Here is a 131,495-nt window from a genome sequence, read left to right as displayed (position 1 = left end):
AAGGATCTCATTCAGATTCAACAGAGAAATGAAAACCTTTACAGACAAGCAAAAGCTAAGAGAATTCAGCACCACCAAACCAGCTTTACAGCAAATGCTAAAGGAGCTTCTCTAGACAGGAAACACAAGAGAAGAAAAAGACCTACAATAACAAACCCACAACAATTAAGAAAATGACAATAGGAACATACATATCGATAAATACCTTAAATGTAAATGGATTAAATGCTCCAACCAAAAGACATAGATTAGCTGAATGGATACAAAAACAAGATCCACATATATGCTGTCTACAAGGTACCCATTTCAGACCTAGGGACACAGAAAGACTGAAAGTGAGGGGGTGGAAAAGGATATCCCATACAAATGGAAATCTAAAGAAAGCTGGAGTAGCAATTCTCATATCAGACAAAATAGACTTTAAAATAAAGACTCTTACAAAACACGAAGAAGGACACTACATAATGTCAAGGGATCAATCCAAGAAGAAGATATAACAATTGTAAATATTTATGCACCCAACATAGGAGCACCTTAATACATAAGGCAAATGCTAACAGCCATAAAAGGGGAAATCGACACTAACAAAATCATAGTAGGGGACTTTAACACCCCACTTTACCAATGGACAGATTCTCCAAAATGAAAACAAATAAGGAAACACAAGCTTTAAGTGATACATTAAACAAGGTGGACTTAATTGATATTTATAGGACATTCCATCCAAAAACAACAGAATACACTTTCTTCTCAAGTGCTCATGGAACATTCTCCAGGATAGATCATATCTTGGGTCACGAATCAAGCCTTGGTAAATTTAAGAAAATTTAAATGCTATCAGCAGTTCTAAGAGGGAAGTTTATAGCAATACAATCCTACCTCAAGAAACAAGAAACATCTCAAATAAACTAACCTTACACTTAGGGCAATTGGAGAAAGAAGAGCAAAATACCCCAAAGTTAGCAGAAGGAAAGAAATCATAAAGATCAGATCAGAAATAAATGAAAAATAAATGAAGGAAACAATAGCAAATTTCAGTAAAATTAAAAGTTGGTTCTTTGAGAAGATAAGCAAAATTGATAAACCACTAGCCAGACTCATCAAGGAAAAAAAGGGAAGCGACTCAAATCAACAGAAGTAGAAATGAAAAAGGAGAAGTGACAACTGACACTGCAGAAGTACAAAGAATCATGAGGGATTACTACAAGCAACTATATGCCAATAAAATGGACAACCTGGAAGAAATGGACAAATTCTTAGAAAAGCACAACCTTCCAAGGCTGAACCAGGAAGAAATAGAAAATATGAACAGACCAATCACAAGCACTGAAATTGAAACTGTGATTAAAAATCTTCCAGCAAACAAAAGCCCAGGACCAGATGGCTTCACAGGCGAATTCTATCAAACATTTAGAGAAGAGCTAACACCCATCCTTCTCAAACTCTTCCAAAATATAGCAGAAGGAGGAACACTCCCAAACTCATTCTCTGAGGTCACCATGATGCTGATACCAAAACCAGACAAAGATGTCACAAAAAAAGAAAACTACACACCAATATCACTGATGAACATAGATGCAAAAATCCTCAACAAAATACTAGCAAACAGAATCCAACAGCACATTAAAAAGATCATACACCATGATCAAGTGGGGTTTATCCCAGGAATGCAAGGATTCTTCAATATATGCAAATCAATCAATGTGATACACCGTATTAACAAATTGAAGGATAAAAACCATATGATCATCTCAATAGATGCAGCAAAAGCTTTTAACAAAATTCAACACCCATTTATGATAAAAAATTATCCGGAACGTAGGCATAGAGGGAACTTACCTCAACACAATAAAGGCCATATATGACAAACCCACAGCCAACATCATTCTCAATGGTGAGAAACTGAAACCATTTCCTCTAAAATCAGGAACAAGTCCAGGATGCCCACTCTCACCTCTATTTTTCAACACAGTTTTGGAAGTTTTAGCCACAGCAATCAGAGAAGAAAAAGAAATAAAAGGAATCCAAGTCAGAAAAGAAGTAAAGCTGTCACTGTTTGCAGATGACATGATACTATACATAGAGAATCCTAAAGATGCTACTAGAAAACTACTAGAGCTAATCAATGAATTAGGTAAAGTTGCAGGATACAAAATTAATGCACAGAAATCTCTTGCATTCCTATAAACTAATGATGAAAAATCTGAAGAGAAATTAAGGAAACACTCCCCTTTACCACTGCAACAAAAAGAGTAAAATACCTAGGAATAAACCTACCTAAGGAGAAAAAAGCCCTGAATGCAGAAAACTATAAGACACTGGTGAAAGAAATGAAAGATGATACCAACAGATGGAGAGATATACCATGTTCTTAGATTGGAAGAAACAACATTGTGAAAAGGACTATAACCCAAAGCAGTCTACAGATTCAATGCATTCTCTATCAAACTACCAGTGGCATTTTTCACAGAACTAGAACAAAAAATTTCACTATTGGTATGGAAATACAAAAGACCCTGAATAGCCAAAGCAATATTGAGAAAGAAAAACTGAGCTGGAGGAATCAGGCTTCCTGACTTCAGGCTATACTACAAACCTACCCTAATCAAGACAGTATGATACTGGCACAAAAACAGAAATATAGATCAATGGAACAGGATAGAAAGCCCAGAGATAAACCCATGCACATATGGTCACCTTATCTTTGATAAAGGAGGGCAAGAATATACAATGGAGAGAAGACAGCCTCTTCAATAAGTGGTGCTGGGAAAACCGGACAGCTACATGTAACAGAATGAAATTAGAACACTCCCTAACACCATACACAAAAATAAACTCAAAATGGATTAAAGACCTAAATGTAAGGTCAGACACTATAAAACTCTTTGACATAAATCACAGCAAGATCCTTTTTGACCCACCTCCTAGAGAAATGGAAATTAAAACAAAAATAAACAAATGGGACCTAATGAAACTTAAAAGCTTTTGCATAGCAAAGAAAACCACAAGCAAGACGAAAAGACAACCCTCAGAATGGGAGAAAATATTTGCGAATGAAGCAACTGACAAAGGATTAATCTCCAGAATATACAAGCAGCTCATGTAGCTCAATATCAAAAAACAAACAACCCAATCCAAAAATGGGCAGAAGATTTAAATAGACATTTCTCCAAAGAAGATATACAGATGGCTAACAAACACATGAAAGAATGCTCAACATCACTAATCATTAGAGAAATGCAAATCAACACTACAATGAGGTATCACCTCACACCAGTCAGGATGGCCATCATCCAAAAATCTACAAACAATAAATGGTAGAGAGGGTGTGGAGAAAAGGGAACCCTCTTGCACTGTTGGTGGGAATGTAATTTGATACAACTACTATGGAGAACAGTATGGAGGTTCCTTAGAAAACTAAAAATAGGGCCTCCCTGGTGGCGCAGTGGTTGAGAGTCCGCCTGCCCATGCAGGGGACACGGGTTCGTACCCCAGTCCGGGAAGATCTCACATGCCACGGAGCGGCTGGGCCCGTGAGCCATGGCCACTGAGCCTGCGCATCTGGAGCCTGTGCTCCGCAACGGGAGATGCCACAACAGTGAGAGGCCCACGTACCACAAAAAAACGAACAAACAAAAAAACTAAAAATAGAACTCCCATACGACCCAGCAATCCCACTACTAGGCATATACCCTGAGAAAACCATAATTCAATAAGAGACATGTACCACAATGTTCATTGCAGCACTATTTACAATAGCCAGGACATGGAAGCAACCTTAGTGTCCATCAATAGATGAATGGGTAAAGAAGATGTGGCACATATATACAATGGAATATTACTCAGCCATAAAAGGAAACGAAATTGAGTTATTTGTAGTGAGGTAAATGGACCTAGAGTCTGTCATACAGAGTGAAGCAAGTCAGAAAGATTAAAACAAATACCGTATGCTAACACATATATATGGAATCTAAAAAAAAAAGGTTCTGACGAACCTAACAGCAGGACAGGAATAAAGACGCAGATGCAGAGAATGGACTTGAGGACACGGGGAGGGGGAAGGGTAAGCTGGGACGAAGTGAGGGAGTGGCACTGATATATATACACTACCAAATGTAAAATAAATATCTAGTGGGAAGCAGCTGCATCACACAGGGGGATCAGCTCAGTGCTTTTTGACTACCTAGAGGGGTGGGAGAGGGAGGGTGGGAGAGGGAGGGTGGGAGGGAGACACAAGAGGGAGGGAATATCGGGATATATGTATACATATAGGTGATTCACTTTGTTATACAACAGAAAGTAACACACCATTGTAAAGCAGTTATACTCCAATAAAGATGTTTAAAAAACGGTAAGTTGTATGTTATAGGAAATATTTCTGAAAAAACGCTAGTAAAAATCTCCACGTAAAAATGTATTTTAGAGAGCTATAAGTGTGTTGATGTATTAGCTGTGTGTTTACGTAATTCATCCAAGATACTTTTTCCAGTCTTTGCCCCAAGTCTCTCTCAGGTTTTTTATTTGTTAATACAGTTGGTTAAGGGAAAGAAAATACTGATTCGACATATTTTAAAATTTAAGGTACTGCTTTATTGATCTTCCTCCTCTTTCCCGCTATTAATCATGGAACAACAGTTACTGATGGCGGAGTGTGTCTGTAATATCCAGAATGCCATGATTTTCTTAAAATTTATTTTATAAGTCTTCAGAAAGGATTGCGCAGGAAATGAATAGACTATCCCCATAACTTACACATATAACTGTTCATTTTGAACAGTTTTTATGGGTCTTATATTCTGCTAGGCAATACAGTTTAGTTTATCCTAAGACAGAAAGGAACAAAAATCAACCAACACTTCCATTAAAGGCCTTATGGTAATCTGCAATACTTTTTCCAAGCAATGAAGTATGAGTTCACCTTTCACTTCTATCCCCATCTGTATTATTGCTTCCTACAGGTAATCACTGCCAACTTATCCTACAGAAGAAAAATGGAAAACAATACACTGTCCTAAAACTAGTCAAAAAGGAAGCTGCAGTGGCTATGTTATCAGAAAATTTTAGAGCAAAGAGTATTTACCAAGGATAAATAAGGTTGGTTTATAATTTAAAGGAGCCAGTACATCAACAAAACATAATAATCCTAAATAGTCATGCAGCTAATAACAAAATTAAAAATAGAGGTGTAAGGAGACATAGACAAATCTCTAATTATAGTCGGTAATGTTAATACCCCTCTCGATGATTGATAGAACAAGTAGGCAGAAAATCGGTAAGGATAGAGAAGTATGGATACTGTTAACAAATTAACCTAGTAGATATTTATAGAACACTCTACCCACAGACAGCAGCATATACATTGTTTGCAAGTGCACATGGAACATTTACCAGGGCAGACCATATTCTGGGACATAAAATGGGTCTCGACATACAAAATATGTTCACTGGCCACAATGGAATTAAATTAGAATTCAGTAACAGAAATATCTCTGGAAAATCCGTAAGTGTCTGGAAGCTAAATTATAGACTTCTTTAATGCTGGATTAAAGAAGAAGTCAAAGGGGAGCTTAAAAATTATGGTGAACTGAATTAAAATGGAAACACATCAACGATTGTAGGATACCATGCAGTACTTACAGGGAATTTTATAGCACTAAATGCCTATATTAGAAAGGAAGAAAGGTATTACCCTCAGCTTCCACTTTAAGAAAATAGAAAAAGAAGAAAACATAAATAAGGAAATGAAAAATACCAGATCAGAAGCTAATGAAATAGCAAAACAGGAAATCAGTAGGGAAAATCAGTGAAACCGAAGCTGATTTTCTGAGAATATCAATGAAATTGGTAAATCTCTAACCAGACTGATCGGGAAAAGATGAGAAGAGGACACATATTGCTAATATCAGGAATGATAAGTGACATCAGGTGACAGCACTACATATTCTATAGCTACTAAAAGAAAAATAAGGGACTATCATAAACAACTTGTATCAATAGACAGCTTAAATGGTCAAATTCCTTGAAAGAGACAAACGACCAAAGCTCAATCAAGAAAAAATAGGTAACTTGAAAAAAGCCTAGAACTCTTACAAAAGTTGAATTTGTAGTTTCTCACAAAGAAATTTCCAGGCTCAGATAGCTTCACTATTGAATTCTGCAAATATTTAAGGAAGAAATAGTACCAAATCTTTATAAAACTCAGAAAATCACAGAGGAATGAATACTTTCTAACTCATTCTGAGGCCAGTATTACTCTGACAGCAAACCATACAAAAGTATTGTAAGAAAAGAAAACTTCAGACCAACATCCCTCATGAATATAGATGGAAAAATTCTAAAAAATTTTTACCAATTAAAATCAACAATACATACAAAAGGATAATACATCTTGACCAAGACACTTAAGAAAATGACAAGCTACAGACTAGGAGAAAATATTTACTATGCATATATCTGATAAAGGACTTGTATCCAGACCATATTTTTTAAAAACTCCAATATAGAGAATATAAGACTATATTATATTTCTCTAGTAACTAGGATGTTGAGCATCTTTTCATGTGCCTCTTGGCCATCTGTATGTCTTCCTTGGTGAAATGTCTATTTAGGTCTTCCGCCCATTTTTTAATTGGATTGTTTCGTTTGTTTTATATTGAGCTCCTTGAGCTGTGTGTATATTTTGGAGATTAATCCTTTGTCGTTTCATTTGCAAACATTTTCTCCCATTCTGAGGGTTGTCTTTTTGTCTTGTTTATGGTTTCATTTGCTGGGCATATGGCCGATTCACTTTGGTGTACAACAGAAACTAACACAGTATTGTGAAGCAATTATACTCCAATAAAGATCTATTTTTTAAAAAAGACTATATTATATTATTAAGAAATCAATAATAATTTTTTTAATGGGCAGAAGATTTGAACAGATACTTCACCAAAGAAGATATATGGATGGCAAATAAATACATGAAAATATGTTCTCCTACTGTTCAGTCATTAAGGAATTATAAACTAAAGCCACAATGAGGTAGATTTACACTCCTACTAGAATAGCTAAAATTAAAGAGGCCGACTGTACTAAGTGACGGTGAGGATGTGAAGGAACTGGAGCTCTCATACACTGCTGGTGGAAATATAAAATAGCCCCACCACTTTGGAAAACAATTTGGTGGTTTAAAAGTTAAATTGTATATGATCCAACCATTCCACTCCTACGTATTTATACAAGAGAAGAAAATACATATCTCCGTTCAAAGACTTGTACATAAATGTTCATAGCAACTTTATTTGTAACAGCCAAAACTGTCAACAGACAATTGTCTATTATCATGTGAATGGATAAATAAATTATAGCATATCCCTGCAATGAAATACCATTCAGGAATAAAAACAAATGAGACATTGCTACAACATGGACGATTGTTAAAATACTTATGCTGAGTGAAAGAAGCCTGACAAAAAAGAATATATAGTGTATATGTACTCCATTTATAGAAAATTCTGGAATGTGCAAACTATGTTGACAAAAAGCAAATCAGGTATTATCTGGGAATAAATGAGGAGGACAGGAAATGGCAGAGGAAAGGATTGCCAAGGGACAGAAGGAAAGTTTTAGGAGTGATGGATATGTTCACTATTTTGATTGTAGTGATAGTTTCACAGATATGCATGTGTATACATATATGCACATATATTTCTAAATCTAGCCAACTGTACACTTAAAGTACATTTAGGTTTTTATTTATCATTTATCCTTCAATAAAGCAGTATAAAGAAAGAGAAACAATGAAATAATCTCTACAACACAGTGGAAATTTTTCAAAAGAAAATGAAAGCTATATGCATGAGGATATCTTTATTTCAGGGCAATAAAAAATTGGAGCAAAGTTATATGATTTAAATGTCCAATGACAGAAGAATGCTTAATGGAATATTGCCTCCATTAAAATAATAATTCTATCCCATAATGTTAAAGTAGCGGAATTTAAAATAATATATGCACAAGTTTAATAGCTATATTGCAATAGGCAAACTGACCACAGAGAAAAGCATGAGGTAGGTTTAGATCTCAATCCCACCACTGACTAGCTATATATCCTAAACTTAGGTTTCTTATCTAGAAAGTGGGAGTAATAATAGCTTCCTAAAAAATTGTGAGAATTAAATGTGAAACTATGAAGAATATGCCTAGGACAGAGTAGGCATTCAACGAAAGGTACCTTTGTAAAAGTTGAAGAGCTATGAAGTGTGAGTGTGTGTGTGTGTGTGTGTGTGTGTGTGTGTAATGCACAGTACTTGGAAAAGGGTGACAACTTCAAGCAGTGTTGTCCTTACCAGTAAGCAGGGAAGGAGGAGCTGGGGAGTAAGACAGTTGGGGTTTTAAAGTTGCATTTTCCGGTAAGAACTTTCCCATGTATTAGGATATTTTGTTGAATATAGAAATGTTTCCATTTGTTGGAAAAATCCAGAATTTTCTTTCTTTTTAAAATCTCAATATGCCTTGCTTTCAGGCATGATCTATGATACACAAATCTCATTGTAAAGAGAGACAAGTTAGGGGATAGTTTTTCCCCTGACAGAAAGGGTTGTTTGTTTTGCTAAAGGATTGTTTGTTGCTAAGGACTTGGATGATAGTTGTTTTCTAAGAATGGCTCTGCAGTGAGGCCATATTTTCAAAATTCCCTTTTACATACAAAAGTAACACACTTGCTGCATATATTGAGTGTTCATCAGGCCTCCAAATGAATATGTAAATGGTGCTAGATGGAGAAAAATGTGGTTTGGGGTATACAGGAGTCAGGGAGGATTCAGACTAGAAGCTGAAGGACAGAGAAAGCCAGCTGAGACTGGCTCCCAGTAAATCACCTTCTTGCCTACAGATTTCCCACCCAGCAGAATCCTTAGGTCATTTTGGTGACTAGCTGCGAATAACAGGCTTCTAAGAGTTTCAGATTTGAATCAAGAGTCACATTTGAACTTTTGCACATGTGACTAAGGTGTGCCCAATTTTATAGCAAACTTGGACCCAGGGTCAGGTACACAATAGAAGGCAAGCCTTACTGGAAGTTTCTGCTTTGCTTTTGCATTTTATTGTCACGATTTTTCACGGTTTGTCTTATACCACCTTGTTACTTAATTCCCACACCTTGGAGGGAAAAATGTGTAATATTTTAATATTTATATTACAGATACTTAACATTATGTTTCTGCATAGGTGTTGCCAAGAGAGCAAAGCCAACCTTTATTTATAGAGGGTAGAAAATATAAATCTGTCTAAAATCTTTTGTGAAATAAAGGTCTTAATATTTCCAGAGTTGATTTTGGTGCCTACTCTTGGAGAGGCTTAGAGAAGTGTTGTGAATACAATGTACCATTGTTTTAGGTTTCCTATCCACGACTTGCTTTTTTCCCCAACTTCCCTCTCTTTTGGCAACTTCTCCTCGCATTCTGTCCTACATTTGGCCCCGAGACAGTTGAAAGCTTTGCAAGTTGATTTTCCATTCCCATCTGAATTTTAGCTTAGCCGTGGAACTGTTTTCCATGTGTTTTTAATCATTTGTCCATGTGTTATGAGCTTATAGGGACAATATGTTTCCCCCAATCTGCCTGCATTGTATAAGCAGAAACTGGCAAGGTGGCCAGTGGGGGAACAGTTTTCAGAAGTTGCCCCCTACATTCATTTCTGTTGGTGATACACCATCCCCATCTTCCAACTGGAGGGAAACAATTTACAAGCTGCATAAAGTTAACTAACACAGAGTCCACTGGCCTGAGTTGCCTTTTTTCAAAGTATAATTATCTTTCGGAAGAGATTTGCCTGGGAACTGTGGCTGGTATGACAAAGTTCAAAGACCTACTCTGAGACTGTGGCCAGGCTGGGAAATAAAGTTTTATTCTGAGTCTTCCGAGACTCAGTGGAAATTTGATTTTAAAATAGGGTCTAAACACAGAGAATTAAGGATAAGTTCTCCAGGACAAAGAGATACCTTTTAGAAAGTAAAGCACAACAAGGACCCATGTCAGAAATTGCTGTCCAAAATTTTTACTGGATTTGGTATGTTAAAGCAAACATTCATTAAAAAAAAAAAAAAGCAAACTTTCATTAACCTAAGTGTAGAGCAAGGAGCCAGGAACAGGAAAGAAACAAAAATACATTAAGCAAAATCCCTGTTCTCGAAGTCTGTGTCAGACTGCTGTCAATGCAGTCTCCAGCAAACACAGACCTTGCCTCCAAGGAGCCTTCTCCCCCGGTTGGGAAGACACACAGGCAGCCAAATTAAATCAATGCTGAGGAATTGCTAACTGGCAGAGTAAAGAAGGGACTTGGCTTCCGGAGCCCCAAATAAATCCTGGTGTTATGGGAGAGGTGACTCCCTGTAAATGCTCTGCTCCCCAGAAAGCTGGCTGGATGGCAGATCTGCTCTTGGAGGTTAAAATTGCAGGTTTCTCGTAGCTCTTTTGCCTACTCTGACCTCCCTTTCTTTCTCCATTTTATTTAGGACCAAATTCATGAGAAGTGAGTTTCATGTTGCAGAGAGTTCCAATAGCTACACGGAGGCATGGGTGATCCTGGGAAGAAAGATTTAAAGGTGGGCTGCAGCAAAAAGCTAGACTTCGGTGGGTTGATATGTCAGTGGATGTCAGAAAGTAGAGTTTGGGTTTGGACAATTCTTTCCAAAGTTTGCCTGGGAAGGCAGAAGACAATACTGAAGAAAAGAACCTGGAAACCTTTATGAAATCAAAGAGACATTTTTAAAACTTGAAAACAAGCACACACTATATAAATGCTAGTAAGAGGCAGCCAGTGGAGTGAAGGGAGTTTGATGATATGGGACGAGACTATTAATAAAGTAGGTTGGAAAGGGTGGATTTCAAGAGCAGAGTGGAAAGGAGGAATGAATTGTTGTGGTTTGATGATAAAGTCAAAGGAAACGCTTCCATCTGATGGCTTCTATCCTTCTCTGTGGAAGAAGGGGTGAGTTCATTTGCTGAAAACGTTGAAAGAGGCAGAGCAGTCAAAAGTTTGAGATTATCAGAGAAGATTTTTAAATAATCTACCTGGAAAATGAGTTGACTAGAGTCATACAAAAGACTGCTGGGCAGAATTGAGGGTTCAGTTAAGATGGGAGATCATTTATATGGAATCAATTTTCGCCATTTTGTAATTGTCTCTGCCAGAATTCCATAGCCCAGAAGTGGTCCAGGAAAGAGGGACAGCTGGGTGTTTCCAGGGTTAGAATTTTACTAGATCATGCAAGAGAAAGAAAAAGGGATGAGGAAGTTGGGAATATTGCAAAAATTTGAAGTGATGGGCCATGGATACAAACTGGATAGGGAAGGAAGTGAAGACCAGAGGATTTATATTCATTCATTCACAAATATTCTGAGCATCTATTACACAGAAGGAACTCTTTTAGGGCCTGAGATGGTGACCGAGAAAGGCAGAGCCCCTACTTTCATGGACTTTAAAATCTAAAGTGGAGACAAATGTTAAACAAATGTTCATAGAAGTAATTATTTAACTGCAATTGTGGTAGCACTATTATAAGGGCAAAGCAGAAAACAGATGCTGTGGAAACAACTGAGAGAACGGAAACAACAGAAGGTTGTCCTGAGAGAGCGGAATGTGAAATTTACCGGTCAGAGGTGGAGCAATTCCTGGGAATAACAGGGGTGCGAATGTAAAGGGGATGGAGAGGCCAGGCGGAGTGGAATCATCAGATTTCAGCCAGGGTACTGAATAAGACATCATGTAATACTGATGGCATGTTATTGGTCAGACCCATCCATGTGAATCCTGAAGTTACCCAGGGTAATAACAGGATCTGGGGTGAAAACAAAGGCAATGAGCCAGATGAGGAAAGCATGGCAGGTGGTATTTTTTCTGGCAAGGTTTAGGGACATGAAGTTAAGTACCTGAGATCATGAGGCTTAATAAACTGTCAGGCCGAGCCAGAGTTTTTCTGGCTTCAAATCTGGAGTTACTCCCACTTACATTACTCTTTCTGAGAGCAGCTTTCTGCAAAATGAGAAATGATCCAGGTAAATTTTAAGGATTAGGAAGAAGGAGCATGACAGATGTTTATCATCAGTGAAGGCATCCTGGACTAGCTATAAATAGAGGCTGTAGGCAGTGGGGGATGGATGGATGGTGGGGCACATAGTGAAGTCGCCTTGGCTGCCTTGGCCTCCTTCTCAGATTTGTAGGAGCCCTCTATGAGATCCTGGTAAGTAGCTTATTTGTCAAATTTAGGTATTGTCCATGACTTGTGCATAGTAATAGATACATCCCCAGTTGCAAAAAGTAAAATGCTTCTTTACGGTGTGGGAGTGTTTTGGACAGAGAGCAATAAGATCACTGAAACTGCTAACAGAATAATCTGACCTTAAAATGTAATGCTGAGATCAGTGCTGAAGAGTGGAAATGGGGAAATTTTATAATATGGTACACCGTTTGGTATTTGTCCTTTTCTATTGTCTACATATTTTTTCTCTTTGAGTGATGTATTAGTTTGTTACGGCTGCCATAACGAAGTACTACAGACTTGGTGGCTTAAACAATAGAAATTTATTTTTTCACAGTTCTAGAGGCTGGAAGTCCAAAGTCAAGGTGTTGGTAAGGTTGTTTCCTTCTGAGGGCTCTCTTCCGGGAATGTAGACAGCCGTCTTCCCCTTATGTCTTTACGTGGTCTTTCCTCTGTGTGTGTCTTTGTCTCAATCTCTTTTTCTTATGAGGACATCAGCCTTATTGGATGAAGCCCCACCCTAACGACCTCATTTAAATTTCATTACCTCTCTAAAGGCCCTATCTTCAAATACAGTTACATTCTGAGATACTGGGGGTTATGACTTCAACATGTAAATTAGGGGGAAGACACAATTCAGCCCATAAGCGGTAACAATTTTAAACGATTGAATATAAATAAGTTGACAACACTGATGGCCTCCACGGCAGGACAGGAAGCCTGGGAGTTCAGAGGAATATTTACTTTTTACCATACAATTTTTTGTATAATCTCAATTTTGTTGCTACACCTATTTATTACCTAATCAAAAAGAAAAGAAAAATTTGCATGACATCTATTGCACTACCTGGTGCAATACTTATTTGCAAATGTTTATTGAATAAAATTAGTAGAAACACAGTGTGACAGTCCACAGTGCCTTTGGGATTTGGATCTACCTGAAAGTCCCTGATTAGTGCTAGGAATATTGTCTGCCTAGGTTTTCCTTGTGTAACTCATTTTGAATAAACTATACTCTCCCTCTAGATTGCAAACTTCATTAGGCCTGGACAAGGACACCCTCACTATTTTATCCTCAGGACCTAGCACAGAGCTGGCACTCAGATATATGCTGTATGAATGAGTGTATCCATGAGTTCAATAAGTGAAGTAGCTTTGGGGAGGTAGGCCTTCCTAATGTTTTCTTTCCATAGAAAGTGGAAAGGAGGGGAGTGGAGAGGGAGAGAGAACTATGTTTTAAATAATTTACTAAACTAAATCATGATAAAAGGTTTAAGGGGAAACCACGTACCCTAATTTGCTGTCTTCCTTGTCCTTTGGAAAAGAAGAGAAAGATTTTGCCTTCTTTTGAGTTCTTTTTAAATAATCTAAACTCCCATGGTCCTGTGGTTATTCTCTATTTTGAAAAGAGAGAGAGTTTTGAGGCAATGGCATGTACCCTAGACAGATTTCTTCCACAAAGCCATCAGCCCAAATTCCCCTTTCTGTCTCTCAGTTTTAACTCTAATGCCTATCTCCTACCCCAACGCTGCCTCTCACCTTTTGTTGATTTAGGTCTGGGGTTTTTACAAAAGAATTGAGTTTCTCTGTTTCCCCTTAGAGAGCACTGGACTGCTTTTAGCTCCTTTCTGAGAGTCTGTAAGAGGGACAGGAAAACATAGCTGTTACTGTTCTCTCACAGGCACACTGGGAGCTCCACCCAGTCCTGAAGACATCCTAGTGCCTAGGAAGCCAGGTCAAGTTGAACTCAGAGTTCAGATCATGCGGAGCGTGAGTTATAAATCGGAAAGAATGAAAGATGAGATTGGACCCTCTGGCTCGCACGAAGGCTTGAGGTGGTCCCAGAAAGCAGATTTAGGCAGACTTGGGCTCATGAAAGCTCAGGCCTGCCTTCCGCTGTGGCATTTGGTACTAAGGACACCAGCAATTTGTGGTGCTCTCTCCACACAGCGGCTCCCTGCTGTGTCTGGAGACCCCCTCCACACCTATATCTCCATTTGGCTTCATCCAAATTGGGAGGTCACTGTATGCTTGTATGACTGAAGACCCACACCAAAATGTTTATGTTTTTAAGCGTAAACTATAATGTACCACATACACAGCTTCAGAACTGATGTAAGGACACAGTGGTGAAAGGAGAATGTCATCTGCTGTTAACTGTAAAAGGCAGGGGTTGAAGATAGACTCCTGTACCGTAGTACGCGTCACAGAAGGCTTTACTTTGCTAGATTTACCCTTCAAGATATTTGTACATTTTCTCAACAGGAGTGACAGAACAGCAAAAGGAAATGCTCCATGAGTAATTTTTAAATGACATTTATAAACACCAAAATTAGTATCAGAAGAAGAGGGGTTTAGGACTAAGGAAAGGATAAATAGGCATAACTGACATCCCTACAGCTAATTGAATAAAGTTATAAAATGTGTGATACCACTAGACTACTTGAGGGCAGGAAGTAAGTTTTCATCATTTTCTATCATATTCTAGTATCTAATGTGATGCTTGGCCCACAAAGTGAGACGTCTACAAATTTTAATTCAAAAGAAATTATTTGAATTGTACCCTATGTTCAGAGACAAGCAACCTGAGACCCCGAGTAGAATTTCTGGAATAGTCTTCAGTCTGGGGAAAAACTGTGACTGATGGCAATGGAACTTCAGGCACGAAAACGTAAAGTCTAAAAGGAATCAGGGAACATATAGTTAGCTCCCACACCATATTTATAATTAAGTGGTCAGCTAATATAAATTATGTCATTTATATTTAGAGTGGCTAACTCTGGAAGGCCTATTGCATTGGATGGCTGAGGGAAATTAAGAAATTCAAACAGCAGGCAACTTTTAAAAAGCACTTTAAAAGAAATGGCAAATACTAATGTTCATTTAGTATGAATCAACTGTACCTTAAGTAATACTAGCACAGGTTCTATGGGTACTTGGTACAAGTAAAGTATATCTCTTCTGATAGATTTCTGGAAAAATGATGGTTCATTTAAAAATAATTCATTATTGTAGGTAAAAGGACTTGACGCTTTGTCTCACAGAAATCATGCCTGACTATTAAGGAGAACACTAGTGTCTGAAAAAAATATTCAAATGGATCACTTCTTGGAAAGAAAGATTAATCGGTACTGAAAAAAAGAGAGGGGCATGTTCCAGGCTTACTTACGTGTGTGACTGAAAGCAAACGATATGGTGATTAAATTAAAAGGGGAGAAATACAAGCAAGTACTGAGTCAATTCCCAATGGAAATACTGTTCAGTTAGTGTAGAGGGTAGCTTGAACTCAACTCTGGGGTTCCATTTTTGTGGATGTGTTCCTTTCTCATACCCTCATCTGATTTATAACATTTTTGAATGATAGTCATCTAACAAATTTTCCTTTGATCCCTGAAGAGTCATGTTTGCCTTCATCTTTATTTAACCCGGTCATCAATTACTGCAGAATAAAGATGATGTGGATTCTGTAAGGTAAAGAATGGACCAGCCAGCTTCATGCCCAGAGCTATCAAACCTGGTTCTTAGAATCCACGTTCTCAAGTCTGGCTCTTTGTTTAGAGAAATTAAAAAAAAAAAAAAAGTCAATAGGGTGGCTTGAGGGAAAGACACTTCCCCATCCTCAGTGAGGGCTAATGAGCTGTCAGTCTATTACTTAGGATCCTGTTGAGAAATTTGTGAACAATTGAAAAAGCTTATCTGATGATTGACCAGTTGTGAAATTTAGCACCAAGTATTTGATTCTTAAGGTGAGGGGATTACTTGGGAATTGTGAGTTTCCATGTGTGGAAAAGGAGAATATACTCCCTTTACTGTTACCATGCAAAAATCAACAACCCTAACCACATCTCAGTAACAGGGAGTGTCCTCTGCTCAACGAACTTAACACCCCTCTATTTCTTCCTTTCTTACAACTTTTGTATACTTCTTTGGCTGCTTCTCTGTGTGTGTGTGCGTGTGCGTGTTCGTGTGCATGTGCGTGTGCGTGTGTGTGTGTGTGTGTGTGTGTGTGTGTGTGTGTGTGTGTAGAGCCTAGCAGCCTGATCTTTGGCTAAATGTATGTGTTAATTTTTATCTGATATACTTCTCTCCTTAAAACATGTCTGTTCTATCCCAGCACAAAGCAGATGCACCACAAATATTACCTTACTCTGGTCCTTCTAACAACAGTGATGGGAAATCCGGGCAAAGAATGTGTTGTTTTCACAAATACTGCTCTTTAAATCTCAGACGATAAAGTGTCAGCTAATTACCCCCTGGGTCCCCGGCTTTCACTGAGGCCTTCTAAAATACACAAAACCAAAATGAAGGCAGGACACCATTAGCACTACATAATTCAAGCAAACAAGGAATGTGTTTACTCTGCCTGGCTACTGACCACCTGCCTTCCCATCCCACAAGGCAGGTATCTATATATAGCATCTCCCTGTTCACAGTCCTGCAGAGAGTGAACCTCTTTTGGGGCCTCACCATCTGTGAATCTGCAAGAAGCTTCGGCCCCGACAGCATGCATCTTCTCTTCCTTCAGCTGTTGCTGCTCCTGCCTCTAGGGAAAGCTGCAAGGCACGGGGATGGCCGCCAGAGTCAGAATTCTGTTTCTCTCTTGCTCCTAGAAAGGCATCGCAGAGAGCTCTCCTTGGGAGGAGAGGAAGCTGAGGAGAAGCCAGATCTGTTTGTGGCAGTGCCACACCTAATAGATGCCAGCACTGCAGGGGAAGGCCAGAGGCAGAGAGAAAAGATGCTGTCCAGGTTTGGGAGATTCTGGAAGAAGCCTGAGAGAGAGCTGCACCCACCCCAGGGCTCAGTCAGTGAGCAATTCTTCCCTGCGACCCAGGGTCTCACTCAGCCAAAGGATGGAATGCCAATGGAGAAATCTCCTCTTCGGGAAGAAGCCAAGAAATTCTGGCACCATTTCATGTTCAGAATGAGTCCAGCTTCTCAGGGGATCATCCTGCCCATCAAAAGCCATGAAGTGCATCGGGAGACCTGTAGGACGGTGCCCTTCAGCCAGGTATTTGTTCTGGGTGGGGAAGGGGATCCAGGTTTTCAGGAGGGGGTGGACAGCTGGGACAGGTGGAAAGTAGGGGACGAATGTGCCAGGAGCCCGAGTCTCACCTCATTCCCAGATTTGGTCCTTGGGCCTTCATCAGTGGATTTGGCAAAGTATGACCATACTCCCTAAATTTCCTTCCAACCTTGGAAATGCTGCAAGAATGGTATGATGGTACTTCATATTGATGGCATCGAGCTTTGTTTTATGGGGATGTATTTATTTATTTCTACATCGGGGTGGTCTTATCTGGAGAGGTAATTGACTGTACCCCCAGTTAGGAAGTTGGGAATTTAGAGCAATCACTAGAACTTCTCTCTAGCTACATCTCTACACTCTATTAGGACATGGATGAACCGGTGGATTCCATCTGTAGATAAGATGGGATACATCGGACTCCTCCCCAGACATGCATGTATGGTGGTCTTAACCCCTGTATTTCACACCTAACTACTTCATAGGTCTATAAAATATGTTGAGGTTGTCCGGCAGAAGTTGCCATGTTAGTTCTAGCATTACTATCACAAAAATGATTTAACGTATTTTCTCATAAGCTTTCAAAAAGTAATCTTGATGTGAAATCACATTTCCTCCTCTTAGAAACACCTGTTTCCCAGTTCATGTTGTGTTGGCTGATTTGCAGTTATTATGATTGATTCCACACTATTAAGACAAAGGAGCATTCTACTATCTACTGCCTCCAGTCAGTCCTGGCAAAGCCCACACTCCAAATGTTAAATTAAAATTGAGAAATTGCATCAGGTCCTTAAACACAAAGATACTGAACCAAAAGCAATGCAGGATAGAGTAAAATTTTACAGTCCAGTAAAGCTACACAATTAAGCAGGCAGTATTATAAGGTAATTGACTGTGCAAGGCAGTTAAGTACTCTGAAAAGGCAAGGATATGTAGCAACGACAAGTCAATGATCAAATAATAATGACTGCTTTGTTGGCCCATGTATAATTTAAAAATTGCTCCTAAGAATTGGGCAATCAAATTTCCTTTGAACTCTTATTTTGAATTCTATCACTAATTAAATTAAAAATACGGTGTTTGGCTCATATATTTTGAAGGGCACGTAAAGCTAGGTGTATGGGGTTATGGGAGACGCAAAGATGATGTCATGCATGATGATTTAGAGGCACAGGTGCTGCAACTTTGCTCCATGCAACTTAATAGATTTGAATGTACTATACGCGCTGTAAAATAGGACAGAACTAAACTCTGGATGTTCTGATCTATTCTATGAGCAATTGAACAAACATGTATTGAGAATTTATTTTGTACAATGCACTGTGAAGAGTAGAAGGGTAAGGCACATTACTTATAAGAAGCTAACCATTAGAATTTTCAGACAGGTAACACCCAATTAGACAAAATGTCTTAGAGTTTGGCATTTAAGTGTAGAGTAAAATATTTTCATATTACCTTAGTTATTTTCTACAGGCTAATTTATTAATGTATCCAATAAAAAATTTAGTTAAGGTAGCTCCACGCTCTTAAGATGCCATCACTTGATTATTGCAAACTGTATCCAACATTGGAAAGATTTTTAAATCTTTTTATTTATTTTTTGGCCCCTGCACTGCACGTGGGATCTTAGTTCCCTGACCAGGGATCGAACCTGTGCCGCCTGTCGTGGGAGTGCAAAGTCTTAACCACTGGACTGCCAGGGAAGTCCCTGGAAAGACTTTTAAATTTTAGTCTAAGTTATCCTCGCTTACAGTCTATAGCTTCGGCATCATGTATGGTAAAGAAATGACTCAAGGTAATTTAATAGAGATGTGTTTGTCTTTTAGACTATCACCCATGAAGACTGTGAGAAAGTGGTTGTACAGAACAACCTTTGCTTTGGAAAATGCGGGTCTGTTCGTTTTCCTGAAGCTGCGCAGCACCCCTACACCTTCTGCTCCCACTGCCTGCCTGACAAGTTCACCACGATGCACTTGCAGCTCAACTGCACTGGCCTTGCCCCCGTGGTCAAGCTGGTGATGCTGGTGGAGGAGTGTCAGTGCAAGGTGAAGACAGAGCAACAGCATGGCCACCCCGAACAGGCTGGCTTTCAGGCAGAATTTCACGTCCAGGATCCCTTTATCCCAGGACTTTCAACATAAAAAAAAGCCATCCCACTATTATCAGCAAAGTTGCTGATTATTCAGTCTGAAATGTTAAGTGGGTATGTAATATTTTAAGAGAAATGTGGTTTACAAAGTAAGAACGATTTAGAGGTCATGGCGTTCATCTAGTTATCGGTGCACATTTGGGATCTGGTCTTGACTCTGCCGCTAACTGGCTGTAGATGTTAACAAGTTGCAAAGGCTTTCACCCCCTTAAATTTTTCATCTGTAAAGGAGGGACTTGAACTAGATGATAGCTAAGGTCCTTTCCGCTACTAGTGTTACCTGATCTATTGTCTACAAGTTTTGGTAAAAGCCTTCCATCTGGAGAAAGAAAAGAAACTAGACCATAAAAATGGGTTTCTTTAATAGCTTATCAAAGCATTAGCAGAAAACTATATGTATATATTTATACATATATGTATATGCATGTATATATACATATCTGTATGGTATTTGTAGAAAGGATTCCTCATGCTTATAGCTGCCTTTGCCCTCAGGCCGTGTTTTATTTGACTTCTATCAGATGATTGAGTAGTTCCATAGATAGAAGGAGTAACTTGTTTGGTTGCCTCCTTATTTTTGATACTCCCCATGTAAAATTCTTGATGTCAGATCTCCAGCTTTGAAGAAGGAACATTGACGTTACTTGTAGTGGTTTACATAGGGATAAGGAACAATCAATCAGTAGCCAAACTAGTACTTAAAATATGGGGAAGGAAAAATATATGACCAGTACCAGGTTTAAAGGTTAATCCAGAAATGCTAATGCAAGTGACCAAGGAATTCCAGTAGATGTCAGATTAAATAAACTGCAAATGACTTAAAATTTAAAAAACAATTTACAGGTGAAACCCTTATCCACATGCATTTTGGATTAGGTAGTTTAGTAAGGGTTCTGTGTTTGGATGACTGTGTTTTTGCTACTGTATAAAAACTCCGTATTACAAATTTTACTTGCCAATGTCACAGTTGCAAATTCTGAAAATATTCCAAATATTCTAACGTATTAAATTTTAGTGTATGAAGCATTCTGGGAAATGTTGTGGCATTCAATTGTCTTATATTTTGTCCTTATTTGTTTTGCCTGTCCCATAATTTAAAGATACTATTGGGAAATTACCGAGTAAGAGCATTTCTGAAATGGCTTCATAGGCTAATGACACTGGTCCAAGTGTTTCTTTTAACACTGCAAACAGCTTTCTGTTAAGGTCCTTCAATCACTGTCTTTTAGTCATTACATTTCTCCTGTCTGTATTTATTTGTATGAAAAATGTGCAGAACTGGCTTTCCTTACCCATATTTCTTTTTCTAAAATCATTCTCTAAAAATTCATCTTAAAAATAATTTTATTTGAATCCCTTTACTCTCAGAATATACAAAAAAGTATTTCTCAGAATAATAATTGTTTTTTAAAAGAAATTAATGCCTATTTAAATTCTATTCCTCTTTAATCACACCGTTTAACCGTGTGTTCTGAAGTAACGAATGCATTTATATTTAGTGTATATTCTATGACACATCAAAGCAACAGGATACGTGCTACACAGATACACATGTGGCATTTACATCAGAATATATCATACCCTTCGGTGGTCAAAGACAACCTAATTGGCCAAGGTATGGTCATGAGGATAAAACTGTTAAGCATTAATGATATCCCAGCTGGTCAATATATTTTGGTGCCAAAAGCTCTTGAGCAGCTGTCTAGCTTGCAATTGCCTAACCTTGATTATGTAAACCCTTCTCTGCCAATTGGACTATCCTTCTCCTCCTTACACACTTGCAAATCCCTTTTATCTATCCTTGCAAATAGACTCTCCAGCCCAAGCCCCAAACAATCATCAGTTTTATTCAAACTCTGCTCTGCCCTTCCCTCATGTGTGAATTCAAGATGAGGTAGATGATGGTTGTTATCAGAGGTCACATTCAAAGAGTAGCAGCATGAACCTCACAAAATTGTCCATATTCAATGATTTTTATTAAAAAAAAAGGCGATTTCTAACTGTTCAACATAATACATGGCAGCATAAGAAACTGAGAGGAAACACACAAATATTGAACAATCTATTAAGTGCCAGATACTATGCTGTGTCTTTTATATATAATATAATTTATGTCATACATAAATACATAAATTATACAATGCTCACAAGAAGCAAATGAGGTAATGGGACTTCCCTGGTGGGGCAGTAGATAAGACTCCACGCTCCCAATGCAGGGGGTTGGGTTCAATCCCTGGTCAGGGAACTAGATCCCACATGCATGCTGCAACTAAGACTTCTTATGCCACAACTAAGGAGCTGGCAAGCCACAACTAAGGAGCCCTGGAGCCGCAACTAAGGAGCCTGCCTGCTGCAACTAAGGAGCCCATGTACTGCAACTAAGGAGCCGGCGAGCCACAACTAAGGAGGCCGCGAGCCTCAACTAAGACCCAGTGCAAAAAAAAAAAAAGAATCAAATGAGGTAAGTAAATACCCTATTTTATAGGAGAGGAAAACAAGCCTTAAAATTTTAAGCAACTTGCCTAAGATTATGTGAGGCATATTTTCTATTTGTATTAAAATATTTACCTATTTGTTGTTCGTCAATTTAGATTTAACTCTTCTAGGTCTCTTGCCTATTGGCCTCAAAGCTAATTTTTTTTTTTACCTCTGGTCTAGCCCTCATATTTGATGGGGCAGTGATGTTATCTCTTGAAAGAGAAATCATCCCTAGGTCAGGTTCTCAGCCGAGCATTGCCCTTATCAGCAAGCCCCCTTATCAAGCTTGGTCTCATTTTCCTCCTGTATAAAATAAGGCTGGTAATAATTACGTCAGAGTTACTGTAATGATCAAGTATAGGTAACAGCACATCAGAGAGCTATAGATCCTGTAAAGCTAGGATAAATTCACTCTTCTCTATTCAGACCTTTAAAAAAAATTGTTTTGAGAAATTTAAAAGATAGAGAAAAGTACAAAAAGCAATATAACAGACACTCAAATTCTCACCACCAGAATAGTTAATGTTTATCATCTCGTGCTTCTTGTCTATTTTCTTAAAGAAATAAACCATTTCTCATGTAAGTAAAGTCTCCTTTAACTACAGTGCTGAGTTCTATCCTCCAAGACTCTGACCGCTCAATACTTACCCCAACCCCCAAAATTCTTGTTTACCCTTCCAATACCTTTTATATTTTTGAAAAGGTACATAAACATCCATAGATAATACATAGTATTATTTTTGTGAATGTGTTCCTTTATTTGGCAGATATTTATTTGTCCACCAGCTTTGTGCAAGATATAGCTGTAGGTGTATAGTTGTGTCTATAGCGAGGAAACAAGTCACACAAGGTCCCTGGTCCTCTAGAGTTCACATTCTAGTGGGAGGAGACAAGCAATTTGAAAATCAATCAATTCATCAATCAGCTGAAAAGGAAAAATATCAGATGGTTGTAAGTGATATGCAAAGAATGAAAATAGAGGAGTGTGCTAGAAATTAGTTACCTTAGACTGAATAGTTTCTGAAAGGGTGACAATAAAGCTGAGTTTTTAATTACAAGCATGATATTCTATATAAATTGCTCTATGGTTACTCTTCTCTCCATATAGGATTCTGGTTTGTTTTTACAAAAGTTTTTAGAGCTGTTTTTTCCCATATATTTTATCTCTATTCTAGGAAGTTGGCATTAAGTATTCCCTACAGAGGGTGGTTAACTTAGCTTTGATAATTTATCAAAGCTATTGGTGTACATAGTCTCCTTAACCTGTCAATTTAATTCCTAATTAAGAATGTTATGTGTTCTCTGAACTTTTACTGATCATTTATTCTATACATGACACTATTCTGAGGACCCTCGGTTAACCAAAGATAGATAAAACACATTTCCCCCTACCTTGTAGCTTATAATATAGTAGCAGAGAAAATATATGCAAATTATAAAGCAATAATAGTGAGTAAGTCCTGTATATTATACACCTTTGTTATTCTTCCATTTCTAATATGTTTTATATTTTATATATTACATTATTGTAATGTGTTATTAGATATATCAGATATATTTCTGTATATATTATAATATCATGTATTTATATATTCTGAGATTGATATATTTGCATGTATACATGAACATACACCTATGCCTACAATGTATAACTTTAATGTTTTGTAAGGAATAGATGTTTATTACCTGTAAAGCTAAATAAATGAATTTTGGGAGATGCTCTTGAAAGGATCGGTAGGGTACATAGCGTGGGGCTCTTTGAAAGGCAGCCACCAGGTCGTAAGCATGTATTTGGTAGGCCACGGGGAGTTTTTGAAGGTTTTTGAGCAGATTAGATGGTAAGGATTTACAACAGTAGCTTCAGAGGGGCTCATGACCCACCTGAAGTGTGCACAAATATTGTGGATATGGACATACTTCAGGGGAGATCTCCAGAACTTTCCTCTGCTTCTACAAAATTTCCATGAGCCAAAACTTTTAACAGTGGGGCTGGTCAATTGGAATGGAGAGAAAGCATGGAGGCCAGAAGAGCTGGAAGAAAGCTTGGAAATCATGTGCACAAACCTCTTCTGCCTGAATCTCAAGAAAGTCACATTTCCATGTCAGGAACAGCGGACAAGTTTTAAGTGTAAGTCAGTGGGTCCTCTTCACCTTGTTTAATCTACTGTTCACATTCAGGAGTTGGCAATGGTGAAGTGGGTGAGTAATAATATCTTGAGCAAAGGAATGGACTTTCCTGAAATACTGGTTTTCCAAAGCCAGGCCCCACTTATCCACCCACACATCCGGGAGAGAGCTCAGATTTTCATTTTATTGCCTTCCTCTCTCCTATTTTGTTTTGTTCCTCCTCCTTTCATCCAAAAGAAACAATCACCAGTGACCCATCTCTGGGTGGGGACTTGGGTTAATGTTTCTCAAGGAAATGATCACAACTTCCTCTTGTCTACCAGCTAAGGGAAACACACCTATTTATGTTCAATTTACAAAGAACAAGAGTTTCCAGTACATGCTCCTTTATAAGTCACAATTCCATTACTAAAGGAAACCTGCATCCTGCCCAAACCTCAGGCAAGAAATAGATAAATATTTAAGTGGATACACAGATTTTACATCTTACAGCAGTTCAAGTAAGACACTAAAAGGATGCCTCCATCAGGGGCCCTGGGATCCATGGGATTTAGTAATCTTTGACCATTAAAAAAATAATATCCTGGAGCTTTTCAGGACCATGAGAACACAGTATGAACCCATCATGGAAGGGGCTCCCCCATGTGCAGAGATTGAAAAAAGAGGCTTTATGTCCCTCACTCTCCTGTTCGTCTGCAAAGGAGATCATGAGTCCTGGCATAGCTCTAAGGAAAATGGCAAAGCAGGTGGAATTTTCTTTGGTGTCTACTTTTCCTTCTTTCTGCCTCACCCTTGAGCTCCCTTCCCTCTCTCACCTTGAGTTTAGGATATTCAAATTATCTACAATTGCCCAGGGCTCCTAATTCATGTCCATTCATCTATGTAGCTCATCAGCGTATTCATCCAGTTAACATCTATTTAGAATGGATTAAGCGTCAGGCACTGGGCTGACCCACTGGGGTACCAAGATGGCTCTGACAGCTTCCCGTCCTTAAGGAGACAGAATTTACTGACTGGAGAGTTTGGGTTTCATTGTACAGGTAACTAGTTCTTAACCTTGGCTGTGTATTAGAATTATCCATGAGCATTTTAAATACAGAAATTCTGTTCTAATAGTTGGAGGTAGGGGCTGGGTACAGCAGGTAATAGTCGATATATTTTTGAAAGCTCCACTGGTGATTTTGCCACCAGGGCAGATAATGAGTAGGTGGGAGCCGCTGCAGAATTCTGGTCACAGGAATTCTGAACACTTGCTCAGACTTCTAGAACAAGAACATCATGCTGTTCTCCCAGACCTTCTTGATCCTCCTGTTGTTCTCCACCAAAACTCTCTTTTAAGTTCTTTAAATTTCATTTTCATGCAATTTATGAGTAGCATTGCTCTCACCCGGTTAACTAAATTGCACTTTGTTGCCCACAAGAAATAGAGGTGTTTAATTGAGTTGATTTTTCTCCCCCAAATCATTTCCTCTTTTTCTCATATACCTATTGCGTGTATGCTTCCATTAGCATTTAGCACTGTAATTCAATAACTCTCATATTTTAGTGTGTCTAAAACTTACTTTGGGTGCTCACAAGCAATGCGTTTTTCGTTTCACACCCAGGGCATCCGATTCACTGGGTCTGAGATATGTTTGGGAGCCTGCATTTTTTCCACTTTTTCATTATGTAGGTTTTCAAACATACCAAAAAGTTGGAAAAAAATAGATCCAAGAATACCTCCATAGCCTCCACCTTAATTCAACAATTGTTGTTTGCCATATTTGCTTTATCTCTCTGTTTGTATGAATGTGTGTATATGTGTGCTCACTACATATTTTTATATTGTTGAACCATTCAAAAGTAAATCACAGATATCATGACATTTCACCCTTAATACTCCAGTATGCCTCTCCCAAGCATGAGGATGTTTTCCTATGTAATAAAGATAATGATATCATTATCACTCCTAAGGAAATTAGCAATATTTCCAACATGTTGCCAAGTTATTTGCATTTTAACTGATGTCTCCTGGATCTAGCTCACTCTCTCAAGTATAGAGGTGGATATTTCTGACTTTATGGTGGGCTAGTGGAGGAGATCCCAGGGGAGCAACCAGGACTTATGAGTACAACCCAAGTAAGTACAACCCAAGTAAGTCTTGAGTTAGCTCTGAGTAGATTTCACAAATCAGGACAGCCCAATGTCCCAGCTGGCCAGAAGACCCATTCCACTTGACACAAAGCCTAAGAGAAGCCATGTCCCAGCTGGCCAGAAGACCCATTCCACTTTACACAAAGCCTAAGAGAAGCCAGACAGGTCATACAACTCCTAGGGTGCACTCCCACACCCTGGCTTGAACTATAAGAAAGGTGAAATGTTGTTTCCTGCCTTGGGAAACTTCAAAGAAAATCCTCCTGCCCTTATGTTTAAAATAGAAAGTTGGGTGGTGAGCGTACAAAAAGGTTTCTACAATCATTAACTACAATCCCAGTTTAAGGGATAAGATTGGTTCCGTGGAAATGAGGTTGAATGATTCTCTGCTGTGATTAAAGAGTTAAAATTGTGGTCCAGCGTCAGGCTTCAGGGGAGCTGTAAAGGACAGGGATGGTGGGAGTGGTAGCGTGATACTTTTGCATGCTTGCTAATATCGTCTCCATAAAACAGCATCAACTGCTGCTGCTGCACACAGTGTAAGTTTAACATGCTCCTTTAATATTTACAGCATGCCCGTAGAAGATTTCAGTGATTTCTGTGGCAAGTAATGAATGACAGCACAACCATGATCAGACATCTTCAGGAAAAAGTCTCTCAGAATGCTGGTATTCACAAATCCAGACCCGAGGACGATTCCTGGGTTCAGGATTTTCTAAACCTAAGGTTGGCACCATTTCATTATTGCCTACATGGTTCTGTAGGGTCATATCTCCAGGTTCTCCCCAAACAGCAAAAGTGGACTAGGAAAAGGTGATGGGAACAAGGGAGTCACTTGCTAGAACAGGTATCAGCTTGGGACAGACTTTTTATTTTTGTAATGCAGTTACAGTGAAAGTTACTCCTTGACTAAGAGAGCAAAGAACAAAGATATCAACAGAAGTGTGTGTGTGTGTGTGTGTGTGTGTGTGTGTGTGTGTGTGTGTGTGCCGTGCATGTCTATCAGTTTGGCAGGTATGGCTATCCAAAGCAGCACAGGTATTTAATAAACCCAAGATGTGGTCAGCACATTCTAATAGTACATCAGTCTTTCACCATCGCTTGCACTGAATTCCTCAATTATGCATTTGCTTGCCCCATGCTCTTCTCCACTGTGACACTCTGAGCCTGCATTACCTATGGAATTTTCCCAGGCATCTCTGTTTGGTGGTGCACCCATGTCAATTACACTTTTTTTTTTTTTTTTAACCACCTAAGGCTACAGCTTTCTGCTGTGGCACTGCAGGGTGCCAAAGGTGAAATGCCTCGTGGCCTCAATTTTTTTCCTCTATATTAGATGTAGATTCCATGAATCCACACCAGGTCTGTTGAGTTAGTATATGTAGAAAACAACCAAAGTAAATCCTCTAAAGTGTTTTACAGCCATAAGTACTATTATGCAGAACAGCAGAAAGTACTAATTTTATTATCTCTGGCATCTGGGTTTTCTTTGAAGGACTCAGAAATTGTTTTATCCCCCTAGTCAACATTATCTCCACATGAGCCACGTGGGCTGTCCCTTTTAGTCTCTTCATCCCCTTTCCTAGTGCTGAATATTCCCCTATTTTCTTCCCCTTTCAGAGAGCCCAGCACCTCCTGTTCTTGTGTCTGCACAAAGATGGAAGCCATTGAATTTGAACTCTTAGCCTCCCTCCTCTCCCCTTCAAGATTTCCCACTTGATCACCCTCTGGCTCTTCTTTGCTCTGACTTTGAGAATTAAGCAGCTGTTTCTTCTCTACCAAAGAAAACCCTCCTATTTGGACTCTTGATTCTACTGGTGCTCCTGCCTTTCACTTTGTTTAAGCTCCCAATTCTAACTTGTCTTCCTCTTCTCTGTTTTTATGGTCTTGTCTTGTCGGTTTTCTCCGTCTCTTTCTGCTGTTTTCTTTATAATAACATCTCTCGATGAAAATCTCACTCAATCTTTCTCTGTCATGCAAAGAGGTCGGCATCATCAAAATTGCCCTATTTTTAATACGTTGTTTGCATCGAATCAGGGCAGAACTTGCCATCATCTTTCTAGACCCATTTTATTTCTGTCTTGGAATTCTGTTAATCCCATTTACTTAGAATAAGCTGTTTTCTGAAAATACCACTCACAAAAATAGTTTTTAAAAACATTTAAAAACCTTCTATCTCAATCCATATTTCTCTAAAGGATGAAGGATCAGGGGGATCTGCCCAAAGCATCACTTTCTCCCATGTTGGAAGAGTCCACGTGTGAGACTGCTGAGTCTCATTGCTGAGAATGGCAGCTACGTTGCTGTGCCTTTGACACAGAAAGGGAGACCTCTTTCCTGAAGAACCTTGACTTTTGAGTCCTGACAACAGGGAGCTTTCATTATCAAATGGGTTCTTAAAACGTACTCAGCCAAAGACTACCAGGAACAAGTCTGTAGCATGAAAAAAAAGCAGATTTATTGCCTTGGAAAAAGGGAGGGCACATCAGAGGAGTGCCTGCCGCTAGACAAGCAGGAAGAGGTAGGCATCTTTTGTGAACTGGGCTCTCACTGAAGGACTTTGAAGAAAGTCTAAGGGAAGCAGGGATCAGTTTTGCATTGGTTGTTGTTTTGAGGTACGAGTAGAAAAAGAGGCAATTAACTAGGAACTGGGTGTTTTCATGAAGTGAAGGTGTCAAGATGACTGAGCAATTGGGTATCCCTAGTAAGAAATGAAAATAGCACGTGGTCTGGGGCATCACTGGTCAGTAACCACCCAAAGAGAGGGTCGTTATTGTAATTTCTAACTGCTCCTTGATCTTGGCAGAAACAGTGTTTTCTATTAACGTTGCAGCTGCCTTCATCTGTGTCTGTCCTCCCAGCCTGATTAGTGGCAGGGCTTTTTTCTTTTTTTCTCTTTTCAGTCCAAGTTGGTTTTCCCTCTTTCAATTCCAAACAGATTTTCAGCATCCCAGACTCTAAACTCACTGAAATACATTTCCCCACCTAACCAATTGTAAGTATTTGGGTTCATCTTGATTTAACTTAATAGAAAACTCTAGAGCAGACATCAAGCAACCTTAAAAAGTTGAGGCAAAGCCATGTGGTTTCACTCCCAGGTTCCAACTTAGGATATTTAGAACTTTTCCAAATGCCCCACCACTCTGCCTTTTGATGATGCCACTGCCCTCACAAATAGCCTTTCTAGATTAGAGCAGGTCTATTACCCTACTCCGAAAGCTTACTGGCCCCTCATTGGAAATCTCATTGTCTTTGAAGCTCACCATGATTTGGCTCTGTTCTACCTTTCCATTCTCCTCTCTTTCTATGTGTTTCACATTTGAGCCACATCAGAGCGACCCTTGTACTTCTACACTTCCATGCCTTTGTTTACACTTTCCCTCATCCTGGAGGGATCCTCTGCCCAATCAAAATCCTATTCTCACTTATCTGAAGCAAGAAGTTTCTCCACGAAGCCACTCCTGAATCAGCCTGTTGACACTACCAGCTGCTTCTTTAGCATTCCCATAGCACTTTGTTTATGCCTCTGGTTAGCATTGCTTTTCTTCGGTCTCCTAAGAACGCAGTGTTTTTTAGAGTTATTCTTGATATTTGGGGGGAAAAGTGTTATTCTACCGACTCTCTACGTCCTGGGGAACATAGAACTCTCTACGTTCTTAACCTGAAGTTCATGACTTCATGTCTGGGGACATGGGAAGGTGAAGTATCTTGTGAAACTTTATGTATACATCTGTATGTACACGTTATATAATTGTGTAACTTGTTGGGAAGAGGGTCTACAACTTTCAGCAGATGCTCAGAGATGTGTAACCCCAAAGAGGTTAAGAATAACTATTAAAATATTAGACTGTTGTGGAATGGGCACTCTGCCACTCAAACAGATGGGGGAGAGGAATACAAACAACCCAGAAATCATGAATGTGCATCAGATGTGGGTGCTTAGGGCATGGTACCCAGCTGGGCAGGTGGAGAACTCTATCCACCCAAAGCTGCCAAGGGCTATTTGCCAGTACTGATTAAACTCTGGACTGTACTTTCACTGACTTTAGGAAATTGCAATAAAATTCTGTCCTCCCCAGTCAAGGCACAGCAGCACAGTCATTGGCTGAGTTTGTCCACATAAATGCCCTGACCGTGCCTTTGCTGAGAAGCCAAGTTGGCAGTGGCAGCAATGCTACTTGTCCTCATCTACTTTTTCTATTCCCAGATAAATATTAGTTTGATTAATAATCACATTTCAGTCAGTCACAGGCACCATGAAGACTAAAATTCTGGAGGGAAAAAGTAGTGCATGACATATATCTTTTCTCCATCCTTAGACTAAATAGAAAAGCTCCTCAAAAGGATTATATGATGCCATATCTTCCTATTCTCTCACTTTAACACAGGTGTCTAAGTATATGGGTTGCAAGACAATACAGTCAATGTTGAGCATGAATGAGACAGCTATGACCTGACCTTCAGTGCAAGAGACAGGCCCTTGATGATACTGCCCATGAGAAAAAGACTCATGATTTTGAGAATGTTTTTCCTGCCACTTCTTCCATGCCTTTCTTAGAAAAGTCTCTGTGGAACTGACTTGGCTAATAACAGGTTAGCATTAGAAAAAGGCATGAAAAATATGTACACTTCCAATAGTCATGTGCATTCACATGCCCATCAACTAAGCCTCATTTTGGCACCTGTTGAGATCATTTGCCACAGCTTATTCTCTCCCACAAGGGTATGCAAAGAGAGAGCAAAAGAATATGCTATTCAGCACCAGGGTTTAGGGGGCAAAACTCCATGTTTCCTCTTCCTCAAAGTGACTAGTTATCATTATTACTTCTTTCTTTTCAAACAAACCCAGTTACAAAAATCCTACAACAGCAAAAGCATTATGAAAATCAATGATAATTCTTCCAAAAGCAAGTGTGACTGCCTTCAAACCTAGCTATTCGTGAGCGAAGGAGCTTACTTCTCAATCTGAAAAGCAATAAAACTTGCATATAGTCAAATCAACCCCTACCAATGAGTTCCTTTGGGATTAACAGATAATATTTTAACTCAGTAATTTTAAAATGAGCATGCATTAGAATCATCTAAAAGGCCTGTTAAAATACAGATTGCTGGGCTTCATCCCCAAAGTTTCTGATCCAGTAGATCTGGGGTGGAGCTGGAGAATGTGGATTTCTCATGAGTTCCGAGGTGATTCTGATGCTACTGGTGTGGAAACCACATGCTGATAACCACTGATGTAGGACTTTAAGGTTGTGAGGTATTGGTAATTAATTCAGAAACCAGGACATAACATGTTTTAAACTACCTAGTAATACAAGGTAACATAAGGGTCCAAAATAAGCTACAGTGTGTGTGATGTTGAGAGAGAGGGAATTCGGGGCTGGCAGGATTTGAGCTGACTCCCAAGTCCAGATGGAATTAAGATCATCAGAGAGGAAGGTGGAGGGCATTCTAGGATGGGCAGAAGAATCAAGTTAGTTAGAGGTAAGACTGGAGGGGTAGGTAGGGACCAGTTTGTGGAGAATGGCTTTCAATGCCATTCTATAAAGAGTTCAGATTTTATGTAGCAGGTAGTATTTCTTCCATTCCCACATTATTCCTCCCATGGCATGCAGTCACAAAGCTCTAGTTCCAGGTTACTGCAAACATTTTAACCTTCCCAAAGTATTGTTCAGCTAAGGTGAGTGGGAAGAGGGAAGGTTTTAGCATATCTCTGATATTTGATGAAGATACGAATTGAGATTGGGAGTTGGATTATTTGCAGTGTAGAGTCAATTTATTTTTCCTAGGTTGGAGGGATGGGAAAGCCAGCAACTTTTGGATGGCATCTGAAACACTAAGTAAAGCTTGTTTCAGTACGGATTTTGGTTGCTGACAGGAATACGAAAAAATCATGGATGTCTTGGGCAACTGTGGCTCTTGAAGTGGGCAAGACCATTCACTAGAGGCCAGTGCTTTTCAATCTTTAAGGTGCACATGTAGGAATCATTTGTAGATCTTTTTAAAATACAGATACTGATTCAGCAGGCCTGAAACGGTGCATTTCTAACAAGTTCCCAGAGGATGCTGATGCGGGGGACTGCAATTTGACGCAAGGTACCAGAGGACAACCAGAGCGCGTTAGGGGTAGAGAGGCCCGTGGGGCATCCTTCCCGAAGTACGGAAGGAGGATAAATGCGATCCTTAAAGAAAGGCCCTTCTCCAGTCACTCAGGAGAGCGGGGACAATGGTGTGGAAGGAGGAGGAGAGCGTGGGCAGAGCTGGGAAGGTGGCAGCCGGGGAGGGCGGCGGCGCCGAGGTGCGTCAGGTACGGGTGTTCGGGTGATGGCTGTCCGGCAGGGCACATTGCCGCGGCGCGTCTCCGCGTGCTCGAGGCGCGATTTCTGGTCTTTAGGCCCTCGGCGGCTCCCATCGCGGCTCCCGGGCGCCCAGCTGGGACCGCGGCGGCGGCGGCGGCGGCGGCGGCAGCCGGTCACTCCACCGCGCGGGCGGCGCACACCTAACCCGCCGGTCCCGGCGCTCTGGCTCCCGGAAGCGGAAGGGGAGCGCGGCCCGGCTAGGGCGGTGGCGGCGGGACTAGAGGAGGAGGAGGAGGCGGAGGGGGAAGAAGCGGAGGTGGAGGGGGAAGAGCTGCCGGCGGCCGCGAGAACAGCGGCGGGGAGAGGCGAGCCCCCGGCGCCGGTGAGTGTGTGCAGGCGCGAGAACGCCACGGCCGCCCCCCCGCCCCCGGCCCCTGCAGCCCGGCGTCCGGCCGCCCGCCCCTGGCTGCGCCCCTGTTCCGCGCCCTGTTCCCTGCCCGCACCTGCCCTCGCTCCCGCTCAGAACCCCGGGTCTTCTGCGTGCCCTGCCCGCCTGGGGCCTGGCCTTTCTCCCAGCATATTCAGCCAGAGCTGCAGCCGCCCGCCAACTGCCCCTCCTATAACTGGTGGTGGGTGGGTTCGTGCTCCAGTCAAGATGATTTGGGGTAGTTTTTCGTGTGTGTGTGTGTGTGTGTGTGTGTGTGTGTGTTTAATTAAAAAAAACCTTTGCCCTGAGTTTCTCGCGTGTGAACTGTAGTTTCTCTCTCTGTACCTGCGCCCGGAGACCTGCGTAGGGATCTGGGATTTATCCTTGCCATCACAGCCTTTCATTCATTTCCAGATCGCTGGGTGAGGCTTCAGAAGACTTACAGGAGGAGAAATAGTTTGCTCCTTTACTGACCTTCTGCCTCCCTCCCGCAGATTCAAGAGTGGTTTTAAGAAAATGGCTTATGGATGGCAGCAGTTTGCACTTGTTACCATTCACTGTAACAGACCGCTAGATTTTAACCGGGGAGTCCATTTAAAGTTGTGCTCTTTCTCAAGCTGTATTTGGAGCGTATTTTAAGATCCCTTGTGAGTCAGTGGAGGATGTCTGTATCTCTAGGGCTAAGAAAACCTGACCAGTTTATTACTTGAAAATATTGCTATATAGCAGTCTATAAAAGTACAAGAGGAAAAAAAAATCAAGGTCGTTGTGAGCAGGTCATAAATCATAGTGTAAAGTTACAGTATAAAATCATGACAACTAACGATAATTAAGCATGCAGGTTAAAAATATTTGTCAGATGGATCCAAGGCCTAATATGTGTACTTTAAAAAATTCACTGCCTTCCTTGTAGTAAAAAGTAATAATAATTATCATCTGATGATTGCTTAGTATATGCCATTCCTGAACTAAAAGGCCTTTGGTGTAATATCTTGTTAAATCCTTCCAACTCTTTAGATTTTATTTATTTTAAAGATAATATCTAGAGAGATGCTTTATTTTGCCGTAGGTGTGCTAAGTTGTCATGGCAAAAAAGATTTTTGAAGAGATGAGAAATCAGTTGGAAAGAAGGAACCAAATGATTTGGTGTCGTGGAAAGAAAAACTAGATTTTAGTTCCATTGCTGTCACTATTTAGCTGTGGGGTCATGGGTAGGTCAGTGACCCATGCCATTTTTCATTTATACAACCAGGAAGTCAGGATAAATTCTTTAATGCTTATTTTAGCTTTCCCATCCTTACTTGGCATATGCTAAGTTTGTAAATAATTTAAGACCCTTTAACATGTTAAAGTTACTTTTAAAACATTTACCTGAAGAAGTATTAGTAAAATTATATCAAAATATAACCAAAAAATGTATAATTCCATACTTTTAGAATAATATTTGGTGTAGTACTATTCCAGAATTCCTCATTTTGGAGGTAAAACAATAGGATTATATTAAGTCCCTTCAAACTGTTGTGACTTCTGTTAAATTTAACGTACTTTTGAAGCCGTAGTTGGAATAAATGAACTAGAGCATATTTTAAATAAAACGGTGTCACATTGCCTATCTCTGGGGTGTTTTACTTAATAAAAAGAAATTTAAGCATTTAAAAATGCAAACATGTAACCATCAGCTTAACAGGTATGTTCTAAAGAAGTAACCAGTGAATCATAAAATTTTTTACTTCTTATTTACCCACTGCCTGATTTCTCTAATTCATAGAGACTGATTCAGAACCTGTGGGAAAGCACATGGATAGAATAATGTCGTGTATTAGTGAAGAAATGAATTTAGAAGTCTAGTAATGTCTCCATGGAGCTTTTCTTCAGGAATTGTAATTGAATGTGAGTCAATAAAATCTTTTTCAGTGTAGAACGCTACATAATGGCATTATCAGTACTACCAGGCATAACAGGGAAGGCGGAGGAAAAGCTATTTTTATTACCAGGAACTTGTTCCCTAAGCTCAGTTTTACTTTTATATTAAGGAATGAAGACATTTTATATTACTTTAGTAAAACATTAGGGCTCAGTTTCAACTTTTCAAATGCACTAAGTATAAACGGCATCGTAGCATGTAGTAGAATAATCAATGAATTAATACCTCTTATTAAAGTTGAAAATGTTTTGCTTTGAATCAGTAAAAAATATAGGTGAATGACATGAAGAAAAATGTAAAAACACCAGTCTTGCTTATTATCAGAGTAGTGATTTTTTGTTTCTTTATTGGAGTATAATTGCTTTACAATGGTGTGTTAGTTTCTGCTTTATAACAAAGTGAAATCAGCTATATACCTACACATATATCCCTATATCTCCTCCCTCTTGCGTCTCCCTCCCACCCTCCCTATCCCACCCCTCTAGGTGGTCACAAAGCACCGAGCTGATCTCCCTGTGCTATGCGGCTGCTTCCCACTAGCTATCTATTTTACATTTGGTAGTGTATATATGTCCATGCCTCTCTCAGAGTAGTGCTTTTTTGGGTAAGAATCTTTGGTAAATTGAGTTAGCCTAGTTTAAAAAGCATATCTTAATAGACATGAAATAGCACTGCTTTCCATGGTAGCTACCTTCCCCAGAATATCTTAAAGTGATGGTAGATTATTTACTTATTTCCCTCTTTTGATGTACCATGGGAAGAAACGTGGTATTTTCAAAGTTTGTCTTCTGCCTTTTAGGCCTCTTCTTTCCCTGTGCTTTTCCTCTCAGGTAGATTGACTTGATCCATTTAAGAGACTGAATAGGTTTCTGCTCTCTTCATCTCTCTGTTGCTGCCACTTCCACAAAAGGGCAAGTTAGGTAAAAATTAGTATTTTACTACTCACTGATTCATTCAATTTAACTTAATGTGCTCCACTGTGATCTCAACCAGGCTTCTGATTTTAAGCCTTTTATCTGTAATTATGGAATGAATAACTTTTTTACCTGCTGCAGGATTTTCAACTTCAGCAAGCAGGGAGAGATTTTTTTTCTTTTAGTGTTATTGGTTTTAAGTCATGTCTGCTCTGGTAAAGCCTGGTGTGAAGGAAATCTAATTTAGCCTTTTGGTTTGTGTGTTCTTTTTTTCAATCTGTTCTTGGTGCAGTGGGTACTAGATAGAGGTAAGTAGCTGGCTTGCCTTTCCTCGTGGAAGAACATGTCTGATTCACACCCAGGAAATGCCAGAGTCTAACTTCTGGCTTTTACTGTAGCTGAAGTTTTTTCCTTGTGCTGTTTTTGGAGCAAAGGTTACCCGTGCCTTCTGTTCCTACCCTGCATTTAACTCCAGTTCTTCCCTTGCCTGTCCTGTCCTTTTTCCCACACCCATACCTTCCTAAATGAAGAGCCCTGCTTAGACATTTTGTACTGATTGAAACAGTATTTGGTAGTCTTTAATTCATATCATCACACACCTTCCCAGTTATTTTTGCTTTTTGTTGGGAGATTCTGAAGAAGTGTGTCGTTGTAGTGCAATACTTTTAATAAAGGTATTAATTTACATTTTTTTCACTCACGAGGCGGGTACACAGAAGAGCAACAGCTTACGTTCAGTTCTGCCCAGAATATAGTGATTTAAAGACTTGTTCTAGGAAGTGGATTCTTGAAACCATTGATGGTACAGGTTTGATATGCTTTGACACTTTGTCTACCCACATTTTAACAGTCTTCCTGGAGAACTGAGCAATTGGGTCAGAATTCCCTACTTTAATTCTGCATTCTTCCTTAGCTTTTGAAATCACGTCCTGGTTTTCTGCCATGCTTCATTGCTTAATTTCCCAGTCCTTCCACTTTTACCTGAAAGAGATTTAGTTTACAGGCTTTAGTTCAGTCACTCTATTTTAGATCAGATCTCTATTTTTGGTTTTCTGCTTGAAGAGACCTCACGCCAGCCTTGTGGAAATACAACCTCCCTACATGCTTATAGTGTGATGCGAGGGAAAAGGCTGTGTACTGTCCTATCTGAGGTTTCTCATCTCGACAAGTTCTCAGACTTCAGTGTTAGAGAAGGTAGGCAGCTGGGTATAGCTAAATTGTATTTAATGATGGTGACCCAGAAACACTGTTTCATCCTGGAGTTTGTAAGACTAGATGTACAACTCATCTTTAGTCCCCCCTGTCCTCCACCACCCCCCACAAACGCCCCTTTAAAGTTGCCATTGTTGGAGGTGCTTATCATTTGCCAGGCAATTTCTCTTTTAAGTATGACAACCACCTTGTGTGTTGATATTTTATTACCATTTTAGAGATGGTTAAACCGAAGCTTGAAAAGAAACTGAAGTTTGGAGAGCTAATAAGAGGCTGTTTCATAATTTGAATGTGGCTCTCTTAAGTGTCTGTATAAGATTAATTTCCTACTCTATTGAAATAAACTGAATACCTCTGATATTTTAAAAATTGAATTACCTCTTTGGCTAATTAAAGACAGCTATATCCTGATATTTTAGGTAGAATTACTTGACCAATTTTTCAGAGTTAATAAAATCAGAAATTAAATAGCTGTATAAATATGTAAGATTCATTTTAAGCTGCAGTTATAAGGTTTAAATTTTATACATTTAAAAATTTTATATATTTGTATATTAACCATTTTGTTTTGACTCTCTGGGGGGATTTTTTTTTTTTTTTTTTTGGTTTGCCCTGTAAATTGTTGATTGCAGTCTCAGATGTAGCAATGTTAAAAATACTTAACATTTTGTAGTTACAGAACTTTGAGATATTCTTTGTTATCACAAAATTTCTTGGGTTTTTAAGACTAGAATTGCTTTTATATCACGTGGGTGAGATTTGATTCCACAGTGATGGCGATGCTGAACTACATAAAACGTTCATCTCATTTTGGATGCTATGGCTGTGATTTAGTTCTGATAACTGTAAATGTAAAGTAGGATTTTTTCCTTGGTTTTAAGCCAGTGAGTGACTAGGGTTTGACTCATGGACGGTTGACTTGTGCTGTTACCTAATGTTACTGATGGAAACTACTGTTTTGCTGCAACAGTAAGAAGCCACCCTAGAGTCATAGCTTTAGCAGAATTACTGACTTTGGCCATGTTTCAGAGCACTTCATCGTACCACACTTAATTCTGCTTGAGATCTTTTCTAGAAGAAGATGAATTCATTCATTGCCACTAGAGTAGCAGCTCCTTTACTAAATCATTCTGTATTTTGTCTCTAAGAAGCAAATGTGCAGCCAAAGAGACCACTCTAAATTAGCTTAGAAAGTTAGAGTATAAACAAGTTATATATATATCACAATCTAACAATCATGGACCATAGAAAAAGTGACCCTGGGAGAAAGTACAGTTTAAAAAAAAAGTCTGTAAGGGGAATGGAAATGTAATGATAATGATTTTGATGTTTTTTTCCACATCCTCAGTATGTAATAGATTCCTATTGCTGTGGTAAGCAGTATGCATAACAAACTCACAATTTGTCCTTTATCTCCTTTCTTGGAGAATGGTACCACCATTCAGCAAGACCCTAAGCCAAAAACTTGGGAGTCATCCTAGCATCTGCCCTTTGCATGATTGATCACCACGTCCTATCAGTTTTACTCATTAAGTTCTTATTCTGCCCTTTTCCAGCATACCTCCTGTCTTAAGTGTTCCTTCCTCACCCCCCTCCCCTCCCCACTTCCTTTAGAAGTTACTGTTTTTGGGGTACTTACATGTGACCTCATTTCTCACCTGAATAACCAGTAAGCCTAGCTTATTCCATATAGTCAGTCTTGGAGCTTTATCCATCCACCCAAGTTCATTCTTCAAAGTGTTGCTCTTCTTTCCAAAATGCACATTTCATCATGGCATTCTTCTGCCTTTAATCCTTCAGTACTTTCCAAACTACTTTCTTCAGGGTGAAGTCCAAACTCATTGGCATGGTTTAACAGTGTTTTTTATTCTTAGATCACTCTCTTCTTGTAGGTCATGAAATCAGTCTAGTAGGCTGTGACCAGCATTATATATTTTTATTAAAGTGAAATATAATAAAATAGTACACTATCAGAGTACGTCACATATAGTCAGGGTGAATATCACTTCATTAAACTTTTTCAGTTATATATTTTATATATGTGAAATATATACTCACATATCTCATATATTTCTGTGTATATATTACCAGATGTCCTGAACTATATTTCTTAAAGATGCTTGTGTTCGAAAGGTTAAATGCGTTTTATCCCATTCTTCTGTATGCAATGACTCTAGTCATTTCAGTTTACTTAGATTTTCTTTGCCTGCCCTTATACCTTTGCGTACTCCGCTCTCTTGTTCAGAAGAGCCTCGATTCTTCATCCACAGGTTTTGCTCTCTCCAGAAATCTTTTCCTGATGGTAACGTACCAAAAGAAATTTTTTATTGCAACCTTGTACACACAAATATTTACATAACTGAAAAGTTCCGTGAACCAATACCCTTCCTGTATGAGATGCATTATTGCCCCCTTGCCCTCTGTCTTACTTTGTCTTACTTGGTATTGATCATGTCTGTTTACTAGTTTGTCTCTATTGAGAATAGGGAGGGTCTCTTTTTTATCTATACCAGTGCCAAGGCGTAGTAATATAGATAGTGATAGAATTAGTGAGATACTGAATCAGTATATGTTTTCTAGAACTCTTTACAGTATTATTGTTTTAGCCTGAACTGTAGAAACTAACTTTAATGGTTGATTCTCTTAATGGTTTCATTATAGGAGGATAACGTTTTTCCTGAAAACATTTAAACTAATATGTGCTTCTATTTTAAACTCTTAATTTATGTTTATCAATTGTGATTAGACAGTCCAGGCCTAATATCTTGATAGATATTACATTGGATTTTGTCACATCAGTGACCTCAGAATGTATTGTCATTTTGTGATTTGTGGTCAGTAAGTCTGATGAAGCCCAAATGCTGGACATGTAATACTAATTTGATTTTATGGGAACTGAGTGGTTTCAAAAGAGAGAACGTAGAATGTTCATGTGTAATGGTAATCAAATAAAGATTTTGGGGGGCTGGCTGGATTAGATATGAAAGCATAGAATTAAGTGGAGTTGAATCACTATTTCTAAATTTAAACTTTTTTTTTTGTAATTGACATTTTTTACAGTTAGAATATTTAGTTGCTTACAGTTTTTATCTTTGTTGTGAGATATTATTTGTTAAACCATTAATAGATTCGCACGGAGAACTGCTCTTGAGGAGAGATCCATTTGTTGGGATATAATAAAAAGAATGAATCAAGATAAAACCTCTAAATGCAAGTACCAGAAAAATTACAACACATCTCAGTGAATTTGCAGGTGGTAAGTGCATTTAATTTTAATGGGAATATGTTTCTGAATTGTGCGGCGTAGTATCCTTAAAGTGTTTCGTTTAGATGAATTTAACAATCTTTCATTTGCAAAAAAAATGATAGTTGCTTTATGTTTATATAAAATTTTCGTATTATCTTTTAACTACACATTTTCTTAAATAAGGCTTTTTCCATAGAGAAAAAAATCTGTAAATAATACAAGTTTCAGAAACATCTTCCTGAATTATAAGTTTTATATGGCTTTACAGCTGATGCTTCTGTGCTGCATTTTTAAAGATATTAACTTTAAAAGCATTTCATATAAGGATAATACATAGTGATAAAGAGACGCTAAAAGTAAAAATTTTGTTTGTGAGGTTGTAGTGTCAAATCACACCTTATTGGCTATCTTTATTTTTCAGTTGGTCGAGAAGAATTTAGAAGTACATATGTCTATTAATAAACTTACATGAACACATAAATATATATGTAAAATGTGACAGCATTCCTTCTCACTACTCTTTCCTTCCTCAGCCCACTGGTAACCACTGTTAACAGTTTGGTAGATGTGTTTTCTTCCACCCATACAGAAATTACTTATACATATTTTTTTTCTAACAAAAAAAGAAACATGTTATCCAACGTACATCTGAATACCCATCACCTAGATTCTACAACTAATATTTTACTGAACTACATCACATACTCATCCATCTCTCTGTCCACACATCAGTCCATTTTTTGAGGGGATCCATTTGAAAGTAAATTGCAGACATCAGTATACTTCCTTCCCCCTCTCCCCAGTCAGTTTACATGCGTATCAGCAATGGATGAGATTGTCCTTTTCTCTGTGCCCTTTCAACATTGGGTGTCACCTGTCTTTCTAGAATTTTGTCAGTACGAAGGGTAAATAATATACCTAGTGATTTCACATTTTCCTAATCAGTAATGATTAACCACTGGATTTTTTTTTTCTTTTGTGAATTGCCTCTCTGTGTATTTACTTTGTATGACTCTTACTAGTCATATGGTATATTATTTTTTTCCAGGGATGCTTTGTCTTTTAATTTTGTTTCTGGTGTGTTTTGAACTTCAGAAATTTTAATCTTTATGTGGTCAAAGGTGGCTTATGGGTCTTGTTGAAGATCTTCCTCATTCTAAGATTATAAAACCACTTGCTATATTCTTCTACTAGTTTTGCTTTTTATTTGGAAATTTGAAGAGAAGGAGAAATCACTGTGAACTAAGGTGCCAGGAAAAATTTCATATGGCGAGTGAGATTCAAATTGACCTTGAAGTGTGAGTTGAATTTAAATAGAGTAGACAAAATGGTAGAGACATTTTGGACAGAAGGAATGAGAGAGGGAATATATTTTTCATATTCATGGAACAGTAATAAGACCACTGGCTGAGGTGGCGAGTCATATAAAACTGCAAGTTTAGAGATATTCATTTGGCTCCATTTCTTGTAAATTATTTTGGCTCACTTTTTAAAATCTGCATTCTGGTGTTACAGTTTTCTGTCATGTAATAGTTTTCTGTCACTTTCTTTTCATAGTGACTTCAGTATTCTTCCTGAGGAAAATATGTGGTGAAATTTTGTTGCCTGAAAGGGCAAAAAAGGGAAAGGTGGTTTCCTACCAGAGTAGTTTGAACATTGTGAATATTTACTAGTCTAGTTTATTAGAGTTGAGTTATAATTTCTTTAAAAAAAAAGTCGTGCTGTAGTAATTTACATCATTAATGAAGTGAGAGCACTCAAGTATAGTTACCAGATATCAATCTTCAAAAATGTTGAAATACCAGTGTGTCCACTAGTTACATCAAAGAGTTATGAGCTCACCATTTAATATACAGATTAATATGTTGGATTCTCTAGCTGATGAAAGTATTTACAGATGCCACCCTTAAGACTGAGTAGCAGCATTGTGTTCCGTTTGGTTGTTGCTCAGGATGTGTAGTAGTTTCTGTTCAGCCGTGAGCCACGCCTTGGTAGATAATAACTGAGTGGAGTGATCCTGCAACTTTACCAGTTACACGTTTCTGGTTGTAATCTGATTTGGAGCTCTTGGAAGGCTACTGTTTTCTTTTCTACAATCTAGTTGTAAGGATTATGTGGCACTAATTATGTGGATTAATTTTCACTACTCAGGTATTTAAAAAAGTATTCTACATCTTATTTGTTCATTGTTTTATTTTTCTCTCCTTAGCGCACTTTTCCTTGGAGATGCTTGTTCTTTTAGAGCTTGTTGTCTGTGTATGTTTATATCCAGGAAAAACAGACACATTTTTAACTATACTTTTCATTTATAGTTTCTGTTGTGAGGAACTCTTCTTGCAGTGATAAGAAAAATTTGTTATTCTCTGGTAGAGGAGAATAAAAATAGAGTTTAAAAAAACAAATGAGTGTTTGATAATTTTGCTACTTGTTTTGCTGGCTTGTATGCTTTTCTGTTTCTAATACTAATACATTTAGAAATAAGTAACGAAATTACTCCGTTCTGTATAGTTACTAGAATTCATTGTCTGTTTTTTTAGTCGTGAATGGAACTGAAACATTAAAAGAAAGAAAGTACATGAAGTTAATGATATTGAACATGTTGAGAGACAGAGCCTTCTGTCATTCTTTTAGCACTTGATGGTTGGCAAGGCTATAAAAATAAACATTCTTTTTAATGTTTCTCTTTTTAGGTATGTTGATAGCTTGTCATTTGTATTTGAGTTCATTTAGCTTTTAAAATAATCATCCCTAGAAAATTAAATCCTCTGTGACTTTCCTCACTTTAACGATACTGATAGGTCTTTTAATTTTTAAATTAAAAGGTAATGAAGTTCAACTTTTACTTTTTTAAAGGCCTAGGCATTATTCCTATTTTAAAATTCATACATAAGTGCTAACTGAGACCATATCTGATTTAAAGAGTTGGGTGGTGAGTTTGAGTTCTTGTCTTTTTTTCTGCTGTCCCAGTGTTTCCAGGTTCTAGGGATAACAGGATAGGGGCATTCTTTTAAAATTAACCCTTAATCTTTTTTTCTTTGTTCTGGTAGCTTTGTAACTTTAAAGAACATTGGCAAGGCCTCTAAAGGGTAGTACCCTGAGGCTCTTCAACTGATGATAAATTATCCTTAGAATGAAGTAGTCTGGGATAGAAGCTGGAAATCTGGGCGTCATCCTCCAGAAGCTTACTGGTTTGATTCTGTTCTTCAGTTGATCTCTCCAAAACTAATTTTGGCTTTTGCCTTCTCGTAGCCTAAATGATCTTTGTCTTTAATTTCATCCTCCACACCAGAGCTTTAATCCTTTATTTAAAACATAAACCTCATTATGTTACCCGCCTGCTTTAGTAGCTTTCCAGCGCCTAAGAATGGCATCTTTATATCCATCATGATATAGCCCTTTATTTCTTACCACTTGCTCTCCCCTGAAAGGTTTGTGATTTATCATGGCAGTTTGTAATACCTCCTACAATTTTTACTCTTGTCTACCTCCTGTTCTTCCTTCTGTTTGCAGTATTGTTGTCACTTTTCTTTGCTTGGATAACTTTTACTCTTTTAAGATTGAACTCAGTTCACTCCCCAGCAGGGGGGTCTTGCCCTGATTTAATCAGTCCCCATCTTTCTGTGCCTATAGTAAGATCTTGTCCACATCCCTGGAATGTATTATATTAAACCCATTTTATGGCTCTTTTCCCAATTAGACTGTTGGTTCCTTTAAGCAAAGACCATGTCTTATTCATCATTGTATCTACAGTGTCTAGCAAGTGACTAGTATATAGTGGAGGCTCAATGAATATTTGTTGAACTGAGTTCAGCTCATTGCTGTACATTGAAGTCTTAGTGAAGTTCCTGGATCCGTGGTTCCTGGATACCCGTCAGCTGTATCGAGACACCTGGGGAGCATTTTAGAACATTTTATAGGTTTTTGAGCATTACTCTGTAAAGAATTATGATTCAGTACATCTGGAATGAGGCCTGGGAATAAGTACTTTTAAAAAGCTCCTCAACTGATTCCAGTTTGCTTATAGGTTTGAGAAACATTGTCCTAGTGTATTATTGTATTATTCCATTGTATTTTAGGTAAAAAAGTTGCCCCCTAGACCTCATATAGTAATTTATTATTTAAGGTTTATAAATTATAGCTACTAAAGTAAGGATATATTTTAGGTCACTTTTTTTTTTTTTTGCGGTATGCGGGCCTCTCACTGTTGTGGCCTCTCCCATTGTGGAGCACAGGCTCCGGACGCGCAGGCTCAGCGGCCATGGCTCACGGGCCCAGCCGCTCCACGGCATGCGGGATCCTCCCGGACCGGGGCACGAACCCGTGTCCCCTGCATCGGCAGGCGGACTCTCAACCACTGCGCCACCAGGGAAGTCCTAGGTCACTTTTTAAATACCATATGTAGGAGTATCTTTAAGCCTCTCATTGTGAGGCCTATTAGCATTTTGTTAACACTGAACTGAAAAAAGCCCCATTTAAGCAGGAGTCTTCTCGAATTGATAGTAATATTAGTTGGGCTTCATTCCATGAATTTAAGTATTTTTGGCAATTTGTAATTACTTCTCACTTTTTATTATAATTTTTCAAAATGATTTTTAGGCATTTTGTTGTGGTTTAAAATTAAATTAAATTGAACAAATCTTAAGTGTATGTAGCTCAGTGAGTTTTTACATATGTAGATATCTGTAAGGCAACAGGTCAACATCTAGAACATCTCTAGCTCCTCAGAGTTTCCCCCATTTCCCTTCCCAATTAATAAACACCCCTCCCACCACAAGATGAGCACTCTTTTGACTTGTATTACTATCAGTTAGTCTTATGTACAAAACCTTTTTGTAGTTTTAATCATATCTTTTGGTGAATATGTGCACTCATTTCTCTTGAATTTACACATGGAATTGCTGAGTTAAGGGCAGACTTGTGTTTAACTTCAGAAGGTAATGCCAGTTTATACTCTATGATTGCAATTCATATGAAAATTGAAATTAAATTATTTGAAGCTTATGGTGAAATTTTAATAGGCTGAAACTTCCCTTTGTTTTCCAAAGTGTTCTATTTTGTCAAAAATATACATAGAAAGAAAATTTAAGTGTCATTTTATAGTTGCCAAAAAGGTAGTTTTGTTTTATTCAAATAATTTTTCCTATATAAGTAAATTTTTCTTTTTCCCTTTCCTTAGGTTGATCTTTCCTGTGGGTTGGCAGGCAGTCATAGGACTGCAAAATGGGTCTCCGGATTCACTTTGTTGCTGACCCACATGGTTGGTGCTGCATGGGTTTGATTGTCTTTGTCTGGTTATACAACTTTGTTTTAATTCCCAAAATTGTCCTCTTTCCTCACTATGAAGAAGGACATATTCCAGGCATATTAATAATAAGTAAGTTTCTAGATCTTTATTTATTTCTTTGGATAATTAAAGCTTTTTCTCATTGTGAATGTTTTTGGAGTAAAATACCACTATAATAACCTTCCTTTTAATATTATTCAGTGCTATTAATATGAAGTTATTTACTAAATTATGGACATTTTTAAAAAGAATGGCCTTTATATATTTTGCAGGGTTAGATAAATGTGATATCTTCGTACCTAACTCTACAAAATATATAAAGACCATATTGTTTAATAAAAGACTGGCACAATAGTGCTCTTTGTGTAGGTCTGTGTGTATTTTTAATGTTTCTGTTATATACTTATTGCAAATGTGGAAGGAGTTTTAAGAATGATTATGATACACATTATTGAGAAAAAGTTTCATGATATCAAAGTTATTGATTATGATTTTGATTATGATAATACTTTGAACTTCTGGGTAATTATTTTCTCCTATAGTTTAATGGTGATGGTTTGCTTATGATTAAAAGAATAAGATTGAAGTGATATGATTTACATGTACATGGCATTTATCATTTTCATGTACATTATGTCATTTTGATCTCATAAGAGCTGTGGGAAGTATAATCTGTTTTACAAATGATAAAACTGACCAATACCATGCAGTCAGTCCTGGAGTTAGCACTTGAACTAAGTTTCCTATTACAGGTGCAGTGCCTTTATCCCCCCAACAAAATGCCTATTTCTTTTTCATCTAAAAGGTAGAATTATGATGAATGAATATATTTTCCTTTACTGTTATTTTTTCCAGTTATTCATTTTAAAACACAAAAATTTCTAGATTCTTTATTTTCAAATTAACTATCTTAAGATCTATTGAAAAGGGCAATTGAACATCACTAACCCAATGTAATTTTGAAGCTAGCCACTTAGAGTTAATGAAAAAGTTTAATTGTAGAATAGGTTTAAAAATGCTGCTTTGATTCTGTCAAATATAGTACATGTAATAATTAAAAGGGATTCATTTATACCAATATTAGTAGGGAATTTCTGTTAATAAAGAATCTGGTTTATAACAAGTTTATCAGTTATTATTATACAAAATAACTATTTAAAATTACTACATTTTAGATAATCCTCTTGGCAGTATTTTTTGATGAATGGAATGAATTAATCATCTTTCCATCTTATTTTTGAAAATTATTTATCCTGATGGTATTAATTAAAATATACATTTATCCTTTAGATATGCTTGTTGAAAAATGTTTTGAAGGGTAAATACGAATTTTATTTATTTCCTTATTTGTTTGTTTATTTCCAAGTATTCTATGGCATTGCCATATTTTGTCTGGTTGCCTTAGTGAGGGCCTCAATAACTGATCCAGGAAGACTCCCTGAGAACCCAAAGATCCCACATGGAGGTATGGTACCTTTCAGATTTATCAGTTTTACAATGCCAGAATTATCATCTTTATTAATGTATTTGACTGCCTTTAGTATATTAATTATATATGTCATGTAACGCCGCTTTCAAGTCTTTCCTCAGTTGTTTCCTTTCCAGACTTCTCAATTTAAAACCACACATCTCAGCTGACTCCTCATATCCCCCACTCTCTGGCTCTCCTTTTCAGTTTACTTGTTTATTTATTTGTCTCTCCCTCCTCCCACTCTAGATCTGTGTAACCTCTGTGAGGGTGTAGATTCTTTGTTTTGTTTTCTTCATTTGTTCAGTACTGTATCCTTAATGCCTAAATAGTCTCTGTCACTTAGTAATAGTTGCTAGGTAAATATTTGTTGAATGCTATATAATTACTGAGAAATTATATTTTTATTTAGTAAAGGAATTTTTTGATGGTGCCACTTACCTCATGATATTATTGATATAATATTGCTTAAATATTTGTAGTATTATAATACTATTGCCTGTATTTCTTCAAGTTCGAAAAATTCAGTGAAAATTTTGAAAGCCTTTTATTCTAGTGTCAATGAAGGTAATTTTTGGTCACTTTATTGCATAGTAACCATTCAGGCAACACAAAGAAATTACAAATGTATTGCTTGTTTTATTACCTGCCAGATATAGTAAACCTCCTTTACCCTCTTTCCCAAGTTTCACTTTTCCATCATTTGCTATGTAAGCTTTGAGAACTCTGTACTTTCTTCTAGAAAGAAATTTATATGTCTTTGTTATACATTATAGAACCAGAAAAATTTTTATAGTAGTTTCTGAACTTGCTGTACATTAGAACCACGTGGGGAGCTTTAAAAAATCTCAATGTCCAGATCACATCCCATATTAATTAAATCAGAATATCTGGGGGTGAGAGCCAGGTATCCGTATTTTTGAAAGATCCAAGGTGATTCTAGTGTGTCACAAAGTTTGGGAACCAATGTACTAATTCTTTCTAAACTTAGATAAACTGGCAAGTCACTTATATAGCCTCCCTTGAGTTTCTGATTGTTTTTTGAGATCCCTCATTTGGGGCTTACTTGGTGTTGCAAGTTTAACGATTAAGTGGGAATGATATGACACTGATGTTTATGTAGAAGTTTCTGAAAATTATCTTGAATATTTAGTTTTTATTAATTTATAGAAGCAGTATCACTGTCATTTAGCGGTTATTGTGTGTGTGCGCGTGCGTGTACCTGTGTTTGGTCAGGGAGGATGGCACTCTGTAATTTGTATAGAATCCCTCTTCTCTACTAGCCTAAACCAAAGGCTCTCTAAGATATTGATACATGTATTTTCTTTTTTTTTTTTTTTTTGCGGTATGCTGGCCTCTCACTGTTGTGGCCTCTCCTGTTGCGGAGCACAGGCTCCAGACACGCAGGCTCAGCAGCCATGGCTCACGGGCCTAGCCACTCCGCGGCATGTGGGATCTTCCCAGACCGGGGCACAAACCCGTGTCCCCTGCATCGGCAGGCGGACTCTCAACCACTGCGCCACCAGGGAAGCCCTGATACATGTATCTTCTACTTCAACTCTAAAACCCAATGTTATCAGAAAATCAAAGAAGCAGGCTTTTCCTAACTCAGGACTCATTTCTGATGAAATCTTTAGTTTGCTGTGGTCAAACATTCAAATGCCTACATCTGTCAGATACTGCAAATCAGTGAAAGGGGCCAGGGAGGAACTATTTTACGTTGAAAATCTCATATCTTATCTAAAGGGAGTGGCACTATTCAGCTACAGTGAAATAGTCATACAGGCCTGGTATTATTAGATACTGCAATTTTTGAAGAGAAAATATGGAATCTCAATTTTTATGAGACATTTCATGATTTTTAAAAATACTGGCAACTAATTCAAAATTTTTAAAGCATTGTTTTAAAATAAATACCGAACGGATTATACCTGTGGGTCAGATTGAATCCACCTGAAACTGCTGTGTTACCTTTAGCTTATAGACTCCAGTGATGGAGGACACCATGGCATCTTGCCAACTATTTGGATAGCTGCATTATATCTGGTCTCATTGACATTTGGCCTGTTTTTCTTCAGTGAAGAGTTCCCATTTGCCCAACCAAAAAAACATGCATTCATTTATCACATTTTAATGTTTCGAAAGTCTCTTGGTATTGTTACAGAGCTACACTGGCAACCGATTCTGTCAGAAAACCTCTGTTAAAACCCAACCCTTGTATTGATTTTTGTAGTTTCAAGTTATATTTTTCTCCCCAAAACATTACTTTGTGATTTGAGATATAGTAATTGAGAAAAGGCCCCCTAATATGTGAGTCTTTTAAAAGACTCAAATAGAAGGTGATTCCTTCCTTTTTGAGGGATAAACCAAACCAAATCTTGCTTTATAGTCATTCATGCATTTACAGCATTAATAAGGTTCCCTGTTAAACAATGAGATGCTGTTTACCTTACATTAAAGAGCATCTATCATTTATAGAGTTTGCCTTTTTTCTTTTATTTGTTTTATGTTTTGATTTTTCTTTCCTTTAAAAAATGTATCTGTTAATTTTTTATCTTCTATAGCTACCATAAATTAGGAGTTGGATTCTGTCTCCCATAGGCTTTTATTTTGTTAGATGGGTAGTACAAAAGTCTTGTAGGTGACCATCAGACACCAGAATGTATCAGTCACCAAGATCCTATTTGGACATGAATAAACCCTGAAGAAAAAAGGGAGAAGACTAAGAAATGGTTTATAGATACATAGGGTGGTAGGTTAAGATGGATGGCTTTTTTTCTTGCTCTGCAAAGCAAAAACATAGATGATACTTTAATTTCTGGATTTTAAAAATAGTGATTTTTTTTCTTTTCTAAAAACATAAATGTGTGTGTGTACTTGTGTGTGAAAATGTGCATTTTCATTTGTATTTTTCATTTTAGATTCTTACATCTTAAATTGAGTCTTAAATGGCTCAAACCCTTTCTTTGAACAAATTTATGTACCAGACCATAGGTCAGCACATTCTTCTGTACTGTTAAGGGCCAGATAACAAATATTTTTAGCTTTATGGACCATATGGTCTCTGTCACAAGTCCTCAGCTCTGTCATTGTAACCCAAAAGCAGCCATAGAAATATGTAAATGAACGGGCATAGATAGCTGTGTTCAAATAAAACTTTATTTATAGACATTGAAATTTAAATTCCAAGATTTTTATATGCCACAAATTATTATTGTTATGATCATTATAATTTTCAATCATTTAAATTTGTAAAAAACATTCTTACCTCATGGGTCACACAAAAACAGGTGGTGGCCTGGATTTCCCTGTGGACTGTAGTTTGCCAACCATAGTCTACACTACAGAATGAATTACAGTCTTTCTCTGACTCTAGCCAAACGCTCTTTCCTGAGGATACAACATTTTAAGTATGAAATAAATAATTTATTCTTTGCAGTATTATGTGCTGAAATTGCCAATAGCGAATACCCCATATTTATTTTTTAAGGGGCTGGTTTAAGAACATAAAGTTTTCATGTTGTCTTTTAATGAAAATTGGCTCATCAAAGAGAGTCTCCTTCCTGACCATATTCCTTGTAGTATGTGAATTCAAAGTTTTAACATTGGGATATTTGGGAACATCTAACATCCACTAACATCTAGGGGAAAAAAAAAAGTGACATGCTTGTGACCTTGTATTATGCTACGAATGAAATATTTCTGTTTCACTAACAGTTAAATTATCATAGTTCAATTGTACCTAAATTAAGCTTTAATATTGTTGCTCTCTCATGTAATATGTTTTCATTAAAATAAGAATTGTAAGTAAGAAACGGAAGACAATTTTATTTTAAAGTGAAATATTTTAAATGTAAAAGATAATTTCTCAACTTTCATATTATTGGAATGAACAGTTGATTTGATATAGCTTTTATTCATACTTTATTGATTTCTTCAGAGACATTGGTAGCAGAATGTTTTTCCAACACTTTACTATAAAATTCCAGTATCTTGATTTTACTTCTGGCCATTAAACTAGAAATAATGGAATTAAAATAGGGTATCTTTTTAGAAAATTGAAAACTACCCACAATTCTATTACTTATATTTAGAATCTTTCATTAAAAAAATTTTTAAACTTTTCATGCTTTAGCAGGGATTTAGTTACTACCTACTGTGTGCTGGGTCACATTTTGCATATACTAATACTCACTCTGAGTATTGGAGTTAGGTTAATTTTACTATGCCCATACTTTTAGTGAGGTTAGGATATAGTTTTCCATAAGTGATATAAAGTTTAAAAATTTTTATAAAAGTAAAATTCCATTTCAAGAAATATTAAAATGATATGTTCTATATAACAATTGTCTTATCTTGGTAGATGACTGTCCCATAGAGTTTTTATGGATCTAATTAGAGCAGTTCTTAATGAAAACAAATGACTTTTCCCTTTATTCCTGTAAACTTCATGTTTTTAAGCACAAAGCTTAATTGTGTGCTCTTTCACAACAGACTAGAGGAAACTGCTATTTGGTGGTAGGATAGAATTTTGTAAAGGACTCCTTTATTTCCATTAAATAGTAATCTTCTTGTAATCTTCTTCACCTCTGAAACTATTCTAGTACCTCTTAAACCCATCTGAAATCTTTTTCCAACCCTCTCTCATAAACATTCCCAAATGAGTCCATTAATATTTTAAAAACTGGTTTCGTGTGGGGAGTTTGGAAGGATGCCATCTCTGTTTTTCTTACAATATCGTAACGATTGATTTTGACTTATTAATCTATGAAACCAATACTCAGCATTATTTCTTCTTTAGAGCCTTTAGATAATAAATTTCTAGAAATTAATTTGTTTAAATATAATTCTGTTTTAATGTAATAATTTGGTTGTACTTCGGGGTTTTGTCATTAAATTTTACTTACAGCAATATGCTTAAACTCAAATATGTTGTTTTCTATCTCTTAGTTTAACTATTAATAGTGTCTTATTTTTATAGTGTTTAAAATTAGAAACGTACAAAATAAAACATGCATAGAATAGAGCAGCAACATTTTTGGCAGACATTTTCACTGGACACTTAGACATATATATCGAAGAATTCCTATAAACTCTTCTAAACACTTGTTGCTAAATTTCAACATTATTCATGTGCCTTTATTAAATGGATTTTAATTTCCTCCTCTAGAAAGGGAGTTCTGGGAATTGTGTAACAAGTGTAATTTGATGAGACCAAAGCGTTCCCATCACTGCAGCCGCTGCGGCCACTGTGTTAGGAGAATGGATCATCACTGTCCATGGTAAGAAATGAGTAATTCACTTTTTGGAAAAAAAGGTAGTAAAAAATAAATCTTAGTACTTAGCAGATTTAAACAAAGGTTATATTAGAGTTACACAGTTTAAGAAAACCTTTTTAATGAAGATCCCTTTATTTGATCATATGGTTCTGTCAACTCCCAAAGTCATTTTTTCCAGAGATCCTATATTTTCTCACAAGGAGATATTTGAGCAGAAAACTAAGAATTAACATGCACCCAAATATACAAAAGAACTAAGGTGGTTTTATTAAATGAGGCAATGTATGTAAAGCATTCAGTGTAGTATCTGACATAGAAAATACTTAAATATAAATATAGTAGCTGTTATTGTTTCTAACTGTAATAAACCGTATACATCTCATTGTTTGTATTTCCCTTCCAGTTTGTTTAATTAAAGAGTAACACATTTCAGATACCCTTATACCTCATTTCACCCACTTTCAGCCTTTTTCAGTGCTATGAATTGGTAATAGGTATTAACATTACATGCTGGCTGGATGTGTAAAAAGTGGTAGTTAGCTGATTCTGCTGAACTGCCAACATTTTTGGTCAATAGGGGGCTCTCTTGTAATATTTAAAGAAAATGTTCAGTTGAGAAATAGAATTTTTGAAAACAAATGCTGTGAGAGTTCTTCATTGTATCTCATTTCAAAGCTGTCACAAAAATCTGTGAAAAAGATATTGTATTTAATTCTGCTTTCCTAGCATGGGATCTCTGTATAAATATTTAAACTGGTATGGTGTAGCACTTTATAAATATATCTATATACATATATATTTATGTTTGTACACACATACATGCATATATGCAAAGTTAGCTACATAATAATCTTCTTAAATTTATAATTGCATTTATCTAAGTTTGACTCAGGGTAGAGTTTAGCTTTGCCTAGTAATGCTAATCAATTTAGAGTTTCCCTTGTTTTTGATAACACAGGTTATTATTAGCAAGCTTTTAGTAAGAATTTGGTTTTCACTATAAACTGATTGTTTAAATACAAGGTAATTTCCTGAGATTAAGAAAAAGTAAAAGCAATTTGTTACTATGTAAAAAAGTTGAAAATTCCATCAACAGGATAGTTTAGTATATAACATACAGTTGGTGTTGAAAAAATGTGCCTTGACTTTAAACAGATCAATTCTCAAGTGATTTTACAAACCTCAGTGTTCTGTTTACAGTTGCAATAGTAGTAGATTTTTTAAAGCTATATAAAACATGTATTCAGGTAAGGGATAATCACACTTAAAAACTCAATTTTATACACTTTTTAGAGTACTATTTCTGATTAAGAGTATAATAAATGTTCAGGATAGTTGGTTGGATATTGATACCTCCTTTTAAGTGAATGCAATAGCTTAAGCTTAAAAAATAATCAGCTAGGAACTGTTTTGGTACTATATAGATGAGTGATTTTATTTATTGATTTATTTTCAAGGAATAAAGATTGACTTGGTGACAAAATAAAGTGCTGTTTAACCAAAATTCTAAGATTGGGGTGAGCTCTCTGTTCCTAGGCCTTGCGCTTCCATAGTTTTAGTCACCTTCTCAGAACCCTGGTGGGAAGAAGAGTGAAAGTACAAAGAGCTGGAGCATAGGAAGGGAGAGTAGACCAGGGGGCCTGCGTAGATTTAGGGATTTATGTGATTGAATTCCCTAATAGAGCAGTGCTGAGATATTCAGAGAGTGAGGGAAATGTACAGTATAACTAGAAGCAAGGAGAATTTTTGATTTTTTTCAGAAACTGCATTATCTTAGCTGCTTAACAGCTTTGGATTTGGAGGTCAGTTCTCTGATGACCTCAAGGTTTACTCTATTTTTGGCTCTAATCACTCCTTCCAAGGAACTTGCTATCAAAAGAACTCTTACATGTAGATTATCTTAGTGTTTCTTAAAGTTCTGCGCTTAAGAAGAACGCCATGATCATAGCAGTTATTTCTCAAATTTTGGGGGGACAGAAAGGAATGGGGCAAGTATAAGTCCTCTTTCAAGCAACAGCTATTGAAGAGTATTTTTGAGTGCATACAGAAGCACCCTCCTCTGGTAGCCCTGCCTGCAGATAACAAGACACAGGAAGTTTTCTTGTTTACAAAGCATGCACTCTTTAGTCTAAGAAATGCCTCTTCCAGGTTTTCGGTTCAGTTATATATCTGATTTTAAAAAACAGTTAGCACACATTTAAAACAACAATTTAAGTTAGGAATTTGACCCTATTTATTTATTTTTTCAAACAGTGGCAGTGTAATGCTATATTGAAATGAAAACATTTGTGAAAGGTAATTTGTAGTTTTGAACTAGGGTTTTCTGCTGGAATTGTAAAATATTTTGAAAATTTAGGTACAGTAAATAACCTGGGAACAATAAAATGGTCAGCTTGCATTAATCTTGAATATTTTGGGATTATGACATTAATCCTTTTTCCTAGTTGTGGTTCACTGTTGTTTTGGTGGAAATGTAGCTCTAAGAATTTATAAATACTTTTGGATATGTGTTTATTTTCAGGAACCAAGGTTAGATTTTAAAAGTAAGAAAAATTGTGAATGCTTAGCAGTATCTCAGAGTGGCAGGTTTAAGTTATTTTACTTCACATCATTCAAATTGGTCTGCACAGCTAGAATGCTGCGGTGGAAGAGCAGTATACAGAAGAGGGTTCTTGTTCTCTTGACCACTGTCTCTCCTAACTGTACATCCTCTGGCAATTGTCCTAACTCCTTTGTTCCTTTTTTGTATCAGTGAAGCAAGGAGGCTGCCATCTGTTCTTCCCTGCCTCACTGGGTTGTTGTTGAGTTGAAGGGGAATCATATACAGGACTTCTTTAAAAAGTAGAATGTGCTTTACAAATGTGAAGTGGCATATTTGTGTCATATCTTATGTACTCTTTGCTTTTAGGTTTGAGTGACTTTAGCTTATCTCTGTGAAGTAAAGCACATATGAAGTTTGTGCTTTATGTGAAGTTTGTGTGTGTTTGCGTCTTAGTTTTATCGTCCTAAAATTAACATTAAAGTTTGAAATAATTTTTCTTTTTCCTTTTTTTCTTCAGGATTAACAATTGTGTTGGTGAAGATAATCACTGGCTTTTTCTGCAGTTGTGTTTCTACACTGAACTTCTTACTTGCTACGCACTGATGTTTTCTTTCTGCCACTATTATTACTTTCTTCCACTAAAAAAGCATAACTTGGTAAGAAATGTTTATATCAACTAATGTTAGAGCAACTATATTATACAGTTATTAACATGTGGTGCTTTTAAGTGCAGAAAACTGAAAACAAAACAACAAACATAAACCCTCAAATTGGTGCATTTTAAAATATGTTGGAATTGAGAAAGTGGACCCTGTTCTGATATTGCCTTTTAACCACATCTATTTATGATTATTTATTAGTGTTGAGTTCTTTAAAAAGTGACATATTAGATCTCTTAATAATATATTGGTTTAAAAATATCTACAGTAATGAAAAACAAAGTGAAAATGTTAGCTTCTTGTTTCTTCTCAGGAATAAAAATAGACTTGTTTAATTCTTAAAGGTTCTCAAAGGAACATTAAGTTCTTGAGAGAAAGGACAAGACGAATTTGCAGGATGCCCTAAAAAGTTATTACATACACCGTTTGAGGCATTGCTTTTTCCATTTTGTAGAGGAACTACAATAGATGTTAACAAGATTTGCCCAGAATGGTGGTGTTAGTGGTGGTGGTGGTAATAGCATCACCTAGGAGTGTTAAGGCTTGACTGTATATCAACACTATGCTATGGGCGTGTGATTTTAATTCTCACGTTAATGCTCACTACAGCCACATGAGGTGGGTATGATTTTCCCCCATTTTATAGATGGAAACAGACTAATAGAGGTTGAATAAATAGTTACTGAAGATGCAAAGCTAGGGAAGTGATTAAACTGGTTTTAGTTGTAGAGCTGGGATTTGAACCTGATTTTGTGTTTTCTGAATCATATCTTGTGTGCTTTGTGTGTAGAACTGGTATTTGAGCCTGATCCTATGTGTCATTTGGACTTAGATTGTGTTTTTAAAATGCCCTCTGTGTGTGTGTGTGTGTGTGTGTGTGTGTGTGTGTTTTGTGTGTGGGAGAGACAGACAGAGTATGAGCAAGGGTGCGTGTGAGAAACCGGTAGGGAAGAGAGAGGGAAGAAGGAATAGATTCCCTGATGGAGAAGGGTGTTTTCTTTCCTATTTATATCATTTTATACCGTTTAAATCTTTTTTTATTAAAAATAACAAGTTCGGTGGTGGTACATACAATTAAATTTTGTAATAAGAGAGCAATTGAGAGAAGGTTTTTAAGTTCTGCGTATTTAGATCTTTTTTATACACATGGTCATTTTGTTTAAAAGAAGATATTTACTGTTGTTGCTTAGTTGCATATATTAGTGGGGCCTTGTGGTAATTCTCCTTATTAAATACAGAGTGAGCAATTAAAAACTAATAACTGAAAAAAGTTCAAAAGGGAGAACTGTAAATATAGGTGTTTGACATCATCACACTGAGACTTTAGTGCATGCTAGTACTGTGGTTTTAGAAACATTTTATTTATAGATGAATTTCTTTTTTAATGCTTTCTCATATTTTAATTTTACTTTCTAATAAGACCAGGTACAAAAGAATGGTCACCCAAAACATCCAGATCAAAAGCTCTAATGCAATAGCAGCTAATACTTAGGGAGTCGTTTAGGGTCGGTAAGGTACTTTTTCTGCACATGTTATTTCTTTTAATTCCCACAACAACTGTGTGAGGTGACCTAGCCATGAGTGTGACTTTAAAGCCAAACTCCTTGGGTTTGAATCTCAATTATAGGTTAATTTCTGATATAATTGGTATTGTAGTTAAAATATGTAAAAGATTATACATATTCTCCCAAGAGTAACCTGTTTCAAGTAGATTGAGCCTAATAAGAAAAGCATTAAAATAAAAATTTACCAGTAAGATTAAGGTCAGAATGTTTTAAAAACTGAGAGAGAGGTAAAATTTAGTGGTATTAATGAAAAGCTACTCGAGCTTCTCTAGGAGGGAATGCATTGTAGAATAGTGAAGGGATTGGCAAACGATGGGCGTTGGGATAAGTTTGAACCTCTGCCTGTTTTTTTTTTTTTTTGTCTTCTTTTTCCTCTGCCTGTTTTTGTTAATAAAGTTTTACTTGAAACACAGCTGCTCTCATCTATTTACATATGTTTATGATTGCTTTTGTGCTACAACAGCAGAGTTGAATAGTTGTGAGAGAGGCATATGGCCTAAAAGCCTAAAATATTAAGTATCTGGCTCCTTTATTTTTTTAATTAATTTATTTTTGGCTGCATTGGGTCTTTGTTGCTGTGCGTGGGCTTTCTCTAGTTGCAGCGAGCAGGGGCTACTCTTTGTTATGGTGCGCGGGCTTCTCATTGCGGTGGCTTCTCTCATTGTTCCAGGCACGCAGGCTTCAGTAGTTGTGGCAAGAGGGCTCAGTAGTTGTGGCTCGCGGGCTCTAGAGCGCAGGTTCAGTAGTTGTGGCACACAGGCTCATTTGCTCTGTGGCATATGGGTTCTTCCTGGATTGGGGCTCAAACCCGTGTCCCCTGCATTGGCAGTTGGATTCTTAACCACTGTGCCACCAGGGAAGTCCAGATTAATCCTTGTATTATACCTTTTAATCTGTAGTAATTATTCTTGCCTTACAGTGTTTTTCTTTGTTATTAATTTAGCTATATCAGCTTTGTTTTGGTTAGTATTTTCATGGTATGTCTTTTTCTATCTTTTTACTTTCAACCTTTATCAGTTATGTCTTGTCAGTGTGCCTTGTAGATACCAAATATTTCTTTTTTTTTAAGTTTAGTTTGATAATCTTTGTCTTCTAATTGGAATAGTCCATTTTTATTTACTGTGACTGATATTAATCCTATCAGCTTACTATGTATTTTCTACTTGACCCATCTGTTCTTTGTTTCCATTTTTCTCCTTTTCTTACCTGCTTGGAAATTTTCAACTTAAAAAGATTTCCAATTTATCCCTTCTGATGGTGTTTCTCCTTTTACTCTTTTTAAAGTGGTTTTCCCAGAGATCAAAACATTCTTCCTTGGTTTTCTGAAGTTTAATATAAGTTGGTACTTTAAACATTGCTGTGATAGTAAATGTAGTGGCCTTAGAACCCCTCCTATCATCATTTTTGGTATTCTGGGCGCATAAAGTAGATGTTGAACTAAAACTCATGACAACAAGAAGTAATTATTGTCGTTTATATATTATGTGTTATAATACATATGTTATATGAAGTCACTATTTGTTTAGAGTTACCCACATATTGATGCTTTTTCTAGTCCTTCATGTCTTCGTAAGTTTCTGAGTTTCTTTCTGGGAGTATTTTTTTTCTGCCTCTTGGTGGAAGTGTACTGGAACAGATTCTCCCAGTTTTGGTTCACCTGAAAATGTCTTTATTTCTCTTTCATTTTTGAAGGATTTATTTGCTTGGCATAGAATCATACGTTTGGAGTTATTTTCAGGTTTTAAAAGATGTTATTTCCTTGTCTTCTGGTTTCCATCATTTCTGTTGTAAAGTCAGTTGTTAGTTTTATTGTTCCTCCACTGAAGTAATGTATCTTTTCTCTGACTGCTTTTATGATTTAGTTATTTATATTATTTCAGCTTTGCTGAGGCATAATTATATAATTAACATATAAATTTATAAGATACTTAAATTGTGTATTATGATAATTTGATATATGTATAACTTTGAAAGGATTTCCCCATCTAGTTAATTAACACATCCAACACTTCACATATTAATCTTTCTTTTTATGAGAACATTTAAGTTCTTCTCTCTTAGCGAATTTCAGTTGTACAGTATGGTGATAAAACAGTGGTCATCATGTTCTACATTAGATCTTTACCTTGTTCATCTTACAGCTAAAATTTGCACCTTTTTACCAACCTCTCCCTATTTCCCACAACCCCAGCCCCTGGCAACTACTTGTCTACTCTCAGTTTCTATGAGTTGAACTTTTTTTTTCTTAATTCCACAGATATGTGATACCGTTTGGCTTATTTCACGTAGTATAAGGGCATCAAGGTTCATCCATGTTATCACAGATAGCAGGATTTCCTCCTTTCTCATGGCTGAATAATATTCCACTGTGTATATATACATCTTTTTTATCCATTCATCTATTGATGGACACTTAAGTTGCTTCCATATCTTGGCTATTGTGAATAATGCTGCAGTGAACATGGGAGTGCTGATATCTCTTTGATATCCTGTTTTCATTTCCTTTGGATATATACCTAGAGGTAAAATTGCTGGATCATATGGTAGTTCTATTTTTAATTTTTTGAGGGGTCTCCATTACTGCTTTCCATAGTGGCTACACCAATTTCTATTCCCACCAACAGTGCAAAAGGATTTCTTTTTCTCCACATCCTTGCCAACACTTACCTTTTATCTTTCTGGTGATAGCCATTCTAATCTAACAGGTGTGAGGTGATATCCCATTGTGGTCTTGATTTGCAGTTCCCTGATGATTAGTGATGTTGAGTACCTTTTCACATACCCATTGGCCATCAATATATCTTCTTTGGAAAAATGTCTGTTCAGGTCCTCTGCCCATTTTTTAATCAATTATTATTATTATTTTTTGCTGTTGGGTTGTATGGTTTCTTTATATATTTTGGATATTAACCCTGTATCAGAGATATGATTTGCAAATATTTTTTCGCATTACATAGGTTGCCTTTTCATTTTGTTGGTGGTTTCCTATGCTTCGCGAAGGTTTTTAGTTTGATTTAGTCCCACTAGTTTCTTTTGCTTTGGTCACTTTGCTTTTGGTGTCAAATCCAAAAAAACATTGCCAAGACCAGCGTCAAGGAGCTTACCCAATATGCTTTCTTCCACCATTTTTATGGGTTTAGGTTTTATGTTCAAACCTTTGATTCATTTTGAGTGGTTTTTGTGTATGATGTAAGATAGGGGTCCAGTTTCATTCTTCTGCTTGCGACTGTCCAGTTTTCCCAGGACCATTTACTGAAGGGACTGTCTTTTCCCCATTGACTCTTCTTGGCTCCTTTGTCGTAAACTAATTGACCATATAAGAGTGGGTTTTTTTCTGGGCTGTCTATTCTGTTCCATTGATATAAGTGCCTTTTATGTCAGTATCATACTATTTTGATTACTATAGCTAGGCAGTATATTTTGAAATCAAGACATGAGATGCCTCCAGCTTGGTTCTTCTTTCTTAAGATTGCTTTGTTTATTTGAGATCTTCTGTGGGTCCATTACAAATTTTAGGATTGTTCTATTTTTGTGAAAAAAATGCAGTCAAATTGTGATAGGGGTTGCATTGAATCTGTAGATTGCTTGAGTAGTATGTCCATTTTAAGAATATTTAATTTTTCCAATCTATGAGCGTGGAAGAGCTTTCCATTTATTGGTGTTGTCTTCAGTTTCTTTCATCAGTGTCTTCACTGTACAGATCTTTCACCTTGTTGGTTAAATTTATTCCTAGGTATTTTATTCTTTTTGATACAATTGTAAATGGGATTGTTTTCTTAATAACTTCCTGATAGTATATGGAAATGCAACTGATATTTGTATATTAATTTTGTATCCTGCAACTTTATGAATTTGTTTATTAGTTCTAACAGTTTTTTGGTCGAGTCTTTAGGTTTTCTATATGTAATACCATGTTATCTGTAAATAATGTCAGTTTTACTTCTTCCTTTCTAAATGGATGTCTTTTGTTTCTTTTGCTTGCCTAATTGTTCTGATATCCAGTGTTGAATATTGGTGATAAGAGTAGGCATCTTTGTCTCATTCCTCATCTTAGAGGAAAAGCTGTCAGCTTTTCACTGAGTCTGATGTTTCTGTGGGTTTGTCATATATGGCCTTTATTATGTTGAAGTATGTTTCCTCCTACACCCAGTTTGTTGAGAGTTTTTATCATGAATGGATGTTGAATTTTGTCAAGGGCTTTTCTATGTCTTTTGAGATGATCATATGATATTTATCATTCAGTTTGTTAATGTGGTATATCACACTGATTGATTTGCAGATTTTGAAGTATCTTTGCATCTCTGGAATTAAATCCCACTTGATCATGATGTATGATCCTTTTAATGTATTGTTGAATTTGGTTTGCTAATATTTTGTTGAGGATTTTCACATCTTTTTTCATCAGAGATATGGTTTTCTTTTCTTTTAGTGTTGTTGTCTGGCTTTTGTATCAGGTTAATGCTGGCCTTGTACAAAATTTTGGAAGTGTTCCTTCCTCTTCAATTTTTTTTGAAAAGTTTGAGAAGGATTAGTGTTAATTCTTTAAATGTTTGGTTGAATTCATCCATGAAGCCATTTGGTCCTGGACTTTTCACTTTTGGGGGTTTTGATTACTGATTCAATCTTCTTACTAGTAATTGGTCTGTTCAGAGTTTCTGTTTCTTCATGATTCATTGTTGGTAGGTTGTTTGTTTCTAGGAATTTATCAATTTCTTCTAGGTTGTCCAATTTCTTGGTATATAATTTTTCATAGTAGTCTCTTATGATCCTTTGTATTTGTGCAGTATCAGTTGCAATGTCTCCTCTTTCATTTCTGATTTTATTTATTTGAGTTCTCTCTTTTTTTTTAGTGAGTCTAGTGTATTTCGTTTATCATTTCAAAAAACCAGGTTTTAGTTTCCTTGATCTTTTCTATTGTCTTTTTAGTCTCTATTTCACTTACTTGTACTCTAATCTTTGTTTTTTCCTTCTTTCTACTTTTGGCTTATTTTGTTCCTCCTTTTCTAGATCCTTGAGACATAAAGTTAGTTTGAGATCTTTCTTTTTTCTTTTTATTTCTTTTTTACATCTTTATTGGAGTATAATTGCTTTACAATGGTGTGTTAGTTTCTGCTTTATAACAAAGTGAATCAGTTATACATATACATATGTTCCCATATCTCTTCCCTCTTGCGTCTCGCTCCCTCCCACCCTCCCTATCCCACCCCTCTAGGTGGTCACAAAGCACCGAGCTGGTCTCCCTGTGCTATGCGGCTGCTTCGTACTAGCTATCTGTTTTACGTTTGGTAGTGTATATATGTCCATGCCTCTCTCTTGCTTTGTCCCAGCTTACCCTTACCCCTCCCTATATCCTCAAGTCCATTCTCTAGTAGGTCTGTGTCTTTATTCCTGTTTTACCCTTAGGTTCTTCATGACATTTTTTTTCTTAAATTCCATATATATGTGTTAGCATACGGTATTTGTCTTCCTCTTTCTGACTTACTTCACTCTGTATGACAGACTCTAGGACCATCCACCTCATTACAAATAGCTCAATTTCATTTCTTTTTATGGCTGAGTAATATTCCATTGTATATATGTGCCACATCTTCTTTATCCTTTCATCTGATGATGGACACTTAGGTTGTTTCCATCTCCAGGCTATTGTAAATAGAGCTGCAATGAACATTTTGGTACATGACTCTTTTTATTTTATTTTATTTATTTATTTTTTAACATCTTTATTGGGGTATAATTGCTTTACAATGGTGTGTTAGTTTCTGCTTTATAACAAAGTGAATCAGTTTTACATATACATATGTTCCCATATCTCTTCCCTCTTGCGTCTACCTTACATTTGTTAGTGTGTATATGTCCATGACTCTCTCTCGCCCTGTCACAGCTAACCCTTCCCCCTCCCCATATCCTCAAGTCCGTTCTCCAGTAGGTCTGTGTCTTTATTCCTGTCTTACCCCTAGGTTCTTCATGACATTTTTTTCTCTTCTTAAATTCCATATATATGTGTTAGCATACGGTATTTGTCTTTTTCTTTCTGACTTACTTCACTCTGTATGACAGACTCTAGGTCTATCCACCTCATTACAAATAGCTCAATTTCGTTTATTTTTATGGCTGAGTAATATTCCATTGTATATATGTGCCACATCTTCTTTATCCATTCATCCGATGATGGGCACTTAGGTTGTTTCCATCTCTGGGCTATTGTAAATAGAGCTGCAATGAACATTTTGGTACATGACTTTTTGAATTTTGGTTTTCTCAGGGTATATGCCCAGTAGTGGGATTGCTGGGTCATATGGTAGTTCTATTTGTAGTTTTTTAAGGAACCTCCATACTGTTCTCCATAGTAGCTGAACCAATTCACATTCCCACCAGCAGTGCAAGAGGGTTCCCTTTTCTCCACACCCTCTCCAGCATTTATTGTTTCTGGATTTTTTGATGATGGCCATTCTGACTGGTGTGAGATGATATCTCATTGTAGTTTTGATTTGCATTTCTCTAATGATTAATGATGTTGAGCATTCTTTCATGTGTTTGTTGGCACTCTGTATATCTTCTTTGGAGAAATGTCTATTAGGTCTTCTGCCCATTTTTGGATTGGGTTGTTTGTTTTTTTGTTATTGAGCTGCATGAGCTGCTTATAAATTTTGGAGATTAATCCTTTGTCAGTTGCTTCCTTTGCAAATATTTTCTCCCATTCTGAGGGTTGTCTTTTGGTCTTGTTTATGGTTTCCTTGGCTGTGCAAAAGCTTTGAAGTTTCATTAGGTCCCATTTGTTTATTTTTGTTTTTATTTCCATTTCTCTAGGAGGTGGGTCAAAAAGGATCTTGCTGTGATTTATGTCATAGGTTGTTCTGCCTATGTTTTCCTCTAAGAGTTTGATAGTTTCTGGCCTTACATTTAGGTCTTTAATCCATTTTGAGCTTTTTTTTGTGTATGGTGTTAGGGGGTGATCTAATCTCATACTTTTACATGTACCTGTCCAGTTTTCCCAGCACCACTTATTGAAGAGGCTGTCCTTTCTCCACTGTACATTCCTGCCTCCTTTATCAAAGATAAGGTGACCATATGTGTGTGGGTTTATCTCTGGGCTTTCTATCCTGTTCCGTTGATCTATATTTCTGTTTTTGTGCCAGTACCATACTGTCTTGATTACTGTAGCTTTGTAGTATAGTCTGAAGTCAGGGAGCCTGATTGCTCCAGCTCCATTTTTCGTTATCAAGATTGCTTTGGCTATTCGGGGTCTTTTGTGTTTCCATACAAATTGTGAAATTTTTTGTTCTAGTTCTGTGAAAAATGCCAGTGGTAGTTTGATAGGGATTGCATTGAATCTATAGATTGCTTTGGGTAGTAGAGTCATTTTCACAATGTTGATTCTTCCAATCCAAGAACATGGTATATCTCTCCAACTATTTCTATCATTTTTAATTTCTTTCATCAGTGTCTTATAAGTTTCTGCATACAGGTCTTTTGTCTCCATAGGTAGGTTTATTCCTAGATATTTTATTCTTTTTGTTGCAGTGGTAAATGGCAGTGTTTTCTTGATTTCACTTTCAGATTTTTCATCATTAGTGTATAGGAATGCCAGAGATTTCTGTACATTAATTTTGTATCCTGCTACTTTACCAGATTCATTCATTAGCTCTAGTAGTTTTCTGGTAGCATCTTTACGATTCTCTGTGTATAGTATGTCATCTGCAAACAGTGACAGCTTTACTTCTTCTTTTCCGATTTGGAATCCTTTAATTTCCTTTTCTTCTCTGATTGCTGTGGCTAAAACTTCCAAAACTATGTTGAATAAGAGTGGGGAGAGTGGGCAACCTTGTCTTGTTCCTGATCTTAGTGGAAATGCTTTCACTGTTTCACCATTGAGGACGATGTTGGCTGTGGGTTTGTCATATATGGCCTTTATTATGTTGAGGAAAGTTCCCTCTATGCCTACTTTCTGCAGGGTTTTTATCATAAATCGGTGTTGAATTTTGTCAAAAGCTTTCTTTGCATCTATTGAGATGATCATATGGTTTTTCTCCTTCAATTTGTTACTATGGTGTATCCCGTTGATTGATTTATATATATTGAAGAATCCTTGCATTCCTGGAATAAACCCCACTTTATCATGGTGTATGATCCTTTTAATGTGCTATTGGATTCTGTTTGCTAGTATTTTGTTGAGGATTTTTGCATCTATGTTCATCAGTGATATTGGCCTGTAGTTTTCTTTCTTTGTGACATCCCTGTCTGGTTTTGGTATCAAGGTGATGGTGGCCTCATAGAATGAGTTTGGGAGTGTTCCTCCCTCTGCTATATTTTGGAAGAGTTTGAGAAGGATAGGTGTTAGCTCTTCTCTAAATGTTTAATAGAATTCGCCCGTGAAGCTACCTGGTCCTGGGCTTTTGTTTGTTGGAAGATTTTTAATCACAGTTTCAATTTCAGTGCTTGTGATTGGTCTGTTCCTATTTTCTATTTCTTCCTGATTCAGTCTTGGCAGGTTGTGCATTTCTAAGAATTTGTCCATTTCTTCCAGGTTGTCCATTTTATTGGCATAGAGTTGCTTGTAGTAATCTCTCATGATCTTTTGTATTTCTGCAGTGTCAGTTGTTACTTCTCCTTTTTCATTTCTAATTCTATTGATTTGAGTCTTTTCCCTTTTTTTTTTGATGAGTCTGGCTAATGGTTTATCAATTTTGTTTATCTTCTCAAACAACCAGCTTTTAGTTTTAGTGATCTTTGCTATTGTTTCCTTCATTTCTTTTTCATTTATTTCTGATCTGATTTTTATGATTTCTTTCCTTCTGCTAACTTTGGGGTTTCTTTGTTCTTCTTTCTCTAATTGCTTTAGGTGCAAGTTTAGGTTGTTTATTCGAGATGTTTCCTATTTCTTAAGGTAGGATTGTATTGCTATAAACTTCCCTCTTAGAACTGCTTTTGCGGCATCCCATATGTTTTGGGTCATCGTGTCTCCATTATCATTTGTTTCTAGGTATTTTTTGATTTCCTCTTTGATTTCTTCAGTGATCACTTCGTTATTAAGTAGTGTATTTTTTAGACTCCATGTGTTTGTATTTTTTATAGATCTTTTCCTGTAATTGATATCTAGTCTCATAGCGTTGTGGTCGGAAAAGATACTTGATACAATTTCAATTTTCTTAAATTTACCAAGGCTTGACTTGTGACCCAAGATATGATCTAGCCTGGAGAATGTTCCATGAGCACTTGAGAAAAATGTGTATTCTATTGTTTTTGGATGGAATGCCCTATATATATCAATTAAGTCCATCTTGTTTAATGTATCATTTAAAGCTTGTGTTTCCTTATTTATTTTCATTTTGGATGATCTGTCCATTGGTGAAAGTGGGGTGTTAAAGTCCCCTACTATGAATATGTTACTGTCGATTTCCCCTTTTATTACTGTTAGTATTTGCCTTATGTATTGAGGTGCTCCTATGTTGGATGCATAAATATTTACAATTGTTATATCTTCTTCTTGGATTGATCCCTTGATCATTATGTAGTGTCCTTCTTTGTGTCTTGTAAGAGTCTTTATTTTAAAGTCTATTTTGTCTGATATGAGAATTGCTACTCCACCTTTCTTTTGGTTTCCATTTGCATGGAGTATCTTTTTCCATCCCCTTACTTTCAGTCTGTATGTGTCTCTAGGTCTGAAGTGAGTCTCTTGTAGACAGTATATATATGGGTCTTGTTTTTGTATCCATTCAGCCAATCTGTGTTTTTTGGTGGGAGCATTTAGTCCATTTACATTTAAGCTAATTATCGATATGTATGTTCCTAATCCTATTTTTGTAATTGTTTTGGGTTCGATATTGTAGGTCTTTCCTTCTCTTGTGTTTCTTGCCTAGAGAAGTTCTTGTAGCATTTGTTGTAAAGCTGGTTTGGTGGTGCTGAACTCTCTCAGCTTTTGCTTGTCTGTAAAGTTTTTAAATTCTCCATCAAATCTGAATGAGATCCTTGCTGGGTAGAGTAATTTTGGTTGCAGGTTTTTCTCCTTCATCACTTTAAATATGTCCTGCCACTCCCTTCTGGCTTGCAGAGTTTCTGCTGAAAGATCAGCTGTTAACCTTATGGGGATTCCCTTGTGTGTTATTTGTTGTTTTTCCCTTGCTGCTTTTAATATGTTTTCTTTGTATTTAATTTTTTTTTTTTTTTTTTTTTGGTGGTACGTGAGGCTCTCACTGTTGTGGCCTCTCCTGTTGTGGAGCACAGGCTCCAGACACGCAGGTTCAGCGGCCATGGCTCACGGGCCTAGCCGCTCCGCGGCATGTGGGATCTTCCCGGACCGAGGCACGAACCCGTGTCCCCTGCATCGGCAGGTGGACTCTCAACCACTGCGCCACCAGGGAAGCCCTGTATTTAATTTTTGACAGTTTGATTAATATGTGTCTTGGCATATTTCTCCTTGGATTTATCCGGTATGGGACTCTCTGTGCTTCCTTGACTTGATTGACTATTTCCTTTCCCATATTAGGGAAGTTTTCAAGTATAATCTCTTCAAATATTTTCTCAGTCCCTTTCTTTTTCTTTTCTTCTTCCTAAACCCCTATAATTAGAATGTTGGTGCATTTAATTTTGTCCAGAGGTCTCTGAGACTGTCCTCAGTTCTTTTCATTCTTTTTTCTTTATTCTGCTCTGCAGTAATTATTTCCACTATTTTATCTTCCAGGTCACTTATCCGTTCTTCTGCCTCAGTTATTCTGCTATTGATCCCATATAGAGTATTTTTAATTTCATTTATTGTGTTGTTCATCATTGCTTGTTTCATCTTTAGTTCTTCTAGGTCCTGTTAAATGTTTCTTGCATTTTGTCTATTCTATTTCCAAGATTCTGGATCATCTTTACTATCATTATTCTGAATTCTTTTTCAGGTAGACTGCCTATTTCCTCTTCATTTGTTAGGTCTGTTGGGTTTTTATCTTGCTCCTTCATCTGCTGTGTGTTTTTCTGTCTTCTCATTTTACTTATCTTTCTGTGTTTGGGGTCTCCTTTTTGCAGGCTGTAGGTTCATGGTTCCCATTGTTTTTGGTGTCTGTCCCCAGTGGCTAAAGTTGGTTCAGTGGGTTGTGTAGGCTTCCTGGTGGAGGGGACTAGTGCCTGTGTTCTGGTGGATGAGGCTGTATCTTGTGTTTCTGGTGGGCAGGTCCACCTCTGGTGGTGTGTTTTGGGGTGTCTGTGGCCTTATTATGATTTTAGGCAGCCTTTCTGCTAATGGGTGTGGTTGTGTTCCTGTCTTGCTAGTTGTTTGGCATAGGGTGTCCAGCACTGTAGCTTGCTGGTCGTTGAGTGAAGCTGTGTGCTGGTGTTGAGATGGAGATCTCTGGAAGATTTTCGCTGTTTGATATTATGTGGAGCTGGGAGGTCTCTTGTGGACCAGTGTCCTGAAGTTGGCTTTTCCACCTCAGAGGCACAGCACTGACTCCTGGCTGCAGTACCAAGAGCCTTTCATCCACACGGCTTAGAATAAAAGGGAGAAAAAGTAGAAAAAAAGAAAGAGAGGAGGAAGAAAGGAGGGAGGGAGGAAGGAAAGAAGGAAGGAAGGAGGGAAGGAAGGAAAGAACGAAAGAAAGAAGATAAATAAAATAAAATAAAATAAAGTTTTTAAAATAAAAAATAATTATTAAGAAAAAAAAATTTTTTTAAAGAAAAAAAAAAGGACGGATAGAACCCTAGGACAAATGGTGGAAGCAAAGCTATACAGACAAAATCTCACGCAGAAGCATACACATACACACTCACAAAACTAGGAAAAGGGGAAAAAATCATAAATCTTGCTCTCAAAGTCTATCTCCTCAATTTGGGATGATTCGTTGTCTATTCATGTATTCCACAGATGCAGGGTACTTCAAGCTGATTTTGGAGCTTTAATCCGCTGCTCCTGAGTCGGCTGGGAGGGATTTCCATTTCTCTTCTTTGTTCGCACAGCTCCTGAGGCTCAGCTTTGGATTTGGCCCCGCCTCTGCGTGTATGTCGCAGGAGGGCGTCTGTTCATCCCTCAGACAGGACGGGGTTAAAGGAGCAGCTGCTTCGGGGACTCTGGCTCACTCAGGCCGTGGGGAGGGAGGGGTACGGATGTGGGGCGAGCCTGTAGCGGCAGAGGCCGGTGTGACGTTGCACCAGCCTGAGACACGCCGTGCGTTCTCCCGGGGAAGTTGTGCCTGGATCACCGGACCCTGGCAGTGGCGGGCTGCACAGTCTCCCCGGAATGGGGGTGTGCATAGTGACCTGTGCTCGCACACAGGCGTCTTGGTGGCGGCAGCAGCAGCCTTAGCGTTTCATGCCCGTCTCTGGGGTCCGCGCTTTTAGCCGAGGCTCGCGCCCGTCTCTGGAGCTCCTTTAAGCAGCGCTCTTAATCCCCTCTCCTCGCGCACCAGGAAACAAAGAGGTAAGAAAAAGTCTCTTGCCTCTTCGGCAGGTCCAGACTTTTCCCTGGACTCCCTCCCGGCTAGCTGTGGTGCACTAACCCCCTGCAGGCTGTGTTCACGCCGCCAACCCCAGTCTTCTCCCTGCGCTCTGCTCTGACCGATGCCCGAGCCTCAGCTCCCAGCCCCGCCCTCCCCGGCGGGTGAGTAGACAAGCGTCTCGGGCTGGTGAGTGCCGGTTGGCACCTATCCTGTGTGCGGAAATCTCTCTGCTTTGCCCTCCGCACCCCCATTTCTGTGCTCTCTTCGCAGTTCCGAAGCTTCCCCCTCCACCACCCACAGTCTCCACCCGCGAAGGGGCTTCCTAGTGTGTGGAAACCTTTCCTCCTTCACAGCTCCCTCCCACTGGTGCAGGTCCTGTCCCCATCCTTTTGTCTCTGTGTATTCTTTTTTCTTTTGACCTACCTAGGTACGTGGGTACTTTCTTGCGTTTGGGGAGGTCTGAGGTCTTCTGCCAGCGTTCAGTAGGTGTTCTGTAGGAGTTGTTCCACGTGTAGATGTATTTCTGGTGTATCTGTGGGGAGGAAGGTGATCTCCGCGTCTTACTCTTCTGCCATCTTCCCCTCGTCTCCTCTCTGTTTTCTTAATGTAGGCATTTATAGCCATGAACTTCCCTCAGAACTGTCTTTGCTGCATCTCGTAAATTTTGGTGTGTTGTATCTCCATTTTAATTTGCCTCAGTATTTTTTAGTATCTGTTTTGATTTCTTCTTTGGCCCATTGGTTGTTCAGTGGTAAGCTGTTTAATCTCCACATATTTTTGAATTTTCTAGTTTTCTTCTTATAATTGATTTCCAATTTCATACCATTGGGGTTGGAAAAGATGTTTGATATGATTTCAGTCTTCTTAAAATTATTAAGGTTTGTTTTGCCGCCTAATATATGATTTACCCTGGAGACTGTTTCCTGTGAACTTGAGAAGAATGTGTATTCTACTGTTGTTGGATGGAATGCTCTTTAAATGTTTGTTAAGTCCATCTGGTCTAACATGTAGTTTAAGTCTGATGTTTCCATATTGATTTTCTGTCTAGATGATCTATCCATTGTTGCAACTGAGGTACTGAAGTCCCCTACTATTATTATAATGCTGTCTAGTTCTCCCTCAGGTCTGTTAATATTTGCCTTATGTATTTATGTGCTCCTGTGTTGCATGCATCATATTTATACAAATGTTATATCCTCTTGTTGGAGTGACTCTTTATTGTTTTATATTGACCTTCTTTGTCTCTTCTTATAGTCTTTGGCTTAAAGTCTATTTCGTCTGATATAAATATAGCTACCTCTGCTTTCTTTTGGTTTTCATTTGTGTGGAATATCTTTTTCCATCCCTTCACTTTCAGTCTGTGTGTCCCTAAAGCTGAAGTGAATCTCTTATAGGCCCTAGATGACTGGATCTTGGTTTTTTTACCCATTTAGCCATTCTTTGTCTTTTGATTATAGAATTTAGTCCTTTTATATTTAAAGTAATTATTGATAGGTATGGAATTACTGTTGCCATTTTAAAAATTGTTTTCTGGCTGTTCTGTAATTCCTTTGTTTCTTTCTTTTTCTCTTGCTTTCTTCCTTTGTTTTTTGGTGATTTTCTTTAGTGCTGTGCCTGATCTATCAATATAAGATTCGCTCAGCTAGTTTCTGGACTTCATTCAAAGAGAATTGCTTCATGCTTAGTAGTAGATTCATTGTGTCTGTGGGAAGAGTTGAGTTCAGGAGCCTTCTCTCTTGCCATCTTGGACCAGAACTCCTATGATTTCTTTTTATTTTTGTATTTAGCAGTTATTCTATGATGTGCTTCATTGTTGTTTTCTTTGCATTCTTCCTGTTTGAGAGTTTATATAACTTCTTAAATCTATGGCTTGATGACATTTTTAAGTTATGGACATTTCTTGGCCTGTGTCACTTCAACTGTTACTTCTGCCCAACTTTATCTCCTGCATTCCTGGGATTCTGATTATATGCACATGACATCTCACTGCACTGCATAACTTTTGCAGTCTTTCCTGCATTTTTCCTTTTTTTCCCTCTGTGCTTCAGACTGGGTATTTCCTACTGACCCCTCTTCTGGTTTACTGCTCAACTCTTCTGCTCTGTTTAATCTACTGTCAAACCCTTCTGTTGAGGTTATTAATTCAGTTATTATATTTTTCTCAGTTATAATTTCCACTTGATATTTTTTTCATAGATCACTTCTCTGGTGAAATTCTTCATTTGTCATCTAAAGTTTTGAACATTTTAATGAAAGTTATTTTAATATTTATGTCTGATAACTTCAGTGTTGAGATCTACTTGTGGGTCTGTTTCCGTTGACTTTTTTTTCTTCTCTCTTGTAGTTTCCAGATAGTTTGTCCTTTCTTCTGATATATTTAATAAATTTTGTTAGATACTGGGCATTTTGTATGACAAATTGTAGAAGAGCTGGTTGATTCTTTGTTTTTCAAGATATGATGTACTTCTTCTGTGGACTGTCAGTAAGAGAAGACTCATCTTGATCCAGTCAAGGATTTGTATAATAAATATTTCTAAGGCTAATAACAGAATATTGGTCTTAATACAGCAGTGCTTTTGAAGATGACATTTACTGTGTTTATTGAGACTTTGTAAGGATTTATGATTTCGGGTTTTGTCTTCATAAAAACTAGTTTCAGTTTGCCGTTTCTCTTATGTCATAGCCCTTCAGGAGTTTCTCAGCTGGAAACTTCAATGTTAACAGTGGATTGTGCCTTCTCCTTTTTGTTTCCCCAGTTCTCTGGGATTGCAGAAAACTCTGAGCCTCCACTTCTACTTGACCTTTCATATGTAATGTTTATGAGGTGGCAATTACCTTTAAGTAAAAAGTACTGAGGAATGTAGGACTCACCTTAGTGCACTTCTACTCTTTCTGGGATCTTTGTCCTTTAAGTCCTGGCTAGTTTGGCTACTTCCCAGTGTCTTCAGTTAGCTGTTTATTGACCAATTAATTGGATTTTATCTGGCTTTTAGTAATGTTCTTATTGGTAGGGTTAGTCTCATACAATCTTTTCCTGCCTAGGTGTCATTGGCAGTAACATTTTGTTTAAAAATTTCTTCCCAAGTGATTTTAATCATTGCTTCCTAACTACACAACTCCAGGAGACCACACTCATGTCATAATCTATGTAAACAATATCCTGTGGAGTTGTGCAGAACCATACGACTATAGCCATAAGGTTTGAGAACTATTGTGCTGTAGAAAATGAGACTGGTGATGGACTTGATAGTATTGGTAGAGATGAACCAGATGGAGAGATGAAGGAAGTCATTGCTGGACAAGAGAATAACAGAAAGCTTGAGGCAGTTAATTGGAAATTGGTTTTAAGGTCACATTTTTTTCTAAGATATTAAAAAACTCTATAGCAAATATTTTTAAAGCTAAATAATAGAAAATTATCCTTACTTATAACAGGTTTTTTTGTTTGTTTTTTGGGGGTTTTTTTAGTGATGACATTTATTACATTTTTTTATAAAGGTAGAAAATTGCCAGTGATTTCAGTACAAAAGTCACTATTGACATTTAAAAAAATTAATGTTTTGTAGTGGAATATTCTTCAAACAATCCTGCCCCATCAGTTTTTTTCTAAGTCCTTGCCTGTCTCTCTTTCATTTTTCTCTAAAACAGACAAAGTATATCCAGGTCTTCATTTTGTGTGTAAAGTTGTTCATAAACTTTGTTATTCTTTCCATTATATGGGATATGGTATAAAGACCCCCAGATATCCCTAATTATCTTTAGAGATTGTGTTATTGATTACTGTGCTTCTTTCTTATGGAGAAAAAGTACAATGAAAGTATGCCATGGACTTTGACTCTATATTCTGTCAGCCAGAGGAAGTGAAAGCTTTAGTCTGCATTTTTCTTTATATCCTTTCAGGTAGATAGATGGCAGCATAGTATCTTTCGTTAAGTTCTAAAACTGAGTGCTTATCTCTGGGTGGGAAAAGAAAGTGTTAAAAACTCTTACTTAGGTTTTTGTTTCTTTTCTTTTCTTTTTTAACATGAAAGTGTTTATTCATTGGACTGACTTTTAAACTTTGTGGTGATGTCGCTTAACCTGTATTTAGTAGGAAACTGGTACTTTAATGATTAAGCACATGGGAAAGAAAGAGTTGAGAGAAAGCAGGCTGTTCACAAACTCTGGAAAATAAAGGGTTTGGGACCTGATTTTCTTCCATTTCTCTCTCCTCTTGGCTTTCTCTTTTCAGGGGAGTGCTTTCTCTGCTGGATTGTTTGAATTGCTTTGCAATAACCCCATTGTTTTTGAGAGTAACTTAGTGCTTTTTAGATTTCTTCTTAATCTTTACTTTTAAAATATCCACCTATCATGGACTTTCAAGGATTTATGTGTTTTTACTATGTGACGTTTTGAGGAAATACTTTAATATATCCTTTAGTTAGAGAAGGAGTTAATAAGAGGTAAGGAAGATAAGGAATTTATTCATCATGAATCAGTGCCCCAAAAAAGGATTTATTTTTATGCTGTAAGTATTGATTTATATCCTAAGTCTTATAAAGAAGGCCTACAAACCTGAGAAGAATTAGTATTACCATCTTCTTTGTAAATAGTAACTAAAAAAAAAAATCTCTAAATTCTCAGTTGATATTAAGACAAAAATTCATATTTTTGTTAGAAAATTACAGAAATTTCTAAATTTCTAAATTTCTAAAATGACATTAGAAAATTACAGAAATGTAAGTAATAGGTATCTTTTCAAATAAATGGGGATAAATAAAGCATTTTTAGTTAAAATCACAGAATCCAAAATTGATAAAGATTATAAGCTTGGAGATATTTGGAGAAGTTTTTCAAATGTTAGATGTCAAATTAGTTTGACCGTCATTTGTATTTATCATGCTGCTATAATGTTAACTTTTACTTAAAATCCTCTTGAAACTAATGTCTTCCTTTAAGTAGTTATTGGGATGAAAATCATTTTAAAGATTTCAAAACCTGTAGAGTGGGGAGTGATGTGGCATTTTAAATGAATAAAATGGATAGATATTAAATAAAATAAATTTTCTTTGGCCAAAGTCTATATTTGACTATTTTTCACATAGTTATTTTAAATGTTTATAAGCAAATGCCTGGCCATTTGGCATATTATTAAATTATAAAAATATACTTCGTCTTATTGTATGCTAGTTGTTTACCAAAACCATTATTAGAAAATTACAGCATTTTATTGGGTTGGCCAAAAAGTTCACTTGGGTTTTTCTCTAACATCTTATAGGATAAAACCAAAAGAACTTTTTGGTCAGCCCAATGATTAAATATGAAGGAAGGTGTCATTATAATTAGGGAGTATACTTTCTAAAGATTATTATTTATTGATCCATGAATATTTCATTAGTCATATGTTTCAGGATTTTTATATTATTCTCAATTTGTAAGAATTGGATTAGTGGAAAATGTCAACTTATTTAAAATATCCTTGAGAGGATAAGTAGTATGGTTCCCATAGTACAGAGAAGGTACTGAGATTCAGAGAGGTCCAGTAACTTGTTTAAGCAGAGAATTATCCCACTTGGCAGAGGTGTGATTTGGGCCCATTTCTGCCTGTTCCTAAGTCAGTGTTCTTTCTATAGTATCAAGCTGCTATTTCCCTTTTTTACACTTTTTCCTGAGGATACTTTTTAGCAGTTTAAAAAATACTCAAGCATCACAAAATTTCTTCTTCAGGGACAGCTTATTGAATCTCCTGATTGGTAAATTCATACTTTGCTGTTTTCATTTTTCATTGAGGCAGTACATTTTTAGTAGTTAATCTAATCTAAAGACTGTCAAAATACATCTTATAAAGGCATTATAGTAGGTTAAAAATATTTTTTAAATTATGTACCTGCTGATAATCACATATTGTAGGCAGTACTATCTCTACTTTCTTTCTATGTGAGAAAACAAGTTGTTTTCTTTCTTAAATAATTGGTAGCTATTAGTGTGGAGCTTATGCAACTAATCATTTGTGGCATAGTTCTAAAGTTATATGTTTTAAATTGTTTTTAGATGAAGTAGATTTAGATAATTCCCAGATGATTCTTTTGTGTCTATTTTTATGTGAAGGGCAAAAACTAATATACTAACTGAATTTAAGGTTATGGGTAGAGTGATAGAAGTGGGGAAGGAAGGGTGAGAATTTGAATAAAGGACATACTGCCAATATTCAGAAGAGGAAAATAAATAATGTTTAGCAGTCCAGCCAACAGCTTCAGCTAGGAAGATACATTATTATTATTCTGATTAGCTCCTATCTAATAGTGTTGCTAGGGATTTGATGTCGGATAGAACTATGCCACAGAGTTATTTGCGTAGCTTTTTGGCTAACAAAGAATAGAAGTAGCCAGAGGACTTAGTTGCAGGTAGCTCTGAATATTAGTAAAGCTCTTTACAATTTAGTTTAATCTTTTTATATAATCAATCTCAAAGTATCCTGAGCACTTCTGTTATTTACTGCTATTTTAAAAAAATGATTTAGGCTTTACTCAATATTTATATAGGGTCATTTATTGTGGGTACTTTAGAATGAATAAAATTGCTGAAATATGTATTTAGTTTATTTTTGGCAAGAATAGCCAATAGTGTGGAATTAAGATAAATATGAAATGAAAATTATTTCATTAGCAAGTATAAGGGTAATTTGGTGTTTTTGCCTCTGTATCCTGAAATGTTAGTGGAGGTAGTAGCATCTCTTGGTAAATTTTTCTTTCTCTTTTCTTTCTTTTTTTTTTTTTTTTTTTTGCTTGGAAGGTATGGTATCAGATATATAATTAGTTTACGTTTGTAAAAAAAAAAGTATAAGACTACCCTATTATTCTAACAATTGTCAATTCTATATGTCATATATCCCTGTGCTTTGACTGACAGATGGAACAAAGAAACCTTATGCTAAATCTTGACCTTGCCTTGCAGTACCAGGTCTACTGAATATATGTCCTCATTAAATTTTATATAGCTAATTATTTATGAATATTATAGCACTTAGCATAAAAATTTAGCAGTTTTATTTCTCTGTGAGAATGTTTCAGTCACTTTGAGCTTAAATGGTTAAACGCTGGCAGCAATTTTACTGTCTCATCTTTTACTTTTATCAAATGCTATAGTACTGTATTAAATGCATACTGTATTAAATGGTAAATGTAGCAAGAAAATATGGTATCTTGTTTTCTTATTGAACAGCTATAACTTTTCTAGAGTTTTTACTGCTAAAAGATGGGAAGGCAGACAAAATGATTTTTCTGAAATATTGTACCCTCAGCCATGAACCTAGCAGTCAGGTGCCAGTGAAATTTGCTCCCTAAGAAAGCTGCATTTATATCTGTATCAAAATTGAATGTGTAATTCTGGTCACTCAGTGATAGCCATGAGTCAAGTATGAATAGTGATTTTTTTCATTTAGATATTAGTTTCCATTAGGATTTAACAAGACTGAAAAAGTACATTTTACCAGGGGGCTGGAGGTGAGAAGCATATACAGAATAATCGTGTAACTTCTTTGCCTATAATTTTGAATGTAATGATAAAACTTAAGGTGAGGCCCATTCCCAAAAGTGCTGATAACCATACAGATATGGTAGGATTTTACTTTATGCAAGAGTAACGGCCACATGAACCTAACTTAGCACGTGAAGTTGGTTATTTAGGCATTTTGAAAATTCAAATCTGTATACTTTAGATATCTTAGTTGTGATGTAAGCTATTTTCATTTTTGAAAAACAGAGAAAACAAATCCATTCCAGTATTACAGTGGGGAAAGGAGGGAGTCTCTGGCCCCCCTTCCCCCCCTCCACCCCAGAGACATTGGTAATGATATCTGGAGACTTTTTTGGTTGTCACAACTGGGAGAATGCTATGGGCATTTAGTAGGTAGAGGCCAGGGATGCTGCTAAATATCCTGCAATCATAGTACCACCTCCTACAACAAAGGCTGATCTGGCCCAAAGTATAGTAATGTTGAGGTTGAGACACCCTTCAGTAGGAGGAAGATAACAAATACCTCACATGTTAATTTTCAGGCTAGTCTCATAAAAACACAAAAGGACTTATAAATAATAGTTTGTAAATAAAATTGCTTCCTACTGATTAATATAAGACTATTATTTTATATGTAAAATTTTATTTGTAAAACAGTTGTTCATTTTCAAAAATTATGAAGAACATTCAGTAAATCATTTAACAAATATTTATTGAGTGCCTGCGATGTGCATGGTAGCCATTCTAGGCTCTGAGAATGCAGCAGTGAACAAAACGAAGTTCCTGAATTAAAGAGCTTACATTCTAATTGGGGGAGACAGGCAATAAACAAATATATGGTATACAAGATTAGTATTATGAAGTGTAATAAAGGTGAGTAAGGGATAGAAAGTAATGATTGATGATATAGTCAAGGAAGGCCTTTCTCATAGTGACACTTGAGCAGAGACCTGGAGCTCAAGCATGTCACTGATATTGGGAGGAAGAGCATTTCAGTGAGAGGAAAGAACCAATGCCAAGACTGTGAGGTGGCAGCATGCTTGACATTTTTAAGGAAGAGTAAGGAGGCCAGTGTATCTTGAGTGAGGGAGAGAGTTGTAGGAGATGAATTGAGAGCAGTGAGGGCTGGGATTGAAGGTGAGACTTTGTTTTGTCAGGATGTTTAGTGGTTGGGACTTTGGAAGCTTTTGAAAGTTTTTTAGCAAAATTACACAAACTCATCTACATTAGAGAAAGAAACCTGATTGCTAGGAAGAATAAATTTAGGGACAATCATGGCAGCAAGAAGACCATTTACTAGACTGTTAAAAATATAGTCCAAACAAGATGATGTGGGGAGTAGTGGAATGTTGAGAAGTGGTGCGTTATAGTTTAAGAGCTGACAGGATTTAGTGTTGATTTGGATGTGGGCTATGAGATAGAAAGTGACAAGTAGAGGATGACTGCAAGGTTTTATGTCCTGAACAACTGGAAGAATAGAGTTGTCATTTACTGAGATGGAGAAGCTTGGAGGAAGAGTAAGTTTTCGGAAAAAGTTTGAAGATTTTGGTTCTATTGAGGTGCCTATTTGATATCCAAGAAGAGATGTTGTTAAGTAGACAGATATGGGAATCTGGATTTCAGTAGAGTGGTCTGAGCTAGATATATAAATTTGGGACCTTTAGGTGTAAAGATGGTATTTAAAGCCATGGGACCTGATAGGAGATTTTCTAGGGAGTAAGTATAGCTAATAAGAAAGGAGGTCTTAAGACTAAGCCTGGAATACTCTTAAATTTTAGAAGACAGAAAGATGAGGAGGAAACAGAAAGGTGACTAAGCAGGAGCACCCGGTGAAACCAGGGAGCACTAGTGAAAGAGAGCATCAAGAAAGTTCACAGGGGCTTCCCTGGTGGCGCAGTGGTTGAGAGTCCGCCTGCCGATGCAGGGGACGCGGGTTCATGCCCCGGTCCGGGAGGATCCCACATGCCGTGGAGCGGCTGGGCCCGTGAGCCATGGCCGCTGAGCCTGCGCGTCCGCTGCTCCACAGCGGGAGAGGCCACAACAGTGAGAGGCCCGCGTACCGCAAAAAAAAAAACAAACAGAAAGTTGACGGTATATATTGAAGGAGAAATTATAATAATGTAGTGTGGACTGTAAACAAGTAGGAAGTCAAGTGAAGGTATTGGAGGAAGGCATTGATGGACAGTGAAATGGTGGTTGGGTCAACAGATCGGACGTTCATTGAGGGTGATAATGTATTAACATTGATGGTCTACAGGGACTTAGATTGAAAGATGCAAGGTGGTATTCAGAAGGTGATGTGTTTGAATTTGCAATCATGTTATGAGCACAGTGATGGGAAATATTAAGGTAGAGGATATAATCATAGAATTTGGATTGAGATTGGAATAAGATTATTAGAAGAAATGAGTTCAAAGAATTCACAGACCAAGTATTGGAAGAATTATTTGCTAGATCATAAATAGCCAAATCTGATCCTTGGTTTATTTTCATTTAGCTTGCATCAGGAGGTGATGACCCCACTGCTCCCTAGTTGTGTAACATTTTGAAATTTTAAATGATGTAATTAGCAGATAGGAGTATAGGAATGTTATTTCATGTAAGTGTCCTTTTCCACCTCTCTTGGTTTGTGTGACGTGTGTCTATGTACATGTTGCCTATGTGTTTCTTTTTCTGTGTTTCTCTCTGCTATTTCATGTGTGTAATAGTCTTTGTAGGTAGTACTCTAACTCTTCATGTGTTGGGGGAGACTCCTTTTTTGGCTAGCTTTCTTCCTCATTTTCATTTATTCATTCAGTAAGCATTTATTGAGCATCTACTGTGAGCTAGAGCGAGTTCTAGGCTCCAGGGACTCATCATTGAACAAAACAGTCAAGAGTTCCCATCTTCAAGAAACTTACTGTTGTGAGAGACAGATAGTAAATACATACATAATTACATAAATAAGTAAATATCAGATGGAGGTAAGTACTCTAGAAAAAATAAAATAGACCAAGGCAGTAGGGAATGCTGGGATTTTCTGTAGTTTGGTCAAGGCAAAATAAGCAAATGGGCCCTGGTAAAAATAAACAAATGGGTCTCTGATAAGGTGATGTTTAAACAGAGACCTAAAGAAAATGAGGGAGTAAATGTGGATATCTGGGGAAAGATTTTGCTGGGAAGAATAAGTGTAACATCACTGATGTGGGGTTTGCTTCATATGTTGGAGAAATAGCAAAGAGCTCAATATGGTGGGATCAGAGTGGTCCAGGAAGAAAGTGGTAGATGAGCTCAGAAGGCCAGTCCGACTCCTCCTCTCTCTTTCTTCCCTTTGTCTCTTGTATCCTTTTCTATAACTTATTTGACATCTTTTGTCTGTCCTTTCACAGGCCATATGTAACTAAACGTTTTCATTTTGCTATATATATTTTAAAAGAGTTCTGTTTCTTTTCTAAAATTAAGAAAGTATTTTTGTATTTAATATTTCATGATCACAACTTTCTTTTTACTGCAGTTTCAGTTTTTGTACCTTTTGTATTGTAAAATATAATACACATATATAGGTGTGCACAAAAATAAAAACATACAGCTCAGTGAATGATGGCAAAGCCTCTTTGAGCAATATTTATAAGATTTATTCTTTTGTTACATTAGATACAGTTTATTTTCATTGCTATGAACATTGCTACAAATATTCATAGTATTTTATTTTATTTATTTATTTTTTTGCGGTACGCGGGCCTCTCACTGTTGTGACCTCTCCCGTTGTGGAGCACAGGCTCTGGACGCGCAGGCTCAGCGGCCATGGCTCACGGGCCCAGCCGCTCCACGGCATGTGGGATCCTCCCGGACCGGGGCATGAACCCGCGTCCCCTGCATCGGCAGGCGGACTCTCAACCACTGAGCCACCAGGGAAGCCCCTATTTCATTTTCTAATATATTTATTTATTTTTGTCTGCGTTGGATCTTCGTTTTTGTGTGCCGGCTTTCTCTGGTTGCTGCGAGCAGGGGCTACTTGTCCTTGCAGTGCGCGGGCTTCTCATTGTGGTGGCTTCTTGTTGCGGAGCATGGGCTCTAGGCATGCAGGCTTCAGTATTTGTGGCACACAGGCTCAGTTGCTCTGTGGCATGTGGGATCTTCCCGGACCAGGGATCGAACCCGCGTTCCGTGCATTGGCAGGCGGATTCTTAACCACTGCGCCACCATGGAAGTCCATAGTATTTCATTTAATGTAAAATAGTTTATATATCCATTCTATTGATGGACATTTACATTGTTTCCAGTTTGGGGCTATTACAAATAATGCTGCCAGAAGCAACCTTGTTCATGTCTCTTGCTGTACAGGTGCATGTGTTTCACTTGGATGTACAGCTAGAAGTGGCTGTTTACAAAGGTTATGTGTACGTTCCTTTAGATACCGTTAAAGTTTTACGAAGTGGTGGTACCAATTCAAAACCCCACTAGTAGAGTATGTAAGTTCACGTTACTTCATAGTGTTGCTAATACTTTTTCAGGTTTTCCTTTTTTTTTTTTAATGGCATAATATTAAAAGTATCTCCTTTATTTTTCAATTGAAGTATAGTTGATATACAATATTACATAAGTTATGGGTGTACAATATAATGATTCACAATTTGTATAGTTATTGTAAGATACTGGCTATATTCCCTGTGTTGGACAGTACATCCTTGTAGCTTATTTTATACCTAATGGTTTGTACATCTTTTACCCCTACCCTTATATTGCCCCTTCCCCTTCCCTCTCCCCACTGTAACCACTAGTTTCTTCTCTATATCTGTGAGTCTGCTTCTTTTTTGTTATATTCACTAGTTTGTTGTATTTTTTTAGATTCCACATATAAGTGATATCGTACAGTGTTTGTCTTTCTCTGTCTGACTTATTTCACTTAGCATAATGCCCTCCAGTCATCTTAAAGTTCGTAATTTTAGTGGGGATGAGCAGTACTTCGTTGTGTTATTGAGCCCCTTTTCACATGTTTATCGACCATATGTATAACCTGTTTGATGCACTGTGTCTGTTTATTTTGCATGTTTGGTAGGGGGGTTATTTAACTTTTTTTTTTTCCTGGTAATTGTAGGATGTTTTAGATTTGAGTCCTTTTATGATTATGTATGTTGTAAATACCTTCTCTGTAGCTAAATTTTTTACTCTCTTAATGCTATTTTTTGATGAACAGAAGTTTTTTTTTTTTTTTTTTTTGCGGTAGTCGGGCCTCTCACTGTTGTGGCCTCTCCCGCTGTGGAGCACAGGCTCCGGACGCGCAGGCTCAGCGACCATGGCCCACGGGCCCAGCCGCACCGCGGCACGTGGGATCCTCCCGGCCCGGGGCACGAACCCGTGTCCCCTGCATTGGCAGGCGGACTCCCAACCACTGCGCCACCGGGGAAGTCCCTGAACAGAAGTTTTAACTTTACTCCAACTTACCAGTCTTTTCCTTTTTAGTTAGTGCTTTTGAGGTTCAATTTAAGAAGTATTTTTCTATCCTAAATCATCAATATAATTCTCCTATATTGTCTTCCAAGTATTATATTTTTTATATTTCTACCCAGAATTGATTTTTATAATGCTTATGAGGTAGGAGTTAGGATTTCATTTTTTTCACAGATGGATATCCAATTGATTTAGCACCATTTATTGAAAAGATAATTCCACTGTGCTCTGCAATACCATCTTTGTCATAAACCAAGAGCCATATATGTGTGTATCTGTTTCTGCTTTTTTTCTAGTGCATTAGTCTATCTTTGTGGTTGCACCACACTGTTACAACTGTAGTTTTATAATAAATCTTGCTATCCAGTATAAGAGAGTTTTTCTGCCTTTTTTTTTTCACTATTATTGCTCCCATCAGGAGCCTTTTTAGACACTTTCTCTTCTTTTCTCTGTGAAGTTAAATACTAAGGAATAAGATTTTGTCAGGTAGGATTGATTTGTGGACAGCCACAAATCACTGTAAATAGCTAAGTTTTTTTTCCTCCAAGAACCAATTTTCTCCCTCCTGGGGGCGATACTACCCCTACTGAGAATGCATGCAGTAGAGCAGATCCTCCTCCTTGTTCTTTTTATATAGGAGTGGTATGCTATCCTTTGCTTTTGTCTTTTTCAGTGAAATTTAGAAACAGCTTACTTAGCAGTTTACAAATCAAAACAAAGTAAAAAACTCCTACCAGTATATACTCTACTGGTGGGGGAATTTTATTGGGATTGTATTAATTCTATACATCAGTTTGGTTAGTTGACATCTGTACCTTACTGAGTTTCCTGATCATAAGCATAGTATAGCAGCAAGAAGAAGTTGGAAACATGGGTAGTCCTATGATCATGAGTGAGTAGTTAAAACTTTTCCTGAAAAGAATATTCACACATTTACCAGTGAATCCTAGCTCTATCATATATGAAAGGAAACAGTAATTCCAGTCTTATGCATACTCTTCAAAACACCAGAAAAAAAGGAAACTCCCCAACTCATTTTATGTGTATAGCATATGTTGGGTATATAGCCTATTAAGGGCAATAAGAGAATGAAAGGAAATTAGTCTGATTATGAACATAGATAAACAACCCCTAAACAAAATTTTAGCAAACTGAATCTGGTCATATATAACCAGCTTGATCAAGTTGAGTTTGTCTTAGGAATGAAAGGTTGTTTTTACACTAGAAAATCCATCAGTATACTTTTATCAATTAACAAATTAGGGGAAAAAAACCCAGATGTATGGAGACTGTATGTATTAGTGTGTGAGGACAAAGATAAAATTCAGCCTCCATTCATGTTATAAACTCTTAGCAAACTAGAACTAGAGAACGTTTTTAATGAGATAAAAGGTTCCAAAACAAACAAACAAAGAAAAACCACACACAGAACCCAACACAGTAGCTGTAGCATGCTTAATGATGAAATGTTGACCTTTTTCCCTCCAAGTTGAGGGACAAGGTGTTGATGCCTGCTGTGCCCCCACTGCCATTGTTATTAAATATAGTGCTAGGAATTCTAGTCCATGCAGTGAGGCAAGAGGAAGAAAGAGACGGTATAACTGCTGAAATGAAGAAAACCATCATTACTCTTAGATGGTATGATCATGTAAATAACTTACCTGTAAATTCTTTGGAATTTTTAAGCAAGTTTAAGAAGTGTGACTATAAAACAATATTTTAAAAAATCAGTTTTATTTCTATATGCTAGCAAACAGTGCTTTAGACAATGAAATTAACAGCAGAACCATTTATAATAGAATCAAGAAACAGGAATTAAATCTGACTTTAAAAACACAAGACCTCTAGGGGAAAATTGTGACTCTTAGTGGAGAGAATATATCATATGTGTGTGTATGTCTGAGTGTGTTGTAACTCGAAATCTAATTTAAAATTTTTATGGGAATACAAATTAGAGTTGACCTTTGAACAATACACATTTGAACTGTGCAGATCCACTTATATGCGGATATTTTCAGTGGTAAATACTCCAGTAGTACAGGATCGATGTTTGGTTGAATCCGCTGATGCTGAGGAACCGTGGATACTGAGGGCCTGCTATAAGATACATGCAGATTAACCCCCGCCTTGTTCAAGGGTCAACTGTACCTAGAATAACCAATACGTCCCTTTTTTTACATTGAAGTGTAGTTGATTTACAATATTATGTTATTTTCAGGTATAAAACATAGTGATTCAATATTTTATAGATTATACTCCATTTAAATTTATTACAAAACAAAGGCTGTATTTCCCTGTGCTGTACAATATATCTTTATTGCTTATCTGTTTTATACTTAGTAGTTTGTGTCTCTTAGTCCCATACCAAGATATTCTTGAAAAAGAACAAGTTGGGATGAGTTGGCCTACTAGGTATGGAGAGTTATTACAAAGCCATAGTAACTAAGATGTGCTCACTAGTACGGGGATAAACAAATAAACCAAGAGAACAGGATAGAGAGCCCACATCAGACTCAGGCACTTATGGACACTTGACCTCTGATCCCTGAGGAAAGGACAGCTTTTTAAATAAACCGTCCCGGGACAATTGAGCATTCATATAGTAAAAGTAAATTCAGAACCCTGTATTTCACAGTACACAATCAATTCCAGGTGGATTAGTGACCTAAATGTGAAAGGCAAAGCTATAAAGCTTTTAAAGGCTTTAGAAGGTAATATAGGAGAATGTCATCATCATGTCAGGGTTGGGAAAGATTTCTTAAACAGGAAATAAAAAGCAGTAAAAGAAAAGATTGATAAATTGGACTACATTAAAATTAAGAATTTGGGATTATTCAAAGATGCCATAAAGAGAATGAAAAAGTAGACTCAGAGTAGGAAAAGATATTTGTAATATGCAACTGAAATGTAGTATCGAAAATGTCTGAAGAACGAATCAGTAACCTCTCTCTTTAAGGTAGGGATGCGGGAGAGGATGTGATGGGGAAGAAATGCACTGAGGAAAGCGTCTGCATGTTTTCAAATGTTTGCATTCTTTTCTCTAAACTGAACTTATGTTTTATGCATTTCTCTCTATATAAGCACATTTCTTAACCAAAAAATGGAAAGGAATGAAAACGATAAAGAAATACAGTTACTGTATTAGTTTTCTAGGGCGACATAAAATACCACAGACTGGGGGCATAAACAGCAGAAACTCATTTTCTCACAGTTCTGGAGGCTGGAAGTCTAAGATCAGGATGTCGGCAGGTTTGGTTTCTCTGGAGGCTTCTCTCCTGGCTTGCAGATGGCACCTTGTTGCTGTGTCTTCGCATGTGCTTGAGCATCCGTGGTGTCGCTTTGTGTTTCTGAGTTTCCTCTTCTTATAAGGGTACCAGTCAGATTGGATTAATGTCCACCCTAAGGGCCCCATTTTTCTTGATCTCCTCTTTAAAGGCCCTCTCTCCAAATACTCTCACATTCTGAGGTGCTGGGGTGAGGGTGGGGTTAGGGCTTCCACAAACGAATTTCTGGAGAGACACAATTCAGCCATAATAACACTGATTATGTCATAAAGATTTGAATAACAAATGGATGCTTGTGATGTAGATAAAATTTCCCAAGCCAATTTTTGGATTCAAAAAGTGCTAGATCTAAAAAAAAAAAATCTAAGATAGAAGTAAAGATGTTGTGCTCTGGAGAAGTATGTTAAATGACTCAAAATATGGATTTAGTACTGATGTTAATTATGTGTGTGTAAAGTTGGGATGCATTTTTTGAAAATGTAAGAGCGATAAAAAGCAATTTCTGAATCAATTTACTATTTTACACAAGTACTCTCTAACATAAATGTATACCTAAGTGAATAGATGTAATTTTAAGTAGATCTTTTAGTCTCATCTTCATCCCTAACATGTATAAATTCTAGTGGACAAAAAAGTTTTTTAATCTTTTCACTGGGAGAAAAGAGGATGCATTTTATTTGGTCATATATGGCACAGATCTTCCTTGACTTACAGTGGGGTACATCCTGATAAACCCATTCTAAGTTGAAAATATCCAAAGTTGCACCATCTTAAAAGTCGGAAAATTGTAAGGTGAACCGTTGTAAATTGGGGACCATGTGTATTTTTATTAGGGTAAGCTCTACTATGACGCAGTATGTTCATTCCTAAAATTTGCCCCACTGTGCAAAATCATGCAGTGAAAACCATAGGGCTTATGGGAAAATGAAGACACAACACTCAAAAACTTTGTCAGTGACACTTAAAAGGGTTCCTAATAAAAATAGCAGCACAGTTTTATACATGTTAACTAGTTAAGAAATACGTAAATACTATAACAAACATTGCACTTTACCTTAGAAGAGACCTGAAATTTTCTTGTGGAAGTGGGCATCAGAAGGGTTGCGTTATGTGAGTTATTACCAAGTGATGGAAGGAGAGTCATATGAAATTGGAGGGAAAATTGTGATACCAGGTACGGATGAGTGTGGCTCATAACACACATGACAAATTGAGTTAGCTGGTAGATGTTTGGGGGGGTGTGTTTTGTGTATTCCTGTATGGCTTGGTTTAGCTGCGTGAAGTTTTTACTGTTCATCTTGGGTTTCTTGCAGATAAAATCACACATAAACAAACACAAGAGTCTTGCTATGCTCAAGTTGTTGCTTAATGTATCAATCATGTTGGAACATATTTGTGTTTTCGTACAGCATAATAGCAGAGTTTACTGTACTGAATTTTTAATATCATTCATAGCCCCATCTTTTCCTCTTTACATGTTTGGTAAGGATTTTGCATTAGGCTCTTTTTAGTGAAATTTTGAAATAGTCAAAACTAATATGTAACTGTTACATAACACCTTAAGTATCTTGGTGAATTTTAAGTTTTCCCTGGCTAATAAACGGAGTGGTTTGGGTGTGGACTCAGAGTTTTGCTTAAGTCAGATGGATGATCACTGTGCCACACAGAAAAGCATCAGTTCTTTTGTTTCAAACAAGATCATTATGTTCGGTGACCCCCCTGTTTCTGGTATTGCTACCAGGGTTACCTTTAAGTCTTAACCTTAATCAGTATTAAAAGAGCATGTGCGTGGTTATGTTTTGGGGTCCTTCCCATTCGTTTGTTGCTTTTTATCCACTGTGGCTATTTTATTCCAAAGCTTAGTAACTACAGGTTTCCAGAAGTCTTTGTTCTTTCACTCTCTCTCCCTCGACTGGAACGGTCTGGCCAGACAAGGGAGAGAGAGTGAAAGAACAGTGAGGGTAAATGAAATGGCTTCTCCTGGTTTTCCTGACCTCCTGCCACAGTTTCTTTGGATCCCTTTCAAGACCCTCATTTTCATGCCCTGGGCTGGAAAATCAGTTTTCCCTCACAGCGTTTCCATTTCTGTCTCCTGTCTAGGCGTCCCTTTATGTTTCTGCTGTCCTCTGTGCACACATTCCTGTTAAAGTATATATCACATTGTTTTGGAGTTTTGCAGAGTTGGGCTCTCTCTCTGAATAAACTGCATACTTCTTGAGGGCACAGACCATATCTTTATCCTTTTTACATTCTACTACATAGCCCAGTGCTTGGCAGTGGTAGTTGAGTGAGTGGATGGATGAATGAATGAGTTGGTCTTGCAGAGGGCTGTTCATGTGATCCTATTATTTGTGTTACCCCCTCATTTTGACTAAAATACATAATCTCTAGGTATCTTGGCCACTTGAACTTTAATATTATGAATCAGATTTGTGCATTCAAGCTTTTTAGCAGTACCATAATAAAATTTCCTTTTGTTGAACCAGAGATTGTACACCATCTGTTTTGTTTTTGTGTTTTTGATTTTTGGAGGGTTTTCTGTTTTGTTTTTGCTCCAAATAGTAAATGAGCATGGCTAATTTGCAACTTTAGGATTAGGAGTTTTTATGACAATTGAGTAGTAAAATCCCATTTTTCAGCTTGCTACTATGAATTAAAAACAATTATTTTTGAAATTTTCAAATATTTATATGTTTATGAAGTGGAATAAACTAAAAAATGGGGAGAGTAGTTCTTTTAAGATAATAAGGGAAAATGTTATGGCTCAATTCTTTATTATTGCAACTGTAAGTAATTTTTGAATTGTTTTTAAGATTTTCTTTTTCTTCTTATAGGACCTCTTTGTTGTTAGACATGAATTAGCCATAATGAGACTAGCTGCCTTTATGGGCATTACAATGTTCGTTGGAATAACTGGACTCTTTTATACTCAACTAATTGGCATCATCACAGTAAGTATATTTTTAATGTAAAGTAATGTATTTGTGAACATATTGCCTAATTATGAACTTAATTCTAAAAAGTTACAGGAAGTTTAGAAATTAAAGAGGAAACTTATCCGTAGTCATTTATGTATTTCCATTTCTGTATGCCTGTGTAATTTTAAAGTAGTTATAATCAGTGTACAGAGTGTACATATAATTTTGTATCCTGCTTTTAAAAATTAGATTAAAGTATTTTTATATGGCTACAGACATCATGTTTATAGTTTTTAATAGTTGGATATACTATTTAGTGAACATAACATATTTTAATTAATCATTTTTCTGTTGATCAGCATCTACTATGCAATCTTTTTTTTCTGTATTACAAATAGCTCTTTGAACATCTCTTTTTCCTCTTTAAACTAGTAACTTAAGGTAAATTCCAAAAAATGGAATGTTGCTGGTAGAAACATTTTATTAGTAATTAAACGGGTTTTTTTTAATGTATTTATTAGCCAAAGTGGATTTGTCACAACAAAAGATTTTAAAAATGAGAAAAATAACATTGGTTAAGGATTTAAAAGTTTGGAAATACACTGCATTGCAGAAGATGCAGAGTAAATAGGCTTTTTCGTATGTTGTTGGCGGGGGTATAAATTGGTATAAACTTTTTGAAGGGCAAATTGTCAAGGTCTATCAAAATTTTAAAGGCACAACCCTTTTGACCACCTCTAGATACTGTTTTTTCACATGTGTGTAAATAAGTGTGTATATTAAAAAAGATCTTCATTGTTATATTGATATAGTGTATGAAAACTTAAGTGTTTATAAGACTATATTCAGTGGAAAAAAATGTAAGAAAATGCTTTAAAGCAACAGTAATCAAGAAAGTGTTGTACTGGCATAAGGATAGATGAAATAGAATTGAGAGTCCAGAAATAGACATATATATCTATGGTCAATCAGTTTTTCAGCAACAGTAGCAAGACTATTCAATAGGGGAAAGAAAAGTCTTTTCAACAAATACTGCTGGGACAGCTAGGTATCCACATGCAGAAGAATGAAGTTGGGCCCTTACCTCATACCATATATGTAAATTAACTCAAAATGGATCATAGACCTGAATATAAGATCTAAAGTTATAAAACTCCTAGAAGAAAACATAGGATTAGGCAATACTAAGGATTAGGCAATACTAAATCTTAGACTAGGAAATAATATCCTAGATATGAAACCAAAAGTGTAAATAAAGAAAAAAAAGATAATTTGGACTTACTCAAAACTGTAAACTTTTGCACTTCAAAGGATGCTATCAAGAAAGTGAAAGGACAGCTCACAGAATGGGAGAAAATATTGTGTATCTGATAAGGGACTTGTATCTAGAATAAAGAACTCTTAAACTCAGTAATAAGAAGGCAACCTAATTAAAGCATGGGGAAAGGATCTCAATGGACATTTCTTCCAAGAAGATACAAATGGACAATAAATACTACATGAAAAGATGCTCAACATCATTAGTCATCAGGGAAATGAAAATCAAAACCATAATTAGGTATCACTTCTCATGCACACTAGGAGGCTATAATAAAAAAAGGTAATAACAAAGGTTGGTGAAGATGCAGAGGAAGCAGAACCCTCATGCACTACTAGTGGGAATGTAAAATGGTGCAGATACTTTACAAAATAGTCTGACCATTCTGTAAATAAACATGAGTTATGTTTTGATTCAGCAATTCCACGCCTAGGTATGTACCTAAGAGAAATGAAATGTATGTTCACATAAAAATTTGTGCATGAATATTTATAGCAGCATTAGTCATAATAGACCAAAACTCTGAGCAATCCAGATATCTATCAACTGGTGAATGGATATATACAAAATGTGGTATATATCCATAAAATGGAATATTATTTGGTCATAAGAAGAAGTGAAGTACTGATGCATGCAACACCATGGATGAACCTTGAGAGCATTATGCTAAGTGAAAGAAACCCATCACAAAAGGTCACATATTTGTATCATTCCATTTAATGATATGTCCAGAATAGGCAAGTCTATAGAGACAAAGTAGATTAGTGGTTGTGTGGGGTTGGGGAGCTAGTGGGGGCTGGAGATAATGGCTAAAGGGTACAGAGTTTCTTTCATAGGGTGATGAACATGTTCTAAAATTGATTGTGGTGATGATAGTGTGACTCTGTGAACATACTAAAAAACCATTGAATTGTATACTTTAAATGGGTGAATTATATGGTATATGAATTATATGTCAATAAAGCTGTTAACAAAAGAATATTTCTGGCATAAATTAAATGTTAATTTTATTCATTTGTTCACATTCATTCATTTATTTATTCATTTTATATATGGTTTGTTGATGTCCTTTGTCTGTTTTCTATTCAGGTGTTCTTTTCTCTTATGGTTTAATAAGAAATGTTAATAAAAACATTCAAAAAAAAGAAATAATGTGGAGGTAACTCTCTCTATCCCTCTATCTATATGCAAAGACTATCTATGGAAAGACACATGAGATACTAGTAATGGTACTGGCCTCTGAAGAAAACTGGAAGAATGTAGTCAGAAATGGAAGGAAAACATATTTATTGTGTAACCATTGTTTTAATATTTTGCAAGGTACTCATAATAACCTTTCCCCTCTAGATTTTGTAGGAAGAATTTTAAACACAGGAAATTTTAAAGAATCTTACAGTGAATCCTCAACCACAATTAACATTTTAGAGTATTTGCTTTATCTCACTTCAAATTGTCCATCAATCCATTATATGTTGTAATATATATCAAAGTAATTTGCAGCATCAGATAGTTCACCACACAAATCACTAACTGGAGCTCAGTGCTTGTTTATGTTTTTTCCTTTGAGGCAAATTTTACAAACAATGAAAGACATAAATGCACACATGTGCAACCCAAACCCCTTTCACAATAGAGAATATTACCATCACCCTAGAAAGTTCCATCATGCCTCATATCAGTAAGTCCATATCCTCTGCAGAGGCAGCAGTGATCTGTTGTTTTTTTCCCATCCATCACAGATTAGTATTGGTTGTAGAATTTCATATATACCCATTAATATGTCTCCTTTGTTTCAATATAATGTTTTTTTGATTCATCCATGTTGTTGCATGTATTGATAATTTTTTTATTGCTGAGTAGTATTCCATTGTATGACTATACCACAGTTTGTTTATCCATTCTATTAAAAGACAACTGGTCTGGTTCCAGGTTTTGGTAATTATGAGTAAAAATGCTGTGAACATTCTTGTTCAAGTCTTTTTGTGGAAACATGTTTTCATTTTCTTGGGTAGATACCTAGGAGAAGAATTGCTGGTCACTTGAGACAGGTTTATCTTTTATTTCATAAGAAACTGCCAGGCCTTTTCCCCAAGTAACTGTATCATTTTGCTCTCTGACCAACAACGTATGAGAATTCTGGTTGCTCCACATCCTCATCAGCATTTATTGTTGTCAGTCTTTTTAATTGCAGCTGTTCCAGTAGGTTTTAATAGTATCTGGTTGTTTTAATTTGCATTTTCTTGATGGCTAATGACACTGAACACTTCTTCATGTGCTTATTGGACATTCATGGATTGTATAATGTCTGTTTAAATATGTTTTTATTATTGTTCAGTGGCTTGAAATGTTTTCTAATATCTCTTGTGATTTATCTAGTGATGATGATAAATAACATGATATTAATCACATTCCTGTGGACGAGAATAGGTCTTCCCCTAACATCTTTTTTCTCTGCTTTTATACTCATTCATAATTACTTTATAGCCTATTCATAAGTCAAGTCTAAATTGCCAGGTTATGCTTGCATTTTTGAATTTCCACTTTTGAATTTGCCCAAATCATTGGTATATATTTACATTTCCTGGAATGAAGTTTCTCTGATTTCCCCCAATTTCTTATGATTAATGACTGGAAATGGATGTTTGAGAGTGTTGCTGTTAAGACTACAAGTTACTTCTGAGAGCCATCAGAGGTTTATAGCTGAGGGTAACAGTTTCCTTCTCACCTAAGCAGAAAGTGGGGTTTGGCAGCAAAGGCTTCAAGATATTTTAAGAATTCCTATTCTCAAATTTTAGTATTCACTTCTGAGTTGGACATAAAGTTATTTATAGTATTTGCTGGTTTTTAAAGGGTATATAGTATCAGGTTCCTTTCTGACTATTCTGTACTACCAGTATGTTAATATTAATTTTCAAATTGCATGATTTTCTCTTTTGCTATAATATTGAACAACATTTCACCATTTTAAGACAGGGAGATTGGGTCTGATGTTGTGATATTTCTAAAACTGAGTAGAAACCACATTTGTTAAATAATGCTCTCTCCCCAAGTCTCATCTCTTTATGTATAAATTTAGTACCCTCTCAGAACACTCTGTGCTAGACAGGTCTCATGTCTTTGGAAATTATACATTTGTGAAACATTTAAAAAGGAATGCAAGCATTAAGAGAGAGAATATATTCCATTTGTTAGTCCAGCCTTTAGGCACTGTACTTCCTCTTGAATCTAAGTACTTAAAAAAATTACAGTAAATTTCAATTCCATTTACCTGGGCTTTCATAGTGAACTTCAAGTACCACTCTTTTTGAATGAAAAAAACATTTTTTTTAAGGTTTCCAGAATTCACTCCTCCCACATTGATTTAAGGTTCTTTAGGGCTTAATTATTTGAAGTTGTTATGCATTCAGTATTTAATTTTAAATCTAACGAATTATTATTATTTAAAAATAGTATTTAATATTAAAATTTAAAACATAGATTTTGCTTCCTTTCTTTATAAAATATGCTTGCTGTTTCATTTTATGAAAAAATTAATACTGCCTACAGGATATTTCACATCTGGACATGTTTTTGTCATAATCTGAATCCATGGATCTCTCTTTACAGTGTGAAAGCAGTGACGAATTTGTCAGTTAGCATAAGAAAGAAAAGGGGGAGAAAGAATCACAGTGAATTTAATTACTTCATTGATGTCTTCCTCCTTCCCCTACTCCTGCCCCCAAAGACCAAGAGGCATTTTGGGAAAACACTGGTGGGAGTATCATTTCATTATAGAAACTATGTAATTACATAGCTTGAATATAGGCCTGTTAGACTACAAACAAGCAAAACAAGTGCCATCTCTGTTTAGGTTTAGGTTGAGGTTTTGAGGAAGCAGTGTATTAATTTTCAGTAATTTTTCCCCATTATTTGTTCTTACTTGGAAAAATCATTTCTCTCCTGTATAAGAGGAAAAATCCCATCTTATTGATAGTAGAAGGTAACAGGATAATCATAGTAATGATAATCTGTTGTCATTTGAGACCTAGTAAGAGCAGATTATCTGTGACCCAGATAAAATAATTAGAAATTACTTAAATTTAAAAACAGTGGATTTCTAATCCCATTTCCAAGGTTAAAAGATCTCAACACAACCTGATGTTTCTATGGAACAGACAAATCTTAAACCCAATTTTAAAGGATTACCTTTGATTATTTTTAGATTTAATTTTAAACAAGATTTAACTATATATGCTTATTCCTTTTTACTAAAATTAATACTGAAGTTAAAGTGTTTTCAAAGTCTGCTTTGAAGCATTCTTTATTTAGTTAGGGAACAGATTATTCTAATTATTCCTTACTTAGACCGTTTAGCCTTTTTGTTTGTTTCTGAATGAAATGGATAGTGATGTTGTCATTATTGTAATTGATGTCAGAATTTCTTATTGAGCAGTAGTTCACACACAGCCAAGAATAATGTCCATTCTGATGAGCACCAACACTAAGAGTGCTGGGTGATTGTATTGGTCATGTTTTGAGTTGCTGGGCTTGGAGAGAGTTAATCAAGAAGCTCTGTAACAGCTGGTACAGCGCCTTCTGGTGAGGGTCTGACAGTGAGCTATTGTATACCATGACACTGCTCTGACAGTTTATCTAAATTTTGTATACAAGCATTTTTGTTTTCAGGGCACCGTGGAGTTTGTGTAAAAGCTTAAGCTTTTGATGGCGTCTCTGGAGCTTAGTGCTTTTCTCAGTTGTGGTGAGATTGAGGGTGGGGCGGGGAAGATATATTTAGTTGAAATTTTGTAAAAGGCTTTAAATTCTCAAAGAAAAAAATTGAGCTTTTTATATTTGGTCTCACAGGTAACTATTGTTGGACTCTACTTGAATTACTAAAGATAGCTTAAAGCAAAGCTTTTCAAAATAAAGGGAGAAAATGTTTTCCCCCCTAAATACTGGCTCATGATTACCTAAATAAATATAGACAGAATCACAGATGCAGGAGTGACTTAATTTTAACTTGATTATGTTGTACAATGAAAAGTATCTTGTGTTCAAAATGTTAAATTAGTTTAAATGGCATTATCTATTAAATAACATTCTTATTAATCAGATGATTAGTGGACTTACCTGCCTTTTAACATGTACCTAGAAATGTAGTCCTGAGATTATTAATCCTTATAATGAAATTCTGCTAAGTATCCCCTGAATCAGTGTGGTGAATTAACAGCATTCGGTATAGTCTCTGTACAAATTACGTTTGCTTTACTCAACTCCAAATCAGCATTGCAAATATGGAAATCGTTGCTAATTATGCTGAACCCAGCTCACTTACATTTCTGTAAAGGGAGCTCTGTACAGCATTTTGTCTTCCTTTCTGAATTATGTTTTCATTTAATAAAAACAATATATTTTTAATACAGTATTTCTAATTATAATATTATGGGAAGTATCTTCTCTGTAGCTTTTTTAAAACCTAGAAGAATCATTAAAATTTAAATTGTTACTTCTTATATGTTTTTAATGTCATATTCTAATATTGGCTATAATATTTCTTTGAATTTTGGATACAGTAGAGAACTTTATAGAAACTAGGTTCCCCCTCACCAAGGAATTAGTTTAAATACATACTGTGTTACATTGCATAGTAATAGAAAAGCTTTCTTTCTAAAAATTCCTGCTAGCATCGTAATTATTATGTGTGGAAGTGGATTGCTCTTTAGCATAAACGTGTTCCTATGTGAAAATGTATTTATATTGCATCCTCTCTCTTTACTCAATGTAATAAACTTCTTGAAAGTAATTTAAAACAACTTAAATCTATTTCTGTAGATTTTTTTCAATAAGAATAGTGCATTTTAATTTTCTTAAAACATGATGAATAGCTTGAGTGATTAAATAGATGCTTTTTTTTTGGTAAGGAAACTAAACATTTATGAGTTGTAATTGCTGTTTTTCCCATGTTATTGTTCATGTTCTGAATCCACGTGAATTTTTAATCTGAATTTACAACTTTATAGGATTGGAGGAAACAGTGAATTTTATATTTATAGTTAACTTTTAGATCTTTTTCCACAGTGATTCATATGCTTCTCTCTGTCACAGTCTATCACTATATTAATTACTTTTCAAATTCCAGCCAAAGGGGCACATTATCCCATTACTTCTACTGATAACCCAAAATCTTATGAAAGTATAGTTTTGTACCAAAAATGTAAGAGTAGTTGACCTTGATTTGATTGTTGATTGCAAACGTAAGTTTTCAGCTGTTTCTAAATAGTGTATGGCTTATTTATATATGTTATTGTATATAATCCTCCTCTCTGACATCCTTGGTATATTCCTGTATAATTATTTCTTGAATGTGTAACTACTTTCACTAGACTGTAAGCTCCTGCTGCTAAGGACTGTGTCATAATATGTACTTAGTAAATTTTTGATAGACAATAAATGAGTAAATGAATCATGTTTTATGTACTTAGTACTTATTTTTTCAACTAGATTATAAGCCCCTTGTGGACATTGGATTTTATCTGTGTAGTCTCCTACAGTCCATGTCATTTTATCTTTGATTATAAAAAACACTTGTTTGTTTAAACATAAATTTTTCTAGTTACATTCTAATGTAATTAAGATAGCTCCAAGCCCTACAATAAAAACTTAGGCCTGTCATTTATTGAGGAGTTATTAAGGACTCTAACATATTAACTCATTTAATTTCTACAAAAACCTATGAGGTAAATAGTAGTATTTGAAAATTGAGATACAGAATTTTAGTAACTTTCTTAAGGTTTTATACAGCCAGAAAATGGCTTGATGAAGAGGAGTATGGGAATTGTGTTGGAAAGAAATGTTTTAAGTGGCTATCAAAGTAACATCTACTGCCTTCTCGGTTTGGTTTCATGATTGATTAAATGTCTCTGTTAACTTAAGATCTCTAATAAAAGATGTAGCTGGTCCTCTGTTGGAGATGGATGCTTATGAACCATTTATTTCAAGTGAGTAATATAGTAGTGAGTTCTGGCTTCAAAGGAGGAGAGAGAGCTAAGGTTAACAGAAAGTTTTCTCTTTTTGGATTGAAAAAAATTAAAGATAAGGAATCATGTTATTTCTGTCCATGTTCAATTAGTTTAGTGCTGCAAACATATATTGAGTACCCACTTTGAATAATTTGTGCTGTTCGGTGCTATGAAAGACACAAAGTTAAATGAGTTGCTCTCTGTATGTTGAGCAGAAATTCTAGGAAGTTAAGCAAAAGTCTATTTTAGAATTAGCAGAAATCAGTAGTAGACAAAACAGGTATATAATCTCTAGTTGTGATAAACTTTCCTTAATAGTGTTTTTTACTCCAGGTTAAATCAGCAGAGTCATTGAATCAGGTATGTGCAGTAGAGTTAAAAGCATCAACAAGACCTATGATAAGACTAAAGAGTGCAGGCAATCCTTGAGGTTAGATCGAACTGTCTTCAAGGAGACTTTCTGATAGAATGTTCTTACTTTCCTCAGATCTTCAGTTTGACAGATCTGGAAACTCCATTTTGAAAATGTTTCCAGGGTTAATCAGGCCCAGAAGCAGTGACTCTACTTCTAGACTCAAAAGTGATAGTCATATAAACCAGGTTGACTATTTATTCCCTTATGTATGATTGTCAGGTACCAAAGGAGTCTGCAGTACATTCTTTCTCCTGTACAACAACATATATGGCAAAGTGTTACTTTGTGAGAATGAACTCAAAGCAGAATGAGTTAGTTGGATGGATTGTATCATCAAGCTGGCTATTCCAAGAGGACTAGATTCTCAGGTCTGTTAACCAGGAAACATCTGGTGATAAATTCTTGCTCTTTGCCTCTCACCTCCCCCCCCCTCAATTTTTCCAATAGGCAATAAATACCTCCCTCCCCCTTCCTATTAGAAACTTTTTTTTTCCATTCCAGTTATAATCTTACTAGTTGAGATACAGTTTTCTTTTAAGTCAAACATATTTCCTTAGACTGAACCTGAAAGATAATTTCTTAGAGTAAGATGAGCCATCAGGAGAAGATAAAGTATAGTTGATAAAATACTTGAGCCCTATATTTCTGTAAGTCTTTCTTGTTTCTAGTTTATTCTTTTTTTTTAGAAGATAAACTTCCGGTTTTTAAAATAGGAAAGCATTCTCATTTATCTCAGTTATGCAGACTGGCAGAAGTCTTGGATATTTTTATCATTAGACCATAATCAATACATAAATATTTCTTTGGAAATAAGGTATTTTGATTGTAGATAATACAATAAAAATGTGTTTCTTATCATTCCTTGAAGAGTGAGTTTTTCTAGATAGCTGTTTTACATATAACTAAGAATTTATAAAATATACTCCGTGAAGATAGCAATTACCTTTTTGGTAATTTTTGTGATAGTCACTAAAGGTATTGAGTCTTTTATGTTGAATGGAATTAGCTGCACTAAAATCTATTTTAAATATTTTTAGTTTATTTTTCATGTGTGAAATATTCCACAATTCCCTGCTTAATAAAACAAAACAAAAAGTTTATTAAACCTAGTTCGGCACTTGGAAATAACTTATGGTTGTCAATATTCCTGCCAGTAGTAACCTCTCTTCTCTTCTAGTTTGCTGTTTCTATTGCGCATATAAATACGATAGCATGATAACTTGCGTTTCCCTGAGTATGCTGTATAAATGCCAGTGCAAAAACTTTGTGACATGTTTGGCTGTTCTTTTTTCTTATAATAGTACTCTGGATAGCTGAGAGATAAGCATTTGCCATTTCTAGTGGAAAAAAATAGTCTTTTTTTGGCTAGCCTCACAAATCCTGTTCATAAAGTCATGGTAGACATCACATCCTTTGATTGAATGACAATCTGTTTATGATGACTTGAAAGGTAGTGTTCCTCGTATTTCTTGAACCAGATTCTAGAAAGATGTCAAAAGCACTTGCAAATAAGAGCTTTTCCCATATGAAGTCTAAATTCAAAGTCCTTAAAATTGATCATTTTATTGTCACAAGTACATTCCTCAAAGTTATAATCGAGTTTTAAGTTTCTGCACTGTAAAAATATCCTGTAGCATTGGCTAGTTCTAGTAGTCTAACCTTGTAATTGCCTTCCTTATCCTGAAATAGTTTCCACTTTTAAGTGTTATCTACACCTGCAATTTGGGGCCATTTATATACCTTTCCTGATAACACTTTTAAATTTCTTTCCTGTCTTTTCCTTTGTATTTTTGCGCAAGCTATCTTAATTGTTTTGGAATAACCTGTCACCATCAGTTCTAAGATACCATTTAAATTACTTCCTTCACTTTTTTTTTCTGATATGGAACCAGGACCCCAGCTTTCCTCTAAGTCTTTAATAAATTTTTTTATGTATTTGCAGACTGTGTTTTCACAAAGTAAAACATTATTTTGAGGAAATTATGCAACAGAACCAGGAAAGGTTAATTATAAATAGAATTGTCATTGGAAACCATGAATTTCAGAAAATGCTAGGAAATTAGTGACTATAGAGTGACTAATCTATAGCCTCCACACAGATTACTGGGAAATCTGGAAATGAAACTCTGTTATTAGTTACTAGTCACATAAAAAATGATAGATTTGTTTTCCTGTATGTGAGCCAACCGTAGTTAGACAACTGTTCATACATAAGAATTTAATGTTCTGAGCCATTCGTGTAACTTCTTTAAAGAGTTTTTTGAAGTAAAGGTGCTTTTCAGTAGTATTATTGGAAGAGAGTTCTATAGCTAAATAAGTTCTTCCAATTGGAGTTGCAGCCACAAATATTTGCATGAATAGTATTGCTTAATAACTGCAGTCCACCTGCTATATCTGAGGAAGCTAATAAAGGAAAGGATAAAAGGAGGAAGATTTTTTTGTATATTTAAAAGAATATATTTTCTTTTGTACAACTTAAAAGTATATTTAAAATGTAAATATATATCTAAAATAAGATTATATAATTTGTGTTTTGATTATTTGGATATTCCTTATCATCACTGTTTCTCAGTCTAATGATGGGTCTTCCATTAACATGAATTAGACCAGCATGTCTAGAAGCTTTCTTCTCTTTATTGAGTTGTTTTTCTTATATATTTGTGTTAACAGCTTTATAGAAAACACATAATGAGAAATTGCATTATGATGAAGGGACTGGTTTTTCTCTTGGAAAAAAAAAAAGTTTTTTTACCAAAGAACACTAATCAGTTAGCTTTCCTTTTCAGAGTAATAAATGTTGTAGTACGGCAAATGCATACATTGCCTTGTTGAATTTGGCTTTGTTTACAGATATCCATAACCAGTAGCGCTCTTTGGCTCTTGACAGTTTTCTGTTCAATAGTGTCTTTCATTTATCATTTTGGTATTTATTTTTAATGCATATTTAATGACAGTTGAATTAAAATATAGACTTTTAAAAGAATTATCAAGAAGGCAAGTGTAATAAAGGTTATTTTTTAATGAAGTGAGACTCCAACAATTTGGGGGGGGGGTTGTAATTGAATAAATTGGTTCTTTTTAGCACAATGTAATGTTGATTCTGTTTTTCCAAGGGAATTTCAGCAATGTACATAGATAATTTAAAATTCTTTTTTTTAACATCTTCATTGAAGTATAATTGCTTTACAATGGTGTGTTAGTTTCTGCTTTATAACAAAGTGAATCAGCTCTATGTATGCATATATCCCCATGTCCCCTCCCTCTTGCGTCTCCCTCCCACCCTCCCTATCCCACCCCTCTAGGTGGTCACAAAGCACCCAGCTGATCTCCCTGTGCTATGCGACTGCTTCCCACTAACTAGCTATTTTGCATTTGGTAGTGTATATCTATCCTTATATACACTACCACTCTCACTTTGTCCCAGCTTAGTACCCATATATAAACTTTTTATATCTTTAGAATATTCTCTGAATATGATTAAAAACATCATGAAATAGATACAGAATCAAGCCTTGATAACTGTTATATCTGAGTATTTTTTTGATTTTTAATAGGATACAACATCTATTGAAAAGATGTCAAACTGTTGTGAAGAAATGTAAGTATGAAAGTGAAGTCTGTAGTGTTCTTATTTAAAAATGCAAACACCTGGTTATATTTGAAAAATGTGTGCATGTAGTGGAAAGATAATATAATGATGGCTTTTTCTTGGTGCCTTTTCTAAGACCTGAGCTAGCAAGCATAACCCACTCTTACAGTAGGGGTAGGGGTCTTCTAGCCGTGATAGTTTTCAAACAAAATAAGTACTGATCATTCTTGTTCCTTGTCCTACTAAAGTAAGTTAAATTATTTGTCCTGAAAATACATCAAAAGAGATTTGCTACTGTGTTGTTGACACACATTCTGTTAATCCTGAGATTCTCCTCTGCTTCAAAAGTTGCCCTAGGTTGATTGACGACACAGATACAATATCTGCTATCCAGAGTTAAAACTCAGCTGCATGCCATAATGAAAGAAAAGCTGTATTTGTGATGCTGGGACACAATTCATCAGAGTCCAGTAATGGATCCCCAGCCAACCTGTATTGTTTTAGCTGACTGAAGTGCACCATGGGAGTGCTGTCTTTCACTAATAATGCTGTCTTCTGTAGATCGAGGCCCCGAAAGCCATGGCAGCAGACCTTCTCAGAAGTTTTTGGCACTCGTTGGAAGATCCTGTGGTTTATTCCTTTCAGGCAGAGGCAACCACTGCGAGTTCCCTACCACTTTGCCAATCACGTCTAAACAGATGGATGGTGGGCACAGATGGGTCCTCCATGCTGGAAATGCGTTACAGGTTTTCTGATAATAGAACTATGACAGTCTTCAAGTCAATTAAAATCCACCCACCAATCTTAAGCATCATAATGTGCCCCAGGCTTTATTTTAATAGTGATCTTGATCCTGTTGTGGGACTAATACATGATCTATATTTAAGTTTTAAAGCATGTTTACTTTCAAATTAGCTTTCCACAGGGATTTCTTTAAATGCTTTTGTTATTAAACTCAAAAGGCAGTGATTGGGATGAAGTAATTGTACATAATTTCTTTTAGTACTGACAGTGTTACAGATTTTACTTTATGGGAAACTTCGGATGTTTATTTAAAATTTTCACCTTTAAGCAGTACTAACCAAATCTGAATTTCATTCTTTAGGTTTTACAAAAGTTGATACGCCTTATATGTAAATTTTGTTTTTCAAATACAATTTTATGTTATACTTCCTTTTGTATGTGCTGCAAGATTTTTTAAAATTTAGCATATAGGATTGAACAACAACAACAAAACAAAAACAGCAACAAAAAGGACAGTGTTTTCTTAGAAGTAGCTTTCTAATGTTTTTTTTTCCTCTTCACCAAAAACACCACTAAAGTAAAACACCAACTACCTACCTTATTTTAAAGGAAAGATTAATTTTTTTTCACATTAACTTTCCCATTTCTTTCCCCTGTACTGTTGTAATTATTGGTTTTTGTTAAAATATTTGCTCCAAGGGGAAATTTTTGACCAAACAGGCATGTGTTCCTATTTTACCCTAAGATTTTTATTAGCAAAAAGGGTAAAGAATTTGCAATAATTCCACTGATACCTTTTCTAGTGTAGTTATGTTAGAATGCATATGTTTTTAAAATGCTAGTATAGGGCTCCCCTGGTGGCGCAGTGGTTGAGAGTCCGCCTGCCAATGCGGGGGACACGGGTTCGTGCCCCGGTCCGGGAAGATCCCACATGCCGCGGAGCGGCTGGGCCCGTGAGCCATGGCCGCTGGGCCTGCGCTTCCGGAGCCTGTGCTCCGCAACGGGAGAGGCCACAACAGTGAGAGGCCTGCATACCGCAAAAAAAAAAAAAGCTAATATAACTAGATAATATATAATGTATAGTATAAAGAAGAATATTGTGCTTTAAAAAAATATATGTATACTTTTTACTTTTGTTTACCTACTAGTAGATCTAAAATTACACCTTGAAGGTTTTTATATAATAGATATTGGCCAACTAATATTGAAATTTTATTTATAGGAAGTTACTAGTAAAAGTAACTTTTGTGTACCTATAATCACCCAGATTGAAATTAAATTTTAATTGACCAACTATAATCTGGATTGAGAGACCATTTTTAGTAGCCAATGTTAGGAAATGACCTTAAAATGAGAAAATATAATCTATATTCATTATTAGCCTTATACAAATTTAAATTGCTAATTGTGATGGTCTCTTGGAAAGCATAGAATATTTGTGTGAGAAAAAATTTAGCATGGTTTGAAAAAAATTCAGTTAAAAATTTTTTTCCATTAGAATACTGCAAAATCCATATATCTTTAAAAAACTAATTATGTACTCAGCCTTTCCCTTGAAGAGAGGATTGAAGGGGTATCTAGTGTTCTTGGAGCATATCAATATTTTCTTTTTGGTTAGTTTTGGTAGTAAGGAGTCATACCTGAGAAATCATGAAACAGAAGGTTACCATTGTCAGCTAGTTAACTATACTGTGGTTATTTTTTAGAAATTATAAATATCTCCTAAAATAATAGAATAAGGTCTACTCAGAGATACAAGTACCATGTCTTTCATGTTCTGATTACAGTGCTTTATTATTTAAAAACTTAGTGGCAGATGGAAATATTTATTGGTGCTGATAAGATTCATAGTAAATTTAATATAAGAAGTATATTTATAGAGCTTAATGAACCACAAAATTAGTACATATATTCATTCCAGGCAGATGGGTTGGGTTTTGACCAATTTTGGCCTGGTGACTGAACTGTTATAAGGAGTAATGTATAGATAATGTAGATAGATGTCAGTCAGATGCCTTATGCTATATACATTCCTTTCAAATAAGGACATTGAGAAAACAGCAAAGCCAAGTGAAGACCCCCTAAAGAGCTTTATGGACGAATTTATACTTCATATGGTAGCAGTAGCTACCTCGAAAGGTACTGAGTGCCAACCTCTGTCTCAGTAATGAGAATCAAGAGGTGGTCTCTTTCCCACTCTCACGGTTTCTGGTCTTGGTTTTCTTAGGTTCCCCACTTCTAGGGCACCTCTTCCCACCTTTCTCTTTACCTTCCCTGATCCCTCTGTACCTGATTTCTCTAAATTACTGGAATACAAACTAATGCACTAGGCAAGGCATATATTTATTTTTGTTTGAATGGCAGAAATGCTACATATCAACATATTTATGTAGGAATCTATATAAAGTATAACCATATATACTTATGCTGTAACTTTCAGTATTTCAGAGTTAGCACACCTAACTGGGTTTTATGATTCTTGTTAGACAACTTGAGAGAGAACACCTGGCACTTTCCTGGGGAGTCCATAAACTCTAGTGTGCTCTCTGCGCCCTCTTTTGGCTAATTGATGTAATTATACTGGCTCTAGAGATTTGTTGCCCAAATGAAATGTATACCCAAATTCTGAACATTTCAGAGGTACAAACTTAAGGGAAGTCTATGTACAAAAATGTGAGGTTTTATGAAAATTAATGTGTTCCTATTTATGATTCTGATGTCTGGTTCATACATATATGACTACTTTGCTTCATTTATGTATATTCATATTATATTTTTTACTATCAGACAAATTTATATCAGATCAGGATAAATAAATATAAACCATTTCATGAATTTTATTTTGAACCTTATTTTGGCAAATTAAGTCCTTAGAATTAAAAAGTCATTACCTTAAAATTACCAATTTATTACAAAACAAATTTATCGTAGTTACAATGGCAAGCCAGTGTCTAATGTGTTTTACTGAATATCTAAAAAAATACATTCAGTTTTTTAATCCCAGTTTTGAAATGATTTTTTTAACTGATTCAATTGCATTAAAATAATAAGAGATTAATAATTCTTTCTATACTTCTCTTCATTCTTTTTAACTTTCCTACTGTGAGTTAGAGCTGTAGCTTTAGCAGCCAATTTATTATATATTCTGGATAACCCTGAAAATAACTAATGATGTTGAGCATTAGAAAATAATTATAAGCAGTGAGATTACTGATGTAATCTGTATATTGGATGAAGTATTTCGTTATAAACATTTCATTTCATTTTAAGCGAAATGTATTTTAAAGGATGTTTTACATTCAGCAAAGTCATTAATTGGACTTTTGGAAATGAAAGTAGTTGTTAAGTACTTGTTATAAATTGCACCTCTTGAACAATTATATTTGTTGCTCTTCTTTTCTGCAAACAAAAATGTTTATGGGCTCAAGATTGTAGGCAAAAAGTGACTGAGTTCAGAATTTTAAAAATATTGTTAGCTGATGTTCCATTGTGAGAAAAATGCTATTTTGCTTCAGAGTTGTATTAAAAATATTTGTGGTTAACATAAGAGATAGATATACTTAAAATATTAATATGTTAATGTCTTTGAACAGAAGAAAGCATAGTTTACTTTTAAGTAATAGAAATAGAGAACATAAGCATAAAGTTTAGTGTAACAGCTAAGTTAAAACTTCTGTCATAATGAACATCAGTGAATGTTTGCTAATGCTTAGAGGTATTTTTCTCTAAGGATGGCGGCTAATTATAACTGTTCTTCATCAGGCTTTTTCAAGTCACTTTCCTACAAATAATTAGTTGAAGGTGTGTCACCCAAAAGGGTGTATTAATGCTCATCATAAAGACTTGAGTTAGGGCAACACCTCCACCCAGGAAGTATGAAGTAGTTTTGATTATAACCACATACCTTTCTATGTGTTAGATAATGGAGCAGTTTGAATGTTCTCACATATGTTGGTATAAAATCACAATGTATCCAGCTCTAGTTTACAATGGTATTAATATTAACAGAGCTGCTAGTCTTTCCCTGGACTTTTCTCTAGTGTCTACTTCCCTTGTGCTTCATGTATGAATAGACTACTTAGCTCAAGTTTACTAAACTATTGCTGCTTCATTAAATAAGTTTTTGACATGACCTCTATATATGTAGATATATCTAGAATTTACTTGGTACAGTTTACACTTACAAACATTAAATAATTTATTAATAGATATAAGTATTCGATTTTTTACGCAATTCTACTGTTGCTTTCAAAAATATAAGTACTGGCAAATGTAGTTAGTAAGTCATGTACATTTAGTATGTTCTACTTGGTAGTATTAGTAACCATATAATTAACAAATGAATGAGTGTATTATTTAATGTCCACATTTGTTACTTTCAATCCTAAGAATCCTCTGAATTTCTCTGTAAATCACAAATTTCATTATGCTCTGAATTTAGCCATTCTCAATTGAATTCTAGAATATTCTTCAGCAGAATGTGAGAAAGTAATAGAACCAACTTGCTTGAAGTATTTTGAATCAATGTTGTTCTTATGTATATCAATCAGTATTTAGCATTTCAGCTGCATTTAGGATGATGATGGTTTAACTTCAGGAAGTGTTTTCTCTGATGTCTCCTTTCATTATCATTGTGCAATTTTTAACAACAAAATTTACTACATTTTTGTCTGTTCTTCAGATGTTGTAATACTGCCTGCTAGTGCTAATTTGAAACAGAAATAGTAATGGTGTTTATCCTTATGTCATTGGTATTTTCTATTATCATTATTTTTTTTACTATTATTATTTCCTTTTTCCCTTGTCTACCATAGAGGACAGGTACAAATGAGTAGTGAGTAGCCAGAATTAGATAAAGAGAGTATTAAGATGGAGAGAAGGCTAGACAGAGCATGTATAATCAGCATCTCAGCAGAAGGGTTTACTGGATACAGAATCTGTGACGTCAGAGAATTCCTCTGCTACAATCATTTTAGCCTTATCTCTTGTTGACACTGTTTCACTGTAAGAGTTGTTGATGCGTGTAAGCGTTTAGTTTGAGTTATTTTATCCAAGGAGTGTATATTGCTGATTCTTGTCAGCTAGTCAGATGCCTTTAAGAAATTATTTTGAATTTTAAATATCGGAAGTGTACAGTGTACACTAACATGAAGTGTCAGGAATTATGCGAAAGTACAGCTACTTAATGCCAAGCAGAAATGAATAGGTTGCCCAAGGTTTGATTGAAAAAGCTGGGACCTTTTTATAAGTCTCCTCTTGCAGAGAAAGGATATACTAAGTATTGTAGTAAAATCTGTCAACAGAGGGAAAATCAACAGTTTGTATATAAAGGGTGCTTTTCACTTTAAAATTTGGACTATTTCAGTTTTTCATATCTTGAGGGTCTCCGTAGCTATTGGTATTTTGAATCCCTGTAACATGTAGTGTGGTGCTTACCACAGTTGTTCAACACTCTGATCTTTTGGGTATTGATAGCTTTATATCTAAACAGAGATATGGACAAAACAGTAGCAATGTAAGGTGGTCTTTTTGTGGTTTTGCTTGTCTGTTGACTAAATAAGGGTTTACCTGGGTAGGCTGTCAAGTAAAGGGAGAGCTAGTCTGCATATTGCACACTCGGTGTTCTTGCCAGGGTGTGTCGGGTGACATTGCAACTACTGGTGCCTGAAGTTAGTGTTTCACAGCCTCAACAGCTAAGACATCCTGGTGCTACTCACTTTAGCATTGAGTGACATTTTTAATTCCCGTACCAAAGAGTTAATTTTCTTTTTGGTTCACTGAGTTTTCTTCTCACATCCTTGTGTTTATAAAGTAGAATTAATGTCACTAAGAACAATTTTGATTAATAGATCTTAGTTTTTGCACACTGCTGCCTCAATTTAGTTGGCTTTAAATGTCTCTCACTTGGTCTGTTTTTTTCTTTTTTGCTTAGAAAGTAAAGTAAAAAAAAAAGAGGTTTTTTTTTTTACTTAATATGGTCTTTAATTTTGTATTTTCGTATAGATTGGCTACTTTAAAAAGTAGTTTAATAGGTCGAACTTAAAAAGATAATTGAAACACTTTACACAAGATTTTTTTGTTTTATTCTGCAGGAATAAATGAGAAATAGTAAGTCTTATCTCTACAGTTGAACTCTGTAGCTTGTTGGGCCCTTTTAATAAATGCTAAAGCAAAATGCTAAAAGGAGAAGTTAAGGGCCCATTCTGATTACAGATGAAGAATTTTGCATCTGTGTGTGTGTATGTGTGTGTGTGTGTGTGTGTGTGCGCGTGCGTGTGTGTGTAATCCTTAGTGGTATTAAAGAATGATAATTGCCATTTGTCTGTTTTGCGAATAAAGATAAAATTAAAGAACGTTTTAAAAATATACGCATATGTGATATATGTATGCACACACACACGCGCACACACACACTCTTGCCCAAGAGGAAATGCAAAACTTTGATTTAAAAGCAAAACGAAAATTGAACTTTACCCAAAAAAAAGCCTGGATGTTGTTACTCACTTTACATAAGTTAGAGTTAAGAGTATTTTTAAAACTAATTCTGCTTAGTGATTCATTTTACAAAAAATGGGAGAGAACATCCTTTAGAAGTAGTTGTCCAAATGTAATACTGCTATGTGTATTATCCTGGTTCCCTATTTTTTTCCACAGATTTCTAAAACACTCATTTAATGTCTTTAAAAAAACTGTAGCTGAAATGATTAAAAATTTTGGCAAGAAGATAACTGTGTGTATGTACTGGAACAGTAGACAATCACATTTGAGAATGTTTTGCATAGTTTTCAATCAACTAAAATCATTCTGTCTTTGAATGTAGATACAGTATATGGTTTTGCAGTGAATTCTGAATGGAAAAAAATCAAGTCAAACTAGTGTGAGATGTGACTTAGGATCATTTGAATAATATGTAGAAATACAGATGTACATATTTTTAGGGGTAAAGACAATTTAAAAGCAAAACGGGAAGAGACAACATTGTCTCTCTCTGTCAACAATATATTTTCTAGATTTTGTTGTGACAATATCAGTTCTGAGTTACTCAGCTTGTTTATGTGTTACTTAAATTAATGTGGCTGAATGCAGTTATTTGTTCAAGTTATTGGATAGTAGAAGATTCACAACTATCTGCTCTCCTCCAGAGATGAATATTAAAAAGAAATATCTACTTTAGCATAGGTACAATAAAGCAACTAAATGATACAATAGAAAGAAGTTTCTCCACAATTGGAGATACTCAGACAAATAAGTTGCAGGTCTAACCTGGGGGAATAGAATAGGCTTTTGGGAGAACTGAGCGTAGATGATCTTGCTTGTAGGAGCTTTATGTCCCTGGAATTAGTCTTTTTAAAATGTGACTGGCAAGTTTAATGAATAGGCAAAATTTGTGATATTTCAAGGCTCCTAAAATTTTGTGTCAACCTCAATGGTGTCTAATATTATATCCCTAAAATAAAAGACTTTTATTTTAATAGCGGTATGTTCCAAGTGCCATATGACGATCCTGTTTTTACATTTATCAGGCATTTTTTCATTCAGTGCATATGTTTAACTCTGAGTGCTGTTTTGCTGCATGTCTGTTTTACCTTGTCAGTTATCCTAAGAGCATTTAAAGAAAAATCTTCACTGACATTTCTTGTGCTAAAGGTAATAAGGAAAATGGTGGTTGAGGGATATGAGAATAGATTGAGAAGAGGGAGGAAAATGACAAGTGGGAGCCATGTATGTGTCTGAGATGTACTTGTTTAAATGAAAAGTCGACACTGGTTCTTAAAATGAAAAACAAACCATGTATCTAGCTTAAGAACGGTGTTTTGTTTTTAATTTATTTTAACGATTTAGTTTTATTCATGTAATATTTCTGTTTTCTTTGCAGATTGTTTTTAATTTAAATTGTGGAGTTTTTACTTCTCTTGAAATGTATTATGTACTGTATTTTTAGAAATCTTATTTTTAAATAAATATTTTTTAAAAACATAGGACTGTTCTTCTCCCCCACCTCTGTATTTATTAAAATCAACCCAAATTCTAGATTTCAGCACTATCAGTGTGGCAGGCCACTTTGTTTAGTTTCATGCAATTTGGATAATGATTCATACATAATAGCCTTAGGATTTTGTTCTGTTATAATCTCAAAATTGTTTGTATATTCAAGAAAAACTGGGTATACATAGTAGGGTTGAAATTGACAAATGCAGTATTTCTAGTTAGGCATATTTGTTTAGAGATGACCCAACTGGCTGGATTCAGTCACCCCGTTTATTTAACATTTATTGTGCCATACAGTATTTTATGGAACTATTTTTTCTTTGTGGAATAATTTACATAAAATAAAATGCAGAGAGTATATATCTAGGCATTGTTTTAGATCTAGGGGTATTAAATTACCTAGAGCCTTTGCTGTTATGGATTTATAGTCTAAGAGTATCTGGGTAGCTTTTTATTGACAAATTTCCTAAGTCTCAACTAATTGCTTTACTTGTATATGCGAGAAGTGAGAACAGAGACGTGTATATTAGTGGGTATAAATTGGTCAAAAATATCTGAAAAGACAAATCAGTATGTCTTAGAAACAATGAAGGTGTAGAAACTGAGATTGAAAGATAGGGGCTTAACTTTATTTTAAAAATCCCTTCTTAAATTTTTATTACCAGAAAAGTAATGTTGATAAATAGTCTGAATTAACAGATAAGTTAAACGACTTGATGGAGTTTCAGATAAAACTATAAACTTTGCTGCATTGGTAAATGAAAGCAAATTGTTGCATGCTGACAAACCTTAAAGGATTATAAAACTTTATTCTTGTTCCTTTTTCAATTTCCTTTGCTCTGATTCAAAGCAGCATTTAAAATAATTGTGCTTTCTCAGTGATGATAAATTATAATTCTCAAGCTTTTTGGTCTCAGAACTCCTTTGTATTCATAAAAATTATTACAGGCCCCAAGGAGTTTTTGCTTATGTAAATAGTCTTTATCAATATTGACTATATTAGAAATTAAAACTGAGTATTTTAAATGCTTATTTATTAATTCATTTAAACATACCAATGATAAACCTATTGCATGTTAACATAAATAATGTATTTTTATTTAGAGATCCATGATTTTACATTTTTTTCAAAGTTCCAATATCTGCCTTTACAAAAGAAAGTTGGATCCTGATACTCTTCTACACTCAATCCATTACAGTGTTATTTTGGCTGAAGTATCTAGAAAAATCTGGTCTCATGCAAATAATGGAATTGGAAAAAGGAAGAATATTTTAATAGTCTTTTCAAGTGCCTGTGGATATTCTTTGATAATATAAAAATCTCAACAAGTTATGGTTTCTGAAAGTTTAGTTGCATTGTAGAACCGGAAACAATACCAAGGAACTTTTCCTACTGTGTTATATTAAAAGCCATTGGTCTCTTTTTCACTTTGGAAAGTTCTCTTCACCCATACGTGATTTTGTGACATCATTCATTAGTCACTTGGAAACTATTGGAGTAACACAGATCTTCCAAGTGTTACACATTTCATTTGATAAAAATAAGATAAAATTAGATAAAATTAAAAATTTTAAACTAATATTACCACTGATCTGGTCAGAAAAGTAAGTACTAGAAAACTGTTAAGCTCATAATGACACATTACATTTTGTAAAATCCTAATTTTCATGTAAAAACTTGAGTTTTATTATTGGTAACCACAATGTCAGTGATTTTCCTTAAGGTGGCAGGTTCACTTCATTCATTCTGAGAAAATGTTTGCCAGATACCCATGTCTGAAAAATGAAAGTTTGTCAGTTATTCTTTCAAGTAAAAACCGACGTCCCATGAAAAATGTTCAGCTTGAAACTCAGTAGCACCAGTGCTTTTTTCCTCAGGAATGAACAGTCATACCTGGGAATGCAGGTAAAGGGCTTCATGTTTACTTCCCATGTTGTCAAACAGAATATTCAAAATGTACTCAAAGGACAATATTTAATAAAAAAAATATATTTTTACTGATTCATCAAGGGCATATTAAGTGAAACTGGCTTGTCATTTTCTTTTTTAAGCTGAGGTTTGTTTGAGTCTACTTAATTTGAGTCTGTTTAGGGAGGAAAGCAGTGGGGAGTGGGGGGGAGGTAGGACAGAACACTGTGCATTTGAGACTCCAGTTCATTTACTCTGTATTGGATAAGTGAAAAGGAGCATTAGCTGCTTAAAAAGAGAATTTGTATTTCCGTATGCCTGCTTTTGAAGTACTTAAAATGTAGCGTTCTTAAAGATTCACATCTATTTAGCCTTGTTATAAAGAGACAAAAACTAAAAATACATGATAGTATTATAATACTGCAAAATCATTTGAGAAGCTGCCAGATACTGTAAGTGAACAAATGCATACAAATGCTGCTCTAGGCTGATCAATTATCCATATGAGCAGCAATTACATTAGTGTGCAAGGGCAATTGGAGGGAAAATTGGACCCTGTGGACATCCAGCTGAGCAAACAGGACTGAGGAAGGATAGAGGATGTGTGTTGCTTTGGGAAAAAAACCCCAAAAAACTAAGCTTCCTTAAAAAAATATTTGTATCAGTCACAGCATATTCTTTATATGTCCTCTGGTTAGTATTTATATGTCCCCTGGCCTAGTATTTTTCAAATTAGCCCTTTTCTCCAAACAAAAACATGCCTCTGTTTAAGGATCAAATACCCAAATAGCAATGTGTTTTGCATGTGAAAAAGCCAGAATAATTCAGGAAATAGAGAACTTGGAATATACAAATCCAAACATTCAGATGCTACTGTACATATATGCTTAAGTATGTTGTTAGTAGTAAATTGTGGAATGGTCTGGATTATATTTATCTTTCTTAATACTGAAATTTACTATTTTTATAACTAGAAGTGTTCCCTCACTCTAATGAGTGATGGTTCTTGGCATAAACTGAATGATTGAGGATCTAATACAATGTGGAGTTGTTATAGTTCCACCTTGAAGCTGTGGGTGAGTAATCTTGATGAATAAGGAATGACCATCAAGTTAATGAAATTTGTTCTATAAACTGTATAAGCTGTGTAGCTGTTGGACCAAATACCCTTATTCCATTTAACAGGTTCATATTTTAATGGCAACTAAAAATAACCAATATCAAATTTTTGGGGTGGTCTACACATGTTATAACTTGATGTGTGATTTAGAGAGTTCTTGAGTGTTTGAAAGCATTTCACATGTTCTCAACATGGAAAAGTATCCACAATATAAAATACTAATCCATACAAAGTGCTCTAATTTTTGCCATTCATTTTCCATGTGTATTTTTTATATATATTTGAAAAATAATTTCAGTAATTTAGGTGATCCCGGTGGTAGATAATCTCTAAAAGGACCTCGGGTGTTCCCTACCTCCTGGTATTCAAACTCTTGTAGAATTTTCCCCTTTTCCATCCCTGGAAGTAAACACTATTCTAAATTTGGAATGTATTATTCCCAAACATGTTTTTGTACTTTCACGTGTGTAAACGTGAGAAATATTTTATTAGTTGATGATTTTTAAAATTTACATAAACCTCCTCACAGCAGTTATCTTTTGTTCTTGCTTTTTTTTTTTTTCCTCCGTAACACATATCACCATCTAAAACAAAATGTGAAAAATCCCCTCTACCACTGTCCACTCCAAAGGTAGCTACTGAATAGCCTGGTATCCATCATTCCTCTCCCTTTCCTTCACATATCTCATACCTATCTGTCTATCTATCTATCTATCTATTCTCATACGCATGGTTATTTGGCTTTCAAGGGAGACCCAACTAACTTTTCTGTGATTTGCCTTTTTAACAATATATCTTGGTCATCATCCCTATCACAACATAATAGTCTATCCCATTCTTTCTAACTTTTCTGTAGATCTCATCGTGTTAATATCCTATAAGTATAAAATAAATATAAATAAATAAATAAGTATATTCAACCATGCCTCTATAATGAACTTCAAATATATTCCTTTTTTTTGCTATTGGTAACAATGTTACCGTAAACACTTGTACAAAAACCTTTGTGTCCATTTGCTAGTATTTCTGTAAGTAGATTTCTAGAAGTGAAATAAGTCAAAGGATGTGCATATTTTTAATTTTGATAGGAAATACCAAATTGTCTCCCCAAATTCTTTAATTTACACACAGCCTCACTTGGTACCATTAATCTTTAAAATTTGTGTCAGTCTAATAGAGGTGGGCATCTGTTCATTTTTTTTCTTCTCCAAATTTCTTGTTTATGGCATTTGACTCTTTACTTTTCCTTATTGAGTGTTATTAACTCTTTATATTTTCTGGATATTGTTTTTAAATTTATTCAATATGTTTCTAAATTTTAGCCCAGTCTCTTGTTTTTCTTTATGGTTTTTCTTTACTGCTGTGTAACAAATAACCGCAAACTTAGTGGCACAAAACAACCAACCGTTTTCTTATGGTCACATATTCTGTGGGTCAGGAATTCAGAAAGGGCACAGCAGTTTTTCTCTGTTCCATAGTGTCTGAGGCCTCAGCTAGAAAGTTTTGAACTGTGAAGGAATCTATTACTGGGAACTGCAATCAGCCAAAGCCTCATTTACTCACATGTCTGATGGTTGATGCTGGCTGTCATCTGGGACCTCAGCTGGGGCTGTCATTGAGAACACCTGCCTGGGTCTTTCCAGATATCTGAGCTTCCTCACAGTATGATGGCTGGGTTCAAGGAGAGTAGCCCAGGAGAACCAGGTAGGAGCTATATCACCTTTTGTGACCTAGTTTCAGAAGTCACAAGCCTGCTGTAGTCTCAACCCTGCCTGAAAGAGAATGTGGACTCCACTTCTTGGGAAGAGTGTCAAATTCACATTTAACAAGAAAATCATCTTGGAAGGGAGGTATTGTTGAGATATATGGAAAATAAAATCTGCCATAATCATTATATTTTATGGAAGAATTCAGTTATCTTGAAATTTAAACATTTTAAGATGTCTGGGGTTTTATCTTGTTTTAAAAAGCCTTTCCTCAATCAAGATTATATATTTTCCTTTATTTTTCAAAAACCTTTGATAGTTTTGCTCTTTTGTATTATGCTGCTGAATTCATTTAGATACTTTTATAAACTCCAGTGTAACTTTAATTTTTGTAAACTTCAGTGTTTTTGTGTATTTATGTAAACTTTTATTTTGTAATAAGTGTATAGTGGGAGACTAACTTTAAATTCTTTTAGATATACAAAATATTACCAACACAATTTTTTGCAAAGTTCATTTTTATATATGATTTATAATGTCATTTGTGTTCTTAAAGGTAAGTAGCATGCATTTTATTCTTTTAATAGTTATTGGTAAAAATTTCAAAAGCATTCACCTATAGTTTTCTAATTGTAACCTTCATGTAAAAATAGTATTTTTTAATTCCACCCATTTGAAACAATAATTTTTTTATGTTTTAATTCCCTATTTCCGCTTATTTTTTAGTGAATATAATTTGGAATTTTATAGATTATTATTTTATATCATCCATTTTAAAATCAATTTTATTAAGGTATAGTTTATATACAACAAAAGGAACCCATTTTAAGTGTACATTTTAATTAGTTCTTAACAAATATATACACCGTGTGACTACCAGTACAATCAAGATATAGAATATTCATTCATTCACCACAAAAAATTCCCTGGGCCCGCTCACTCCCAGCTCTAGGAAACACTGGTCTACTTTCTCTCACTCTAGATTAGATTTGCCTTTTCCAAAACTTCACATAGATGGACTTATATAATGTGTCCTCTTTTTTTGACAGGCTTCTCAGCATTATGTTTTTGAGATTCATTCATGTTGTGAGTATCAGTTTGTTTCCTTTTCTTACTGAGTGGTATTCTGTTACATAAATAAACCTCAGTGTTTTTATCTGTTCCACTTCCTGAAACAGTTATGAAGGATTGGTATTATTTATTTAAATGTTTGTTAGGTTTCACCAGTGAAGCTAACTGGACCTTGGCTTTTCTTTGCTAGAAAAATTTTAGTTACTTATTCACTTTGTTAACCTGTTATAGGTCTACTCAGGTTTTCTATTTCTTCCTTTTTTATTTTTTTAACCATTTTTTATTTGAAGTATAGTTAATTTACAACGTTGTATTAGTTTCAGGTGTACAGCAAAGTGATTCATTTATATATATATTATTTTTCAGATTCTTTTCCATTATAGGCTATTACAAGAGATTGAATATAGTTCCCTGTGCTATACAGTAGGTCCTTGTTTATTTTTTTATTTTTATTTTTTCGGTACGCGGGCCTCTCACTGTTGTGGCCTCTCCCGTTGTGGAGCACAGGCTCCGGACGCGCAGGCTCAGCGGCCATGGCTCACGGGCCCAGCCGCTCCGCGGCATGTGGGATCTTCCCGGACCGGGGCACGATCCCGTGTCCCCTGCATCGGCAGGCGGACTCTCAACCACTGTGCCACCAGGGAAGCCCCCTTGTTTATTTTATATATTGTAGTGTGTATACATTAATCCCAAACTTCTAATTTATTTCTCCCCCCCACCCCCCGCTATCCCCTTTGGTAATTATGTTTGTTTTCTATGTCTGTGTGTCTATTTTTGTTTTGTAAATAAGTTCATGTCTATCTTTTTTTTTTTTAGATTCCATATGTGATATCACATGATATTTTCCTTTCTCTTCCTGAGTTACTTCACTTAATATGATAATTTCTAGGTCCATCCATGTTGCTGCAAATGGGCATTATTTCATTCCTTTTTATGGCCGAGTAACATTCCATTGTGTGTGTGTGTGTGTGTGTGTGTGTGTGTGTGTGTATGTGTGTACATATATACACCACATCTTCTTTATCCATTTATCTGTCGATGGACATTTAGGTTGCTTCCATGTCCTGGCTATTGTAAACAGTGTTTCTATGAACATTGGAGTGCATGTATCCTTTCGAATTAGAGTTTTCTCCAGATATATGCCCAGGAGTGGAATTGCAGCATCATATGGTAACTCTATTTTTAGTTTTATAAGGAACTTCCACACTGTTCTTCAGAGTGGATGCATCAGTCATTCCCACCAACAATGTAAGAGGGTTCCTTTTTCTACACACCCTCTCCAGAATTTATTATTTGGAGACTTTTTAATGATGGCCATTCTGACTGGTGTGAGGCAACACCTCATTGTAGTTTTGATTTGCGTTTCTCTAATAATTAGTAATACTAAGCATCTTTTCATGTGACTGTTGGCCATCTGTATGTCTTCTTTGGAGAGAGATCTATTTAGCTCTTCTGCCCATTTTTTGATTGTGTTGTTTGTTTTTTGATATTAAGCTGTATGGGCTGTTTGTATATTTTGGAAATTAATCCCTTGTCGGTAGCATCATTTGCAAATATTTTCTCCCAGTCCATAGGTTGTCTTTTCATTTTGTTTATAGCTTCCTTCGCTGAGCAAAATTAGGAAAAAATAGAAAATATGAACTGACCAATTACCAGTACTGAAATTTAATCAGTAATTTTAAAACTGCCAACAGACAAAAGTCCAAGACCAGATAGCTTCACAGATGAATTCTACCAAACATTTAGAAACGAGTTAACACCTATCCTTCTGAAACTATTGCAAAAAAATTTCAGAGGGAGGAACACTTCCGAACTCATTCTATGAGGCCAGCTTCACCCTAATACCAAAATCAAAAATACCACACAAAAAAAGAGAAAATTACAGGCCGATATCACTGATTAACATAGATGCAGAAATCCTCAACAAAATACTAGCAAACCGACTTTAACAATATATTAAAAAGATCATGCACCATGAGCAAGTGGGATTTATTCCAGGGATGCAAGGATTTTTCAATATCTGTAAATCAGTGTGATACACCGCATTAAATAATTGAAGAATAAAAACCATATGATCACTCAATAGATGCAGGAAAAGCTTTTGATAAAATTCAACATTCATTTATGATAAAAACTCTTCAGAAAGTGAACATAGAGGAAACATACCACAACATAATAAAGGCCATATATGACAAACCCACTGCTAACATCATGAGCTCAATGGTGAAAAGCTGAAAGCATTTCTTCTAAGATCAGGAACAAGACAAGGATGCCCACTCTTACCACTTTTATTCAACATAGTTTTGGAAGTACTAGCCACAGCAATCAGAGAAGAAAAAGGAATCCAAATTGGAAAAGAAGAGGTAAAACTGTCACTGTTTGCAGATGACATGATAATATACATAGAAAATCCTAAAGATGCTTCCAGAAAACTACTAGAGCTCATCAATTAATTACATAAAATTGTTGGATACAAAATTAATATATAGAAATCTGTTGCATTTCTATACACTAACAATGAAATATCTTAAAGAGAAATTAAGGAAACAATTTCACTTACCATCTCATCAAAAATAATAAAATACCTAGGAATAAACCTACCTAAGGAGGCAAAAGACCTGTAGTCTGAAAACTATAAGACACTGATGAAAGAAATTGAAGAGATATAAACAGATGGAAAGATATACTGTGTTCTTGGATTGGAAGGATCAATATTGTTAAAATGACCTTACTACCCAAGGGAATCTACAGAATCAGTGCAATCCCTATCAAATTACCAGTGGCATTTTTCATGAACTGGAACAAAAAATTCTAAAATTCATATGGAAACACAAAAGACCCTGAATAGCCAAAATGATCTTGAGAAAGAAGAACAGAGCTGGAGTACTCACACTCCCTGACTTCAGACTATACTTCAAAGCTACAGTAATGAAAACAGTATGTACTGGCACAAAAACAGACATATAGATTAATGGAACAGGATAGAAAGCCCAGAAATAAACCCACACACTTATGGTCAATTAATTTACAACAAAGGAGGCAAGAATATACAGTGGAGAAAAGACAGTCTCTTCAATAAGTGGTGCTGGGAAAACTGGACAGCTACATGTAAAAAAATGAAATTAGAACATTCTCTAACACCATGTACAAAAATAAACTCAAATGGATTAAAGACCTAAATGTAAAGCTAAATACTATAAAACTCTTAGAGGAAAACATAGGCAGAACACTGACATAAATCGCAGCAATATTTTTTTGGATCCATCTCCTAGAGTAATGGAAATAAAAACAAAAACAAATAAATGGGATCTATTGCTTCTTAAGTGTGTTTTGGGAATTTATGTCTTTCTAGGAATTTGTCTATTTCATCCAAGTTGTCTAATTTGTTTACACAAGTTGTTCATAGTATTCCTTTAGATACCTTTTAATTTCTTTTTTTAATTAATTTATTTATTTATGGCTGTGTTGGATCTTCATTGCTGCGCGCAGGCTTTCTCTAGTTGCGGCGAGTGGGGGCTACTCTTCGTTGTGGTGTGTGGGCCTCTCATTACGGTGGCTTCTCTTGTTGCAAAGTACGGTCTCTAGGTGCCCGGGCTTCAGCAGTTGTGGCATGTGGGCTCAGTAGTTGTGGTGCATGGGCTTAGTTGCTCCATGGCATGTGGGATCTTCCCGGACCAGGGATTGAACCCATGTCCCTGGCATTGGCAGGCAGATTCTTAACCACTGCACCACCAGGGAAGTCCCACCTTTTAATTTTTGTAGTGTAAGTAGTGATGTCCCCTCTTTTATTCCTAATGTTGGTAACGTGTCTTCCTTTTTTGTCAATTTTGTGGTCTTTGTAAAAGATGTATTTTGTTTTCACAGATTTTCTTTACTTTTTCTATTTCATTGACTTGTACTATAATTTCTTATTTCCACTCTAATTTTTTTCTTCTGCTTGTTTTGAGTTTAGTTTGCTTTTCTTTTTCTAGTTTCTCAAGGTGAAAGTTTAAATTACTGATTTGAAACCATTACTTTTTTTAACATAGATTTTTCAAAGCTATAAATTGCCCTCTTAGCACTACTTTAGCTGTATCCCATAATTTTGATACAGTGTAGTTTTTTCATTCCATTTTAAATACTTTAATTTCCCTTGTGATTTATTTTTTGATCATAGATTATTTGGAAGTATGTTTAATTTGCAAGAATTTAGGAATTTCTCAAATTTATTTCTGCTGTTGATTTCTAACTTAATTTCATTATTGTTGGAAAGTACACTTTTTTCAATTCTTTTAACTTTTTGAGACTTATTTTATGGCCTAGGATATCATGCGTCTTGAAGAATGTTCCAAGTATGTTTGAAAAGAATGTACATTGTATTGGTTGGGGGTACAGTATTTTATAACTGTCAGTTATGGAAAGTTAGTTAATATGTTTGTTCAAGTCTCTCTCCTTGGTGGTTTTTCGTCTAGTTCTTCTGCCAGTTATTGAGATTAGTATTGAAATATTCAAATATATTGTTGAATTGTTTATTTCTCCTTTTAACTCTTTCAGTTTTTGTATCATTTATATTAAGGCTCTGTTGTTAGATGAAAATGAATTTATAATTGCTACATCTTCCTGGTTGTATAACTGTTTGGTTTATAACATAGATATTTTATAAAATATATATAACACAATAATGCAAAGGAGGAGAGGAAATGGACCATACTGAAACAAAGTTTCTGTATTTTACTGGAGTTAAGTGTCATTCCCTAGTTGATTTTGATGAGTTACAGTGGACATTCTAGTAGCTGAAGTAACCACTGAGAAACCAGTCCCCCAAAATACAGTTTAAAATCAGTAGAAGAATTAAAATGATACACTAAAAATATATATTTAAGACCAAAGGAGGCAGTAGCAGAGGAACAGAGGGGAAAAAGGGTGTAAGACATAGGAAACAAACAGTGAAATGGTACCTGTAAATATAACCACATCAATAATTACAACGGTACCTGTAAATATAACCGTATCAATAATTACTATTATAAATTGAGTAACAACTCCAATCAAAAGGCACAGATGGTCAGATTGGATAGAAAAGCAAGATCCAACTATTTGCTGTCTACAAGAGACAAAATTTATGTTCAAAGACATAAATGGATTAAAAATAAAAGGGTTACAAAAGATATACCATGGAGGCAGTGATCATAAGAGAGATAGAATAGCTATAATGACATCAGACAAAACAGATTTTATGTCAAGAAATATTACAAGAGACAAAGAGGGATATTTTATAAAAGAGGTACTTAAGGGTCATGATTTAATAATATCAGTAATTTTTACTGCTTCATGAAGAATTTTCTTAAGTGAGACTAACTCTTTTCTGTGCAGATTTAATGATAATGAACAATACAGTGATTGCCAGTACAGTTTGATGTAATATGTTGATTTCTGCTAAGGGACCATAAACGTCAGTTTTAGAACTGCTCAGGCCATTTACACTTAATGTAATTATTTTTATAGTTGTGTTTAAATCTGTCATCTTGCTATTCATTTATTGTTTGTCCTATCTGTTCTTTGTTCTGTTTTCTTATCTTTTGGGGATTAATTTAGTATTTTGTTAATACTTCATTTTATCCCCACTATTGGTTTATTAACTCTACCTCTTTTGATTTTTAGTGGTTTCCCTCAAAACTGTAATATGCCTCTTTATCATTCTACTTTTAAATATTATTCTACTTCATGTATAATATAAAAATTATATAATATTTTGCTTCTGTTTCCCTTTTGGATATAGTTATCATATATTTTGATGATCCATGTGTTATAAACCTCACAATACATTGTTAACTACTTTTCTTGTACCAGTCAATGATCTTTTAAAGCAATTTTAAAGTAGGAAAAATATTTTAAAGATTTGCCCATCTCTTTACCATTTCTGGTGCTTTTCATTTCTTTTGTAGATCTTGCTTTCCCTGTACATCTTTTTCCTTCTACCTGAGAATTTCCTTTCACATTTCTTATGATGCAGTCCTACTGATAATGAATTCACTGAACTTTTGTTTGTCTGGACAAGTTTTATTTCACTTTAATTTTTGAAGGATATTTTTGTTGAATATAGAATTCTAAGTTGGTGGGGTTTCTATGCCCCCCAACACACACATTCATCCCCTTCCATTTCATTGTTTTCTGGCGTGCACATTTTCTGGTGAGAATTGTGTTATAATTTTTCCCCCTTTATCTGTAGTTTTCAGCAGTTTAATTATAATGTAGCTTGGTGTAGTTTTCTTTGTGTTTATGCTGCTTGGGTTTATTAAATACCTTGTTAAATCTACGGATTTATTATATTCATCAAATTTTGAAAACTTTGGCCATTATATCTTCAAATATTTTGTCCACCTCATCACTTTTAAACATATGCTGTAACACTTTGTGTTGTTCCGTAGGTGACTGAGACTGTGTTTTTTTTTTTATTTTCAATCTTTTTTTTTAATCTGTCCTTCTGTTTGAATAGTTTCTATTTTGATGTTTCAAGTTCACTGTCTTTTCTTCTGCAATGTCTAATATACTGTTAATCCTATGTAGTGAATTTTTCATTTTAGATGTTGTATTTTTTATTTATAGAAGTTATATTTAGTTCTTTATGTCATTCATTTCTCTTTTTATTTTGTACATGTTTTCCTTTAAATACTTAAACATGATTATAACAGTTGTGTTTTAGGCCCCTTGTCTGTTAATTCCATCATTTCTGTCATTTTTGCATCTGTTTTGATTGACTAACTTTTCTCCTAATTATTAGTTATATGTCCATACTTCTTTCTGTGTCTAGTGATGCTTGGTTGAATGCTGGACTCTTTGAAATTGATATTTTTGAGCAACGAATATTGTCTTAAAACAGTGTTGGACTTTGTTATGACAAGCAAAGTTACTTCTGATCAGCTTGATCTTTTGGAGGCTTTGTTTAAAAACGCTAGTTTGATCCTAGCACTGAGGCATGAGTGTTCAGCTTGAACTTCTCCAATCCTGTGTGAGCTCTGAAAATTGTTCAGCTCACAATTTCTCAGTCGTCTTTTGCTCAACCTTGTGGAGTCTCACCTTATACCAGTATGGCTCAGTATTCAGCAGCAGTCTCAGAGATCCTCACAAAGACTTCTGGAGTTCTTGTTCTGTGTGGTACCTTTCCTGTGGTACTCTGCCCTGCAAATCCCAGCCTCCTCTGCCTCTCTGAATTCGGTGAGAGTACCATGCTCTGTGTAGGATTCCCTTCCTTATCTAGCAGCCTACAAAGTGACTACGGGCAGAAATCCAAGGGGATTTTAGGATTTACCTCATTTGTTTTCCCTTTTTTAGGGGTCATATTCTTGTACTGCCTGTCAACCAATGTCTCAGAATGGTTGATTCATACATTTTTGTCCACTTTTTTAGTTTTATGGGGGGGGTTACATTTCTTTTTTAACATTAAAAACATTTAAAATCTTCACCATCAAGGCTATACACATACCCATCACTATGCAAAGTTTCCTGCCACTTGCTTTATTATTTTGTATGTGTGTGCTAAAAACACGTAACATGAGATCTACCCTCTTAGCAAATTTTAAGTATACAATGCGGTATTGTTAGCTGTAGGCACTAAGCTGTTTAGTGCATCTCCAGAACTTATCTTGCATGTCTAAACCTTTGTACCATTTGACCATCACTTCCCCAGTTTCCCATCCCCACAGTTCCTGACAACCACCATTCTACTCTGCTTTTATGAATTTGACTATCTTAGATTCCACATGTAAGTGAGCTCATATAATATTTGTCTTTTTGTATCTGGCTTATTTCACCTAGCATAATAGCCTCCAGGGCCATCCATATTGTTATAAATGGTAAGATTTCTTTCTTGTTTATGGCCTTGATGGCGGTGCTGGTTTCACAGCTGTATACTTATCCTCAAATTCATTGAGTTGTATACATTATATATGTACCACTTTTTACCCTGCCAATCATGCCTCAATAAAGAGGTTTTTAAAAACATTAAAAATCTTTTAAGAGTGCTTTGGACTCTTGAATGCATTCCCTAGGTATATCCCTGTTTCAACTGGTCACAGGTTTCACTTAACTCACTTGATCTTTCTTCAGCTAAAAGACAAATTAGTGTATATTGTTTCCCTTCCAATTCTCTTTTCCAGGAGACTTTGACCTAGTGAACCTCTGCTCTCAGCAGATGCTCCTTCTTTACTGTGTGATTCTCTGGTGTTCTGAGCCAAGAAAAGGCATGGAGAAATACAGTGATCAGTGTGCACTTCTTTTGAGGCTCTCTCCATTAACCATTGCCAGTGCTTTGTGACATGGGCTGTAGATTTCAGACAGCACCACAGTTTGCCCTTTAGTTTCTGAGCCAGTTCTTTGTGTGTGTGTGTGTGTGTGTGTGTGTGTGTGTGTGTGTGTGTGTGTGTGTGTGTGTGTTACCTGCTTGGTTGTAAGAAGATGCTGATGAGGACTACTGCAGGAAAAATTGTTTTCATAGAGCATTCCTAATGAATAGAGAGGGATAGTAGCCTGGTTTCCTGGTTTGTACAGGCTCGATCAACTGAGTCAGTGGGCTCATCGTGGAAAGATGGGGACTCTTTTACGCCTTTTCTCAGGCTATTTCTGTTTCATGATTTAAAGCCAGAGTTGGTTGTGACTTTATATGTGGTTCTCTTTTTAAATCTTGCCCCAACAGCCTTATAACTAATAATAATAACATATACTTTATTGAGGAATCTCAACATAATGAAGCAAAAACATGAAACTTTTTTTTCTAGTTATACTCTGTTAACTGCCATTTCCATCATGGGTGGTGGGTCCCTTGATATTTTACCCAGATTCTGCAACGTTTTCAGTCACTTTTGGTTATCAAAACAGATTAATAAGCCTTGCTCATAATCAGTTTAAAATGTCAGTCTTACATTCAGTTCAAAGCTCTTTCTATCCCCATCCCTACCACAAATCGGGCTGGAGATGGGACTTCAGAGCTGCTTCCTCTCCAGGGGTTTGAGTGGGAGAGGACAAGAGGCAGGTCCTTTCACTGTTGGTTGTTCCTGCTTCTCTGGCTACCACTAGCGGGTTATCGACACTTCTGTGTGGCTAGTTTCCCCTTGCCGGCTCTCTGATGGTCTCTTTGGAGGACCCTGGGAGAAACAAAGGACACTGTCTTCTGCAGAGCCCTTGATTTGCGGGATCGGGTTTCAGTTTGGCCTCTTTCCTCCCTTTTGATTCTAGTGAAAGACAGTCCCAGCAGCCTCTGTAGCTGGCATGCTTTTACATGGTAGATGGGGCTCCTTGTTGAGATACAGGTGAAATGAAAAAAGTCCAGCCACCTCTAAGTGGTATCCATCCAACCATGGAACATTCTTGTATCCTTACTATGAATGCAGTGGAAGTGTAAGCAGCTTCTCAGCCACTTCTTCCCTCAATTCTGCCATCTCTTTCACATTCATTTCTCGAAGCCCAAGGAACACATTAGATCCTCAGCTGACCTGTCGCCTCACCAAAATTCAGAGTAAGGATGATCATTAAATCTCTTGGTTAATGCAAAATGGGGGTGTTGGAATCCCCCAAACTTAGTTAGAATTTTTCTTAGGATCCCCCTCCCTTAGCCTCTTAGAGAAGAAACATCAGGTATCCTCCCCCATGGGAAAGGAGAGGTTATTATAGACACTTTTTCTGAATATTCACCCAGAGGTCACACTTCTCTGCCAGTTCTTCCTTTGTATTAGTAGTGGAGGGGGGTTGGGGCTAGGGGTGGGGAGGACTAAAATGAGCACCTCGAAGTAAACGTAGAACATTCTGTGCCATTACTTCTGCATTTGCTACAATTCCAGGACAATGGAAGAAATTCTGTTGCACAATGACAACATTAATAACCATGAAACTATGCTACTCATGCTAACATTTGCTAAGTATTTACTTGGTGCCAATGCAGGGCGCTGAGGGCTTTACAGGCATATCTTCTCTAATCCTCAGAACAAGCCTATGAGACTGTCCCCATTATCTCTACTCTGCAGGTGAGAAAATTAAGGTTACTCAACTATTAAATAGTAGATTCAAAATTCAGAACTTGAATCTGCATTTTTAACCATTTTCCGCATATTGGGCATTGGGCTGGCAGTCTTTGTGATGCTACTGAGAGTTTCTATTTTTGGGTTTATCTTTATAGGTATCGATTGGAGAAATTGCAGGGGGAGCACTGGTACTGTTAGAAGCCATTTTCAACCAGAAGTCTCATTTTCCCCTTTTTAGCTTTAGGATTCTGTGACTCAGATGTAAATATAAATATGGTTTAGCAGAGGTTAACAAAACACTCATTGACTTACTGCCAACTTCACTCTAAGTCCCAGGGTTTTTTTTGGTTTTTTTTTTAGGGAATAACTACCTCTCTGGGAATTAATTTTCCCATGTGTATTTGAAAGAATTCCCTCAGGCCACAGATCTGTAATCTGGAAGAGTTCATTCAGCAAATGGCACCCAGCTTTTCTCACCCTGGTTTGCCAAAGACACTGTGAGGCTCTGTTTGAACACAGACAACAGTACTGGACAGCAGATGTTTGCAAATACAATTTGTTTAATTGCTCAGGCACTTTATAATAAATTTTTCTCCTAAGCTGTGGGAAACACATTCTTTATCAGTTTTAAAACAGTGCAACTTTGCAGAGCCACTCTGTCTGCCTTTTTTCCTTGTGCATTGGTCCAGACAGATCGAGTGAACAAAAAGAAGAGAAAGGGGAAGCTGTTGGCAGTTACCCTCAACTTTACCTCTTAGTAGCAGCAACAGCAATACAGAAATGAGTACCTTTTCCCATACAGCTCCCCACCTCCTGAAAAAACAAAAAAACAACCAACAGAAAAGCACTCATGACTATCAAGCTGAAAAGATGAAAAGACAGTCAAGGAGACGGAGATTCACATGGCAGTAGCCCTTCCTAGCAGCCCATCTTACAGTATCTAGTTAGTGTCTGAATTCTGGGAATTTCACAGGGACTGGGCATTACCTTGGGGCTGGTGCAAGAGCTAATGGGAGGTTCCCACGGGTGCAGTGAGTACCCAGCATGGCCTTTCAGTCTGTACGCTGTCACTTCAGCCTCTTACACGTACTACAGAGCCCCTGACAGTTGCACCCTAGAGGACATGGGTGTGTGGTAGGTTGGTCTAGGTTTCAGGAAGTTTGGAGAAAAAAAATTTTTAAGTGTTAGGAATCAACATGAAGGAGACTTCTAAGGCAATTATGCTAAAGAGGATGGATGAAAAGTACAATACCGCAGGATGGCAGTGAACTTGCAGCTTAAGAAAAGATCACAACTTTGGATTTTATACCACTTTCCACTAATATTAGAGGAGAGAAAACTATAGCTTTTGGGGGAAAAAAATACTCAAGTCATTTCCAACCCAGACTCCAAGTTTCTGCAAACAGCTCGTAATGCATCTGGCTACAGATGCATTATAAACAAGACGGCTTCCTCATAGCAACACAGTATTCAGTGTTCTCACATTAAATGCTTCATTTCAAAGCATTCATCTCATCTCTTCCAACAGATTACAACAAAAGGACAACATTCTTTTGTTTTCCTTAATTTTTTTTTTGCAAGCTGCTGTCTCTGTAACGTGTTACAGTGTGGTCAGATTAAAACAGGCCCTTTCAAAAAACACCCAGTCGACATTGGAGTATTTGAAGAAGATACACAAACTTCCAGTTCATAAGCTGTGTGGATGTGGTAACTCTGTCTTGTGCTCTGGAATAAAACCACGTTATGCAAAGAAGAGACTGATTCCAGCTGGTCCAGACTTACCTCTGACTTCGAAAGACACACACACACACACACAAGCTAAAATAGCACAGTTAGTGAATCAATCCTCAGTTCTCTCCTTGAGGTATCAAGACCTATCCTTCTTGGGGTGTATGGAAGTCTCAGTTTTTTATCATTTTTACATATGGCTGCCTTTAAATGAGTTTGTCTTCTCATCCTGTACATAACCAAGAATCAGGAAACCAACAAAATGCTCATCGCTTACTTATGCAACCTCCCTACTTCAGGCCCTTACAACCTGAGACCAGGGTTTGCCCTATTCTTAAGTGTTCTTTTATTTAGAAAATTGTAGAATGTGAAACAGTTACTTCATTCATTTTTAATGTTATTTTTAATAAAACTACATTATAGAAGATCCAAAAAACAAGAAAAAATTACCCATAACTCCATTCTAAGAGAGACTACAATCTTTAAATTGGTGTATTCCCATCTAGTCTCTTTTTGCTATGCATATTTATTACATAATTGTACTCAACCGTCTAATACAGTTGTATACTATTTTGCATTTAATTTTATGTCTGAAGCATCCATTCACTCTCCATGCCTCATCTTAAGGACTGACACAAAGATTTCCTACCTTGTCAAGTAAAGTTAGTGGGAGACTGGTATTTACCAACTCATCTCTCTTGAGGGAAATGCATTGGTTGGTTAGGTCTTAACCCAGCAGTAGCCTGTTTACATTTCTTCTGGTTCCTTGAAAACAAAGAGACTACATAACCATCCAGAAGGCCTACTTGCGTCTCCTTCAATACTGTGATAGTTCTTTTATCTTCAGGAAATCTGGAGAGAACTATGTTCTCACTTTTCTATACCATCTAATGCCTGCTGTCTAGACTCGTTATCTTACACTTGCTAAAAACAAGGTCAGAACTGGGATCCTCACTCGCTTCAGGATTAGCCTAGAATCACGACATGGGTTGCATGATATGTACCGAGGGTGACAAATATTCTCATCAGTTGGCGGTTGTTGAACAGGAACCTGGGGTCTGTTTTACGTCAGTAGTAAAGTGTGATTGGTTGTTTAGCAGTGTTTGCCTCAGATACGGGGGAGAAGTTATGTGCCGAAAATTTGCCATCCCTTGAGAGAAATATTTACTTTAAGCCTAATATATGCTATGTATCGTACTACTATATTCATATATGCTATATTCCTCATAGCAATACTAGGAAATGGTTTCATTCTCCCATATGGGCAGTGCAGGAGAGCAAAAGTGAAGTGTTCATTTGAACTCAAAAATTAGGAAAATTACCTCAGAGGGTTAAACTGTGAAATCAACACAACATGAAATTCAGAGAAAGTATTTACAACTTTATGCTAAAGAAACTTGTCAGAAAGGCTCCCAGGATAACAGTATGATTATTTGCCAATAACTGTATTAATGATTAAGCATATTTTAAAGAATGATTGTCAATCAGAAGGTGATTTGATTAATAATGGAAACTTAGATAAGCAGGTACCACTGAGTCCCATTTTGACTGTATATTCCCAAGTGAGACCGTTCAGTTTCTTATATTCAGCAAACATTTATTAAACATCTGCTGTGGGCCATGCATTGTTCTCAGTGTGGGGCATGCAAAGATAACTAAGATATAGTGATATAGTGCTTGCCCTTCAAGAAGCTCACAGTTTATTGGAGGAAACAGTTATGAACAGATAATTAAAACTAGTGCACAAGGTCAGCTTGGCTATGTGGAAGTAGGGAGGAAAAGCACCCACCCCACCTGGGAGAAAATGGTGAGGTTTCCTGGAGGAGGTGATATTGGAAAGGAGTCTTAATGTAGCTTTTCAAACTATCTATACTAAAGGGCTAATCCTTTTCTCTTTTTAATTTTCAGTCTGCCATGCAAATACAATAAAAATGATTGACTAGGAAAGCAAAATAAATTTTAAAAAAACTCAAGCCCAGCTTTGTGATTAGAGTACAAAGATATGAAATTACTCTAACATATTACTACAAAACATTTCTAAATGCTGTCTTTCAACTTGCAGACTTACCTCAATTCACCGGTTTAAAAAACAAACAGAAAACTGTTCCTAGACTGGCACACATCCAGGGACCACACTTTGAGTGGCCTGGTCTTATAGGATGAGTTGGCATTGGCCATCGGCTAAGGGAAGGAACTGGTTAGTGGGGAGGACAGATTGAGTGAAGAGCTGGCTGTGAGATTTCCTAAGTGGATGGTAGGGCTGGGGATGAAGCGCAAGCATGTGGCAAATTCTTTTGGCCATTTGAGTGACTTAGATGCCCTTCCTTCCTTCTGTCCTGCTTGTGATTCTCATCCCTCTCTCCCCCACCCTTCTTTCTTTTGTTTTAAATAATATTTTGGTGTGACTTTTTAAACACAGCCTTCCCATCTGCCCTGATTTCTTCACTTACTTCTGACTGGATATGTTTTTACAAGTCAACTTAGATTCTTTTTAGCAACAAGACGAATTATAAATCGATAAATTAAAAATAAATAAAGGGAGAAAATTTTTGCCTTATGAAGTGGCCGTAATTTAATCTCCACTCCCTACCTCTCTGCACGTTGGGAATGAATGTCTTCTGAATGCCCAGCATTAAATTAAGATTTCGCTCTGACCTCAAAAAGCCTAAAGCCTAGTAGAAAGGTGGGCAATCGAGCAGATACACTAGCAAGTCCAGAAACATGTATGTCTGAAAGTATCTGGCATCATGTTTGGGAAGTGAGGATTAGAGTTTGGCTGGAGTATAGGGTATAATGGACAGGGGGTAAATAAGGGAGTAGATGGCCCCCACGATAGGTTGTAAAAGTGGACCAAATTATTTTCCTCCCTTGATGCACAGTTCTTGCAACGTGACTTTGAAGCTTCCTCCACCAAGAGGAAGAGTCTTTTCCTCAGCCCCTGGAATCTGGGCTGGCCTGGTGATGGCTCTGGTCAATAGAATGTGGCAGAGGGACAGTGTACAGCTCTGACTAGGCCACAAGGGGCCTTGCATCTTCTACTCACCATTTTGGAACATGCCCACGTGCCATGAGCTCAGCTAGCCTTCTGGAGAATGAGTGACATGTGACCCAGTCTTCTCAGTCCCCCCAGCCAATAGCCAGTTGGTCCCCAGAAGGACCAACACACAAGGAGCTTAACTGAGACCAGAAAAAACACCCCTTCCTAGGACAAACCCAGGGGTCTGGGTGCCGGGACCACAGTGTGAATCAGACACCACATGGGGCACAGCGGCAAAGAGGGAGACAGGATGCGTTGGTGCTGTAGGAATAAGCTAACTCAAATCAGGAGCTACAGGACTTAGGACCATAAGTATATTCTTCAGTGATTCTGTATCATCTCCATTTCTTAGTAAAATATTTTCCAAACTTCAGGGGAGGTGTCCTTTAAAGAAATGGGTTTGATAAAAGTACTGTGCAATTAGGTAGTTCAGAGAGAATATGGAAGCGTGGGCATGAGTGGAAGGACATAAGTGCTGTCACTCACTGAGGGTGACAGCTGCCAGGGTTTGTGCGTTAGAAAACCGAGCCACCCCCTCTCCTCACCCCCCACTTCAGGTAACGTGGCCCCAAGAGGATGCATATAGTGCGGGTCTTCAGGTCACTGGTGATATTCTCTTATTTTAAACCTGGACACCTTACATTTACAGTACAGCAGGACACTTGGAAACCCTCTCCAAAGATCTTCTGACATGGTCTTAAGTATACCTTAAAAACAGTCAGCACTGAAAACAAAGCAGCTCTGTGGAGCAGATACACACGAGGACTTTCCAGAGGCTTATCACAGGGTCCCTGAACATAGGATGCTTTTAAAGTAGGTGATTGGAACTTTTACTTTTGAGGGAGAGCCTTGGTGTTACCGAAACCAGTTTTCCTCCAGCGTAAACGTTGTTACTTACTCCTTGCCTTCCCTGTTTGATTCACTCCAGACTCAACCCTCTTTAGGAGTCGCCGTCGAGGAGCTGCAGTTCCATTCAGGGAATGTGTGCCGGGCATCTGTGACTTACCGTCCCAAGACTAAATCCCAGAGATGCAGAGAGGCCCCGGAAATGGCTTGCCTCCACAGCATTCACCAGCTCTTAAGGCAAAAAAATTTTCTGTCTACTCTTTGATGTCATTGCCTCTAATCTCAGACTAGGAGTTGACAGAGTATGGCCTGAGGGACAAGTTTGGCCATTCACCTCTCTGTTTCAGGAACTTTTTTTTTTAACTGTGGTAAAATATACGTAACATAAAATCATCTTACCCATTTCTAAGTGTACAGTTCAGTAGCGTTAAGTACATTCACATTGTTGTACAGTCTTCAGAAACTGAAACTCTGTACCCATTGAATGACAATTCCCCCTTCCCCTTCCCCCCATCCCTGGTAA

At 36.4% G+C, this 131,495-nt stretch overlaps 2 protein-coding genes across 3 annotated transcripts; both read left to right on the top strand.

Moving 5' to 3' along the window:
- Positions 1-12,030: 12,030 nt before the first annotated feature.
- Positions 12,031-20,364, top strand: CER1 (cerberus 1, DAN family BMP antagonist). 2 transcript variants are annotated; one of them, XM_082842859.1, is made up of 3 exons: positions 12,031-12,223; positions 16,856-17,249; positions 19,091-20,364. In XM_082842859.1, exons 1-3 carry the CDS (start codon positions 12,213-12,215, stop codon positions 19,403-19,405), a joined length of 720 nt encoding a protein of 239 aa, XP_082698985.1. In that variant the 5' UTR covers positions 12,031-12,212; the 3' UTR covers positions 19,406-20,364. The 2 variants fall into 2 exon arrangements, with proteins under 2 accessions (XP_082698985.1, XP_082698984.1); XM_082842858.1 differs by lacking the exon at positions 12,031-12,223 and having other exon boundaries at positions 16,731-17,249.
- A 25,030-nt stretch (positions 20,365-45,394) lies between these two features.
- Positions 45,395-102,674, top strand: ZDHHC21 (zDHHC palmitoyltransferase 21; the record flags this gene model as incomplete). The annotated part of the gene is made up of 7 exons (XM_082843134.1): positions 45,395-45,548; positions 46,825-46,923; positions 52,097-52,208; positions 55,265-55,403; positions 88,427-88,543; positions 100,796-100,839; positions 101,392-102,674. 7 exons carry the CDS (start codon positions 45,395-45,397, stop codon positions 101,522-101,524), a joined length of 798 nt encoding a protein of 265 aa, XP_082699260.1. The 3' UTR covers positions 101,525-102,674.
- Positions 102,675-131,495: the final 28,821 nt, after the last annotated feature.

This window comes from Leucopleurus acutus (assembly GCF_964270905.1).
Source record: "Leucopleurus acutus genome assembly, chromosome: 7".
Lineage (NCBI taxonomy): Eukaryota > Metazoa > Chordata > Mammalia > Artiodactyla > Delphinidae > Leucopleurus > Leucopleurus acutus.
The sequence above is the reverse complement of the archived record's forward strand: the minus strand, read 5'-3'. Positions and strand labels throughout refer to the sequence as shown.

Coding starts and splice junctions, on each gene's coding strand:
- CER1 (XM_082842858.1), top strand. CDS start 16,746: ATGCATCTTCTCTTCCTTCAGCTGTTGCTGCTCCTGCCTCTAGGGAAA. Junction 17,250..19,090: donor GGACGGTGCCCTTCAGCCAG/GTATTTGTTCTG, acceptor TTTGTCTTTTAG/ACTATCACCCATGAAGACTG.